The sequence below is a fragment of the Etheostoma spectabile genome, unplaced genomic scaffold, assembly GCF_008692095.1.
Source record: "Etheostoma spectabile isolate EspeVRDwgs_2016 unplaced genomic scaffold, UIUC_Espe_1.0 scaffold00006261, whole genome shotgun sequence".
Taxonomy (NCBI): Eukaryota; Metazoa; Chordata; class Actinopteri; order Perciformes; family Percidae; genus Etheostoma; species Etheostoma spectabile.
Genome location: NW_022603349.1, coordinates 35,001 through 143,164, shown reverse-complemented (window position 1 = coordinate 143,164; position 108,164 = coordinate 35,001). Strand labels below are relative to the sequence as shown.

The following is a 108,164-nucleotide window of genomic DNA, read 5'->3' as shown; positions in this document are numbered from 1 at the left end:
TATAGGGGGGTCAGGTATGTAGGACCAGGTGAAGTCTACATATAGGGGATCAGGTCTATAGGGGCCAGTTGAAGTCTACATATAGGGGGATCAGGTATGTAGGAGCCAGGTGAAGTCTCCATATAGGGGGATCAGGTATGTAGGAGGCCAGGTGAAGTCTACATATAGGGGGATCAGGTATGTAGGAGCCAGGTGAAGTCTAACATATAGGGGGACAAGTATGTAGGAGCCAGGTGAAGTCTACATATAGGGGGATCAGGTATGTAGGAGCCAGGTGGTCTACCTATAGGGGATCAGTTATGTAGGAGGCCAGGTGAAGTCTACATATAGGGGATCAGGTATGTAGGAGCCAGGTGAAGTCTACATATAGGGGATCAAGTATGTAGGAGCCAGTGAAGTCTACATATAGGGGGATCAGTATGTAGGAGCCAGGTGAAGTCTACTATAGGGGGATCAGGTATGTAGGAGCCAGGTGAAGTCTACATATAGGGGGATCAGGTATGTAGGAGCCAGGTGAAGTCTACATATAGGGGGATCAGGTCTATAGGGCCAGGTGAAGTCTACATATAGGGGGTCAGGTATGTAGGAGCCAGGTGAAGTCTACATATAGGGGATCAGGTCTATAGGGGCCAGGTGAAGTCTACATATAGGGGATCAGGTATGTAGGAGCCAGGTGAAGTCTACATATAGGGGGATCAGGTATGTAGGAGCCAGGTGAAGTCTACATATAGGGGGATCAGTATGTAGGAGCCAGGTGAAGTCTACATATAGGGGGATCAAGTATGTAGGGCCAGGTGAAGTCTACATATAGGGGGGTCAGGTATGTAGGAGCCAGGTGAGTCTACATATAGGGTTCAGGTATGTAGGAGCCAGGTGAAGTCACATATAGGGGGATCAGGTGTTTGAGTTCTCAGTTCAGCGGTCTATCACAGCTGAGAGGGAGTGAGTCTCTCATTGTAAAAGTGTCTCTGGATGACAGCATGCCATGAGTCGAGTCAGCCAGCAGGGGGGGCACAACACTTCTCTCTCCTTGCACATGCTCAGTTCGCATCACAGTCCACTCTGCTGCCTCACTCTGTCATTTAGAAAGTCTAAATTAGAGAACTCTCTCTGTGTCTCCATGCTGTCTCACCTCTAAAGATGGAAAGAGTATTTGAACATTGTACTCAAGTAAGTGTGCGACTTTGATAAAAGTAAAAATCATTATCATGTCAACAGAGAAATGACATCCCACCAGGTGTCCACACCTGTGCCCGTCAGCCGGTCTTCTCAACACCTGGCAGGTAAAATACCAGAGAAGAGAATACCTCACACAACATCAGCCATCTCTCTCTGTTCACCTCCATCATCACAGGAGGCCTGTTGCTGAACTCACCTGTCTGAATGTTAAGAATAAAGATGAGAGAAGAGTTCATGTAGGACTCAGATCAGGTGTTTGTGTGCAGGTGAACAAGCTAGAGAAACGTCAGAGGAGTTCAGCTCCAACACATTCTTTAACCTGAATGTGAAACCTGTCGTTCCACATTCATGTGGTTCTGCGGAGACCCGCCCATGAAGGTATCACCAAGCTGCACCTTACAGACAGGAACCACGCCTCACTCAGACTGAGATGGGGGGGTGGGGGGGGGTGTCATTTCAAACCATCTGTGTAGTTTGACCATCTCTTTTTTATATATAGTGAAATACAAGTGTTCACGTGAAGACATATTCATTTTTATTTATAATCTCAAAAAAAGAATATTACAAAATTATTTAAAAAAAGAAAATTACAATGTACTTCTGTTTTTTAGTAATCACTACAACACAGGCTTGAATACACACATGCTCATGCACAAATGGAGATATGTCGGGTGGGGGGGGGGGGCATTCAGCGTTGGGGTGGGGTGAGGGGGGGGGTGGGCTGTCAGCGTTGTGTGTGGGGGGGGGGTGGGTGGGGCTGTCCACTCTGGTAAAATGTGCTTCTACAGATATGAGAATGACCCTAAAACATCTTATTGTTATGATTATTAAACAGAAGATGCATTTTTTTTACAATCATTCTGCTGCACATTCAACCGACTTTTCAAAAGTCCTTTCCTAAATTCTGTAGAAATAAGAATTTTTAATTTATTAATTCAGGACAACGCACATTGGTGAACATGCACAGGACAATTCATTGGTAAAAAAAAAATGGAAACACAAGTTAGCCGTGATTACATGTTTTGGTTATCTCTAAGCCACAGCTTCACCCGCCTCTCAAAGGAGGCCAGAGTGGGACGCTCCCTTATAGCTGGAGGAAGTGTGTTCCATAATTCACCGCCTTTAATAGAGAGGGCGTTACGGCTGAAGGAGGTTTTTCTAAAAGAAACCTCACAGTCCCCCTTTACAACGGCTCTGGTGGTCCGAGTGTGTCTGTATTTAATAAACTCCAGCAGTGGAGGTGGGGCCAGGCCATGGAGTACTTTATAAATTAAGCACAAATAGAAATATTTACAATAACTATCAAAACTCAGTAAGTTATGTTTCTCTATTATTTTTTTTATTATTTCTATATTTTTGCTAGTTTTTTTATCCAGAATCTTAAGCGCCTTGTTGTACAGAAGCTCAACTGGTTTTAGGGTAGTAGTACCCGACATGGACCAGCTGGTGATGCAATAGTTAACATGTGAAAGTATCTTTGAATTCAGAAACATCAGCGCAGCTGAGTCTGTTAGACATCCTCTAATTTGTTCAAAATTATGATGATTGAATTCGATTCTTTCGGATATCATTTCAACATGGTTTTTAAAAGAGAGTCTAGAGTCTATAATCACACCTAAATATTTCCATTCATTAACAACTTCCAGCTCTTCGGTGCCCAACATCACCCCCGATTGAGCAGGCATATCGGTAGAAGATTTCTTCGAAAAGTATAAACAAACAGTTTTTTCTTTGTTTAAAATAAGACCCGATCTATTGAGCCATGTTTGTATGTGTGTAAGAGCGGTTGAGAGAACACGTGCTGCCTCCACAGGATCTTTTGCTTTAGTAAAAATCACAGTGTCATCGGCGTAAAGCTGGACATCAACATCTAAACAGTGTTCAGGTAAGTCATTAATATATAGAGAAAATAAAAGGGGCCCCAGTATGGAGCCTTGGGGGACTCCTACTGAACTACCCATAAAGGCAGAACTAACTCCGTCCACCATAGTGCATTGTTCTCTGTGAGACAAGTATGAGTGAAACCAATTAATAGTTTGAACAGAAAAATTGAAATATGACAATTTAGACAGCAGCACTTTGTGATTGACGGCGCTTTTCAAATTCAGAAATACAGCACCAACACATCCATTTTCATCTAGCTGACATTTAATTTTTTCCATAAACATGACCAGTGCAGTCTCGGTTGAGTGGTGTGGCAGGAACCCAAACTGCATGGGATGTAAAGGTGTTTGACTGTTGCTGAGGAACTCAATGATTTGTTTGCTTATCCATTTTTCAATAATTTTCGAAATTACAGGTAGAATGCTAATTGGTCTATAATTGTTCATGTCAGATTGGTCTCCAGCTTTAAATTCTGGGGTAACCAAGGCCAATTTCCACGCCTTGGGAACAATTGAAGTTTTTATAGATAAATTAACCAAGTGCGTGAGTGGGGGGGGCTAAAGCCTTTTTATGTAACTTTATAAAAGTAGTGTCAAGCCCATACATATCCTTGGCTTTAGAAGTGTTCAGAGCCGTTATGATATCAATGACTTCTGGTTCTGTAATCTCTTGGATATAAAATCTGGGATGATCATTGTCAGGTAGAGTAGGAACCTGCTGATCAGAACCCTCAGAAGATGGGAACTGTTCCACCAAATCTTCTATTGATTTAACAAAGAAGGAATTAAGCTCTTGTGCCAGAACATCTGGGTCTCTCACCAACAGACTGTTAATTTTTAACTCTAAGCCTTTAATGTCTTGCTTGGGTTGTTCCCCTATCAGTTCATCTATGATCTGCCATATTTCTTCATTGTTACATCCAGCGTTTTTAATAATTTGAATGAAATAGTTTGCTTTAGCCTTTTTTAATTCGGACACCACTTTCTTTCTAGCATCTGTAAAACATTTTTTGTCTGTTGTAAGTCCAGACTTAATAGATTTTCGGAGTAATTTATCCCTTTGCTTTATTAGCTTTAAACAGGCAGGGGTAAGCCAGGGGAGGGGGTTGGACTGCTCTCTCCCATGGCGCCCCCTCCTGGAGAAAAAGAGGATAACCTCTTCAACCTTTGAGAGAAATAAGTCAGTACCAGCTTCCACATCCTCGCATCCCATCAAGCTTATCCTGTTAATTTCTTTCAAAGCTCTGTCCACATTTTTAAACTGGTTCTTGGGAATTGTCATATGACTAGCTGGGTTGGTTGAAGTATAATATGGATTTTCTGAGCGTTGTACCTCTCTAGAAAAAAAGATTACATTATGGTCTGAGAGACCTCTTAACAGGTTTTGGGTTATTATAATCCTTTCTGGTTTGTTGGTGAAAACTAAGTCAATTCTAGTTGGTTTGCGGTGTGTGATTCTGGTAGGTTGTTCTATCATCTGAGTGAGTTTAAAGGAATCTGTTATACGCTTGAGATTTTTTCTCTTTGTTTCTTCGTCCCAATCAACATTAAAATCTCCAAAAAGGAGGATTTCTTTTTCACGATCACATGATGTAAGGAGTGAATCGAGCTGTTCATAGAAGTCCACCTTAGCCTTAGGTGGGCGATAGATGCAGATAGCTGTCAGAGACTTCTCTCTCGAAAGGGAGATATTTACACCAACGCATTCCAGTGTGATGTTACTGGGCCATTTGATCAGACTGCTTTTCAAGTTATTCTTAACATATATGAGAACCCCCCCACCCTTCTCTTGATCCCTATCCTTCCTAAAAGTTTGGTAGTCTGGTAGTGACACAGCAGCTTCGGGTGAGGAGCTTTTGAGCCATGTTTCAGATAAACCCATAAAATCAACATCATAATAATATAATAAATGTTCAATCTGTTCACGTTTTGATACCAAGCTGCGTACATTTAGATGACCCCCAACCAGCCCCCCCTTTTCTGGCTCTGTAACCTCCAGACGGAAGATTCTGATTGGCTCAGAGTCGATGATGTCTCTCTTTTTCCGTCTTGAACCACCTGATGCAACTCGACACTCGTATATTCCAGTGTCGTTGATGTTCACATTCTTCAGAGTTAAAGACACGTCTCCGTCCTTCAGGTCTCTGTCCACCAGGTCCACCCTGTCCTTAAAGGATTGATGCTGGTTGGATGGATCCAGGTGTCCATCTCTGTAAAAGAGGACGGTATCTGGGTCCAGGTCAGGTCTGCTCCACTCTACAGCTCTGATGGAGGACTCATTAGACCGACATGGTAGAGTGACATCATCTCCTGGATCCACCGTTACCTCAATCAGGTCTGAAAAACAATAATAAACAACAATAATCAATGATAAAAAGTCATGTAACTTCAACAGAGCTCCACAGGTGAGACGCTGCAGACGGTCTCTGTAGAGTCCCACTGGTGGAGACGGACTCTCACAAGGTTTAGCAAACTGTGACGGATTAAACGGAGCCGTTCAGACAGCCAATCAGAGCCCTCGCCTCAAATTCAGACTCAAAATCAGCTTTGGTGGAAAATGTTGCAGATTATTTTCAAGAAGTGAGACAAACATCAGCTGCAAGTGGTGAAAAAACTATGAATGTCAAATAGAGCTTCTTCATTTGGATAAAGGTAAATGCCTCACACACACACACACACACACACACACACACACACACACTCCCTTCCCCCTCTCTCCCCCTCCACATCAAGTCTATTTCATATTAGGCTCTTACAAACAGGGTTCTCAATCCCTTTTTTATATAAAAAGTATATAAAGTAACTGACAAAGTTCAACACAAACCCAACAATCTTTAAGAGATTTACTCGTTACACAGAGCTAAATAATAACAGCGCTCAAGCACGGCGTTGGTGGTTCGATGGATCATGACTCATTTCCCAAGATGGCGTCTCTCTCTCCTCCCCCTCCCTCTCTCAACCCTTTTTTAACTGCGCAGTTAGAAACCGTGTTCTTGATCCCTCTTTATATTTTAACGTGACCAACAAACACAACAACACAAATTCAACATTGTTTAAGAAACTGAATTAACTCGTTACACAGGTTTGCTTTGAGCTTTGAGTACGATGAAAAGTCAACTAAAAACAAAGTTGGTTGTCAAATACAGACGCCAAAAAAATCATTGAGAAATCAATGTCGACATATTGATTAGTTAGTAAGTAGCTCTTCATAAACAGGAACATCCAGCGAGTCAGTCTCCACCACACCTGACACACCTGGCTCACCTGGCTCACCTGGCATACCTGACTCACCTGACATTTACTTTACAGGCCTCATTTCCTCAAACTCAAACCCTGAAACTATCAACTCATCAACACCGCTCAGAAACAATGTCTACATGAATATTCCAGAAAACATAAACATATGTGCACTATATATTATAAATATGTATACAGTACATATTTACCCGGAGCTGGTTTAGACAGAAGGAACAAGGCGGGCACAGCTGGAGCCATGAGAGCCGACATCATTTTCATATTCATCAGTTGTGTGCTTTGTGCTTTGTGCGACGGTATTTATAGGGTTAGGGTGGAGCTCACCGATCACAACAGGTAAGCCTCGCCACATTGTTCCAGACCTTTCTACTTGCAGGAACAACCCTCTCTGTGTGTCTCCTTCCTACCACAGGCAGTAACACTTTTTAACACATCATCTCTGGGTGCTAGATAAGACTTTGGGACACCACACTACTGCACTAATGCAACCTGCACAGTTGCTTTGTTTATTTAGCATACTATTTAAGCAGCTGCACTTTTGGGTTTTCCCATCCTGTATTTGTTCTTCTGTTTTATTCCTATTATTATTATTATTTCATGTATATTGTATGTATGTATATTTTTCCTAGTATCTTATTCATATTCATATTCTGTGCTGTGTGACTGATTTTGCTGCTGGTACACCGTAATTTTCCATTTTTCTTGGGATCAATAAACATCTATCTATCTATCTATCTATCATCTATCATCCATCCATCCATCCATCCATCTATCTATCTATCCATCTATCTATCTATCCATCTATCTACCTATCAATCCATCCATCCATCCATCCATCCATCCATCCATCCATCCATCCATCCATCCATCCATCTATCTATCTATCTATCTATCTATCTATCTATCTATCTATCCATCCATCCATCCATCTATCTATCTATCTATCTATCTATCCATCTATCTACCTATCAATCCATCCATCCATCCATCCATCCATCCATCCATCTATCTATCTATCTATCTATCAATCCATCTATCCATCCATCCATTGTAAACTCGGGCTGCCTTCAATACATTCATTGAACTTTTAATAAAATGGATTAGGACTAATTTCTGAAATATGTTCAATTCAATTATATTTCTACAGCGCCAAATCACAGTTATCTCACAGCGCTTTTCATAAAGAGCAGGTCTAGAGCGGACTAGACCGGTCTAGACCGGGGACTCTGGGATGTAAAAGTTAATAAGTGCAAAGTGTCTGATTAGAAACACCAGCTGATGAAGATCTGAATGTTTTTATTGACTTACTGTTATACTTTGATTTGAAATCTGAAAAATACACAAGATGAATGTGGGTCCTCGAGACTTCAGCTGTCGGTCACGGCCGCCGCCATTCGGCAACAGATCCGGACCTGGTGGGGGTCAGGGTTTGGTCTGATTCACTGAACCCTGAGGATTGGATAGTCCAGTTGGTTTGGGGCTGTGTGAAAGCTTTTCAAACTCCAATGTGGACCAACAACCGAACTCTGGTCCACTTGAATACGGGGGTCTCTGTTCACTTCCAAGTGCTCTAGATTTGGGTTCCCTTTGTGTGACAATGTGATCCGACCCAAATACAGGATGAGAACTAAAAACATATTTACTAGCCTGCAATTTTAGCAAAATCAATATCAGCTGCTGGGTACAGGAGGTGGGGTCCTGGTCCACCAGACAACCCAGGCCCGTCTCAAGCTCCTGGTTGAGTGGATCCGTTTTAGAAGTGAAGTCTCTGCGTCATGGCAACTAGACCTAGTGTGTGCAGAGGAAACCACAACGCTGCCAACCACAGAGGAAGGGGAAGGAAGGGGGGGGGGGGCTTACTAGACGAGAACCATGAAGAGAACTAAGAGGAGACTTCATTCCCCGGCTGTGCTGATGGAGGACTCGTCTCTACTGTTTCTGCTCGGTGAGTCCACCACCAACAGCTTCAAGAAACTCATGACAGGCTTTTCTTTGGCGAGAAACGCTTCTGCGTGTAAATATAACAAGTTTATGATGGCGGCCATTTTGAGAGGTTGTGTACATGAGTTTAGAGACAGTTTGTGTGTTTTACATTGTTGTTGTTGTTTTAACTTTAATGTCTCGCATCCCAAACTGGAACTGATCTGCCGTTGATTGTCTTCAGTTGGGATCTCACTGCTGAGCCCAACGAGTCCAGGTCAGTCCCCTCTACTACACTTCATATCTAAGTCTATATCATATATATAAGTACACAGAGTACACACACTCACACAGGGACCTGGGGGGGGGGTATAAAAGGTCTTCAGTGAGCAGCCCAACAGACCCAAGTCAGTACAGGGTCGGTGTCTAGACGGAGCAGTTAGACCCCGATCAGGGTTTGCAGGACGGCTTGAGTCAATGTCATTTAACTTTCCTGTTATATGAGGACAGGTGACTCATTAGTTACCTAGCAACAATGACAAGATGCAACTGGTCTGATCGGGGGGTCTTCAACGATACAGGCAGTAAAAACAGCTCCGTGTGATCGGGCCTTTGTGTAGACCTCTAGACCCGAGGGACAGGGTTCAGACTGTTGATTATTGATCAGTTTCTCATTAAGAAGTCTGAAGTTGTGGGTGTGTGTTGGTGGACTGGACTACAATGAGTCTGGTACTCATCAAACCTGCACGTAGACCACGATCCAGCTGACCTACATCTACACCCGCAGGCTCCTACCCACTCATTCTCATATAGGAACCCCCCCCCCCCCCCCCCCCCCCAGAAGACCAGATAGGGTAAACCACATCCCTTTGAGACTGAGGAGCTTTAGTGAGGAGATACTATTTGAAGGCAGACGTAGAAATGAGAAATATGAAGATGAAAGCATCAATAGGTGGAGATAGTTTACATGATTGTCTCAGAGATCAGAGTCCCCTCACACTCTGGAGACAAAGACCGAGATTGTCCCCCTACCCCCCAGTGTCTCTGACTGTGAGTCCCAGCAGCTCTCAGATGTTTGAAGGACAGTCTGTCTCTCTGAGCTGTGAGGAGGACGACAGCTCTGCTGGATGGACTCTGAGGAGGAACACAACCAGAGAAACCAGGACTCAGTGTGGAGGGGGCTGGGGAAGACCTGCTGGTTCCTCCTGTAACATCAGCTTCATGTTGTCCCGACACAGTGGGGTGTACTGGTGTGAGTCCAGAGAGGGAGCAACCAGTACCAGCATCAGCATCACTGTCCCTGGTAAGACCAGACTGGGGGGTCAGGATTGATGAAGCTGTGTGTGAATGGATGACATGCTGTAGTCTGTCTCTGTGTTGAGGTGGACCAGTGATCCTGCAGAGTCCTGTCCTCCCTGTGACGGAGGGACAAGACCTCACTCTGCACTGTAGGACAAAGACGTCCTCCAACCTCCCAGCGTCTTTCTATAAAGATGGCTCCTTCATCAGGACTGGGCCTGCAGGTCACATGACCATCCCCCATGTCTCCAGGTCTGATGAAGGCCTCTACAGGTGCAGCATCAGCGGTGTTGGAGAGTCCCCCCCCAGCCGGGTCTCTGTCTCAGGTGAGGACAGTGTGCTAAAAAAAAAATATTATAAAAAATGCCCCAAAAGTGACAACAAAAATTAGAAAAAACATGATAAAACTATTTAAAAAGTAACAAAAAAATTAAAACTGTGACAAGAAAAATTGGTAAAAAACAATTATAAAAAATATCAAAAAAGAAATAAATTGGGATAAGAAAAATATGAAGAAAAAAAACAATTTAAATAAATGCCAAAAAAGTGACAAAAATGGAAAACTGACAAAATCTGGGAAAAACCTGATAAAACCCGTCCCAGGTGAGGAGGTTCCCTGTGGTTTCAGATATTCACCTGACTCTGATTCTCTCTACAGGGAGACCAGAGACCACTAGCCCCCCTCCCAGCTCTCTGCCGCCCCAGTACACAACCTCAGACCCCGTCCCCCTTGTGTTGAGACTGGTGGTCCACCTGGTGGTGTTCTGTCCGTACTGCATCTCCACCTTCATCATGGTGTCTCTGTATCGAGACAGGACCACAGGTAAGGGTCTCACCTGGACTGGTGCTGATGGTGGACAGGTGTCTCTAACAGGTCTTCAGCTCCTCCATCATCTTCATCTTCTTCTTCTTCTTTCTAACCTGCTCTGACTTTGTATTTATTTAACTTGTATATATATTTTAAATACTGGTCCTTGTATTGTATCCTAGTAATATTTCATGTATATTGTAATCTAGTATTTCATTATATTTATATTCTGTAGTGTGGGACTGATTTTGCTGCTGGAACACTATCATTTCTTTTAATTTCCCAATATTTTGGATCAATAAATATCTATCTATTTATCTATCATCCACCTATCTGACTGTAGGAAAGAGTCACCCTGTCGCCACGGTGACAACCCCCCCCACCCAGGCTGAGGAGGGATTGGATGAGGACTATGATGATGTCATCACCGCTGTCACCAGAGAGCACCACTTCTGACCTGGTCCCAGACGTTACACCAGGAAGTTGATATAATATAATCACGGTTTATAACAGATATTAAAATATCTAAAATCCTCCCGTTGAGTTGGAGTTGCTGCGTCTCTGCTCTCTGTCGTCCTGGAGATTTTAAATAAAGTTTTTTGTAGTTTTTCCTGCAGTGTGTGCTGATCTGGAGTCAGAGGGATGTTGTGATGCTGGCTGTGTGTTTCCAGACAGACAGAAAGTCCCCTGGTTGGCTCAGAGGGAGACGTCCTCTGTCTGTCTCTGTCTGTCTCTGTCTCTGTCGTGTGTGTTTCTACAGAAAACTACATCACCACAATCACGCTTGAAACTTCACTCAGCTTGTGTCTTTAACCCTCATGTTGTCCTCATGTTGTCCTCATGTTGTCCTCATGTTGCCCTCATGTTGTCCTCATGTTGTCCTCATGTTGTCCTCATGTTGTCCTCATGTTGCCCTCATGTTGTCCTCATGTTGCCCCCATGGTGTCCTCATGTTGTCTTCATGTTGTCCTAATATTGTCCTCATGGTGTCCTCCTGTTGTCTTCATGTTGCCCTCATGTTGTCTTCATGTTGTCTTCATGGTGTCCTAATGTTGTTTTCATGTTGCCCTCATGTTGTCCTCATGTTGTCCTCATGTTGTCTTCATGTTGTCCTCATGTTGTCCCCATGTTGTCTTCATGTTGTCTTCATGTTGTCCTCATGTTGTCCTCATGTTGCCCTCATGTTCCCCTCATGTTGTCTTCATGTTGCCCTCATGTCGTCCTCATGTTGCCCTCATGTTGTCCTCATGTTGTCCTCATGTTGTCTTCATGTTGCCCTCATGTGGTCCTCATGTGGCCCTCATGTGGCCCTCATGTCGTCCTCATGTCGTCTTCATGTTGTCCTCATGTTGTCCTCATGTTGTCCTCATGTTGTCCTCATGTTGTCCTCATGTTGTCCTCATGTTGTCTTCATGTTGTCTTCATGTTGTCCTCATGTTGTCCTCATGTTGTTTTCATGTTGCCCTCATGTTGTCTTCATGTTGTCCTCATGTTGTCTTCATGTTGTCCTCATGTTGTCCCCATGTTGCCCTCATGTTGCCCTCATGTTCCCTCATGTTGTCTTCATGTTGTCCTCATGTCGTCCTCATGTTGTCTTCATGTTGCCCTCATGTTGCCCTCATGTTGCCCTCATGTTGTCCTCATGTTGTCTTCATGTTGCCCTCATGTTGTCCTCATGTGGCCCTCATGTGGCCCTCATGTCGTCCTCATGTCGTCTTCATGTTGCCCTCATGTTGTCCTCATGTTGTCTTCATGTTGTCCTCATGTTGTCCTCATGTTGTCCTCATGTTGTCCTCATGTTGTCTTCATGTTGTCCTCATGTTGTCCTCATGTTGTCTTCATGTTGCCCTCATGTTGTCTTCATGTTGTCCTCATGTTGTCTTCATGTTGTCCTCATGTTGTCCCCATGTTGTCCTCATGTTCCCCTCATGTCGTCCTCATGTTGCCCTCATGTTGCCCTCATTTTGTCCTCATTTTGTCCTCATTTTGTCTTCATGTTGCCCTCATGTTGTCCTCATGTGGCCCTCATGTCGTCCTCATGTCGTCCTCATGTTGTCCTCATGTTGTCCTCATGTTGTCTTCATGTTGTCTTCATTTTGTCTTCATTTTGTCCTCATTTTGTCTTCATGTTGCCCTCATGTCGTCCTCATGTTGTCTTCATGTTGTCTTCATGTTGTCCTCATGCTGTCCTCATTTTGTCTTCATGTTGCCCTCATGTTGTCCTCATGTCGTCCTCATGTTGTCTTCATGTTGTCCTCATGTTGTCCTCATGTTGCCCTCATGTTGCCCTCATGTTGTCCTCATGTTGTCCTCATGTTGTCCTCATGTTGCCCTCATGTTGCCTTCATGTTGTCCTCATGTTGTCCTCATGTTGTCCTCATGTTGTCTTCATGTTGCCCTCATGTTGCCCTCATGTTGTCCTCATGTCGTCCTCATGTTGTCCTCATGTTGTCTTCATGTTGTCCTCATGCTGTCCTCATGTTGCCCTCATGTTGCCCTCATGTTGTCCTCATGTTGTCTTCATGTTGTCTTCATGTTGTCCTCATTTTGTCTTCATGTTGCCCTCATGTTGCCCTCATGTTGCCCTCATGTTGTCCTCATGTTGTCCTCATGTTGTCCTGAGGATTAATAAATACAGATGCCAATCATGCAGTGGAACCGCCAGCAGGGGGCAGCACGGCAGCTTCACTCTGTTCTCCACAGGATCAATTCCCTGGAAAGGCTTCCACCCCCAGGACGTCTGCAGAGAGACCAGGTCCACCAGGTCCACCGGTCCAGTCAGACAGAACCATGGAGCCGCATCACCGTCGACATGTGAACACAGTTCATTTTCATCTGAAAAACTGCTTCAGTGCATCGTATCTAACGAGGGGGGGGATCAGCAGACGCCTCCCGATACGATATCATCACGACACTTATGCTACGATACAATTTAATTGTGATTTTAAACATATTGCAATATTCTGCGATATATTGCAATTTTACTGTTTTATTATTTTTTCCCAATTTTAAACAACGTCCCCAAAAGGAAACTTCTCAACATCTGTTTCATCTAAACAGAAACATTTCTGTTTGTTCATCTTCAAAGTTATCGCTGCAGAACGGGACCAACTGACAACACATATATAATATATGATATATGATCAGAGGTGGGTAGAGTATCCAAAAATTGTACTCAAGTAAAACTACTGTTACTTCAGAATAATATGACTCAAGTAAAAGTAAAAGTAGTCATCCAAATAATTACTTGAGTAAGAGTAAAAAAGTACTTGATGAAAAAACTACTCAAGTAGTGAGTAACTGTTGAGTAACGTCTGATTTATTTCTCAACACAAGCATCAATCAGACCGACAAAAATACAAAATAATCATCTTTAGGCAAATTATAGTTCATCCAATCAATAAAATTAATTTAAATTAATGTATTAATTACAAAATAGCTTACTTGAGAGACTTGTCACATCAAATTAGGATGGATACTGCATGTGTAAAACATACTTTATGTAACCTAAAAGACAAACATCCACCTCTCCACAGCAGAAACTACAACCACCGCTACGTTTCCTCAGGTTAGATGTTGAGTTGTTGAACGCTGACATGTCCGTTTGTTTTGGTAGACCCTGAACACACCGCCTAACGTAGCTGCTGTTTCTTTGCTTTGCTACGACTGTAAAGCTAACCTGTCCCGCTGCTGAAACGAGTACGGTCACGTGACTGCACAACGACGTGTGATTGGTTAAGCACAGTCACGTGGTAGAGCCTTCAGTGGAAGACTCTCTCTCTCTGTCAAAATAAAACGTTAAAATGAGACGTACGCGGGGGTAAAAACAATGAAGCGTAGTAACGAGTAACGAGCTCATTGGAGCCTAATGTATCGGAGTAAGAGTACAGTTTCTTCTTCACTAATCTACTCAAGTAAAAGTAAAAGTATAGTGATTTAAAACTACTCCTAGAAGTACAATTTTATCAAAAACTTACTCAAGTAAATGTAACGGAGTAAATGTAACTCGTTACTACCCACCTCTGTATATGATATATGATAATGGATCCATACTTGTCTGTGTGTTGATGCAGTATCGCCACTGAAAATATTGCAATACTATGCTGTATCACCCCCCCCAAGTTTCTAATGTTTCTTAACGGTAAACTAAACCAATCCTTGTTGCATCTCCTCCTCAGCTCAGAGTCCAAGCTGAAAAGAAGCTTTATCACGGCGGACATTTTGACTCCTCGTGTTTATCACAGCGGACATTTTGACTCCTCGTGTTTATCACAGCGGACATTTTGACTCCTCGTGTTTATCACAGCGGACATTTTGACTCCTCGTGTTTATCACAGCGGACATTTTGACACCTCATGGGAGGAAAAGCACAGCTGATGTTGATCCCGTAACGACGGCTCAGTTCCAGCCAGTGTGTGTGCCAGTGAGTCACCGTGCTCAACACCAGCTCTCCTAAATGGAATGCAGCCGTCCTTAACAGTGTTCAACACACCTGTGCTACGTCATGCCAACATGTCCGCCGTGATGAAGGTCTATACTTCAAATGGAACTGAACTGGGCGCCCGGTGAGCCCAGCTGGTTGAGCGGGCGCCCATTTATAGATATACATTTAGTTTTTCTGGGTCAACGTCTGAAGTTAAAACCTCCTTAAGACCCTTTTGTCACTTTTCCTAAACTCCTTTGTTTTAAGTTTTTGAAAAATGTTTTTGTTGTCACTTTTTACGATGTCCTTGTCGAGTACTTCTGCGTTTTTTTCCTATATTTGTCACTTTTTTCAGTGTTCTTAAATCTTTTTTTTTGTTCTTAAAATGCTATGAAATTAAATAAAAACCCAAATTCAATGAAACTAGTGAACTGACCAGGTGTTTACCTTGTGAGGAGCGTCGTAGGGAACCAGCCACGGTGTTAATCTGGTTGAAGGAAACCTAAGTTTCTGATTCAGAAACTTTTTGAAGATTTGCTGCAGAGTTTTATGGCGACGGCCTCTAATTTATGAAGCTCCGCTCGTTAACTCAAAATGCTTAAATGCATTAAAAGACAGAATGTATTGAAAAAACATTGGTTAAATAAAAAAGTGTGCACGCACACAGAGTGTGTTATTTAACTAGCAAAAGAACACAACACAGATTGGGTATGAAAAATAAAAGAGCCAGCAGACTTTATTATAAAAACAGGATGGTCAAATTAGGAAGTACTTTGACATATGGCTCAAATATAATCCTTCATCAAAACAATTACAGTTACATTCATGAATGAAATTGTTATTTGTCTGAACTCACACACAAATTCCTGTTCTCTTCCTCAGTAAGACGGGAGAGATTAATAGATACTTCATTGGGGGGTAGAAGGCAACATTTAAATGAATCTTCACTTTTATATTCATCTATTAGATTATTTCGATTATAAATTTGTTTATTATCACTTGCTGTTGCAACACTGTCAATGTCCCCGTTGGAGGGATCAATAAAGGGAGTTGAATTTTGAATAAGTAAATTTCTTTTATCATTTTCAGCATTTTCAGAAGCAACAGGCGTCTCCGAACTCTTTTTGCGACAGAACAGAAAATACAGAGCCATACAAATCCCGACAATAACTGGTGGAAGACCCAGGATGGCATGGATGTCTCCTCCAGCCTTGTCTCCTCCAGCCTTGTCTCCTCCAGCCTTGTCTCCTCCAGCCTTGTCTCCACCTGTGTGACCTGCAGAGCAGAAAGAGTTGTGAGACGGTTGAGAGTCAGGGTGTCATCCTTGACAGCACCCTACACGTTCACCCCCACATATTATTATTATTATTATTATTATTATTAGCTGTCCGGTGAAGAGAAGAAAACAACAGACCCTCCCACTCACCTGAGTGGGTCACGTTCAGCGTGATGTTGGTCACTAGTGGGTCGGTTGTCCCGCTGATTATAACTTCACACCGGTACGTCCCCGTGTCGTTGTCGCTGACGTTCTTCAGGACAACAGAAATGTCTCCGTCCTTCATGTCGGGGTCTCTCAGCTCCACCCGACCGCGATACGAGGGCAGCTGGTACTGCTCATAGGAGCGGTTTTCTCTCAAGAAGAAGACATATTTGTCTGTCTTCGGGTCAGATCTGCTCAACGCTATACCTGAGAGGACGGCGTCTCTGGGACACCAACAGGGAAGACGGACGTCCTTTCCCGTCTCCACTGTGAGCTTGTGTGGGTCTGGATGAGAAGAAGCAGAAAGCAGAGTTTGTTACCAAGCCATGATTTAATTTATTTAATTTATACTGTTAATAGATCCCTAGTGGGGAAATTACAATTTACACTCTGTTTATTTTGTTAGTAATCACTACACACACATACTGACTACACTCATGAAATACTAGCTGAAAGTACTGACTACACTCATAAAAATACTAGCTGAAAGTACTGACTACCCTCATGAAATACTAATTGAAAGTACTGACTACCCTCATGAAATACTAGCTGAAAGTACTGACTACCCTCATGAAATACTAATTGAAAGTACTGACTAAACTCACGAAATACTAGCTAAAAGTACTGACTACACTCACGAAATACTAGCTGAAAGTACTGACTACACTCATCAAATACTAGCTGAAAGTACTGACTACACTCATCAAATACTAGCTGAAAGTACTGACTACACTCATGAAATACTAGCTGAAAGTACTGACTACCCTCATCAAATACTAGCTGAAAGTACTGACTACACTCATCAAATACTAGCTGAAAGTACTGACTACACTCATCAAATACTAGCTGAAAGTACTGACTACACTCATCAAATACTAGCTGAAAGTACTGATTACACTCATCAAATACTAGCTGAAAGTACTGACTACACTCATCAAATACTAGCTGAAAGTACTGACTACCCTCATGAAATAATAGCTGAAAGTACTGACTACCCTCATGAAATACTAGCTGAAAGTACTGACTAGCCTCATGAAATACTAGCTGAAAGTACTGACTAAACTCACGAAATACTAGCTGAAAGTACTGACTACACTCACGAAATACTAGCTGAAAGTACTGACTACACTCACGAAATACTAGCTGAAAGTACTGAATACCCTCATGAAATACTAGCTGAAAGTACTGACTACACTCACGAAATACTAGCTGAAAGTACTGACTACACTCACGAAATACTAGCTGAAAGTACTGACTACACTCACGAAATACTAGCTGAAAGTACTGACTACACTCATCAAATACTAGCTGAAAGTACTGACTACCCTCATGAAATACTAGCTGAAAGTACTGACTAGCCTCATGAAATACTAGCTGAAAGTACTGACTAAACTCACGAAATACTAGCTGAAAGTACTGACTACACTCACGAAATACTAGCTGAAAGTACTGACTACACTCACGAAATACTAGCTGAAAGTACTGAATACCCTCATGAAATACTAGCTGAAAGTACTGACTACACTCACGAAATACTAGCTGAAAGTACTGACTACACTCACGAAATACTAGCTGAAAGTACTGACTACACTCATCAAATACTAGCTGAAAGTACTGACTACACTCATCAAATACTAGCTGAAATAGCTGGTAAGGGGTAAGATGGAGAAATGGGATTCAGAACTACAACTTCCAGACACGTTGCTCACGTCACATCTACGTCACAGAGTAACGCTCCGCCGTCTTATCATGCTCTGTAGTTGCATTATTGAGGTCCTCAACAGGAGTTTTTTATCCTTGTTTTAGGTGATGTTGTTCATTATTATTACACTTTGTATAATTATACTTTAAAAGTACTTGTTCTTGGGGATAAAAAAACACACCAAAAACACACCGACACACCTGATGACAGGACAGACACGGTGCATGCTGGGGGATGTCAGGTGAAAAACAGCCTGATAGTTTGGGTACCCCTATGTAACTCATATGGTAGACAGGTGTAAAAAGTGGTTACCTGAAAATTCATATTACAACAGAAATCACGTTAGAGGACCGGGGGGGGGGGGGGTATATGGGCCTATCAGTCGGCCCGATTAATCCACGACATTAAACGACGCTAGAAACAATTCACACGTCGCCAAATACACGTATTTATCTACACAAATACACGTATTTATCTACACAAATACACGTATTTATCTACACAAATACACGTATTTATCTACACAAATACACGTATTTATCTACACAAATACACGTATTTATCTACACAAATACACGTATTTATCTACACAAATACACATATTTATCTACACAAATACACGTAATTATCTACACAAATACACGTATTTATGTAGTTAACTGAGACCATGTTACTATGGGAACCCTGCCGAGTCTTTCACGTCGCTATTTGATCCATTTAAGAGGTAAAATCAGAGCAGCACAATCTCCGCTCTGCGTGCGTGTATGCGCGCCCCCGCGGCCAGGGCCTACATGTCCCGGCGGGGACACCTGTCCCCTGGGTGTCCAGCGAGCGTGACACGAGACGTTAACAGACTTGCTCGTTAAACCAAAAACACAGGTGATTAATTATTAGAAAAACAGAAACCACTCACCGCCAGAGAAACCCACAACAGGGACTGACACCAAAACCCCGAAGAGCAGCGCGAGAGGAACCATGGCCGAATCAACGAATTAATAAAATACCGGAAACAAGTTCGCCGGTTTATGCCGGTTTACCTGTCGCGGTGCGTTCAAGTTGACTGGGACAAACCGCAACTGTGTTGTTGGGAAAGCGCCCTGAGTGGATACAGCTGCACATGTTGAACTCAAATTCATTTCTAAGTTGCTTTACTGCCAAACAATTCCATTGCAGATGGAAAATCAAGGAAAATCAGTTAGAAACACAACTAAAATTAAAGCACCATTAGATGGGGCGGGGGGGGGGGGGTACATATTTTTGGGCATTGCTAGTCATTTTTTTCCATTGTCAGTGCCAGAAATGAAAGATTGGACATTTAATTCAATTCAATTCAATTTTATTTATATTATCAATTCATAACAAGAGTTATCTGGAGACCCTTTACAGATAGACCAGGTCTAGACCAGATAGAGCAGGTCTAGACCAGATAGAGCAGGTCTAGACCACACTCCAGAATTTACAAGGACCCAACAGGTCTAGTAGTTTCCTCCAGAGCAGCAACAGGGCCACAGTGGAGAGGAAAAACTTCCTTTTAGGCAGAAACCTGGGAGAGACCCAGACCCAGACCCAGGCCCAGACCCAGGCCCAGACCCAGACCCAGGCCCAGACCCAGACCCAGGCCCAGACCCAGACCCAGGCCCAGACCCAGGCCCAGGCTCTTGGTAGGCGGTGTCTGACGGGCCGGTTGGGGTTAGTGGAGATAACAAAAATAGAAAAAATAGTAGTTTGTAGCAGTTCTTTGTAGTAGTTCATGGCATATGTTTGTGTCTTACAGTCATCTGGATCAGCCCAAATGTTTTCTCAAATTTACTCTTTGTGTCAAACAACATGTAGTTCCCAAAGGTTTTACCACATCAAGGACCCCCGGAGCCCCAATCTGACGAGATATTTAGCTTTCAGGTATGTTCTTGTGATATCAATGAACAAAACATACATATCAAATCAAATCACACATTCAACATACATCAACATACATCAACATACATGTTACTTTAAGAGTTACTTTCATTTAAATGCATAATTAGGACGGAAACGCCACTTTTAAGATTTAATGCATTATTGTTTTCGGTCACATGGCCTTTTGAATGGGAGAGCTAGGGGCGCTACATTGATAGCATCAAAAGGAACATATTAAAGTCACTAAGAAGGCTCGACACAACATGATAGTCTGCTCCAAGCATCACCAGGGTCTCTACGCATGGACTCAACATCACCAGGGTCTCTACGCATGGACTCAACATCACCAGGGTCTCTACGCATGGACTCAACATCACCAGGGTCTCTATACATGGACTCAACATCACCAGGGTCTCTATACATGGACTCAGCATCACCAGGGTCTCTATACATGGACTCAACATCACCAGGGTCTCTATACATGGACTCAACATCACCAGGGTCTCTACGCATGGACTCAACATCACCAGGGTCTCTATACATGGACTCAGCATCACCAGGGTCTCTATACATGGACTCAACATCACCAGGGTCTCTATACATGGACTCAACATCACCAGGGTCTCTATACATGGACTCAACATCACCAGGGTCTCTATACATGGACTCAACATCACCAGGGTCTCTATACATGGACTCAACATCACCAGGGTCTCTATACATGGACTCGGCATCACCAGGGTCTCTACACATGGACTCGGCATGATGCCGAGTCCATGTGTAGAGACCCTGGTGAGACTTGGATCAGAGTCTCATGTTGAGTCGTCTTAGTGATTTAACAACGGATGGAAATCTAGTGGAAATACGCATTCCCCTTTTTGCTGGGGACCCGTTTGCATGTCCAGGGCGACAGCCGCTCTGAACATGTTAACATTCAGTCAAAATCTGGATATAACCAAACTTTAACTTTGGAAATCTGAAGTGAAAGTCTAATGTTACGTCCATGTGCTGCAACGTGTCTCTAGGAGGCCCATTTTAAAGAGCCAGATGAAACATCCCCCCCTGCTCTGCGGCCTGATAGCGTGCAGTTGTACGGTGTCTCTTCCTGGCCACATGGCAGCGGTTGAACAGAGACCAGCTGTCAGAGACGCAGGTACAACCCCCCCCCACCCCCCCCCACCCCACTCCCCCTGTCACTTCCTCCCACCAAACCACTGCCATGTGCAGGAACATACATCTGATAGGTCAAAATGTTCATTGTCTCTTCACTTCCTGGTTATGATTCCGAGCCTCTTTTTAAAAATGAATTATCTGCTTTACAGCACCTCAACACACTACCACACGCAGGACAGCGGACTTTCATGGTCACAGTTTTGTCAAAAAGTCATAAAATAAATATGAATACTGTTTAAAAAGAGAACTTATCACTCCTCATAGTGTCATAGTGTGTAGAGAGGAAACCACAAAACTGGGCTGGGGGGGGGGGGGGGGGGGGAGGCGTCCTTGATGCCACATTGCAACAAGTCTCACTTCACATAGTGTCAGGATGGAGGACACGTCTCTGCTGTGGCTGCTCTGTGAGTAAAGTCTCGGTGTGTTTGGGTCTGGGCTACAATCAGCAATCATCACTCGAGTGTGGTCATTCATTTAGTTAGTTATTTAGTTAGTTAGTTAGTTATTTAGTTAGTTAATTAGTTAGTTAATTAGTTAGTTAATTAGTTAGTTATCACTTTCATGCCTGTGTGTCACAGTGCTGAATGTCACTTAGAGACAATGATGTCCTAAAATAATTTTAAATGTCTTTAAAAGTTTATTACTTCTCAAAGGGGAATTTGACTAATTTAACCCTCATGTTGCCCCCATATTGTCTTCATGTTGTCCTCATGTTGCCCCCATATTGTCTTCATGTTGTCCTCATGTTGCCCCCATATTGTCTTCATGTTGCCCCCATATTGTCTTCATGTTGTCCTCATGTTGCCCCATATTGTCTTCATGTTGCCCCCATATTGTCTTCATGTTGTCCTCATGTTGCCCCCATATTGTCTTCATGTTGTCCTCATGTTGTCCCCATATTGTCTCCATGTTGTCTGCATGTTGTCCCCATGTTGCCTTCATGTTGTCCTCATGTTGTCCCCATGTTGCCCTCATATTGTCTTAATGTTGTCCTCATGTTGTCCCCATATTGTCTTCATGTTGTCCTCATGTTGTCTTCATGTTGTCTCCATGTTGTCCTCATGATGTCCTCATGTTGACCTCCTTTTGTCCTCATGTTGTCTTCATGTTGCCCTCCTGTTGTCCTCCTGTTGTTCTCATGTTGTCCTCAAGTTGTTCTCATGTTGTCCCCATATTGTCCTCATGTTGTCCTCAAGTTGTTCTCATGTTGTCCCCATATTGTCTTCATGTTAATATGAAAATATGATGTCCTATTACCTGGGAGGACTTTGTTAATGGGATGGTGACATTTTTTAAGCTATCTTCTTCAACATTTTGGCAGAAACAGAGCGAAGGTGCGTCTGACTCCCACTGAGCAGACAGAAGAAAATATAACTGATAAAACACAAACATGTTGAACGTGTTGAGATGTAAAGAGACCCTTCTTCTTCTTCTTCTTCTTCTTCTTCTTCTTCTTCTTCTACTTCTTCTTCTTCTTCTTCAACATGAGTGTGATGCCTTTAATGACTCTCTGTGATGTCTAGTTAACCGACCTGAGTTTCATTTCTCTTCAGTTCTGACGTCACCGCTGAGCTGCACCCCCCCCCCAGGTCAGTGCTCCTCTTCCTCCACAGGACAGTCTGGACAACAGGTTGTAAATGGGATTCGTAGCGGTGTGCCATAAAATATCGATTCGTATTCAAGTTCTACCAATTCAAAATCAGTTCATATTATTTTAAAAATTGTAATTTTTCTTTACATTTTTGTATTGTATGTCTACTATGACATGGTAGATATATAGATACATATATAAATACATCTCTCTCTCTCTCTCTCTCTCTCTCTCTATTATATATATTATATATATATATATATATATATATATGTATATATATATATATATATATATATATATACTGTGATCCTCAAGGGGAAATCACAGACATCACACACACAACATACATCATAACAGGATGGTAAAATAATAACAAAATTAAATCCATAACTCTCTCTCTCTCCTCTCACACCACACACACACACACAAACACACACACACACAGATAAACAGCTTGCAAAATACTCATAAGTGCTTCTGTGGTAGTTCATGCGAAAGTGGACGTCACCACGACCACATGTTTCCATGGCGACACTCAAACATACCACACGCTGTCACGGCTGTCTTTTAACCACCCCCCCCCCTCCCTCCAGCCTCTCTCACTGTGAGTCCCAGCAGATCTCAGTTCTTCAGCTGGACGGATGTCTCTCTGAGCTGTGAGGAGGACAGCTCTGCTGGATGGACTCTGAGGAGGAACACGAGTGAAGAAGAAACATCTACGTGTGGAGGGGTCTGGGGAAGACCTGCTGGTTCCTCCTGTACCATCAGCTACATGGTTCCTTTGGACAGTGGGGTGTACTGGTGTGAGTCCAGAGAGGGAGCAACCAGTACCAGCATCAACATCACTGTCACTGGTAAGACCAGACTGGGGGGTCAGGATTGATATCTGGGAGACATCTGGGTGATATCTGGATGATATAGGGGTGATTTCTGGGTGATATGTGGAAATATCTGGGAGATATCTGGGAGATATCTGGGAGATATCTAGGAGATATCTAGGAGATATCTGGACGATATCTGGGAGATATCTAGGAGATATCTGGGAGATATCTGGGAGATATCTAGGAGATATCTGGACGATATCTGGGAGATATCTAGGAGATATCTGGGAGATATCTGGATGATATCTGGATGATATCTGGATGATATCTGGGAGATGTCTAGATGATATCTGGGAGACATCTAGGAGATATCTGGATGAAATCTGGGAGATATCTGGGAGATATCTAGATGATATCTGGGTGATATCTGGGTGATATCTGGGAGATATCTGGATGATATCTGGGTGATATCTGGGTGATATCTGGGAGATATCTTGATGATATCTGGGTGATATCTGGGTGATATCTGGGTGATATCTGGGATATATCTGGGAGATATCTGGATGATATCTGGATGATATCTGGATGATATCTGGGAGATATCTTGATGATATCTGGATGATATCTGGATGATATCTGGGAGATATCTTGATGATATCTGGATGATATCTGGGGGATATCTTGATGATATCTGGATGATATCTGGGGGATATCTGGTGATATCTGGGAGAAATCTGGAGGATATCTGGGAGATATCTGAAAAAATGTGTTACCTCAAACTAAACCTTGTGTGGAAGATCCTTAGAATAAATGGAATACAGTTGAAAACTTCCATGCTTAAATATTCCACCTATCAGGATTGATGAAGCTGTGTGTGAATGGATGACATGCTGTAGTCTGTCTCTGTGTTGAGGTGGACCAGTGATCCTGCAGAGTCCTGTCCTCCCTGTGACGGAGGGACAAGACTTCACTCTGCACTGTAGGACAAAGACGTCCTCCAACCTCCCAGCGTCTTTCTATAAAGATGACTCCTTCATCAGGACTGGGCCTGCAGGTCACATGACCATCCCCCATGTCTCCAGGTCTGATGAAGGCCTCTACAGGTGCAGCATCAGCGGTGTTGGAGAGTCCCCCCCCAGCCGGGTCTCTGTCTCAGGTGAGGACGTTACCTTTGATTTCAGGAGTTGATTCATCCAGATATTCACCTGACTCTGATTCTCTCTACAGGGAGACCAGAGAACACAAACCCCCCTCCGAGTTCACCACCGGCCCCTGAAACCTCTGCAGCTCCCCCCCCGGCCTCAGACCCTCCAACCTCTGCAGCTCCACCCCCGGCCTCAGACCTCGTCCCCCTTGTGTTGAGACTGGTGTGCCACCTGGTGGTGTTCTGTCCGTACTGCATCTCCACCTTCATCATGGTGTCTCTGTATCGATGCAGGACCACAGGTAAGTGTCTCACCTGGACTGGTGCTGATGGTGGACAGGTGTCTCTAACAGGTCTTCAGCTTCAGAATTTTCTTTTAATTTCCCAATATTTTGGATCAATAAATATCTATTTATCTATCATCATCTATCGACTGTAGGAAAGAGCCCCCTGTCGCCACGTGTGACGACCCCCGCCCACCCAGGCTGAGGAGGGATTGGATGAGGACTACGATGATGTCATCACCGCTGTCACCAGAGAGCATCACTTCTGACCTGGTCCCAGACGTTACACCAGGAAGTTGATATAATATAATCACGGTTTATAACAGATATTAAAATATCTAAAATCCTCGTTGAGTTGGAGTTGGAGTTGCTGCGTCGCTGCTCTCTGTCGTCCTGGAGATTTTTAAATAAAGTTTTTTGTAGTTTTTCCTGCAGTGTGTGTGTTCTGGAGTTGAGGGATGTTGTGATGCTGGCTGTGTGTTTCCAGTCAGACAGAAAGTCACCTGGTTGGCTCAGAGGGAGACGTCCTCTGTCTGTCTCTGTCTCTGTCTCTGTCGTGTGTGTTTCTACAGAAAACTACATCACCACAATCACGCTTGAAACTTCACTCAGCTTGTGTTTAACCTTCATGTTGTCGTCATGTTGTCCTCATGTTGTCCTCATGTTGTCCTCATGTTGTCCTCATGTTGCCCTCATGTTGCCCTCTGTTGCCCTCATGTTGCCCCCATGGTGTCCTCATGTTGTCCTCATGTTGTCCTCATGTTGTCCTCATGTTGTCCTCATGTTGCCCCCATGGTGTCTTCATGTTGTCCTAATGTTGTCCTCATGGTGTCCTCCTGTTGTCTTCATGTTGCCCTCATGTTGTCTTCATATTGTCCTCATGTTGTCCTCATGTTGTCCTCATGTTGCCCTCATGTTATCTTCATGTTGTCCTCATGTTTCTTCATGTTGTCTCATGTTGTCCTCATGTTGTCTTCATGTTGTCCTCATGTTGTCCCCATTTTGTCTTCATGTTGTCCTCATGTTGTCCCCATGTTGTCCTCATGTTGTCCTCATGTTGTCCTCATGTTGCCCTCATGTTGTCCTCATGTTGTCTTAATGTTGTCCTCATGTTGTCCTCATGTTGTCCTCATGTTGTCCTCATGTTGTCCTCATGTTGTTTTCATGTTGTCCTCATGTTGTCCTCATGTTGTCCTCATGTTGTCCTCATGGTGTCCTCATGTTGTTTTCATGTTGCCCTCATGTTGTCCTCATGTTGTCCTCATGTTGTCCTCATGTTGTTTTCATGTTGCCCTTATGTTGTCCTCATGTTGCCCTCATGTTGTCTCCATGTTGTCCTCATGTTGTCCAAATGTTGTCCTCGTGTTGTCCTCATGTTGTTCTCATGTTGTTGTTGAAATAGTGTTGAGTAAAAGTTGACATATTCCAGTCTGTGATTATCATCAACATCCATTCCTTTAATTTTAGTCTCAATAATTCCTAATTTCTGCTTTTCTAACTCAAACATTTGGTATAATTTCCTATAAATGAGGTTTATTGACCATAAATTCCCCAAATAACTGTAAAACTAAATTTAAGAAAAAAGAAAAAAGAAAAGTGTAAGAAAAAGATATTTTTTTTTTAGAGAATTATTTTTCAAACTGAGAGCAGAAAATATATATTTTAGAGTTTAAAAAAAGTATTTTGAGAGATTTGTTTTTTGCTTTTGGATGAAAACTTTTGTTTTTCTCAGATCCTTTTGTTCTTGCATTTAATAAAGAAACAATTCTAGCTCCAAATTCCCAGGTGATGAGAATGAATGAAAACAGGATCTGATGACTTCTGTGACTTTTGAACTTTTAACCCTTGTGTTGTCTTCCCATCCAACTTAAAAATCAACACTTTATTGAGGCTTTTTAAAGACTGTGATAGGGAGCTGGTGTTAAAGACACCGACTGAACTGAGAGACCCAAAACACTTCAACTAATCCCATTTCTAATCTTTGTCCTGAGGATTGTTTAAAATGTCTTCACATTCAAAATGCTGTTTCCCAAATAACAACTACATCCCAAATCCAAACACTGACATCACCAAAACACACGTTTGAACCCTGAATACTTGACATTGGTGAGACTTGACTGTGTTTTTGGTGTTTAAGTCCCCACAATGTGACTGAGGGATAGTTACCAACCAGAAATGTGAGAAATTTAAGGACTGAGGCTGAGTGGAGGTTCATGTGTGATTGTGGTGACGTAGTTTTCTGTAGAAACACACACGACCGACTCACAGACAGAGACAGAGACAGACAGAGGACGTCTCACTCTGAGCCACAACTACACCACAACAAGCAGGGGACTTTCTATCTGACTGGAAACACACAACCAGCATCACAACATCAATCTGACTCCAGAACAGCACACACTTCAGGAAAAAACTACACAAACTTTATTGAAAATCTTCAAGATTACAGAGATGGATCTGGCTAAAATGGAACAATTCAAACTTAAAGCAATTATTTCATATTAAATGTTAAATTCATAATCATATCAACTTCCTGATGATGTAACGTGTGTGATCCTGTCAGAGATCCTGAGCTCAAGTCAAAACTAGAACATGTGGAGGTCCACAGGGAAGCGTTCTGGGGCCCTCAATGTTTCTGATCTATGTTGAATACGTTGGAAACATTTGATCTTCATTACAGAGCAGTCTAGAAGTAATGCTCTGTGGTGGTGGTGATGACGGCATCATCCAATCCCTCCTCAGCCTGGGTGGGCGGGGCTGTCACCACGGAGACGGGCAGGTCATTTTCTGCAGTCAGAGCAAGTTAGAAAAAATGAATTGTCTCTAAATTCTGTTCGATACATCTGTCAAACATGAACACCAGACAGTGGAAGAGTGATTGATTGATTCAACAGTCAGTGAAAGATTCAGGGTGGCAAAGCATTCTCATGAATGGATGACGTTGAAATTAAGTGGTCTTATACAGTTAAAAGTTAGCCGAGAAAAGGTGACTGTGAGCCGGTTACAGAGCACCGTGAGGGGGCAGTCTTTCAGAGGCCGTTATGGTTGACAAAAAGTGAGCTTCTTGCTGCAAAGACGTTAAGTTAGACACCAAAACGCCAAGTTAAAATAAGTTTGCCATGTGTTTTATGACCAAGCCATTCATCCAGACCTCCTCCCTACAGAGACCTGAGTGCTCTTACACAGCAAGTACTGTGGTCACGCAACACTATACATACGTGGAATACAAACAGATTACAGTGCTTTACTTTCATAGCTACATGTATGAATGGTTCATGAGAACAGCCTGTATTTTTTAATGATGAGTTACCTTTGGTCCTGCCTCGACATAAAGACACCATGATGAAGGTGGAGATGCAGTACGGACAGAACACACCAGGTGGCACACCATTCTCAACACAAGGTGGAGGAGGTCTGAGGTTGTCTCAGGTACGGAGCCATCGTTGAGGCGGGATCAGCGGCGGTGGGCTTGGAGGCGGGCTCTTGTCGTAGCTTTCCCTGTAGAGAGATCAGAGTCAGGTGAATATCTGGATGAATGAAATCCTGAAATCAAAGGTAACGTCCTCACCTGAACAGAGACCCGGCTGGGGGGGGGAACTCTCCAACACTGCTGATGCTGCACCTGTAGAGGCCTTCATCAGACCTGGAGACATGGGGGATGGTCATGTGACCTGCAGGCCAGTCCTGATGAAGGAGCCATCTTTATAGAAAGACGCTGGAGGTTGGAGGACGTCTCTGTCCTACAGTGCAGAGTGAGGTCTTGTCCCTCCGTCACAGGGAGGACAGGACTCCTGCAGATCACTGGTCCACCTCAACACAGAGACAGACTACAGCATGTCATCCATTCACACACAGCTTCATCAATCCTGACCCCCCAGTCTGGTCTTACCATGGACAGTGATGTTGATGCTGGTACTGGTTGCTCCCTCTCTGGACTCACACCAGTACACCCCACTGTCCCATGGAACTGTGAGACGATGGTACAGGAGGAACCAGCAGGTCTTCCCCAGCCCCCCCACACTGAGTCACTCTTCGTCCGTCGGTTCCTCCTCAAGAGTCCATCCAGCAGAGCTGTCGTCCTCCTCACAGCTCAAGAGACAGATTTATCTTCAAATATCTGAGAGCTGTTAGGACTCACAGTCAGAGACACTGGAGGGGGGGAAGTTTAAAATATTTCAGTTAAACTAAATAACCATTCAAGTTTTTTGGGGGGGTCGTCTTCTTTTCTGGATTGAACCTTTGAGGACAGAGGGTGTCTTATTCTACAGAAATCTGCTGGATCCAAAACCTTGTTTGGTGTGGTAACTTTGTGCATATGGGCCCCTTCCAGACTTCATGGTTATGTCTGTACAGTCTGCAAGGAAATGTTTCTTAAACCACCGGCTGCTGTTTGCAAGAATCTGCTCAATACATCTTAGACTATAAAGTGTAAGACCCCCACACCTTAGTCTTTGGGATTAAGACTGTAAAGATGAATGCAAACTACAATTTGTGACAGGGGATGCTTTTTGATTAGTTTTTGTTTTGCATATTGGACTAAACAAATGCTGGACCCCAATGGAAGAGTTGTGGCAGCAGGATGCTGTGTGTGGGACTGTGTGTGTGTTCATGGTGAAGACAAAACTTCCCAGGAGGAGTCAGTCATGTTTCAGACTGCGATAGAAGGAGTGCACTAACCTGTGTTGGTTGTGGTTGTGGACGTCAGAACTGAAGAGAAATGAAACTCAGGGTTGGTTTGTGGTTCACATGCAAGTAGACGTCAGAGGAAAGCAACTATTCATCTTTACAAAATGGCAAAATTCCATGAACAAAGTAATCCCAGTTTATAGAAAATATTTATTTATTATTTCCTACAAGTTCTCACAACGATTGACATGCAGAATACTTTGGAGTATTGTGTCAGCGAGCGCTCCTGCAGTAAATCTTCTTTGTGTTTGTGCGCACTATTTAGAGCTGAGGGTCACCAAAGGCTCGTGACCTCATTGTCTACTTGCAACTGGCTGCATATGTCTGTGGGTAATAACCAAAAAGTCTGATCTCCTATCCTATTAATTGTCTCATGACCCCTCAGATTGAGCTTGGGACCTCTTCAGGTGGGTCCTGACCCCAAGATTGGGGCGCCCTCACGTAGCCCACCCATGGCCCAGCACTGGTATGTATCTGGAGTACAAAGTTTGACTGCAGTGTTTATGTACTTAATGGTGTGACGCACAGAGACATGCTGTCTTTAAGGAACATACATAGCTGTATAAAACTTGTTATTTTTGTAATGAGTGTTAGGACCAAGGCCTGCAATTAACACCCAGCATGCAAATGCAAATGTGGGTGAATTTGACCAATGCCGGGTGAAACTGTCAATCTACCATTAGTTGTTCTTTTGCCTCATTTCAACAAGTTCGCCATTTCCTTGGATTTGAGATTTAAAAAATGTGGCGGTCAAGTGGGTGGCTGAAACAAGCAAGCAGCAAATGATCCAAAGAACAGTGAAAGAAGACGGTTTAATACCAAGTTAACTTTTGGAATTGGGACTACAAATTTAAAATTAGAACAGTCATGTTTCTTTAACAACTTGACAGCCCAGCCTGCCACAGTGGCTAGGGGTCAAAATATTTAACTTCAGGCCCTGGTTGGATTTGAAAGAGTCAAAATTGTTTTTTTGTTGGATTCTTTGGAACACAAGGTCCTTAGCTTTAGAAATGTCATGAACAAATGCTGCTAGAACATTATCAGATGGTCTTTAATGCCATGTTGTGTTCAGGGAAGAATGTTCTGTGTTCAGAAACTTCAACATACAGGCATGAAAGTGAAATAAAAGACAAACTGCAAAGTTGATAAGATGACAGTATCCTATACAGTGAGCCCTCGCTATATCGTGGTTCACCTTTCACGGTCTCGCTGCTTCACGGATTTCTGCCCAGAAGAAAAAAGAGCGAAAACAACTACCGATAACGATGTTCTTCTCTCGTAAATCTCCGACATTTGAAGCCTTCAGTTCGTATTGATGATTACAATTATTATTTTACAGTAGTTATTTGTAAAAAAAACGTTCATACAGTACTTTCATTTGTTGAACAAATGCTCGGGCCTGTAGAAAGGTGTTTTTCTTTGGTTTCAATGTATTACGGAGTATTTCATCGTATCATAATTGTAAAAAAAATTAAGGTCACTACTTCACGGATTTCGCCCATCACGGGTTCTTATTGCAACGTAACCCCCTGTGATAAACAAGTATTATAAAATTCAGCCCAGACAGAAACCCACCAAGAATTTACTTACGGAGCAGGCACAGTAGAGATGTTTGCTCCATCCTGGCAGTTTGTGAAATGATGATTATACTTTGTTCACTTCATAGTCACATTGAGTAAAACACTCCTCTTTCCCCTGTGACTGACAGTGGTTTGGGTGGGAGGAAGTGAACAGGGGGTCGGGGGGGGTTGTACCTGCGTCTCTGACAGCTGGTCTCTGTTCAACCGCTGACACGTGGTCAGGAAGAGACACCGTACAGCTGCACGCTATCAGGCCGCAGAGCGGGGGGGATGTTTCCTCTGGCTCTTTAAAATGTGAAGGTGAATATTCAGATTGTAGATTGTGATTTTGACTGGATGTAAATGTTTCAGGGTCAGAGGGATTCAACTTTACCTCCGCGTATCTGAACACCCTCCTGCTGTTGTCCTAAATACAAGACGTCTTTTACACATCTTACAAATATGGACCCATTTTCTCACAGTGGCCATATTTGTAAGTCATTTCCTGTCATTTTGAATATGGTGAATTATGTGTAAGTATGCTGACAATTCAGTTGTGTTGTTAATTTATTTTGCCTTTATTTTCATGCGGGGGTGATTCCAGGATTTTATTTAAGTGGGGTAACACAGGGGGTATCCATAATCAGTCATGGGGGTGTGGTGTGTGTGTGTGTGTGTGTGTGGGGGGGGGGGGGCATTTTATCAGAATGCATCATAGAAAATCTGCTTAGCAAACATAATGCCACTTTTTGTCCTTGCATTAAATTTCTTTCTTTGTTTTAGTTGGTTTCATTTCTGTTTGTTTTCATGAACTTCCTGTTTTACTTTGAAATCCACTTTTTTGGGGCTACATCCTCGGTGACTTGTCTTCCTTTCTTTGCTTGTTTCCCACCTTTTCTGATTGTTCCGCCCCTCCCTGATGTGTTCCACCTGTTGTGTCACCTGTTCCTTGTCAGGCCTCGTTACCTGTGTATTTAGTCTCTGTCTTGTCTTTGTCTCTTGTTGGAGTTTTTACATTCTGTTGCGGTTTTGTTCTCTGTTCTTCTGCTGTGTGCCGTTCTGGACACTTTTTTGTTGTACATTTTGTTATTAATACATTCTTACTCTACTGAACTGCATCTGGGTCCAAGCATCGCTACTCACCTCGGCATGACGCATAGGAAACATTGGCTAGGATAGACAACACAATGCGACTCTGCTAAATAAAACATCACATTCAGGACTTAATGTCCACAACATCCCAGTTCCTTTGAACTTGTAATACAGCGGACAGGCATGACATCTTACAAGTTACAAAGCTACTTTCACACGTCTCTTGCTAGCTAACTTCTTCGGTCTTTTTCTACAACCGGAGACAACATCCTATGGAGTTAGATTCCTGCCAAAAGGTTGTACACAAAAAATGTGTTTCACACAAATAAAAGTTGTTTGTACATAAAAAAATGTGTTGCACACAAATAAAAGTGTTTTGCAAACTGTCTTCAAACGTTACACACACATAAAACTTGTTTTACAAACTGTCCCCAAACGTTGCACTCAAAATATCATTTATAAATTGTCCCCGAGTACAAAACGGTCTCTGCTCGCTCAAAACAGCCTCTCCTCGAGTACGAAACAATTCCACACCCTCTGTGGCAAATTTCTGCCAAAAGTCACATGATACATTGGGGGTAGTTCTGACTTTGTGACAGCAGGGGGCGCTCTCAAAACATTGAAACGCCCGGTTTGGCTGAGAAGACAGACGGCATTTCACAGCTAACACCATGAGCACCCCACAGGGGAGTTTCCAAACTTTCACGGGTGAAATATTAATATCTGACTATGCCATAACTATGCAGATAGAGCATTTACAATTTCAGTTAAAGACCGCTATGTCACGGCAAGGGACCATGTTACTTTTCAAATCAAATATTGTTGTAGGCTTCAAGTGCCTATACAATAGACAGTTATTTTTTGTTAAAAACAACAACATAAAACCCCGAATTATGATCTGTTAACATGCCTTTATCTTGGTATCCACTCTGGTTCTATCTATTTAAATACCACAATAAAGGGAGAAGCTAACCAGAGGGTCATATTAATATTTCACCGTGAAAGTTTGGAAACCCCCTGTGGTGCTCATGGTGTTAGCTGTGAAAGAGCGCTCCCTGCTGTCACAAATCAGAACTACTCCTAATGTATCATGTGACTTTTGGCAGAAATTTGCCACAGAGGGGTGTGGAATTGTTTCGTACTCGAGGAGAGGCTGTTTTGAGCGAGCAGAGACCGTTTTGTACTCGGGGACAATTTAAATGATATTTTAGTGCAACGTTGGGGACAGTTTGTAAAACAAGTTTTATGTTGTGTAACGTTTGAAGACAGTTTGCAAAACAACTTTTTTTGGGTGCAACACATTTTTTTATGTACAAACAACTTTTATTTGTGTGAAACACATTTTTTTGTGTACACCTTTTGGCAGGAATCTAACTCCATACAGCAGAATCCCGCTCTGTGTGCATGCGCGCTCCCGCGGCCAGGGGATCCAGATCCTGGCGGGGATAAGTACATTGGCACGACACCTGTCCCCATTACACAACTCCCCGAAACCCGCGAGGGAATTGTCAACAGCAGTACGACGAACCCCCGGACCGGATTCATGTGGAATGAATCACTGAGTTTCACACAAAAAAAGTCTGTGAATAAAGATGGCCGTGAATGTGTAGAAGTTTCCGGTGTTCCGGTTTAACGACATACCATGAGGCTCGTGCGAGATGAACTGCGCGTCCTGTAAAGTGGCCGAGAGCAGGTAGCAGCAGGTAGCAGCGGGGGGGCGGGGACAATAAGTGGGACAGTTTCCAGCTGATCCAGCTCCATCAGGCTGGACAGGAAGTGACAAAAACACCGTGGTGTGATTCCGATTTAATAAAATCTAATCAGACCCCAGATCAGCTGGTCCCCAGTCTCCAGTTGTTTTAGTTATGACAGAGTAGATCTCAGAATGCTCTACATGGAGACCTGATGCTGATTTTAATCAACAACACACTGGAGATGATCCGTGATCTGCTTCTTTTTTTATTTTATTTTTTATTTTTTTGCCATCTTTATTGCAGAATATAAAACAGGGGTCTTCAACAGGGGGTCCGCGACCCCTAGGGGTGTCCGCGGAGTACTGCACGGGGGTCGCGAAAGTTTTAACAACTAACAAGCATCACTTATTTTCCTTTTCACATTAATGTTTTAAAAATGTCCATTTGAATAGCTTTTATGCATGATTACATGCCATCGACAGACATTGTTGATCTTGGCAGGTATCAGTTTATTGTGTGTTATTTATGTTTATAAAAGGCAGTGGCATGGCCGCCCCTACTCACTGGCCTCGCACATGTTTAAAATAAAACATGAACATATGAACCTTGTATTATTTGAGTATCTTATTATTGAATGCACAATAACAAGGTACATTTACACATGGCACTATAGGACCCGTTTGATATACCACCATGTTATACAATATATATATTAGGGGTCCCCGCTCCATCTCGCCATCAGTTTGGGGGTCCTTGGCCTGGAAAACGCTGAAGACCCCTGCTATAAAAGATAAGATAATAAGATAAGATACGACTTATTCATTCATTCATTTAAACAGCTGCACATTTTTGTTTTTTCCCATCTTGTATATACTTAAATATTTGTTCTTACATTCTTATATTTTATTTTATATTCTGTTATTATAATTATTATCATTTCATGTATATTGTATGTATGTATATTTTGTGTGCTGCTGTAACACTGTAAGTCCCATTTTTTGGGGATCAATAAATATCTATCTATCTATCCATCTATCCCACAGCGGGGGAATTCCTTATTACAGCAGCATTCTCAACAATAACAGCAAAACAAAACAAACACAAACAAGTAAACACAAGAAGACAGGCACACACACAGACAACTGGCAGAAGGTAGACTGGAGTAAAGTGCGTCTAATAAAGGTTTTGTAAAGTAAAGTGCGGTTGCCATAGTACAAAAACAATATTGCAGTGTGAGTAAGTGACTTTAAAATTAATTGAAAATGTATTAAAGTTATAAAGCAAATAGGTAACCATAATATATAGTTATATCCCCCGCGACCATGAATAATATGGAAAATGAAGTACTTGTTATCAAAAAATATAAATACCGTAAAGATATACAGAGAGTGTGTGGATTAAATAAAAAACAGGAAGAGAAACTACAACACTATCAGGTGGTGCAGGTATTGTAGAGTCTGACAGAGACCGGGATGAAGACCTGCGGTACCGGTCCTTCTTACACCGTGGGGGGGTATCAGTCTGCTGCTGAAGGAGCTGCTCAGGGACCCCACATGTCATGTGGGGGGGGGGGGTGTGGTCCATGATGGATGTCAGCTGGCTAACATCCTCCTCTCCCCTACTGTCTCTATGGGGTCCAGAGGACAGAACATTAATGACATATAAAGGTATAAAATACAGACAATACAATGTTGCCAGGGGAATCTTAAAGTCCTTACAGGGAAAAGGAGGACTGACATTTAATTGTGGCTTGAAAGAATGTCAACAAAAGCAGCCCATGTTTGGTACATGTCCAGGACCGTCTGCCCTGCACCTTGCAGGTGGAGATTAAGCTCGTTTCTTCGAGCGGAGACGTGAACTGTCGGTGTGTCGGAGCAGATTAACTATGAAGTTAACAACTTCCACCACTGTAGCTGTGGGATCCTAACTGTAATACTGAGTAACAGCATTGCTTATCTGTAAGCTAAATCATTGACTTACCTATGAAGAATAAGAGTTCATTTCCTTCTCCTGTTTCTGAAAGTAGCTGCTAATAAAAGGATGTTCCAGCAGGAGGCGCTATCGCACTGAGTCTGAATCAGAGTATGTGACGCTGACAGGATGTTATGGAGTTAGATTCCTGCCAAAAGGTTGTACACAAAAAAAATGTTTCACACAAATAAAAGTTGTTTGTACATAAAAAAAGTGTTGCACACAAATAAAAGTTGTTTTGCAAACTGTCTTCAAACGTTACACACACATAAAACTTGTTTTACAAACTGTCCCCAAACGTTGCACTCAAAATATCATTTATAAATTGTCCCCGAGTACAAAACGGTCTCTGCTCGCTCAAAACAGCCTCTCCTCGAGTACGAAACAATTCCACACCCTCTGTGGCAAATTCTGCCAAAAGTCACATGATACATTAGGAGTAGTTTCTGATTTTGTGACAGCAGGGAGCGCTCTTTCACAGCTAACACCATGAGCACCCACAGGGGAGTTTCCAAACTTTCACGGTGAAATATTAATATCTGACCCTCTGGTTAGCTTCTCCCTTTATTGTGGTATTTTAAATAGATAGAACCAGAGTGGATACCAAGATAAAGGCATTGTTAACAGATCATAATGGGTTTTATGTTGTTGTTTTTTAACAAAAAAATACTGTCTATTGTATAGGCACTTGAAGCCTACAACAATATTTGATTTGAAAAGTAACATGGTCCCTTGCCGTGACATAGCGGTGCCTTTAACTGAAATTGTAAATGCTCTATCGCATAGTTATGGCATAGTCAGATATTAATATTTCACCGTGAAAGTTTGGAAACTCCCCTGTGGGGTGCTCATGGTGTTAGCTGTGAAATGCCGTCTGTCTTCCTCAGCCAAACCGGGCGTTTCATTGTTTTGAGAGCGCCCCCTGCTGTCACAAAGTCAGAACTACTCCCAATGTATCATGTGACTTTTGGCAGAAATTTGCCACAGAGGGGTGTGGAATTGTTTCGTACTCGAGGAGAGGCTGTTTGAGCGAGCAGAGACCGTTTTGTACTCGGGACAATTTATAAATGATATTTTGAGTGCAACGTTTGGGACAGTTTGTAAAACAAGTTTTATGTGTGTGTAACGTTTGAAGACAGTTTGCAAAACAACTTTTATTTGTGTGCAACACATTTTTTATGTACAAAAAACTTTTATTTGTGTGAAACACATTTTTTGTGTACAACCTTTTGGCAGGAATCTAACTCCATACTGCTGCCTTTCGAGTTGTTTAACTGCTGCACTTTGACTTTACCTCTTAAATGGAACAAATAGCGTGGAAGACTCGGCGGGTTTTCCATAGTAACATGGGTCTCAGTTAACTACATAGATACGTGTATTTGTCTGTTACATTAAGGCGACGTGTGAATTGTTTAGAGCGTCGTTTACTATTATGGACTGATAGGCGTATCCTCCCTGTCCTCTAACGTGATTTCTGTTTTAATTAATTAGTTTAATATGGCTTTTCAACTAAACACTTTTTTTCACCTGTCTACCATATGAGTTACATAGGAGGTACGCAAAATATCAGACCGTTTTTCACCTATTATTTTGTGTGTCTGTCCTGTCATCATGTGTGTTATTTTGTGTGTTAACCAGGTCACAAGGAACAACCTGACATAATTTGGAGAGGTCTGCTGTTGTCTAGCAAAAGTTACATGGGGATACCCAAAATTTCAGGTGAAAAATGGCCTGATATTTTGGGTATCCCCATGTAACTTTTGCTAGACAAGAGCAGCCCTCTCCATATTTTGTCAGGTGTTTATTGTGACCTATTAAAGACACAAAATAACACACATGATGACAGGACAGACCCTTTGCATGTTAGGGGGTGGGATACACAAAATATCAGGTGAAAAACGGCCTGATATATACTACTACTACTACTACTACTACTACTACTACTGTTGCTATTGCTGCTACTACTACTACTACTACTACTACTACTACTACTACTACTGTTGCTATTGCTGCTACTGCTACTACTACTACTACTGATACTACTACTACTACTACTACTACTACTACTACTACTACTATTGTAGACTTTTTAAAGTCCAATGTTGACTCCTCTAACTGAGAGAAAGAGGTGGATCTGGTGTTGGCGGTCCTGGATAGGCTTGGTTGTTTTCACGCTGGTAGTTTTGGATTTAATTGTCCAGGAAAGATATTCGATATAAACACATACCACCAATAATTTATTAAACATCATAAATTACCACTAGCACTGCCAGGCATTGCTGGGGTACTGTAGCCACCAAGTCCGATGCCCAAGAGTGTCTGTATCTGTATTTCTGAAGGGCATAAACGTAAAATCTCTATAACACTGTGTTAATCCTCATAGCACACTATTTACAGCCAGATATCTTCAATTCAATTTGATTGGACTATGTAACGAAATGTGTGGCATTGCTTTCCAACAAACACAGGCAACAACAAAAAAAACACATTAACACTATCAACATTGTTTATAGACTCAGAATGAATGCAAATTACATTATTAGGGATGCACCGATACTGGGATCACCTCTGAGACTGCCTAAACGCTGGTATTGGGAAGATACCATGTAATAAAGCCCTAAGGAAAATCTCCGTTATAGTAGTTTTGTTCTTTTCTGTTATAACGTTCAATGTTTGAGAGTTTAAGCTGAGCCAGACCGACGACAAAGATAGAAGTCAAAGTCAAAGTACTTTTATTGGTCTCCTTAAGGAGAAATTTGCTTGGACACTGAGCAACTTACTGCAAGAGTTACAGACACAATGACAGAACAAGGTTAAAAACAATTAAAAGACAAATGTACAGTCGACATATGGGCTACTCCTGTGCAAATTGCAGATTTACAATTTCCTATAATAAATAAGATAAAAGCCATACTTCAAAACAAAACCAATTTCATTCATCGATCACAGTCCCAGATATACATAAAAAATATTCATAGTCAAACGTTCATCTCTGCTCATTAATGAGCTTTACTGCGATAGGGACAAATGAGTGCTTATACCTGTTATATTTACACAAAGGAACCCTGTACCTCTAAGTCACATCACATCCATACAGGGAGAGTAGTACACAGCTGTCAAAACATTATAATAAAATATATGACACACTGGTATCCAATCAGTACTCGGTATCGGCCAGTACGCAAGTTCAGGTATCAGAATCGGGAAGCAAAAAATGGAATCGGACCAGCTCCACACATTATTATAAATGTGCAAATGTACATCAATCAATCAATCAAAATGTATTTATATAGCACTTTACAACTACCAGCAGGTATCCTAAGTGCTTAACAAAATGAGTAAATTTACAAAATACAATGGAAAGAATAAACATAGAAAACATTAAAATCAGAAAAGTTACAAAGAAACAAAAAGAACGAAATTGTCCCACCACAGCTACGGATTAAAAGCCAGACTCAACAGATATGGTTTAAATTTGGACCTAAAAAGAGCGACATCTGTAACAGTACGTATATCGGGGGGGGGTGGTGACTTGTTCCAGAGTCCTGGGGCAGTAATCGCAAAAGCCTGACCCCCCCACCGTTTAGACCTGGACCTTGGGACTTCTAAAACCAATTGAGTGAAGACCGCAACGACCGGTTGTGTTCCCGCACAGTTGAAATTTCAGTCAAATTTAGTCTTTAAAAACAAACAATAAAATCTTGAACATGTCCAAATGGCATAGCAAACGTAAATAGAAATGTATAAACCTATAACAGCGTGAAACCCACACAGAACTGCTGACCTCTTGGCAGTGTAAAATGTGCTACTTTAACCAAAATATTTTATCATGCCACCCAATGCATCATAGTCCAGTCATTTGCGCTGTGTGGCGTTCAAAGTCTCTGAGCTTTCTCCCTCTCGCTAAACATCTCCTATCTTCTGATGCTGGTCCAAGTTGTATCTCTGAGTTATGCAGGCGGGCGGCAGAGAGAATTTGGTTAAAACAGATCAGTGATGCTGTCTTGCCCTCGTTCTCTGTTGAGTGAAGTGAATGTAGCCCCCCCCCCTGTTTTAGAAAACAATTCTGGATTTTAAATGCTGTTTGGCAGCAACCTTTCATACTGTAACTTTTGGCCAAATTGGTCTTGTGTGCTCTGATTAATTTGGCATGCAGTCAACACACCAGTCATATTTTAGTTTTATATATGAAAACTCAACTCCTGGAAATTCCTCCTGGTGTTCTTCAACACTTCTTTTGGAAGGAGAAAACAACGAGAGTAACAGGGGAACTTCGTTTGAAAGAGTTTTTCCTTAAATGCTGTATGTGGCGGATAGAAACTTTAAAGTGTTAAATCTGAGAATGGGATTTGGCGCGGTGTTAACGGATCGGTCCGTGCCCAAAGCCCAGGTATTGGTATCAGGACAGAGAAAGTCAGATCACTGCTTCCCTACTGGAGACATCTATCATCAACATGTATGTTGTTCTTGAACAGTTGTAACTTTTTATTTTATCCTTGTGTTTCAGAACAGACGTTGGAACCTCAGCTTGGAGAGAATATCACTCTACAGTGTAACGTTTCCAGCAATGCCAGTATCGTAGCTGTTAACTGGAACAAAACTGACCGGGGGTCACAAAATGTCATCTTTTACCGGGATGGGCAGCATGACACAGAGAACCAGGATCCATCCTTTAGGAACCGTGTGCACCTGCAAAGTGACCCGGAGACCAGGGACCTATCTTTTGTTCTGAAGAATGTGACCAGCAGCGACTATGGGAGATATGAGTGTAGCATTAAAGAGAGAAAACGGGAAGGGGGAAATGTTACCTCCAAGTCCGTCTGCATCACCACCCTAAAGGAACCAGGGCGGTCGGGGTCAAAAATCGGGGTGATAGTTGTTGGTGTTGTTATTGGTGGTGTTGTTTTTGTTGTTGTTTGTATCGTGGGTTATGCGATCTTTAAGAGGTGTAAAAGGTGTACAGAGAATAATTCACACCTGCCTGTTTCTGTCACTGAAGTTCAACAGGAGCTTCTTGGGTGTTTCCCCTCCATATCTGACCGGGACTAGCTCCCCCCCCCCCACAGCAGCACAGCTGCAAGCACCTTCCGCCACTGTCGGCAGATTCAGGATGGGCGGATATTTTAGCTATGTTGATTGAGAGCGTGGATATATATATATTTTAATTTAACCTTTATTTAACCAGGAAGTCCCTTGAGATTGAAATCTCTTTTTCAAGGGAGACCTGGCCAAGATGGCACACCTGTTACAATTTAAACAGAAATACAGCACAGACAAAAACTCAGGAGGAAAGGACAGGTCACATGTGGCATTTTTGAGTCACATGACATTTTAACATGGCCTTAAATTGATTTAATGGGACCAGATCATTTAGATGTTTTAGAAAACAATTCTGGATTTTAAATGCTGTTTGGCAGCAACCTTTCATACTGTAACTTTTGGCCAAATTGGTCTTGTGTGCTCTGATTAATTTGGCATGCAGTCAACACACCAGTCATATTTTAGTTTTATATATGAAAACTCAACTCCTGGAAATTCCTCCTGGTGTTCTTCAACACTTCTAGGAAGGAGAAAACAACGAGAGTAACAGGGGAACTTCGTTTGAAAGAGTTTTTCCTTAAATGCTGTATGTGGCGGATAGAAACTTTAAAGTGTTAAATCTGAGAATGGGATTTGGCGTGGTGTTAACGGATCGGTCCGCGCCCAAAGCCCAGGTATTGGTATCAGGACAGAGAAAGTCAGATCACTGCTTCCCTACTGGAGACATCTATCATCAACATGTATGTTGTTCTTGAACAGTTGTAACTTTTTATTTTATCCTTGTGTTTCAGAACAGACGTTGGAACCTCAGCTTGGAGAGAATATCACTCTACAGTGTAACGTTTCCAGCAATGCCAGTATCGTAGCTGTTAACTGGAACAAAACTGACCGGGGGTCACAAAATGTCATCTTTTACCGGGATGTGCAGCTTGACACAGACATCCAGGATCCATCCTTTAGGAACCGTGTGCACCTGCAAAGTGACCCGGAGACCAGGGACCTATCTTTTGTTCTGAAGAATGTGACCAGCAGCGACTATGGGAGATATGAGTGTAGCATTAAAGAGAGAAAACGGGAAGGGGGAAATGTTACCTCCAAGTCCGTCTGCATCACCACCCTAAAGGAACCAGGGCGGTCGGGGTCAAAAATCGGGGTGATAGTTGTTGGTGTTGGTGTTGGTGGTGGTGGTGTTGGTGGTGGTGTTGGTGGTGGTGTTGGTGTTGGTGTTGGTGTTGGTGTTGGTGTTGGTGGTGTTGGTGGTGGTGTTGGTGGTGGTGTTGGTGTTGGTGTTGGTGTTGTTTTTGTTGTTGTTGGTATTGGTGTTTGTATCGTGGGTTATGCAATCTTTAAGAGGCGTAAAAGGTGTACAGAGAATAATTCACACCTGCCTGTTTCTGTCACTGAAGTTCAACAGGAGCTTCTTGGGTGTTTCCCCCCCGATATCTGACCAGGAATAGCCCCCCCCCCCCACACAGCAGCAGAGCTGCAAGCACCTTCCGCCACTGTCGGCAGATTCAGGATGGGCGGATATTTAGCTATGTTGATTGAGGGCGTGGATTTTTTTTAATTTTTTATTTAACCTTTATTTGACCAGGAAGTCCCTTGAGATTGAAATCTCTTTTCAAGGGAGACCTGGCCAAGATGGGCACACCTGTTACAATTTAAACAGAAATACAGCACAGACAAAACTCAGAGGAAAGGACAGGTCACATGTGGCATTTTTGAGTCACATGACATTTTAACATGGCCTTAAATTCATTTAATGGGACCAGATCATTTAGATGGAGCAGTTTTGCAAGTTATTCCAAGACGATGGAGCAAAGTAAGAGAAGGCTTTCTTCCCAGCTCAGTAAAAACCCTTAAACCTGGTGAGAGCGCCCTCTGGTGGACCGGAGATGGAACCAGCAGGACTTCTGCTTGAGGAGATTACATGAATAAGCCGGCAGTTTCCCCAACATGGCCTCGTACAGAAGAACATCCAAATGAAGTGGTCTACGTGGACTTGGTGACGGCCAGCCTGCCGGTCCATACGGCGTACAGAGGATGTGTGTTTACACTGTTTACACATCTGTGCGCATCATATCTACATGTTATGTATATTGTGTTATTGTTGAATACATTGTGAATACATATTTGTAAAATTGTATGATTTTGTTGAGTTATTAATATACTTTTTCTGACCTTTTTGAATGTTGACCCTGTCAAATAACCCATATTACAAAAAAATAAATAAAACTACCACTACTGGTGTTAGACCCAGCTGTGATAGGGACCTGGTGTTAGACCCAGCTGTGATAGGGACCTGGTGTTAGACTCTCAGCTGTGATAGGGACCTGGTGTTTAGACCCAGCTGTGATAGGGACCTGGTGTTAGACCCAGCTGTGATAGGGACCTGGTGTTAGACTCTCAGCTGTGATAGGGACCTGGTGTTAGACTCTCAGCTGTGATAGGGACCTGGTGTTAGACTCTCAGCTGTGATAGGGACCTGGTGTTAGACTCTCAGCTGTGATAGGGACCTGGTGTTAGACTCTCAGCTGTGATAGGGACCTGGTGTTAGACCCAGCTGTGATAGGGACCTGGTGTTAGACCCAGCTGTGATAGGGACCTGGTGTTAGACCAAGCTGTGATAGGGACCTGGTGTTAGACCCAGCTGTGATAGGGACCTGGTGTTAGACCCAGCTGTGATAGGGACCTGGTGTTAGACTCTCAGCTGTGATAGGGACCTGGTGTTTAGACCCAGCTGTGATAGGGACCTGGTGTTAGATCCAGCTGTGATAGGACCTGGTGTTAGACCCAGCTGTGATAGGGACTGGTGTTAGACTCTCAGCTGTGATAGGGACCTGGTGTTAGACTCTCAGCTGTGATAGGGACCTGGTGTTAGACTCTCAGCTGTGATAGGGACCTGGTGTTAGACCCAGCTGTGATAGGGACCTGGTGTTAGACCCAGCTGTGATAGGGACCTGTGTTAGACCCAGCTGTGATAGGGACCTGGTGTTAGACTCTCAGCTGTGATAGGGACCTGGTGTTAGACTCTCAGCTGTGATAGGGACCTGGTGTTAGACTCTCAGCTGTGATAGGGACCTGGTGTAGACTCTCAGCTGTGATAGGGACCTGGTGTTAGACCCAGCTGTGATAGGGACCTGGTGTTAGACTCTCAGCTGTGATAGGGACCTGGTGTTAGACCCAGCTGTGATAGGGACCTGGTGTTAGACTCTCAGCTGTGATAGGGACCTGGTGTTAGACCCAGCTGTGATAGGGACCTGGTGTTAGATCCAGCTGTGATAGGGACCTGGTGTTAGACCCAGCTGTGATAGGGACCTGGTGTTAGACTCTAAGCTGTGATAGGGACCTGGTGTTAGACTCTCAGCTGTGATAGGGACCTGGTGTTAGACCCAGCTGTGATAGGGACCTGGTGTTAGACTCTCAGCTGTGATAGGGACCTGGTGTTAGACCCAGCTGTGATAGGGACCTGGTGTTAGACCCAGCTGTGATAGGGACCTGGTGTTAGACCCAGCTGTGATAGGGACCTGGTGTTAGACTCTAAGCTGTGATAGGGACCTGGTGTTAGACTCTCAGCTGTGATAGGGACCTGGTGTTAGACCCAGCTGTGATAGGGACCTGGTGTTAGACTCTCAGCTGTGATAGGGACCTGGTGTTAGACCCAGCTGTGATAGGGACCTGGTGTTAGACCCAGCTGTGATAGGGACCTGGTGTTAGACCCAGCTGTGATAGGGACCTGGTGTTAGACTCTCAGCTGTGATAGGGACCTGGTGTTAGACTCTCAGCTGTGATAGGGACCTGGTGTTAGACTCTCAGCTGTGATAGGGACCTGTGTTAGACTCTCAGCTGTGATAGGGACCTGGTGTTAGACTCTCAGCTGTGATACGACTGAACTGAAATACAGAAAGAAAGCAATGCAGATCAATCTCATGAAAAGCTGTATTTCTTTAGCCGGGAGGAAAACACAAAGGTTAACCAGGAGATCAAGAAAACAGTCACACTCACAATAAAAATAACTCAATAAAAAACTCACATGATAAAAACACACAATGCAGGAGAAAAACACAGATGTAGTCGACGTACAGGACGACCTGAACTGAGGACAGCTACTTTATTAAAGGTGCAATGATAAATTAAAGTCCAATATTTTGAAATAGTTGAGTAAAAGTGGACATATTCCAGTCTGTGATTATCATCAACATCCATTCCTTTAACTTTAGTCTCAATAATTCCTAATTTCTGCTTTTCTAACTCAAACATTAGGTATAATTTCCTATAAATGAGTTTTATTGACCATAAATGCCAAAAATAATGTAAAACTAAAGTAAATAAGTTAGTGTTACGTAGAGTTGTGAAAGTTACAAACACTGAAAAAGTGTTGATTTTCAATTTGGATGCCAGACATAACGAGGGTCACGTCTCTCATCTTCTCTTTTCTCACTTCCTCCCCTACACCTACACGCTGTTTAAAGGTTATAGGAAGCTGCAGTGGCCAAATCAAGTACTTCACTTGCATATACTGTACATATATACATATAGTCTATAGTGACATTACCCACATATACTCTCATACTCGCACACATGTCATGTTAAGCAGGATGCATGTGTTGTATATGCAGTCTATGAATGGGTGTGTGTATGTATGCATGTATGTATGTATGTATGTATGTATGTATGTGTATGCATGTATGTATGTATCTATGTGTGTGTATATGTATGTATGTATGTATAAATGTATGTGCTTATGTTGAGTGTATGACAGTATTCTTGCATGTGCAACGAAAGTATTCAACTTTGGCCGAGGTGGCCTCTCGGAAACGATACTGCAGGCGCAGAGGAGGGGGGGGCGGGGGGGGGGGGGGGGGGGTTAGTGTATGTAAATGAAGTGAAAAAGGTCCAGACATCATTGGGCCAGACGTCAGGATGGAGGAAACTTCTCTACTGCAGCTGCTGTGTGAGTATAACATCAGCTGGAAGAATTAAATAATAACTAGAGTAGAGAAATCTACACACTCTAAGAAACATCTGTACATTAACATCTGTGTGACTGGAGATTTTCACAGAAATTGTCCCTTGTATGTGACTCACAGCTATATTTCTGTTAATTTACAATATCACAGAAAGTGTTGTTTTTTTCTACCATTGACAGTTATTTAACTGAAAAATTCTGTTTTTTAATTACGCTAGAACGTCGGGGTAATGAGCTGCCGGTACTCTTTACGTTATTATTATTTATTCATGGTCATAGGTAAATATACTACTTTTGCTTTATTACTTTAATTGCATATTCAATTTAATTTTAACGTCACTTACTTACACTGCAATATTGTTTCTTGTACTATGGCAACCGCTCTTTACTTTACAAAACATTTATTTTAATTTGACGCCACTTTACTCCAGTCTACCTTCTGCTCATTATCTATAGTTTGCCTGTTTTTCTTGTGTGTTTACTTGTTTGTTTTGTTGCTTTTATTGTAGAAAATGCTGCTGTAACAAGGGAATTTCCCCGCTGTGGGATGAATAAAGTATCATCTAATCTAATCTGATCTAATTTCACGGTTTATTTCTCAGAGTGTAGTCTGGTTTTTACAGCGATGTTCGGCCTATTAAATGCTCTTAAAATGTTAAATTCTGCCGTTTTTAAAGCAAGTGCAACTGATTTTAAAGCGTCTTCTTGTTGTTTATTATCTCAACTTTGACATGACCCTGAACGTCTCATCTCTCCAGGTGTGACCTCTCTGCTGAGCCTCCCCCCCACCACCCAAGGTCAGTCCACTGGTCCTTTACAATGAAAAGGTCGTTTCAAGGTCATTAATTAAAGCATGTGTAGAACTAGTTGTCTTTATCCCACTGGCACATAGACAAGGATACACCTCCCCTACATGTACAACCGCCCGCTCGCACCCTCTCAGACAGGAACCCCCCCCCCCTCCCCCCGAAAACCACGTCCCTTTGAGACTCTGAGTGGTGCAGAGATGCTTGTTGTGGGCAAAGGTGAAAGATAAAGAAAACAAATGAAAATGACACACAGTGAGGTTTCACTTTTTCTTAGTTTCTGTCCCTTTTTTCAACACTTTTGATGCTTTTTTGACGTTTTAAACACTACGTAACACCAACTTATTAACTTTAGTTTTACAGTTATTCTGCCATCCTAGAGCCTGGATACTACATTTCCCATAATGCATTTTAGGGACTAAAAGCCAAACTTCATGAGTTAACCCCTGTGTTGTCTTCCTGTATAAATTGAAAATCAACACTTTAATTGATTCTTTTTATCGATTTCTTTTCTCATGTTTTTGTCCTTTTTTTGACGTCTAACACTACGTAACACTAACTTATTAACTTTACTTTTACAGTTATTTTTGGAATTTATGGTCAATTAACCTAATTTATAGGAAATTATACCTAATGTTTGAGTTAGAAAAGCAGAAATTAGGAATTATTGAGACTAAAATTAAAGGAATGGATGTTGATGGATAATCACAGACTTTTATTTTTTATTTAACCTTTATTCATTCAGGTAATCATTAGAATATCATGAAAAAGTTGATTTATCAAAGTAATTCCATTCAAAAAGTGAATTTGCATATTATATTTATTCATCACACAGTGATATATTCCAAATGTTCATTTCTGATAATTGTGACGATCATAACGGACCAGGTTCAGTACTGAAGACACCTGGTGCCACGCTCTAATCAGCTGATTAACTCAGAACACCTGCAAAGGCCTTTAAATGGTCTCTCAGTCCAGGTCTGTAGGCTGCACAGACATGGGGGAGACGGCTGAGTGGACAGCTGTACAAAAGACACCAAGAGGTTGTTGCTGAAGAGGCTCAATGTCCAAGCACATCAATAGAGAGGCGAAGGAAGGAAAAAATGCTCTTTTTGTTTTGGTCTTAACCTCATGTTGTCCTCATGTTGTTGTTGTCTTCATAATGCCCTCATGTTGTCCTCATGTTGTCCCCATGTTGTCCTCATGTTGTTGTTGTCTTCATAATGCCCTCATGTTGTCCTCATGTTGTCCCCATGTTGTCCTCATGTTGTTGTTGTCTTCATAATGCCCTCATGTTGTCCTCATGTTGCCCTCATGTTGCCCTCATGTTGCCTTCATGTTGTCCTACTGTTGTCCCCATGTTGTCCTCATGTCCCCATGTTGTCCTCATGTCCCCATGTTGTCCTCATGATGTTGTCGTCTTCATGTTGTCTTAATGATGTCCCCATGTTATCTTCATGTTGTCCCCATGTTGTCCCCATTTTGTCCTCATGTTGTTGTCGTCTTCATAATGCCCTCATGTTGCCTTTACGTTGTCCCCATGTTGTCCTCATGTTGTTGTCGTCTTCATGTTGCCCTCATGTTGTCTTAATGTTGTTCCCATGTTGGCCTCATGTTGTCTTAATGATGTCCTAATGTTTTCATGTCATGTTGTGGAAGAAATCCTTTTGTTGTATTGGTTATAAGTGATATTCTGATTTTTGGTGATAGTGAATTTGTGCTTTTCATTAGTTTTCAGGTATAATCATCACAGTTAACAGAAATGAACATTTGAAATCTATCACTCTGTGTGATGAATGAATAAAATATGCAAATGTCACTTTTTTGAGTGGACATGAATAAACTTTATCATGATATTCTAATTATTTGACCAGCAACTGTACAATATTTAAATGAACTTGACTTGAAACATAAAGTACAAGGACAAGATTTCAAAACTAGTTTTTTCAACCACTTACTCTCTCTCTCCCCCCCCCTCCAGTGTCTCTGACTGTGAGTCCCAACAACTCTCAGGTGTTTAAAGGACAGTCTGTCTCTCTGAGCTGTGAGGAGGACGACAGCTCTGCTGGATGGACTCTGAGGAGGAACACAACCAGAGAAACCAGGACTCAGTGTGGACCTGACTGGGGAAGTCCTGCTGGTCCCTCCTGTATCATCGCCTACATGGTCTCATGGGACAGTGGGGAGTACTGGTGTGAGTCCAGAGAGGGATCAACCAGTACCAGCATCAGCATCACTGTCCCTGGTAAGACCAGACTGGGGGGTCAGGATTGATGAAGCTGTGTGTGACTGGATGACATGCTGTAGTCTGTCTCTGTGTTGAGGTGGACCAGTGATCCTGCAGAGTCCTGTCCTCCCTGTGACGGAGGGACAAGACCTCACTCTGCACTGCAGGACAAAGACGTCCTCCAACCTCCCAGCATCTTTCTATAAAGATGGCTCCTTCATCAGGACTGGGCCTGCAGGTCACATGACCATCCCCCATGTCTCCAGGTCTGATGAAGGCCTCTACAGGTGCAACATCAGCGGTGTTGGAGAGTCCCCCCCCAGCCGGGTCTCTGTCTCAGGTGAGGAGGTTCCCTTTGATTTCAGGAGTTCATTCATCCAGATATTCACCTGACTCTGATTCTCTTTACAGGGAGACCAGAGACCACAAACCCCCCTGCGAGTTCACCACCGGGCCCTGAAACCTCTGCAGCTCCACCCCTGGCCTCAGACCCCGTCCCCCTTGTGTTGAGACTGGTGTGCCACCTGGTGGTGTTCTGTCCGTACTGCATCTCCACCTTCATCATGATGTCTCTGTATCGAGACAGGACCACAGGTAAGACTCTGAATCCCTGACCTTACAATCAATATTGTACTACCTCTCTAGTGTAGTTGATTGACAGTTGTCTTTTGTCCTCATGTTGTCCTCATGTTGTCCCCATGTTGTCCCCATGTTGTCCTGTATGAATGTTCTTTTTAATTCCCCAAAATAACATGATTGATTCCAACGCTCTTTGCCAAGTACAAATCTCTACTTTCATTAATTTTGGGTCTTATTCTATTTTATAGCATTGTAAAACAAAGTGAAGTGTTGTTGAAATAGTGTTGAGTAAAAGTTGACATATTCCAGTCTGTGATTATCATCAACATCCATTCCTTTAATTTTAGTCTCAATAATTCCTAATTTCTGCTTTTCTAACTCAAACATTAGGTATAATTTTCTATAAATGAGGTTTATTGACCATAACTTCCAAAAATAACTGTAAAACTAAAGTTAATAAGTCAGTGTTACGTAGTGTTAAACATCAACAAAAGGGACAAAGATTAAAAAAGGGGACAAAAGCGTAAGAAAAAGTTGAAAACATCAATTTTGACAGGAAGCCAACACAAGGGTTAACTAAGCTTATTTTTGTAACCTGCTCTGACTATAGGAAATGACCTTCCCGTTTCCGTGGTGACGACCCCCCCCACCCAGCCTGAAGAGGGATTGGATGATGACATCACTGCTGTCACCACAGAGCATCACTTCTGAAATGATTTGAAGTTAGCTAAATACTCAAAGTCCTCCGTAGATCAAAAACAGTGGAGGACCCACAACACTTCCCTGTGGAACTCTGCATGCTGTAGTTTGACTTAGAGAAACCCTATGTAACTTTTCCCGGTTCAGTCCCCCTACAGGTTGTCTCATAGGAACTACAGCTAGCTCTTCGATCCCCCTACAGGTTGTCGCATAGGAACTACAGCTTGCTCTTCGGTCCCCCTACAGGTTATCTCATTGGAACTACAACTAGCTCTTCGGTCCCCCTACAGGTTGTCTCATAGGAACTACAGCTAGCTCTTCGATCCCCCTACAGGTTGTCGCATAGGAACTACAGCTTGCTCTTCGGTCCCCCTACAGGTTGTCTCATAGGAACTACAGCTAGCTCTTCTTTCCCCCTACAGGTTGTCTCATAGGAACTACAGCTAGCTCTTCGATCCCCCACAAGAGTATATGGCTGCAGCCTGGAGCATCCCATCTCGTCCGTCCCGTCTCATCCGGTCCCGTCTCATACGGAGGTGTGTCCAACGGTAAATCCAGAGGGTCAAAAATGTTACGTTTAGTTAAAAACGTAACAGGCCTGCGACCAGCACAGGGTCGCAGGCCGGACTCGAACTAGAGACCGCTGCATCGAGGAGCAAACATCTGATTATGGGCACCCGCTCTACCCACTGAGCTATCTGGGTGCCTGAAAAAGAAAAGAAAAGAAAACACCAAATATTTAAATTATTTTATTAATTTGTGTGATTGCCGTTACTGTTAAATTAAAAAAAATATATATTGAAAGTATTTTATTCATATGCATGATTGCCGTTACTGTTTAAGTAACGGCAATCATGCAAATGGTTTTTTTAAACTAAACATGTACATAAGATAAATGCAGACTATCATACTGATGAATAAAAACACTTAAAATACGTGTTCGTCTATAAAAAAAATGCAGATGATAGGCAAACTAAAAAAATCCTTTCTCTCCCGACAGAGGTCAAGCATTTGGTTTGGTTTTAATTTCTTTCCCCCTTTCATACAATACGATACGATATATCGTATAATACGATAGAACCGCTGTGGAAGAAAAATACAATCACATCCTGGCCCAAGACCGGGGCAGCAGAGGTACGCAGTCGAATGCAGGACGGGTCCCAGAGACTCGAAGGCCGATGTCGCGGTAGTAGAAAACTACAACCGCATTCTGCCCTGGGTCCCAGAGACCCGACAGCATTCTGCCCTGGGTCCCAGAGACCCGACAGCATTCTGCCCTGGGTCCCAGAGACCCGACAGCACTCTGCCCCGGGTCCCAGAGACCCGACAGCATTCTGCCCCGGGTCCCAGAGACCCGACAGCATTCTGCCCCGGGTCCCAGAGACCCGACAGCACTCTGCCCCGGGTCCCAGAGACCCGACAGCACTCTGCCCCGGGTCCCAGAGAGCCGACAGCCGAGGCAGCGCCAGTAGAGCTACAGTCGAATGCTCTCGCCATGCTGATAAGCAGTTGTATTTGCAGCAATGTCCCAGTGAAGTGTGAAAACAATATAGAATATACAATTAAAAAGTCTTGGAAAGAGTGTAACATGTTTATTTTTGTAGTCTTGTTGTGTGTGCAGATCGTGGATTGTTATCATAGACCGTATATTATTGATATTAACGGTCTATGATTGTTCTCCCTCCTCAGGAGGTCCTGCTGTTAGTTGGCTGCGTCGCTGATGCAGGTTTCATCAGATGTAGCCACGTTAATATGGAACAACACAAGCATAGTCTATAACATTCAGAAATGAGCAAACTACATGTATGGCAAAATGGTTACTTTAACAGTTTTTTAACGTTTTTCAATTGATTGCAACAAATGTGGTCACGAATTTACCCGTGACTCCATCTGGAAAATTATTCGCGATATCGTAATTTTGACCCTCTGGTTTTACCGTTGGACACACCTCCGTATGAGACGGGACCGGATGAGACGGGACGGACGAGATGGGATGCTCCAGGCTGCAGCCATACCCGTCTCATCCCCCAACAGGTTGTCTCATAGGAACTACAGCTAGCTCTTCGGTCCCCCTACAGGTTGTCTCATAGGAACTACATCTCGCTCTTCGGTCCCCCTACAGGTTGTCTCATGAGAACTACATCTCGCTCTTCGGTCCCCCTACAGGTTGTCTCATGAGAACTACAGCTCGTACTAGAAGTTACATAGTGTTGCTTTAACCTAGGTCTTGGACTCTAACCTTACCTCTGACTCTGAACAGCTGATCGTTGTTCACATTCTGCTGTGAGGTCTTTATTTAGATGTCGAGTTAATAATTTCTTTGACTCTAATAAAATTAAAAGCTGATCATAACTTCACTTCTCTCGTATCAAACAGCCTGTTTCCTCGTCGCTGACAGACGTTGGCATCAGCTGAGTTTCGATCCACGTGTCAAATTGTGTGAAGTTTGTTAAAAAAAACTGTGAATAAATCTGGTGAAAGTGTGTTTCCATCCAACGGCTTCAAAGCCGATAACCTGTGGGACAAAAACTTAAAAAGGTAAAAACATGAAAAGCGTCAATAAAAGTGTTGATTTTCCATTTTGACGGGAAAACAACACAAGGGTTAAAACATCAACGCTGGTGTCTACAGTCAGGATATGAACATCACGTTATCCAGGACAAACTGGGCTGGTAGGATGAAGTGACAAAACTACAAAAAAGTGACAAATGACGGAGACAAGTTCAAAAACTTGATCAAAACAACAAAAATGTCAAAAAAAATCAACAAGGAATTTTATTATTTTACACTATTAAGATATTATTATATTATTATTAGAATATCCGGGCTGCTGTGAGGTCACTTGATATTAAAAAAAGTTGTGGGACCTTATAAACAAATAAATAAATAAATTGTACATGAATCTTCCAGATTCACACACAGACACACACACTCACACACAGACACACACACACACACACACACAGACTCACCCAGACCAGGACACGCTGAGCCAGTCTCTCTAAAACCCGTCTCATGTGTCCTGGGAGTCACACTGGAGGAAATCATCATCATAACTTACACAGCTGATAAAATACATTTACTCAAAAAGAAGTCCAGATGCTTTTTCCCCTCATGACATTTACTTATGCCAATAATCCACATAATGTCTTTTATTGATATTACACCCACAGCAATGCTACACAAGCATTTGAGTGTCTTAAACAGTTCTCTTATTTGCAAAAATAAACATAATAAACATTATGGCTCAGACAGAGCACAAACTATTTATATTTCTTGCTGTACAGGTGTGCATACCTGGCTGTGCTGTACAGGTGTGCATACCTGGCTGTGCTGTACAGGTGTGCATACCTGGCTGTGCTGTACAGGTGTGCACACCTGGCTGTGCTGTACAGGTGTGCATACCTGGCTGTGCTGTACAGGTGTGCATACCTGGCTGTGCTGTACAGGTGTGCACACCTGGCTGTGCTGTACAGGTGTGCATACCTGGCTGTGCTGTACAGAGACTAAGAGGTGCTAGGTGTTGTGGATCTCGGCTCTCCTTCATCTCCTTGTTGCATCGATCCCTCTAAGACCATTTGTGCATGTTTAAGGTACCTGGCTAAACCATGACCTTTACAACATTGTTGGGGTTGCCACCTGTCCACTCTCCGGGGACACTGACTGTCCCGGTTTTCACAAGGCTAGTGAATCTCTATGTTCAATTTACTACTTTCTCTTCACTTGATACATGTGTTGTGCACTGAGTCTCCTGTGTGTAGACGGCAGTCTCATTGGCTTGTAGGGGACGGGACGTAGCAAGCACCGGTATCTAAGCAATCAGGTATGCTAATATAATCAGGTAAAAATTTTTAGATTAAGTTTAAAATATTCAGTACTATGCACAATCCTACTGCATAAAGGCCAGTTCTGTCTTGTAGGTCTAAAGTCTAATGGACAGGTCAACATGTCCAGGTTTTAGCAGACATAGGTGACAACCCTAAACATTGTCCTTTAGGGGAAATGACTGTCAGACGTTCAGAGGACTTGGAGTTAGCCTAGCATACTGACAAGCTGCATCCCATCCCCAACCTCAGCGTCTGCTGAACAACAAAATAGACCATAACCAGCTTTTTAAAGTTGTTTTTGAAAACTAAATATTTAGACGATTTTAGCGCAAATTATGAGATTATTTGCCAATTTTTAATGAGGAAACATGCTTCCTATTGAAATACATTACTTTAAAATGCGAGCTCACCACACGAAAAAGCGACATTATGTGTCCTGTTTACAAATCAACATCGTCCGATTGCAAACTGTCAGACTAAGCTGGACAACACGATTTGAATCAGATCCATGCTTCAACAGCCGTTTGTCCACTATCAACAGTCCAGTAAGGAAAAGTAGTGTGAAAGAAACTCCCAGTCCAACGTACAGGCCTACAGAGGGGGGGTTCCATCCTTTTCGCGTCCACTGTTTGAAGCTGAGAGGAAAAAAACACAAGAAATGAGTGGATGGTGGAGCATTCTTCACCCTTCAGCTACACAGAGACAGACCCACTCACCTGTAACCTGCAGGAGGATGATTCTGATTGGCTCGGAGTCGATGATGGCTCTCTTAGTACTTCTGAAACCACCGCTGCAACTCGACACTCGTATGTTCCAGCGTCCTGTCTGCTCACATCTTTTAGAAGTAAAGACACGTCTCCGTGCTTCAGATCTCGGTCCATCAGGTCCACCCGGCCCTTAAAGGACGGATGCTGGTGGGTTGCGTCAAGGCGTCCGTCTCGGTAGAAGAGGACGTAGTCTGGCTCCAGGTCAGGTCTGGTCCAGTCCACAGCTCTGATGGGGAGGTCAGCGGCCTTGCAGGGCAGAATGGCATCCTGTCCCGGTTGCACTGATACCACAACCAGGTCTGAAAAACAATAACACTGGAACTAGTTTACAGCATTCTACTATAAAATCATACAGTAGTGTTACTGGGAGATCTAAAGGAAATAACTGGAGATTTTAGACATTATTTAAAGTTGATATTTACCAGAAGCTGCTTCAGACAGAAGAAACAACAGGAGCAGAAAGGCAGCCATGAGAGCGATGCGGCTATCAAAACACAATAAATCAGCAGGTTACTTGGTAAATGTACAGTGTAGGTTTCAATTTGTCTGTGAATAAATGCCGCAGCTCCTCAAACCCCAAGTAAAGTTCCTTTGTTTTGCTTCTTAACAACGCAACAAAAAGATCAACGTAGCACAGGAAGAGAATCTGCAGGAAACAATAATAGGTATTGGCTGAAGGCCTTCCGTATCACAACAAAAGTATCGCGAGATAATATGAGGACGTGATACAGTGATGGCATGGTACGTGATGAGGTCAGGAGTGTAAAACCAAAACTAACCCGATCAAAGAGAATAAAAATGCCTTTTCTGTGACGGGACTGTCCTGTCCGACGGGTGTCAAAAGTGGACACTATGGGACTAATAAGTGTGGCTGGTCCCTCTCGGTCCACACTGGGATCCTGGACTCTGTCTTTACTGCGGTAGTCTGCATGCATTAGCTCACACGGCTAACTTCCCTTTCAATTCCTTCCCTTCGACTGTGCACCAGCTACATGTCCAACCCTAGAAAATACATGTCCAACCCTACAAAGACAGAAGCCTATCTTTGAATTCTATTCCATGTAAAACTTGTTATTTTAGACATTATTCACACTTTCATAAATCTAGTCTCATCATCAAAAAGACTAAATTGAACTGTTTATGAATTTTCATTTTGCAAGATGACATCATTGCACAAGATGACATCATTCTATAAGACAGGTCAGGAATAAAGTCTTCATGCATGTTTTCACTATGAAAGCTGATATTTACCAATGCCGCCATGAGAGCTGATGGAGTCATGCATCTCTCCTTCCCTGTTCTCACCCTCTCTTGATCTGTTTTCTACTAGTGCTGCAGCGCCTTTTAAGGATGAAGGTCTGAGTAAGGGGGTGAGACTACTTGACTACTGGCAGGGTTTGGTACAGGACATCATGCACCCACCGGCTTGGCACTCTATCAGAACTGCACTTTACTAATTAAGTGAAGCTGCAGCCATCTCTCTGATATTTAAAAGGCTCATAATATATCAATATGACTCATTCTACTTCCACGTACACATATCAATGCACACATAAAAAATCTTTAATATATAAAAAGTGAATGGTCTGAGCAGATCTAACCTCCATTTCCTCTGTGTAGGGTGGTGCAACAGCTGCGGGGTTTCTCCTACTGCATTGAATCAATGTTGTTGACAGAATATCATAATTAGATAGATAGATACTTTATTAGATAGATAGATAGATGGATAGAGAGATAGATAGATAGATTGATAGATAGATAGATAGATAGATAGATAGATAGATACTTTATTAGATAGAGAGAGAGAGAGATACTTTATTAGATAGATAGATAGATGGATAGAGAGATAGATAGATAGATTGATAGATAGATAGATAGATAGATAGATAGATAGATAGATAGATAGATAGATAGATACTTTATTAGATAGAGAGAGAGAGAGATACTTTATTGGATAGATAGATAGCAGACGGATGATTCTGATTGGCTCTGAGTCGATGATGGCTCTGTTTATACGTCTGAAACCACCTGATGCAACTCGACACTCATATGTTCCAGCGTCGTGTCTGCTCACATCCTTTAGAAGTAAAGACACGTCTCCGTGCTTCAGGTCTCTGTCCACCAGGTCCACCCTGTCCTTTAACGGACGGATGCTGGTGGGTTGCGTCCAGACGTCCATCTCTGTAGAAGAGGACGTAGTCTGGCTCCAGGTCCGGTCTGGTCCAGTCTACAGCTCTGATGGGGAGGTCAGCGGCCTTGCAGGGCAGAATGGCATCCTGTCCCGGGTTCACTGATACCACAACCAGGTCTGAAAAACAATAACACTGGAACTAGTTTAATGTCAAATTGACAGTAACTTACTGTAACAATTGTCCAGAGAGTTCCTAAAGGTACCATACTCCATTTACAGTATTTTATGTGTTCATGTAAATACAAAACATTTAAACTCAACATAAGATAAAAAGTAAAAATACAGTAGTTTACTATTTACAGTACTATAGTGGCTATATTGGGATTTTCTTTTTTACCTTAATGCTTAGACTACTGTAATTCCTACTGTAATACTCAGACTACTGAGATGCTGTCATGTCGACAAGGTTATAATGTAACTTTACAGCATTCTACTGTAAAATCATACAGTAGTGTGACTGTGAAATCTGAAGTAATACCTGGAGATTTCACAGCCGTTATTTACAGTTGATATTTACCAGAATCCACTTCAGACAGAAGAAACAGGAACGTAAAGGCAGCTATGAGAGCTGAGTGTTGATCTGCTCTCATCTTTCCCTCTGCTCTGAATGCTTGTTCCAACACTGGAAAGGAAACAGCCGGCGGCTATCGAAACAGAGAATGAAAGAGCAGGTTACTTAAAGTAGTAAATGTACAGTGTAGGTTTCAGTTTGTCTCTGACTAAATGCCGCAGCTCCTCAAACCCAAAGTAAAGTTCTTAACAATAAAAGCATCGATTCTCCGCTGATCTGAGCCAGGAGCCTTTTACTGGACAGGTGGTCAGACAGGGTAAAACACTACGACCCCTCCCTTTATAACAGCACCCACCAATCACAGACACAATAGTGTTCAAGAAAATACATATACTACCCAAAAATACATATACTACCCAAGAAAAAATACATACAACCCTACAAAGACTAACGCCTATCTTTGAATTCTATTCCATGTAAAACATGTTCTTGTTAGACACTATTCACACTTTCATAAATCCAGTCTCATTATCAAAAAGACTAAAATGAACTGTACATGAATTTTCATTTTTTCTTAACAAGATGACATCATTCTACAAGACAGGTCAGGAATAAAGTCTTCATGCATATTTTCACAATAAAAGCTGATAATTACCAGATGCAGCCGTAAGAGCTGAGGGAGTCTTACATCTCTCCTTCCCTGTTCTCTTCCTCTCTTGATCTGTTTCTACTAGTGCTGCAGTCTATCGTACACTGTAAAGATGAATGTCTGGATGGGTGTGACCACTGGGAAGTAGGGTTTGGTACAGGACATCATGCACCCACCGGCTTGGCACTCTATCAGAACTGCACTCTACTGATTAAGTGAAGCTGCAGCCATCTCTCTATTTAAAAGGCTCAAAATAAATCAACATGGCTCATTCTACTTCCAGGTACACGTCTCAATGCACATATTAAAAATCTGAACTAATATATAAAAGTGAATGGATTAAAATGCTGAAAAGAGTCAAACCAACCTTGTTATCAGTTGGAGGTGTCATCAGAGCAGTGTTATAGACGTCTCTTTGACAATGCTGGTCTATGGGTGGGGGGGTGGGGGGGGTTGGGTGGCAGTCCTTTTTTGGCTGGGGGATGTTTCACTGCAATATCGAGTGAGTGGCGAGTGGTGGAAAATGGCTGACGTGTCTCGCCATTAAGACTCTGTGGTGAAAGTGGAGACAGTCTGAGATAGATGGATGGAATAGAAAGTTATGGTTAGATAGAGAGATAGATAGAAAGTTAGGGTTTGATAGAGAGATAGATAGATAGATAGATAGATACTTTATTCATCCCAAAGGAAATTTAAGAATATTATAATATCATTTCCATTGGTGTTGTTGTGACAGACTTCAGTTTGTCTCTGTGTTCATAGACAGATGTGGAGCAGCTGGTTCTGAGGACCCTCCAGGACCGGTCCAGGTCCAGCGGGTCTCCCCTTGTACCAGGAACACCTCATGTTACATTAACCCAGACCTTTGGCACGTATTCTTATTTTGGCCGTACTAAAGCTCCGAAGCTGATTGGCTGTTGATGGCGTGCAGCTGCAGCTTCTTCCACCGTCCTTTGACCACATTTCCGTGGTTGGACAGAGACGCAGGTACAATATCACACCTCGGCTCCCCTGCACCCTGCACCCTGCACCCTGCACCCAGCTCCCCTGCACCCAGCTCCCTGCTCCCTGCTCCCTGCACCCTGCTCCCCTGCACCCTGCTCCCCTGCACCCAGCACCCCTGCACCGTGTTCACTTCCTGTCAAACCCCCGACATCCACAGGGAGATTTACAGCTTCTAATGCTGCTGCTGTTCAACACTGAATCTTCAGAAAAGGAGACGTTTCACCCAAGGCATCTGGGCTGTGTGTGTGTGTGTGTGTGTTTTTGTGTGTGTGGTGTCTATCTTTGTGTGTGTGTGTCTGTGTGTCGTTTGTGCATGTGTTGTTTTGTCCCCCCTTCTTTCGTCTCTGTTTTGGCCCCACCGGGACGCACTCCTGGTTTCTGTGTATTATTTGTCATTTTTTAAATAAAAAAAATTAAAATTTAAAAACTTTCATCCAAGGCATCAAAACAATGAACACACGCACACACACACACACACACACCACACACACACACACACCACACACACACACCACACACACACACACACCACACACGGGTCACATTGCATTCATTTTTTAATTTCCATACTGGTGTCAGTCCGTTATTTTACGTCTTCATTTAGTTTTTCTTCTCTGTTCTGAATCTGCATGTATCTGCTTCGGTTTCAGACTGCAGGAACCACAACACTGCACAGAGGAAGAGGGGGAGGGGGGAAGAAAGGGGGGGGCTTACTTGACTAGACTATGAAGAGATCAAAGAGTAGACACCATTCCTGTCTGTGATGATGGAGGACTCGTCTCTACTGGTTCTGCTCGGTGAGTCCTCTCTGTCCTCATCAGCTGAAAGAAAGACGAGATAAAACCGAACTGAGACCGCTGTAGTTTGTGTGTTTGGCTACAAATTATCCTAACACCTTAATTATGAAACTCTTATTTTGAAAGTTTGTGTAAATGCTCTTGCAGCCAGTTTTTAACATGTTTTTTTTATATTTGTGTGTCATTCACTGAATGTCTGAAACTGAGCTGCCGTTGATTGTCTTCAGTTGTGATCTCACTGCTGAGCCCAACGAGTCCAGGTCAGTCCCCTCTGACAACACTTCATATTAAAGTACACAGGCTACACATACTCACACAGGGACGGGGGACGGGGGGACGGGGGACGGGGGGCACGGGGGGGTATGGTATGACTACATTAGCTCGATAAAATGTCTTCACTGAGCAGAACAACAACCCATGTCAGTCCACTCTGTAATTTTTAAAATAACAGAAAACTAAAAAATGGCGTCTGCAAAAGTTTGGGCCCCCTGCAGAGTTAACTTGTACCCCCCCTCCCCCCCCCTTAAAAACGCTTCTTGTAGCCAGCCAAGAGTCTTTAATCCTTGTTTGAGGTATCTTCGTCCCTCTTCCTTCCAAAGTCTTCCAGTTCTTTGAGATTTCTGCTCCTTTAAGGTCTATCCATACATTTACATTATGTTGAGGTCAGGAGATTGTGAAGGCCATGGCAAACCTGCAGTTTACGCCTCTTGATGTAATCCCTTGTGGATTTTGAGGTGTGTTTAGGATCGTTATCCATTTGTAGAAGCCATCCTATCTTTAACTTCAGCTTTTTCACAGATGGCATCAAGTTAGCGTCCAAAATTTGCACTTTATATTAAAGTACACAGGGTTACACAAACTCAAACAGGGGGTATGACGACACTAGCTCGATAAAATGTCTTCATGATTAGCACAACAGGCCCAGGTCAGTATTCTTTATTGTTGGGTCTAGAGAGGAAGTCGTCTTTAGAGTGAGTCTAGCATGTGTACCGAAGAGGACTGGGGTCACACCAAGAAACTGTAAAACTTAGAATTGTAACTCTACACATGCGTTCTCAAATGTGGCCCTAATCCTCTTCGTAGTCAAACCATGGACAAAGCAGTGACCCCGAAATTCCACAAGTTTTACAGTGTGTTGTTAGTACTTTCGCTTCAGTGAAGAAATGAAACCAGTTATGAACACCATCAGATTTGTGGCTGTTTTAGTCCAATTAGTGAAGTGAAATGTAAATGTTTAGTTGTTATAAAGAACTTTACTGGTCTTAAAAGTCATTAAAGAACAGGATTCATTCACACACCGTGGGCGAGGCTGCCATAAACACATTTACGCTCCGATGGGGCAGCATCGGGGGGCAACTTGGGGTTCAGTGTCTTGCCCAAGGACAGTTCATGGGACTGCAGGGCTAGGGATCGATCCTATTCCCATACCACAGAGTCTTCACAGGGAGATTTTGTTGAGTTTTGACCAGATGCTGTAGCCCTACCACTATATATATAAATATATATTTATAAAAAATGAGACCCAGGCGTGTATCTTTAGCAAAGTATCATTGGCTGCCATTTTTAGGACCTTCAAAGTGTTTCTTGAGTTCAATTGAAAATGTTAAATATCACCAATTCATTTTTAACCATCACCCCCCCCTCCAGTGTCTCTGACTGTGAGTCCCAGCCGCTCTCAGATGTCTAGAGGACAGTCTGTCTCTCTGAGCTGTGAGGAGGACGGCCGCCCTGCTGGATGGACTCTGAGGAGGAACACAACCAGAGACAGAGCCGGAACCAGAGCTGAGTGTGGGGTTCACTGGGGGAGAACTGTCGGTTCCTCCTGTTTCATCAGCTACATCCTCCCGTGGGACAGTGGGGAGTACTGGTGTGAGTCCAGAGAGGGAGCAACCAGTACCAGCATCAGCATCACTGTCATAGGTAAGATCAGACTGTTTCCTCAACAAGACTTTAGATTTTAAGACCGATGCAGTTGTCAAATTTCCCGTTCCGTGCCCACATTGTTCAAATAGTTAATGCACTGGCGTGCTGGTCTTACAAGGAGGTGTGTTCAGGTGCATTCTGGGCGTGCTGGTCTTACAAGCGGGTGTGTTCAGGTGCATGCTTGGCGTGCTAGTCTTACAGGGAGGTGTGTTCAGGTGCATTCTGGGCGTGCTGATCTTACAGGGAGGTGTGTTCAGGTGCATTCTGGGCGTGCTGGTCTTACAGGGAGGTGTGTTCAGGTGCATTCTGGGCGTGCTGATCTTACAGGGAGGTGTGTTCAGGTGCATTCTGGACGTGCTGGTCTTACAGGGAGGTGTGTTCAGGTGCATTCTGGGCGTGCTGGTCTTACAGGGAGGTGTGTTCAGGTGCATTCTGGGCGTGCTGGTCTTACAGGGAGGTGTGTTCAGGTGCATTCTGGGCGTGCTGGTCTTACAAGGGGGTGTGTTCAGGTGCATTCTTGGCGTGCTAGTCTTACAAGGGGGTGTGTTCAGGTGCATTCTGGGCGTGCTGGTCTTACAGGGAGGTGTGTTTCAGGTGCATTCTGGGCGTGCTGGTCTTACAGGGAGGTGTGTTCAGGTGCATTCTGGGCGTGCTGGTCTTACAGGGAGGTGTGTTCAGGTGCATTCTGGGCGTGCTGGTCTTACAAGGGGGTGTGTTCAGGTGCATTCCTTGGCGTGCTAGTCTTACAAGGGGGTGTGTTCAGGTGCATTCTGGCGTGCTGGTCTTACAGGGAGGTGTGTTCAGGTGCATTCTGGGCGTGCTGGTCTTACAGGGAGGTGTGTTCAGGTGCATTCTGGGCATGCTGGCCTTACAGGGAGGTGTGTTCAGGTGCATTCTGGGCGTGCTGATCTTACAGGGAGGTGTGTTCAGGTGCATTCTGGGTGTGCTGGTCTTACAGGGAGGTGTGTTCAGGTGCATTCTGGGCGTGCTGGATATTCACCTGACTCTGATTCTCTTTACAGAGAAACCAGAGACCTCAGACCTTCCTCCGAGCTCTCTGCTGTCCCCCAACACAACCCCAGTCCCCCCCCCTGAAACCTCAACTCCCCCCCCTGAAACCTCAGCTTCGCCCCCTCCAACCTCTGCAGCTCCACCCCCGGTCTCAGACCCCGTCCCCCTTGTGTTGAGACTGGTGTGCCACCTGGTGGTCTTCTGTCCATACTGCATCTCCACCTTCATCATGGTGTCTCTGTATCGAGACAGGACCACAGGTGAGACTCTGAATCACTGACCTACAATCCATCTCCTGTCTAGTGTAGATGATTGACAGTTGTCTTTAACCCTCATGTTGTCCTCATGTTGTCCTCATGTTGTCTCCATGTTGTCCTCATGATGTCCTTATGTTGCCCTTATGTTGCCCTCATATTGTCCTCATGTTGTCCTCATGATGTCCTTATGTTGTCATCCTGTTGTCCTCATGTCTCCCTCATGTTATCCTCATGTCTCCCTCATGTTGTCCTCATGTTGCCCTCATGTTGTCCTCATGTTGTCCTCATGTTGCCCTCATGTTGTCCTCATGTTGTCTCCATGTTGTCCTCATTAAGTCCTTATGTTGTCCTCATGTTGTCTTCATGTTGTCCTCATGTTGTCTTCATGTTGTTCTCATGTTGTCCTCATGTTGTCTTCATGTTGTCCTCATGTTGTCTTCATGTTGTCCTCATGTTGTCCTCATGTAGTCCTCATGTTGTCCTCATGTTGTCTTCATGTTGTCCTTATGTTGTCTTCATGTTGTCCTCATGTTGTCCTCTCTAGTGTAATTGATTAATATTCTACATTTTCTTTCTAACCTTCTCTGACCGTAGGAAATGACCTGCCCGTCTCCGTGGTGACGACCCCGCCCCCCCAGGCCGCGGAGAGATTGGACGACGGCTATGATGTCACCACGGAGCATAACTTCTGAACTGATCTGAAAATGTATTTCTGCATCACTTTACAGCAACCAGCAGGCGTCTAAAGGGCTTCACAGCAGAAACAAAGAGTAGGAACACACATCATCCAATAGAAAGAGAGAACGAAGACAACCGTCCAATCAGAAAAGGTTGCCTAGCAACAGGAGAAAGAAGTTAAGTTAGTCCCACCACTGCTATGTATGAAAAGCCAGACTCAACAGAACAGGTTTTGAGTTTGGACCTAAAAATGTCTACATCTGTAATAGTGTGAATATCGGGGGGGGGGGGGGGTAACTTGTTTCAGAGTCTCGGGCCAGATTCCCCTCCCCCCCCGACCCGTTTATACCTGGACCTTGGGACTTCTAAAACTTGCTGATTTGAGCAACACAACGATCGGTTGTGCTCCCGCAAACTTAAAATCTCAGACAAATCCTCCGGGGCCGAACAATTAATAATAATAAAATCTTAAAATCTGTTCTAAAACGCTCCAAGAGCAAAGGCAGGGTTAGGGTTATTTTCTGTATAATAATATATAATATAGTGTGTAATAATATATAATATGTATGTTAAACTGATTTAGTTGTGGAGGAGAGCATGAGGAGGACGGAGGGTCAGAAAAGACTGGTCTTCAGGAAACATGTTTTTGATATTGTGATCTTTATGACTCTTAAGTCAATTACTTTTATTTTGTGAAAGTATTTTATTTTTCCTTCACTTTAATTTTGTTAATGGTTCTTGTTGCCTAACGGCCTTAACTGGGAATATAAATGATCTGTTTCCAACCACATCTCCGACTTATTCTGAGTGTTTTCACTAGCTCGACTACTGACTCCATCAACCCACAACTTAGACTTAGACCTGGACTTAGAGACTTAGAGACTTAGAGACTTAGAGTTAGACTTAGGGACTTAGACTTATAGACTTAGACTTAGACCTAGACTTAGAGACTTAGAGACTTAGAGACTTAGAGACTTAGACCTAGACTTAGAGACTTAGAGTTAGACTTAGGGACTTAGACTTAGAGAGGTAGACCTAGACTTAGAGACTTAGACTTAGAGACTTAGAGACGTAGACCTAGACTTAGAGACTTAGACTTAGAGACTTAGACTTAGAGACTTAGACTTAGAGACCTACACTGTTAGACTTTTTATTGTATTTTTGCGGTAACTTACTGGCAACGTGTTGCCAGTAAGTTACTGTAACTACGCGATTACAGTATCATAACTGTAATTGCTTTTTACAGTATAAAAACCCTTACAGTAACTTACTGGCAACACGTTGCCAGTAAGTTACTGTAACTCCCCAATTACAGTAACTTACTGGCAACACGTTGCCAGTAAGTTACTGTAACTACCCGATTACAGTATCATAACCGTAAATGTTTTTTACAGTATAATACCCTTACTGTAACTTAGTTTTACAGTATTAGAATACCCTTACTGTAACTTAGTTTTACAGTATAATACTCTTACTGTACCTTAGTTTTACAGTAGAAAAAGTACCCTTACTGTAACTTAGTTTTACTGTATAATACCCTTACAGTAATCATATTATAATTACAATTTGCTAAATAATACTGAAATTGTCTTGCTGTATTATAGTTTTATTGTAATTGTGGTTCACAATGTATTACACTATTTGGCATTGGCTGTACAAACAATTTTAAATATTTTACATAAATTCTATTGAATTTAATAAATTCCAAATAATTGACTTTAGCCCATGTACAAAAGTAATACATTTTTATTTTCAGGTAAAAACATCAGGAACAAGATATTTTTTAACTCTGAAAGTGCAAAAGAACAGACAATTGACATACAAGTGATACTAAAACGATGTCTAAATATGCGCCAAAACACTGGGCAGCATTCAGAGGCAAATACAAGTCTGAACAATGTAGTTACCATTTGAATTGACTCTCAAAACGAATTGAACATTTTAAATCCCGAAGAAAACTAAATAACCTGTATTTGCAAATGTATACAAAATGTGGTGTGGTTGTTACCACAAAGCTGAAGTTGTTGGGCTTTGGAAGGAGGAACAGTCTGCTTAGAAGGATTTGTGAAGGCCGGACCCATAGTACTGTTGCTTCCTGATCCACATCTTCTGGAAGGTGGACAGAGAGGCCAAGATGGAGCCTCCAATCCAGAGATGCTCTGGTGAGGTGGTCCATACTGGACTGTATGAGAAGCAGAGAAATGGTCATGAGTTTCTCTCATCTAAACTGTTAACAAACTTAAAACTTGTGCATAAACAGAATATGACAGTATACAAAATAAGTCACCAGTAGTGAAGTCCCCAGATAATTCAAAGGTTCTTTCTACTTTCTTTTGCTGTCTGTCGATGGGTTTGGTGATGATGATTTTGGAGCCGTTTCACAAAACTGATCTAACTAAGGAACTTCCTCTTTAAGTAAAAGGTTAATCTCCGTTAGGATCCTTTCCAAAGGGTGTCAGAAACTTAAAATAATATGTTGACACCATCAGTGGCAAAAACAGAACTTTTAGTGGACGAAATTGACGACGCACATTTGCCCTATATGATTACATTAGAACCCGGTTTGAAAGCTGCAGGTCAGTGTTCTCGCTCAGTACTGGACCAACTTCAAAGATTGTTATTCTTATCAGTCACTTATACAAAAAAAACATAAGAAAACTTTAACTAAAATTAAAACAACACTTTGTAGCTTTTGCTGCATAACTGTGACCTCTACTTACACAAGTGGTAAATACAAGATGATTTAGTTGTGTCATTGTTGGAGCAGGAAGGGTACGTAGCCGCACCACTTCATCGTACTGTGTAATCATTTTTCTGATGTTAACTATTTTACATCACACAAGAAAATGCTTACCTAGTTTGATGTCATCCACTCAAATTCGGTGAGCCGTTGGAGGAAGGTGGTGACTCTGGAGCTGATGCTCGTCACCTTTCTTTGGACGACTCTTCCCGTCTTGTAGCTTGTACCCACTGTAGCAGTGCACCTGGTGCCCTCATCTGGGTTGATCCTTAAGAAGAATCTTAAAAGAAAAACAGGTTTAAGATTTTCATAATCAAGAGCAGTCATCTTTAAATACAGCCCTTTATTCACACACACACACACACACACACACACACTCACACTCACACACACACACACACACTCACACTCACACTCACACACACACACGTATGTGTTTGTGGTTCCTGTTTAAAGGAAGTGGGACATTGCTCATTTCCACAAGAAAACCTATAGTTTGCCGTTAGTGATGTTTTTTCACATGTCTACAGAATATTTCTAATTCTTGAGTACACAGGTTGCCGACGTATACCTGTACATACTTTTTGTTGTATGATAGATTGTTGAAAGGGATCACGTGCTCCTGAGGGTCATGGGGTCCAGCCTTCTTCCAGCTTTCTTCTTCCTCCCATCTCTCTCAGTCACTGGTTGTTGTTCTACATTTGAAATGATGAAAAATTATTTTTTAAAGTGCATGCATGGGGTTATAAACACAATTACAACAAGATAAAAAAATGCATGCATTAGTATGCAGGTAACCAGTATAATGTAGGTAACTCTTATATTGTTAGAATAACACAGAATGTTATGTGATGTATTAAAAGTTAATCACTATGTCATTATAAAGAGTCCTTAAATAATTTGTTTAACAATCTGTCAAATTTAAGTTCAAGGGGCTTGGAAAATACATACTTTTCTTTTCCACCATAAACCATGGTAGAGAGCAATAATACTACTGCAAAGTAAGGCACTGAGGCAAATCTTTGCTGGACATCACGATGGTTTTAAGTGGCCAAAACCTGAAGCTAAGGCAAAAAACTACTCTCCATAAATGCTGGAGGCACTGAATTTGCCACCAAAACTAGAGCTTAATGTGGTTAACGATGAATTAAATTTACCACACGTCTTTTTTTAGCTAAAAAAACTACACAAATATAGCTGTAATAAGTTGTGCTTAATCATTCTAAAACACTGACAAACCAACAAACAGAATTGGGAGTTTAACGTTAGCATTAACCGGAGGTAATGTTAGCCAAAATACGGCAACAGCAAGCTCATAAGCTAGCAGAACCGACCTTAAACTCCCAGAATATGGGTTACATTGTATTTCAGACAATGGTGTGACAAATAAAAAAGATGTGCCGAACAGCGCATGTAAAACGAGTAGTGTTAGCTTTACCGAACGTCGTAATTAGAGCTAGCTAATCCTCACCATGGGAAAATGTTGGAGCGCGTCTGGTTTTCCTTCGGGGGGGAAGCTAGTTAACAGCTTGCTCTAGCCCAGCTATGACACAGGTCGGTAACCTAACGTCGCCGCTTGCGAAGGCTATCAGCAGAGATTTTAATGTCACAGAATTAGCAAAGGTTGATCTTACCTTGACGCTGCTCCAGCTCTCTCTGAGTAGAGTGTGTGTGACCGGACTCTGCTGCGCACGGACCAAAGCGGTACTCCTTTGATGTCTCGAGCCGCTACTTCTTTCAACACCTTTGAAGTATCTACCCGCTATTCTTTTGAAGTCGTGAGGTCATATCACAAAATTTAAATTACCTTCACAGCTAAAAGCATAATAAATGTAAATGTAAATGTAAAATATCTTTATAAAATGAAATAATTTAATTGTGTAGAGATATTTTATTTTTCCATTTAATTTCTATGCTTCTTTAACATTAACTAAATATTTTATTGAAGTCTGTCTTATTTAACTACAGTATCACTACTGCTGTTGTTTTACAACAGACTACCGCATATTCAAAAAATACAGTAAATCACTGTAAATCAAATGTTACTACCCATAATGCAATGCATATTACAGTAATGAACCGGAAAAGAAAATTACGATATTTTACTGGGCATTTTGTGGTAAGTAACTGTAGAAATACAGTAGAGTTTAACAGTGTACCGCAAATTCAAAATATACAGTAAAGCACTGTAAATGAAATGTCAATACCCATAATGCAATGTTTATTACAGTAATTAACCGGAAAAGAAAATTATGGTATTTTACTGGGCCATTTGTGGTAAGTAACTGTAGAAATTACAGCAAAGTCTAACAGTGTAGACTTAGAGACTTAGACTTAGAGACTTAGAGACGTAGACCTAGACTTAGAGACTTAGACTTAGAGACTTAGACTTAGAGACCTAGACTTAGAGACTTAGACTTAGAGACTTAGACTTAGAGACCTAGACTTAGAGACTTAGACTTAGAGACCTAGACTTAGAGACCTAGACTTAGAGACTTAGACTTAGACTTAGACCTCTCTTTATTAATCCTTTTGGGACGACTCCCGGAAGGAAATTGAAATTTCCAGCATCAGTTTCAGCAAGAACACAGAATAGAAGACAATATAAAGATAACAATGATAACAGTAATAACAACAACAATAAGAACCTCTGGCTATAAAAAGACATAAAAACATGTTAAAAGACAGAAAAGTGCAAACAATGAATATATAAAACATGATACAAATGACAAAACAAGTTCTTATTTTTCTTACAACAGACCCTGAAGACAGAAAGACTAAGATCATGAAAACCCTCCGTTACACTAGAGCTCCATCTCCTGGCGGCTAGTAAAAAGTACACCATTTAGTACAATATTTAGTACAATATTTACTCTGTATGTGACTGATACACAAAGAGATATAAGTACATGGTTCTGTAAGTTAGTAATTAAAGTTTTCATCATGTTTTATATAAAAAGCTTCATTAATGAACTAATTTGGTCACCTGTATTTTAACATTTTCTGACAACACTTCCTTTAGCATGAAACAGTTTAAGGTTTCATTTAGAGAGGACTCGTCCTCTATGTCCTCTGAGACGTTTAGAGAGGACTTGTCCTCTATGTCCTCTGAGACCTTTAGAGAGGACTCGTCCTCTATGTCCTCTGAGATATTTAGAGAGGACTCGTCCTCTATGTCCCCTGAGACATTTAGAGAGGACTCGTCCTCTATGTCCTCTGGGACATTTAGAGAGGACTCGTCCTCTATGTCCTCTGAGACATTGAGAGAGGACTCGTCCTCTATGTCCTCTGAGATACTTACAGCTGCATCAGATGTTTTTATAAGAACAATTACAGCAATATTCACAATTTCATCAGTTCAGTCATAGCTGATTTTAAATCAAAAGTTGTGTAAATGGACATGTCTACATCTTCATAGTTTATAATGTATTATTAATTATTTATTAATGGAGCCCCAGGACGGACTTTGGACACCTTGCTTTGAAATGTATTCAGTGAATTTGAGTCCTTACATCTGTTAGCTTCTGTTAGCTTCTGTCTGTTAGCATATGTTGGCATCTGTTTGGGTCTGTTAGCTTCTGTTAGCTTCTGTTAGCTTCTGTTAGCTTCTGTTAGCTGTCTAGTCCCCTGTCTTGTGTATGTGTGTGTGTTTATGTGTGTGTCTGTTTCTGCACGCATCATTTGTCACCATGGAGGACCCTACAGGACCTCAGAGCTCCAGATCAAAGTGTAATTTATAGAACGTTTGAGGACAAAACAGCAGAGAGCTAGAGATCTAGACATGGCCTTCCAAACAGAGAAAGAGAAGAGAGTCCGGGGTACAGAGCTCTGAGACTGGCTTCCTGGCAGACTGCAGGTGGTCCTGGTCTCTCGTCCTTGTGTCTTTAATAGGTCAGGACAGCAGCTACAAGAAGCAGAAGACCTGGTACCGGTCCACGGGGTCGGCCTCCAGGAGACGAGTTCCCAACCACAGAACCTGAAGATAATAAAACACGAGTCAGTAGATGTCTGAAAGAACAGAGAGAAACCTTTATTGTTATTATACACAAGTCCAGAACCTGTCCAACGAGACTGAAGCTAAACCTTTACAGTGTCAACATGAAATATAAAAATATAATGGCTTTTGGGAAAGAAGGAGGAGAGAGGAGCAGCTTTCACCCTCTGATGGGTGGAACTGAAGCTGCAGCCTGATACTCAGAGGAGTTATTTTACCCAACTTCAGATCATTTGATGGACACGTGGACGGACACTCTGCTCGAGACTCACTCACTTGGGACAGTGACCAGCAGACGGACGGTTGTGATTGGCTGAGAGTCGATGTAGAGTCTGCTTCCACGTGTTGGACCATAAGGTACAGCCCGACACTCGTATGTCCCAGCGTCGATGCGTCTCACGTTCTTCAGGATTAAAGACGCGTCTCCGTCCTTCAGGTCTCTGTCCACCAGGTCCACCCTGCCCTTAAATTCTGGGTGCTGGAGGGTTGGATCCAGGCGTCCGTCTCTGTGTAAGAGGACGTACTCGTGCTCCAGGTCTGGTCTGCTCCACTCTACGGTGCCGATGGAGGGAGCATCCATCCGACACGGCAGAATGACATCATCTCCCAGATCCCCCGTCACCGTCTCCTGGTCTGAAGATTCAAGATTTAACATTCAAGATCTCTTTATTATCATCCCACAGTACACTGTAGTACTGCAGTGAGAATACAGCACAGAAACAATTAGAAATACAATGGAAAAGTCAAGATATCAGTTATAGCAATGAAAATAAATAAATGCTGTTATGGGTTTAAAAAATATAACTATCTAATACTAGATACATACAGTTGGGAAAAAGTATAAATATCCATATTTACTGAAAAACAGTAATAAGCAATGACTAATAAATCCTGCTAACACTGCTGATATTACCACCAAATATCTGATAATTAGTCAGAATATGAGACCCAGTGAATCTGCTATATGATCCAGTCTGGACCTGGATGATAATATAACAAAATATAAATAAATATAATGAAAGATCCATACCTGGCTCCTGTGTATCGATACAGTATTGCCAAGGAAAATATTGCAATACTATGCTGTATTGATTCCCCCTCCCCCCCCCACCCCACCTTATATATCCCAGAGCCTACGAGCACCCCTTTGTTAACATGACAGTCTGGTGCCCCCCCCCCCTAATGTTATTACCAAATTTAATATTGTTTTAACACAACAAATTGACGTCATGCGTTAACACAGGTCAGAAGAATGTCTATGAATCCTTTCACAATAAAAGCTGATATTTACCAGAAGCTGCTGCAGGCAGGAGGACCAAGAGGAGCAGGACTGGAGCCATGAGACGGTGTTTCTGTCCCTCTGTGTCCTACCTCCTCTCTGAGGACTGATCCCTGTGTGAGACGGTGTTTCTGTCCCTCTGTGTCCTACCTCCTCTCTGAGGACTGATCCTGTGTGAGACGATGTTCTGTCCCTCTGTGTCCTACCTACTCTCTGAGGACTGACCCTGTGTGAGACGGTGTTTCTGTCCTCTGTGTCCTACCTCCTCTCTGAGGACTGATCCCTGTGTGAGACGGTGTTTCTGTCCCTCTGTGTCCTACCTCCTCTCTGAGGACTGATCCCTGTGTGAGACGATGTTTCTGTCCCTCTGTGTCCTACCTCCTCTCTGAGGACTGATCCCTGTGTGAGACGGTGTTTCTGTCCCTCTGTGTGCTACCTTCTCTCTGAGGACTGATCCCTGTGTGAGACGGTGTTTCTGTCCCTCTGTGTGCTACAAACGCTCTGAGGACTGATCCCTGTGTGAGACGGTGTTTCTGTCCCTCTGTGTGCTACAAACGCTGTGAGGACTGGTGCAGATGTACCTGTGTGTGACAGTGTTTCTGTCCTACCTACTCTCTGGAATGATCCCTGTGTGAGACGGGGTTTCTGTCTGTCTTCGTCCTACCTACTCTCTGAGGACTGAACCCTGTGTGAGACGGTGTTTCTGTCCGTCTCCGTCCTACCTTCTCTCTGGACTGATACCTGTGTGAGAGACAGGATCGTGGCGTCTGAGTTTTGGTTTCTCTGGGACCTGTGTGGACATGTTTGAGGACGTTGAGCGTTCAGGGCCTGGCATGCCTCGGCATTATGAACTTATTTATAGTTAGAAAAGGAAACGTTGTGTGCAGCTGTACACAAATTATGTGATTTCTGTCTGTATCTGTGTATAATGTGTGTATAATGTGTGTATAATGTGTGTATAATGTGTGTATAATGTGTGTATAATGTGTGTATAATGTGTGTTTTCTGTCTGTATCTGTGTATAATGTGTGTATAATGTGTGTTTTCTGTCTCTATCTGTGTATAATGTGTGTTTAATGTGTGTATAATGTGTGTTGTCTGTCTATATCTGTGTATAATGTGTGTATAATGTGTGTATAATGTGTGTATAATGTGTGTTGTCTATCTATATCTGTGTATAATGTGTGTATAATGTGTGTTTTCTGTCTGTGTCTGTGTATAATGTGTGTATAATGTGTGTTTTCTGTCTGTGTCTGTGTATAATGTGTGTATAATGTGTGTTTTCTGTCTGTATCTGTGTATAATGTGTGTATAATGTGTGTTGTCTGTCTGTATCTGTGTATAATGTGTGTATAATGTGTGTTTTCTGTCTGTGTCTGTGTATAATGTGTGTTTAATGTGTGTATAATGTGTGTTGTCTGTCTATATCTGTGTATAATGTGTGTATAATGTGTGTATAATGTGTGTTGTCTGTCTATATCTGTGTATAATGTGTGTATAATGTGTGTTTTCTGTCTGTGTCTGTTTTTAATGTGTGTATAATGTGTGTTTTCTGTCTGTACCTGTATATAATGTGTGTATAATGTGTGTTTTCAGGGTGGCAGTAGCTCAGTCCATAGGGAGTTGGGTTGGGAACCGGAGGGTCACTGGTTCAAATCCCCATATGGACCCAAAAAGTTGGGAGCGTGTATTGGTGGCTGGAGAGATGCCATTTCACCTCCTGGGCACTGCCAGGTGCCCTTGAGCAAGGCACCGTACCCCCCCGACCGCTCAGGGCGCTGGTTCAGCTGGCAGCCCCCCCACTCTGACATCTCTCCATGTATAGTGCATGTATAGGTCCTGAGCATGTGTGTGTATTTCAGGCCTGTGTGTGAGTACTAACAAAAAGTGTGTACACAGAGTGCAGTACAGTAATTTCCCCATTGGGGACTAATAAACAAATTATCTTATTATCTTATCTTTTCTGTCTGTATCTGTGTATAATGTGTGTATAATGTGTGTATACTGTGTGTTTTCTGTTGTATCTGTGTATAATGTGTGTTTTCTGTCTCCATCTGTGTATACTGTGTGTATAATGTGTGTATAATGTGTGTTTTCTTCCTGTGTCTGTGTATAATGTGTGTTTTCTGTCTCCGTCTGTGTATAACGTGTGTTTTCTGTCTGTATCTGTGTATAATCTGTGTATAACGTGTGTTTTCTGTCTGTATCTGTGTATGACGTGTGTATAATGTGTGTTTTCTGTCTGTATCTGTGTATAACGTGTGCATAATGTGTGTTTTCTGTCTGTATCTGTGTATAACGTGTGTATAATGTGTGTTTTCTGTCTGTATCTGTGTATAACGTGTGTATAATGTGTGTTTTCTGTCTGTATCTGTGTATAATGTGTGTTTTCTGTCTGTATTTGTGTATAATGTGTGTATAATGTGTGTTTTCTGTCTGTATCTGTGTATAATGTGTGTATATTGTGTGTTTTCTGCCTGTATCTGTGTATAATGTTTGTATAATGTGTGTTTTCTGTCTGTTTCTGTGTATAATGTGTGTATAATGTGTGCTTTCTGTCTGTATCTGTGTATAATGTGTGTTTTCTGTCTGTATCTGTGTATAATGTGTGTATATTGTGTGTTTTCTGCCTGTATCTGTGTATAATGTTTGTATAATGTGTGTTTTCTGTCTGTTTCTGTGTATAACGTCTGTATAATGTGTGTTTTCTGTCTGTATCTGTGTATAATGTGTGTATAATGTGTGTTTTCTGTCTGTATCTGTGTATAATGTGTGTTTTCTGTCTGTATCTGTGTATAATGTGTGTATAATGTGTGTTTTCTGTCTGTATCTGTGTATAACGTGTGTATAATGTGTGTTTTCTGTACCACACCCCTATATAAAATCTCAGGACTGATCTATAAAATATTAAATAAAGTCCTCAGGTTGCACACGCTGAATGATTTCATCGTCCTCTTAAAACTCTCTGAACCACCGTTGGATAACAATGTGACGTTATGTATTCAGGAATTCACTCCTTGACAAAACATGTTTTTTCCAACAACGTAGAAAACATAAATGAACCAAAAGTAAAAGCTGACGAAGGAGAGGTGAAACCCCCCCAGGCCCTGGGACAGTATCATCAGGACGACATGCTCCAGCTCGTACTCCGTGTACATCACAGAGAGCAGGAAGTCTGGGAAGTGTTGACATTAAATGAAGATAAAAGCCAACCACTCATATACACTCACTATACTGGCCACATGGCACGGGGGGGGGGGGGGGGGGGAACCAATGAAGGACACGTGGACACCATGTTTGGTCAGTGGAGGAAAAGAAGTGCATCCAATAATGAAGTATAATGTATACTTTATACTTTATTTTATATTATTTTATCAGACGTGTTAGTTATTAGTACGGGCATTGTGACAGAAGAAAAAAAGGACAAATCATCCAACAAATTACAACTGAAGATCTTTAATAATAGATCATCTTGTTTTTCTTTATTAACACTGGGGACTTTATTATCAAGGACTTAGACTTAGACTTAAAAAACTCGAATGTCCTCTAGAGGCCGTTTGTTCCTGAGTGATTTTTGAAGGACAGAGGAGTATCTGAGTATTTGAGTATCTGAGTATTTGAGTATCTGAGTGTCTGAGTATCTGAGTGTCTGAGTATCTGAGTATCTGAGTATCTGAGTATCTGAGTATCTGAGTATCTGAGTATCTGAGTGTCTGAGTATCTGATGTCTGAGTATCTGAGTATCTGAGTATCTGAGTATCTGAGTGTCTGAGTATCTGATTGTCTGAGTATCTGAGTATCTGAGTGTCTGAGTATCTGAGTGTCTGAGTATCTGAGTATCTGAGTATCTGAGTATCTGAGTGTCTGAGTATCTGAGTATCTGAGTGTGAGTATCTGAGTATCTGAGTATCTGAGTATCTGAGTATCTGAGTGTCTGAGTATCTGAGTGTCTGAGTATCTGAGTATCTGAGTATCTGAGTATCTGAGTGTCTGAGTATCTGAGTGTCTGAGTGTCTGAGTATACGAGTATCTGAGTGTGTGTGTTTATAGTTTCTCATATTCGTCTCGGGGTTGGAAGAGACATGTGATGACACGTTGGACCTGAACTCGTCCTCCTTGGTCTTCGTCCCTCCCAGACGAGCTGCTCGGGCTGATGATGAGTCACGGCTCTCTTTATAACCTAATAACGTCATCATAAATTATATTTTCAGGAAATATCAACAGAAGCTGATTGTACAAGTGTTTACTAGGAGGTAGTTGTTGTGAGACTTTAACTAGTTGTGACCTACTACGTTTCCCCTGAGCGTCTTAGTTACTCGTTACTACAAAATAAAAGAAGAAGAAACTAGTTACACTGGAAGAAAGCAGCTTGGAGACTCTGAGACACTACCTCCTGCACCAAGGTTTATCTACATATTTATCATTACAGCAGCTGCACACTTTTGTATTCCCATCCTGTATGTATTAAAAATATTAGTTAGTTATTAGTATTTTATCCTATTATTACTTCATGTATATTGTATCCTAGCATTTCATTATATTTACATTCTGTGCAACTGATTTTGTTGCTGGACCATCTCTCTCTCTCTTTCTCTCTCTCTACCTATCTATCTAACTAACTAACTAACTAACTAACTAACTAACTAACTAACTAACCAAAACAAATAATTAACTAAATGACAGAGTGAGGCAGAGAGTGGCCAGTGATGTGAACTGAGCATGTGCAGAGAGAGAGAGAGAAGGTGCTGTGCTTCCCAGTTTCCTTCTCCTGTTTCTTTCTAACCCTTTTCTGATTGGACTGTTGTCTACTTCCACTCTTTCTATTGGACGATGTGTTTTTCCCCCCTGGTTCCTGATGTGAAGCCCTCTGGACACCTGCTGGTTGCTGTACGGTGATATGGAAATACATTTTGAATGATTGATTGATAATGTGACTGCACCAACACCACACATGCCTTCACATGGAAACCACCTGGGTGATAAAGCTCTTCTTGGTGTGCAGCTCCACAGTCAACTTTAGTCTACTTTAGTCTACTTTAGTCTACTTTAGTCAACTTTAGTCTACTTTAGTCTACTTTAGTCTACTTTAGTCTATTTCGGACACATGTCAGTGGTTAAACAGAGGCGAGGTGTCGTTGTGCTCACTTCCTCCCACACCTTGGCCAGTTGGGGGGGGGGGGGGGGGGGGCACCTACAGAGAGATGGCTCCTTTGGCTCAAGAAGGTCAAGATTAAATATACTTCACATACATATATACAGATATACGTTCTGATGTTCACACATACAGAAATGTTCTTCAGTTCTAATCGGTAATTTTGCGTGAGCGTATGAATGCGTGAGCGTCTGAATGCATCGGCATATGAATACATGAATATGAATGCATGAGCGTATGAATGCATGAGCGTATGAATACATGAATATGAATGCATGAGCGTATGAATGCATCGGCGTACGAATACATGAATATGAATGCATGAGCACATGAATGCATGAGCGTATGAATACATGAATATGAATGCATGAGCGTATGAAGACATGAATATGAATGCATGAGCGTATGAATGCATGAGCGTATGAATACATGAATATGAATGCATAAGCGTATAAATGCATGGGCGTATGAATACATGAATATGAATGCATGAGCGTATAAATGCATGGGCGTATGAATGCATGAATATGAATGCATGAGCGTATAAATGCATGGGCGTATGAATGCATAAACTTATCATCAGTCATCTGGCGTTGCCAGATCATGTTCATGCAATTATACGCCCATGCATTCATAAGTTCATGCATGCATACGTTCAGTCGTGCATACGTTCATGCATGCATAAGCTCATGCATTCATAAGTTCATGTATATATGCTCATGCATGCATATGCTCATGTATTCACACGGTCATGCATTCATGCATTCATACGCTCATGCATTCATAACCTCATGCATGCATACACTCATGCATGCATACACTCATGCATTCATACGCTCATGCATTCATTCGCTCATGCATTCATACGCTCATGCATTCATTCGCTCATGCATTCATACACTCATGCATTCATTCGCTCATGCATTCATTTGCTCATGCATTCATACGCTCATGCATTCATTCGCTCATGCATTCATACGGTCATGCACTCATACGCTCATGCATTCATACCCTCATGCATTCATACGCTCTTGCATTCATACGCCCATGCATTCATTCGCTCATGCATTCATACGGTCATGCACTCATACGCTCATGCATTCATACCCTCATGCATTCATACGCTCATGCATTCATACGCTCATGCATTCATACGCTCATGCATTCATTCGCTCATGCATTCATACGGTCATGCACTCATACGCTCATGCATTCATACCCTCATGCATTCATACGCTCATGCATTCATTCGCTCATGCATTCATACGGTCATGCACTCATACGCTCATGCATTCATACGCTCTTGCATTCATACGCCCATGCATATGTGAGCGTATGAACTGAAGTATTCAACCTGGGCGGAGGTGTCAGTCACAGAGGAAGACGGGGGGGGGGGGGGGGGGTACTGATCAAAGTCAAAAGTCAAGATGGAGGAAGCATCTCTGCTGCGGCTGCTCCGTAAGTAACGCTTTGTTTTCTTTATAATAATAATAATAACTGAGAAAACTGAGACATCGGTAGTCTAGGTTACACAGCAATGTTTGTTTTATATTCTATAGTTAATATTATAGTCTATACATAGTTATTATTATTTTCTGTATGTCTTCATTTTTAAAAATGTGAACCGGACCAAAGTCCAACTGACCTGGATGTCTCTTGTCTTCAGTGGTGATGTCTCTGCTGAGTTGTCCCTCAAACCAAGGTCAGTGGTTTGTCTCTGGACCCAGAGTCCTGGTCAGAGTCCTGGTCAGAGTCCTGGTCAGAGTCCTGGTCAGAGTCCTGTTCAGAGTCCTAGTCAGAGTCCTGTTCAGAGTACTGGTCAGAGTCCTGTTCAGAGTCCTGGTCAGAGTCCTGGTCAGAGTCCTGGTCAGAGTCTTGGTCAGAGTCCTGTTCAGAGTACTGGTCAGAGTCCTGGTCAGAGTCCTGGTCAGAGTCCTGGTCAGAGTCTTGGTCAGAGTCCTGTTCAGAGTCTTGGTCAGAGTCCTGGTCAGAGTCCTGTTCAGAGTCCTGGTCAGAGTCCTTGTCAGAGTCCTGGTCAGAGTCCTGGTCAGAGTCCTGGTCAGAGTCCTGTTCAGAGTCCTGGTCAGAGTCCTGTTCAGAGTCCTGGTCAGAGTCCTGGTCAGAGTCCTGTTCATTGTCTTGGTCAGAGTCCTGGTCAGAGTCCTGTTCAGAGTCCTGGTCAGAGTCCTGTTCAGAGTCCTGGTCAGAGTCCTAGTCAGAGTCCTGTTCAGAGTCCTGGTCAGAGTCCTGGTCAGAGTCCTGGTCAGAGTCTTGGTCAGAGTCCTGGTCAGAGTCCTGTTCAGAGTCCTGGTCAGAGTCCTGGTCAGAGTCCTGTTCAGAGTCCTGGTCAGAGTCCTAGTCAGAGTCCTGTTCAGAGTCCTGGTCAGAGTCCTGGTCAGAGTCCTGTTCAGAGTCCTGGTCAGAGTCCTGTTCAGAGTCCTGGTCAGAGTCCTGTTCAGAGTCCTGGTCAGAGTCCTGTTCAGAGTCCTGGTCAGAGTCCTGGTCAGAGTCCTGGTCAGAGTCCTGGTCAGAGTCCTGTTAAAGGTGGAGAGGGATAACGTGTGTGGTCAATGTTCAGATGTGGTTATTTGGAAAGGTTTAGGATTAAGAAGCATGAATTGAATTAGTGAGCCATTTTATATATGTATATATGTACACACATTCATATACATGTATATTATACACATCTATATACGGTATATCTATATATGTATAGATGTATACATAAATTGTAAAAAAAATCAGAAAAGGATGAAGCCAAAGCTTGTATGTTTCCCTTCATTCACTTTCACTCATTTCTTTTATATTCCATATATTTTACAACAGGATAATCAATATCATGTGTTACCAATTTGTCAGTGTGTGTGTGTGTGTGTGTGTGTGAGAGTGTGTGTGTGTGTGTGTGTGTGTGTGTGTGTGTGTGTGTGTGTGTGTGTGTGTGCGCAAAGTGTTTGTACAAACAAGAAGTTCTATATTTATCCAACCTGCACCTTAGTGACACATCACACCTACGTGGGTAGATGCCGGCTTGTTCCACACGTTGAAACCCCCCAGAACACCAGATGTGGTAAACCACATCCCCCTGAGACTCGGAGTGGCTTCAGTGTTGTCGTGGGCGACAGTAGACAACAAGAAATAAAGATATAGATAAAGACATAAAGATAAAGATGAAAAACAACATCCCACAGGATGAGGTTGATGAGGATGAGATGGAGGAAGGTCTCCACCTCAGATCAGTTAGTACATGTGGGAAGATGTAAGATTCCTTAAATGTCCCAGAGGACCAGTCACTTTGTGGAAAGCAGTGTTGGTCACAGTAGCAGTAATAACTACCCCCCCCCCCCCCCCCCAGTGTCTCTGACTGTGAGTCCCAACAGCTCCCAGGTGTTTCAGGGACAGTCTGTCTCTCTGAGCTGTGAGGAGGACGACAGCTCTGCTGGATGGACTCTGAGGAGGATCACAGAAAAGGACATCAGGACTCAGTGTGGAGATGGCTGGGGAAGACCTGCTGGTTCCTCCTGTAACATCAGCTACATGCTCCCGTGGGACGGTGGGGTGTACTGGTGTGAGTCCAGAGAGGGAGCAACCAGTACCAGCATCAGCATCACTGTCCCTGGTAAGACCAGACTGGGGGGTCAGGATTGATGAAGCTGTGTGTGAATGGATGACATGCTGTAGTCTGTCTCTGTGTTGAGGTGGACCAGTGATCCTGCAGAGTCCTGTCCTCCCTGTGACGGAGGGACAAGACCTCACTCTGCACTGTAGGACAGAGACGTCCTCCAACCTCCCAGCGTCTTTCTATAAAGACGGCTCCTTCATCAGGACTGGGCCTGCAGGTCACATGACCATCCCCCATGTCTCCAGGTCTGATGAAGGCCTCTACAGGTGCAGCATCAGCGGTGTTGGAGAGTCCCCCCCCAGCCGGGTCTCTGTCTCAGGTGAGGACGTTGTGATAATAAAAAATTATAAAAAATGCCAAACAAGTTACAAAAAAATTTGACCCCTTTACAAAACCTTCAATATAAGAGCAATGACAAAGGGCGTTGAAAAAAATGACACATGTTGGAAAATCTGCAATAACGCAGGAAAAAATCAACAAAAATCAACAAAAATCAAAAACATCAAAAACATCGCCCAAGGTGACACTTGTTTACAAAGTGAAAAAAAAATTGGATTTTTTTTTAAATGAAATTACATGATAAAAAAAAATGCCAAAAAATTGACAAAATGGCAAAAAAACATCAGAAAAAAAAGAAATAATAATATTTAAAAATTGACAAAAAAGTGAATGACAACAACAGTGAAAACTGTGACAACAACAATTGGGAAAAAAAACATCAAAAATAAAGTTAATTCTTTTTTACACATATGTATGTAAAAGAGTTACAGAAAATTGGGAAAAAAATCTGAAAAAATGAATCAAAAAATATATAAAAATTGAAGAACTTGTTTAAAAAGTGACAAAAAAATTTGAACAAAAAATATTGGAAATAACATAATTTAAAAATTTAAACAAATGCCAAAAAAATTACCAAAAAAATGAAAAGAAAACATCATGAACAACGTACAAAATTGACAAAAAATTGGTGAGTAAAAATTAGAAAAAACGTTATTAAAATTTGTAAAAAATTAACAAAACAATTGGGGAAAAAATCCCCAAAAACTTAATTATAAACATTTAAAATTATAAACATTATAAACAAATTTCATTGTGACAAAAAATGGAAAACTGTGACAACAAAAAATGGGAAAAAACGTGAGAAAAACAAAACATAAAAAGAATCCCCCCCCCCCCCCCCCCCCGCTGGCTGTCTGTCTCAGGTGAGGAGGCTGTGATCTATGAACACAGCTTTATTGATTTGGATGTTTTTGGCCAATTAGATTTTTTTCAACCCTCTTAAATTAAAAATTTAAACAAATGCCAAAAAAATTGACAAAAAATTGAAAAGAAAACATCATAAACAACGTACAAAATTGACAAAAAATTGGTGAGTAAAAATTTGAAAGAAGCGTTATTAAAATTTGTAAAATATTAACAAAACAATTGGGGAAAGAAATAAAAAAAAAAAAAAATTAATTATAAACATTTAAAAAGTGACAAAAAATTTGAAAAAACCCCCACTGGAAATAACATTATAAAAAAATTAAAACAAATGCCAAAAAAGTGGAGAAAACAAAAGGAAAACTGTGACAACAAAATCTGGGAAAAAAACCCTGATAAACGCGTCCCAGGTGAGGAGGTTCCCTTTGGTTTCAGGACTTCATTCATCCAGATATTCACCTGACTCTGATTCTCTCTACAGGGAGACCAGAGACCTCAGACCCTCCTCCCAGCTCTCTGCCGCCCCCCTACACTCTTCCCCCTGAAACCTCTGCAGCTCCACTCCCTCCAACCTCTGCAGCTCCCCCCCGGGCCTCAGACTCCCTCCACCTTTTGTGCAGACTAGTGGTCCACCTGGTGGTGTTCTGTCCGTACTGCATCTCCACCTTCATCATGGTGTCTCTATGTCGATGCAGGACCACAGGTAAGACTCTGAATCACTGACCTTACAATCCATCACCTTTCTAGTGTAGATGATTGACAGTTGTCTTTAACCCTCATGTTGTCCTCATGTTGTCCCCATGTTACCCTCATGTTGCCCTCATGTTGTCCTCATGTTGTCCTCATGTTGTCCCCATGTTACCCTCATGTTGCCCTCATGTTGTCCTAATGTTGTCCCCATATTGTCCCCATGTTGTCTTTATATTGTCCTCATGTTGTCCTCATGTTGTCCCCATGTTGTCTTTATATTGTCCTCATGTTGTCCTCATGTTGTCCCCATATTGTCCCCATGTTGTCTTTATATTGTCCTCATGTTGTCCCCATGTTGTCCCCATGTTGTCCTCATGTTGTCTTTATGTTGTCCCCATGTTGTCCTCATGTTGTCCCCATGTTGTCCTCATGTTGTCTTTATGTTGTCCCCATGTTGTCCTCATGTTGTCCCCATGTTGTCCCCATGTTGTCCTCATGTTGTCTTTATGTTGTCCCCATGTTGTCCTCATGTTGTCCCCATGTTGTCCCCATGTTGTCCTCATGTTGTCCTCATGTTGTCCTCCTGTTGCCCTCATGTGGTCCTCATGTTGCCCTCATGTTGTCCTCATGTGGTCCCCATGTTGTCCCCATGTTGTCCCCATGTTGTCCTCCTGTTGCCCTCATGTTGTCCTCATGTTGTCCCCATGTTGTCCCCATGTTGTCCTCATGTTGTCCTCCTGTTGCCCTCATGTTGTCCTCATGTGGTCCCCAAGTTGCTGATTAACAGTTGTCTCAGAGCCAAACTCTTCCATCACAACACACATTTCCATTTCACATCTCGTTATTTTCAGTGGCAATACACAGACGCTAAGGATCTATTACCATATATAATATAATATAATATATCTTTTAAAATATAGTATATATAATATTTAATGTATAATATATAATATATATTATGTGTTGGTCAGTTTGTCCCATTTTGCAGATGAAACAGATGTTGATAAGTTTCCTTTTGGGGAAATCATTAGAAATTGGGGAAAAATTAGAAGTTGGTAGTAAAAAGGTTATAAATTGCAATATATCGCAGAATATTGCAATATTATTAATACCACAATAATATTGTATCGTGGCATAAGTATCGTAATGATATCGTATCGGGAGGCGTCTAGTGATCCCCCCCCCCTCCAATAATCCAATTAGTCACAAGATGCAGTGAGCCCAGAATAAAACCATCTCTGTGATGTATTCCCCATAGCGTTTTTCTCCTATCCCAGAATGCATCTGCACAGACCTTCCGCCACAACGCTGTGGAGGAAGGTCTGTACAGATGCATTCTGGGATAGGAGATGTCTACCAATGCCAGAATAGACCGTGAGCAACAGCAACCCGAAGGTTTTCTGATTTCTGATATTTCAGCTCATCAATTTCCTACACTTTCTTTGTGACCTGAACTGACTCTAGGAAATGACCTGCCTGTTGCCGTGGTGATGACCCCCCAGACTGAGGAGGGATTGGATGATGATGATGATGATGATGATGTCATCACCGCTGTCTCCACTGAGCATCACTTCTGAATTGATCTGAAGAGCAGCTCCAATGTTCAAGACCTCGTAGTTTAAAAAAAAAGGGAGGACCCACAACGCTTCCCTGTGGAACTCCACATGTTCTAGTTTTTGTCTTTAACCCCGGATCTTAGACTCGTTAAAGGTCCAGTGTGTCCTCTCCTGTTTCTGAAATTCTGATTTTGAATCCGTGTGGTCTTCCATGTTTCCTTCTTCTAACTTTACGTGATCGGGACGCAACGATACCCGTTAGCAACGTTAGCATCAGCTGTGAGTTTATCATGTGACATAAGACCCCATGTGACATGATGTTGGTTGGGTTGGGTTTCTGTAAACAACATCCCAGAGTCCGGTCTAGACCTGCTCTTTATGGAAAGACCTGGGAGATAAATAACATCCCAGAGTCCGGTCTAGACCTGCTCTTTATGGAAAGACCTGGGAGATAAATAACATCCCAGAGTCCGGTCTAGACCTGCTCTTTATGGAAAGACCTGGGAGATAAATAACATCCCAGAGTCCGGTCTAGACCTGCTCTTTATGGAAAGACCTGGGAGATAAATAACATCCCAGAGTCCGGTCTAGACCTGCTCTTTATGGAAAGACCTGGGAGATAAATAACATCCCAGAGTCCGATCTAGACCTGCTCTTTATGTAAAGACCTGGGAGATAAATAACATCCCATATTACTAGACCCTCCAACATTTTAGCCAATCAGGAGCCGATTCAAACAAGACCATGCATTCAAGTCAAGTTTATTTCATCCATAAAAATGTAAATTACAGTAATAATAATAATAATAAATTGAATTTGTATAGCGCTTTTCCCGAGCTCAAAGTCGCTTAATAGGGTAGAGACAGTGTTTATTTAAAAAAAAAAAAAAACTAAGGATAGGCAGAACCGAAAAGATGGGTCTTCAGACATGACTGAAAAATGGTGAGGGACTCAGAGATTCGGATCTCATGGGGGAGGGAGTTCCACAGTTTTGGAGCTGCCCTGGAAAAGGCTCGGTCCCCAAAACTGCGGAGCTTTGACTCATACCCGCCTTAATACCCATAAAAACTAGAACATTAATAAATACATTGCACAGAATTTAGACCTTAGTGCTGAGTTATCGCTGCTTTTCTCCATAAAACCAGACTGTATAGATGCAAAACACATCCTGAACCATTTCTAATTACTGATTTCTATATTGATGTATGTACAGTAGTTATTAGGATGAGTGTGATTGATGTGGGTGTGTTTTTGTATTTGAGAAGTTTTGTATTTTGCACTTTTTGTTGTAATTTGGTTTTTTTCTTCTTTTTTTTTTGCAAATGGATCTTTTTACCTTAATTAAAAAAATTGTAAAAATCCAACCTTTAAGGACATCAATTTTCTTTGTGAATGAATTATGTTTCATATATAAATAAATATTCTTCCTTAAAAGTCAGGGGGCATAAGTATACACCCCCCTATCTTAAAATACAGGGGCATAAGTATATACCCCCCTATGTTAAAATACAGGGGCATAAGTATACACCCCCCTATGTTAAAATACAGGGGCATAAGTATACACCCCCCTATGTTAAAATACAGGGGCATAAGTATACACCCCCCTATGTTAAAATACAGGGGCTTAAGTATACACCCCCCTATGTTAAAATACAGGGGCATAAGTATACACCCCCTATGTTAAAATACAGGGGCATAGGTATACACCCCCCTATGTTAAAATACAGGGGCATAGGTATACACCCCCCTATGTTAAAATACAGGGGCATAAGTATACACCCCCCTATGTTAAAATACAGGGGCATAAGTATACACCCCCCTATGTTAAAATACAGGGGCATAGGTATACACCCCCCTATGTTAAAATACAGGGGCATGAGTTAACACCCCCCTATGTTAAAATACAGGGGTCATAAGTATACACCCCCCTATGTTAAAATACAGGGGCATAAGTATACACCCCCCTATGTTAAAATACAGGGGCATAAGTATACACCCCCCTATGTTATACACCCCCCTATGTTAAAATACAGGGGCATAAGTATACACCCCCCTATGTTAAAATACAGGGGCATAAGTATACACCCCCCATGTTAAAATACAGGGTGCATAAGTATACACCCCCCTATGTTAAAATACAGGGGGCATAAGTATACACCCCCCTATGTTAAAATCCCATAGAGGCAGACAGGTTTTTATTATTAAAGGCCAGTTATTTCATGGATCAAGATACTATGCATCCTGAATAAAGTTCCCTTTGCCTTTGGAATTAAAATACCCCCCCCCCATCATCACATACCCTTCACGCATCCTGGGGCTTGGATCCCTAAGGTGTACGCATCCTGGGGCTTGGACCCCTAAGGTGCACGCATCCTGGGGCTTGGACCCCTAAGGTGCACGCATCCTGGGGCTTGGACCCCTAAGGTGTACGCATCCTGGGGCTTGGACCCCTAAGGTGTACGCATCCTGGGGCTTGGACCCTAGTAAATATGACATGTTGATTATTGGCATCATTGAAGATCATGAGGGCAATTAGAGAGACTGGCTCCGCTTGTCCTGGTCTGTGTGTGTGTGTGTGCGTGTGTCTGTGTGTGTGTGTCTGTGTGTGTGTGTGTGTGTATCTGTGTTTGTGTGTGTCTTTGTGTGTGTGTGTGTGTGTGTGTGTGTGTGTGTGTGTGTATCTTGAACATTCATGTTTCCTTTTATTCATTAATTTGTTTTTAAGGTCCTACAACCATTTTAACATCCAGTGACCTCACATCAGCCCAGATCCTCTGCCAGCCCAGATCCTCTAGCAGCCCAGATCCTCTAGCAGCCCAGATCCTCTACCAGCCCAGATCCTCTGCCAGCCCAGATCCTCTACCAGCCCAGATCCTCTACCAGCCCAGATCCTCTACCAGCCCAGATCCTCTGCCAGCCCAGTTAGTCCTGAAAACATGATGTTGATATCTCGACTGTAGACACCAGGGTCGATGTTTTACAAGTTATTATAGAAATTAAAACAAGATGAACTGTAACATGGACCTCAGGTCTCAGAGGTGAAAACATCATCATAGAAACATAAGCAGCTTCACCACGAGTGAGTCAATGATTACAGTCTCTGAGGGGCAGGAAAACCGTGTAAAGACCTCCGAACTGGAGTGATGTGAACACTGAGTTAATATAAACATTTATCATAACTTAGACCATCATTTCATACAATAATAACTCAAGAAATGTACTCACGATATTAACACACACACACACACACACACACACACACAAACACACACACACACACACACACACACACTTTCTACATTTGTAGGATTTTAAATATTTAAATAATATTTAAGAAAGAAAGGTTCTGTCATTGTTATTACTACACACATGCCAAGTTGATTTACTTATGTGTACTCTATAATACACATTATTTTGTAGTTTTTTTCCGTTGTTATTTTTTTTTATTTTGAATGTGTTCAGTGTTACAGTAAAAATTCAGTTTTTTTAAATCTGTTGACCTACTTTCATTCTATTGGTTGCTGTTGACGTTACGTCCAATCAGCTTTCGATGTGAGGGCAGAGGGGCGGGCCTTCGGCGGTGACGAGGTGAACGACCGTTATCCGTGATGATGAAGAGAATCAGTTATCTTCACCGGAAGCTGGTTAGCTGCACGCGCTGAACCGGACAGAAGGTAAACATACAGACATACTTATATATATATATATACATACATATATACTTATATATATATACAGACATATAGACATATGGAACACATACGTGTGTGTGTGTGTGTGTTAATATCGTTTTACATCCATACAGTTTGAAACAGTTATGATACCAACGGCTGTTAGCATCGTTAGCCCGCTAGCATCGTTAGCCCGCTAGCATCGTTAGCACCGTTAGCAGTTAGTGTAGCACAAGCTAAAGTCCGCGTGGAGGGTGACCGGACGTCCCCGGTTTTGGTGACCTGTCCCCGGTTTTCACTGTGACTGACAGACCCGAAACTGGAATGAAAGAAAGAAAACACGGACCCAACTGGGCTAACTGGCTCTGTTAGCCTACAAGCTAGCACTCCGAGTGCTAGCTTGTAGCCAGTGGAGTCTATTAGAAGCTCTTTCCCGGTGAGGCTGAGCGTTACTGCGCAGACTCCAACTGACGTAGATGTGACGTGAGCAACCTAACATGCTAGTTAACATCAACATAGACACAGGCTAATTACTGCTAACTAACATGCTAGTTAACATTAACATAGACACAGGCTAATTACTGCTAACTAACATGCTAGTTAACATTAACATAGACACAGGCTAATTACTGCTAACTAACATGCTAGTTAACATTAACACAGGCACAGGCTAATTACTGCTAACTAACATGCTAGTTAACATTAACACAGGCACAGGCTAATTACTGCTAACTAACATGCTAGTTAACATCAACATAGGCACAGGCTAATTACTGCTAACTAACATGCTAGTTAACATTAACATAGACACAGGCTAATTACTGCTAACTAACATGCTAGTTAACATTAACATAGACACAGGCTAATTACTGCTAACTAACATGCTAGTTAACATTAACACAGGCACAGGCTAATTACTGCTAACTAACATGCTAGTTAACATTAACATAGACACAGGCTAATTACTGCTAACTAACATGCTAGTTAACATCAACATAGGCACAGGCTAATTACTGCTAACTAACATGCTAGTTAACATTAACATAGACACAGGCTAATTACTGCTAACTAACATGCTAGTTAACATCAACATAGACACAGGCTAATTACTGTTAACTGACATGCTAGTTAACATCACCATAGACACAGGCTAATTACTGCTAACTAACATGCTAGTTAACATTAACATAGACACAGACTAATTACTGCTAACTAACATGCTATTTAACATTAACATAGGCACAGGCTAATTATTGCTAACTAACATGCTAGTTAACATTAACATAGACACAGGCTAATTACTGCTAACTAACATGCTAGTTAACATTAACATAGACACAGGCTAATCAGAATCTGCTTCATTCTCCAGGTGTTGTTGGGATTTAAAATGTTACATGTGCTTAAACATTGTGTGTGATTTTGCATTATATATTCTACTTTTAAGCTAAAAGGGAAAAGCATTGTTTCATCATAAATGAAGACATGTTGGTCACACATTAAGTTTGTTATCATGCATTAAGTTGTTTTACAATACTTTTCTCTAAGATAAGATGTTCTGGTTCATTCTGTTATGACCCAGCTCTCCTAAATGTGTCAGAAGCAGGACTGAATGTTAGGGACGGGTCCTGGTTCTGGTTCCAGTCCCTCTTTACAGCCCAGCTAAAGGGCAGCAGGTCATGTTATCTCTGCCCTACACACACTCACTCATTCACTCTCATACACAAACACACACTCTCACACACACACACACGCACTCTCACACACACACACACACACACACACTCACTCTCTCAGACACACACACTCACTCACTTAAACACACATACACAAACACTCACACACACACACTGTTGTGGAAGTTTCTGTTCAGCGAGGGAGGAGTTAGTGTTGAAGAAGAGACCTTGTTGAAACCAAATAAAGACTGAAGGCTCCAGACTGGATTAAAGGTCTAGGTCTTCGGTGGAGGAAGTTTAACAGTTTTCTGCAGAGAACAATCAGATGACGAGAACAGCTTCCACAATGTAGAGAGTTACAAAGTGGCAACAGTTCTGGTAAATACAATCAGTAATACACTTCTTTATAGGCAGTGCCCCCCCAGAGGAAAACCAACCCTTGTTTGGAAAACCAGTTTAATCTCAAACTTAACAATCAGTGGACCTCAGGCAGACAGTTGGAGCTCTTATATCTTTCTGAATCTGCCCCTCGTGTGTCAAGTGTCTTGACCGGTCATTCTATCTTAGCTGAAAAAGGACATCTTGTCTCTTGGATAGGCTCTGGTCTCGACCTGGGACCTGCTCTGGTCTCGACCTGGGACCTGCTATGATAAACACAGCTTAGGACAACTGTTTCTGTCAGGCTCCACGTCGTCTATCCTTGGTGGGAGAATGCAAAGTCATAACATATCCAGTTGTCTCCTACGAAGTGATCAAACTGAGGACAGATACAGGAACCAAATACTCTGAGAGCCATTGGAGATATTATTATGAATAATTAATATGAAAATCATTGCTTAAATGTAATTTTCCCATTACAACACACACACACACACACACACACTACTTCAGTGAGCTGATCCATGGCTCTTCCCGGTGTATCAGTGTGTGTAACATTACTTCGTCCTTCGTCCTGCTCCATCCCTCCATGACCTCCCAGTTAGATAGAAGATGGCTGACGTTAACGTATTCTTTGGGAATCTTTCCAGTTCTTCCCTTAAAGAAGCACCAGGCCGGTCTTGTTGCTCCATCAAAACCTCTTTCTGAACTTTCCATTTCCACACAGGAACATCTGGAGATGTTCTGCTAAATGAAGTGTGGTTGGTCCAGGCTACTGTGCCTGTAGCTTGGAGCTCCAGTTAATGACTTTTGGGCCTTCCATTTTAGTAGTTCTTTCAGTCTGAATGCAGGAGATCCTTGACACTCTGTAGTCCTGTGGATCGGTCCCTCATCAGCCCTCGCATCTTCTCCATCAAACACAAGATTTAATCTAGTAAAACATGGTCAGCTAGAACTCACTCACACCTCCATTACTTCTTCTAACCCTTGTATCATTATCTCTGCATGCCCCCCCCCCCCCCCCCCCCCCCCCGGGTCTACCAAAGGAACCTTCAACAGACGGCAAGATGGCGACCAGAGCAGGAAAGATGGGCAAGAAGGAGGAGGTGCAGCCTGCAGCAGTGAAGGAGGAAGAGGAGGAGAAGGAGGAGAAGGAGGTGCAGCCTGCAGCAGTGAAGGAGGAAGAGGAGGAGAAGGAGGAGAAGGAGGTGCAGCCTGCAGCAGTGAAGGAGGAAGAGGAGGAGAAGGAGGTGCAGCCTGCAGCAGTGAAGGAGGAAGAGGAGGAGAAGGAGGTGCAGCCTGCAGCAGTGAAGGAGGAGGAGGAGGAGTACGTGGTGGAGAAGGTGTTGGACCGCAGAGTGGTGAAGGGAAGAGTAGAGTTTCTGCTGAAATGGAAGGGGTTCTCAGAGTAAGTATGAGTCTAGAACAGGGGTGTCAAACTCAATTGCACAGGGGGCCAAAACTCAAAACACACTTAATGTCGAGGGCCGAACAGTATTAACATTTATTTAACAGACTAAATATTGGTGTTTTTTAACGATTAATATGAATCAAAATACAGGATATCATTCCAAAATAAATAAATTCAACTTAAAATATTTTGCTCTTCATAAAACAATATCCTGTCAATGCAATACATTCAAAATCTGTACATGCTGGAATATAACAAATCTGAAAATGTAAATGAAAAATGTAATTTAAAGTAAAAGTTAAATCATAACAAAACATAACATTCAATTTTCTTGTCCTATTTAGTCAGAGCCTGAGACTTGGAGTCTTTTCTTTGCAACAAGTTGGTTTATGTTTGGGGTCAGGTTCTGTGTTGTGGAGATTCTCAGGATGGATTGCAGGTGTTCATCAGTGAGGCGGCTCCTGTGTGACGTTTTGTTAATTTTCATCACAGAGAACAGCTGCTCGCACACATACAGTGGTGCTCAAAAGTTTACATACACATGCTTAAGTTGACTAAAAAGAGGAATAAAAAATCATGTTTTGGAAATTTATTTTAATACCTAAATTAAAAAATGAGGTAAAATCCAACCTTTAAGGACACCAATTTTCTTTGTGAATGAATAACGTATTGTAAATAAATAAATGTTCTTATTTAAAATACAGGGGTCATAAGTATACATACCCCTATGTTAAATTCCCATAGAGGCAGGCAGATTTTTATTATTAAAGGCCAGTTATTTCCTGGATTCAGGATATTATGCATCCTGATAAAGTTCCCTTGGCCTTTAGAATTAAAATAGCCCCACATCCTCACATACTCTTCACCATGCTTAGAGATAGGCATGGGATACTTTCTATAAAATCATCTCTCAATGCAAATCAAACCAGGTATTAGTCTAACTGAAATAAAACCATGCCTATCTCTAAGCATGGTGAAGAGTATGTGAGGATGTGGGGCTATTTTAATTCTAAAGGCCAAGGGAACTTTATCAGGATGCATAATATCCTGAATCCAGGAAATAACTGGCCTTTAATAATAAAAATCTGCCTGCCTCTATGGGAATTTAACATAGGGGTATGTATACTTATGACCCCTGTATTTTAAATAAGAACATTTATTTATTTACAATACGTTATTCATTCACAAAGAAAATTGGTGTCCTTAAAGGTTGGATTTTACCTCATTTTTTAATTTAGGTATTAAAATAAATTTCCAAAACATGATTTTTTATTCCTCTTTTTAGTCAACTTAAGCATGTGTATGTAAACTTTTGAGCACCACTGTATGTGCTGCCAAACATGGACAGGATTCGAGCCGCATGTTGGCGGAGCTGCGGCATCGCTTCAGGAAGGAAGCGGGTGAACTGTGCTGGCCCCTCAGTGTCGTACTTTGCCTTCAGTGTCCCGTTACACTGCAGTTCTATCAGCTCCATCTGCATTTCTACTGGTGCGGTTTCCACGTCGACTGCAAATGGGTTGCGAAGCAGCTCGAAATTACTTTTCTGTGCCTCAAAGTCACTGAAGCGCCGGGCGAACTCAGTGCGCAGCGCGCTGAGTTTTTCAGCAAAGGTGGCATTTGGGAAAACTGTGTCACTTTCTTGGTTCAGTATTACTTGGCAACAGGGAAAGTGAGACAAGTTGCATTGGTGCATTTGGGTCTCCCATAAGCGCAGCTTCACTTGAAATGCCTTCACTGCATCATGCATATCAGTTATTATGTGCTCCCGTCCCTGGAGTTGAAGGTTTAAAGCGCTAAGATGCGACGTAATGTCAGCCAGGAACGCCAACTCACATTTCCACTTTTCATCCCGCAAAACTGTGCAGTCTTTCCCCTTACTGTCCATGAACTGGCAGATTTCCTCTCGCAGCTCAAAGTGTCTTTTGAGAACTTTTCCCCGACTCAGCCACCGGACCTCCGTATGATACGGCATATCGCCAAACTCGCAATCTATTTCCCGCAGAAAAGACTGGAATTGGCGGTGATTTAAACCGTGGGCTCTGATAAAGTTGACGGTTTGTGTTACAGGTTTCATCACATGATCCATTTTTAGGACTTTAGCACTCAGCGATTCCTGGTGTATGATGCAGTGATATACTGTCAACTCACCGGCACAGTTCTCCTCCCGCATCTTTGAGCGCATCCTTCCCACCAGTCCATTTTTTTTCACCACACATCGCAGGTGCGCCATCTGTTGTAAGTCCAACAAGTTTTTCCCATGGCAGTCTCATGTCGGTTACACTTTGAAATACATTTCCAAAGATGTCTTCTCCTTTCGTTGTCCCGTGCATCGATTTAATGTCCAGTATTTCCTCTGTTACGCACAAATTGGAATCCACTCCACGGATGAATATCGCCAGCTGTGCAGTGTCAGTCGAGTCAGTAGTTTCATCCACGGCCAGGGAGTATGCAACAAAATCCTTTGCTCTTTCAATCAACTGTGTTTTCAAATCAGTCGCCATCTCACAAACCCGATTAGCAACAGTGTTTCTGCTGAGGCTTACATTTGCGAATGCTCGCGTTTTATCTGGACAAACGACGTCGCACACTTTCATCATACAATTCTTCACGAATTCCCCCTCGGTAAACGGCCGTCCTGATTTGGCGATCTCTTCGGCCACAATGAAACTTGCTTTCACAGCAGCTTCACTTTGTGATTTCGCTTTGGTGAAAAACGTCTGCTGGGATGTCAAATTCTTCTTCAACTCCTCTACCTTTTGTAGCTTCTGTCCTGCGCTCAGGTTTTTTAACTTGTCCTCATGTTTTGTCTCGTAGTGCCGTCTTAGGTTATACTCCTTCATTACAGCGACGTTACTCCCGCAAAGGAGACACACTAATTTACCTGCAATTTCAGTAAACATATACTCATTCTCCCACCGGCTTTGAAAGATTCGGTTTTCAGAATACATTTTTCTCTTGGCCATTGTTGTGGTCTAGCTTTGATTTGATATTAGCGTTGTAGACCGCGAACTTGAACCGCGGCTTGCCGTTGGCGGCAATTGCACTGCATCATGGGATTTGTAGTTTGGGGCGTCATATCACAGGGCCATTAACAACAGATATATACAATGATCACGCGGGCCGGATATAATTGTATGGCGGGCCGGATGTGGCCCGCAGGCCTTGAGTTTGACACATGTGGTCTAGAAGATTAATACTTGGTGTTCTTGGTCCTAATATACTGTGTATATAAATATCATTATCATATCGTTCAATGAGAAAATATAAATAACTGAAAACATGTCTTACATTCTAGTTTCTTCAGAGTACCCCCCCCCCCCCCCCCCCTTTTGCTCTGATTACTGCGTTGCACTCTTGTTATTCTCTTGATGAGCTTAAAGAGGTCGTCACCTGAAATGGTTTCCCAACAGTCTTGAAGGAGTTCCCAGAATGCTCAGCACCTGTCGGCCATTTTGCCTTCACTCTGCGGTCCAGCTATCCCCAAACCTTCTGGACTGGGTTCAGATCCGGGGACTGTGGAGGGGCAGCACCCCATCACTCTCCTTCTTGGTCCAACAGACATACACAGCTTGGGGGGTGTTGGGGTCAATGTCCTGTTGGACAATAAATGATGATCCAACTAAACGCAGACCGGATGGCATGGCGCTGCAGGATGCTGGGGTAGCCATGCTGGTTCAGTAGGCCTTCAATTTGGAATAAATCCCCAACAGTGTCACCAGCAAATCCCCCCCCCCCCCCCCCCACCCCCACACAATCACACCTACTCCTCCATGCTTCACGGTGGGAACCAGGATGTAGAATCCATCCGTCACTTTTTCCCCATCGCACAACGACACGGCGGTTGGAACCAAGGATCTCAAACCTGGACTCATCAGACCAGAGCCCAGATTTATACTGGTCTAATGTCCATTTCTTGTTTTTCTTGGCCCAAACAAGTCTCTTCTGCTTGTTTCCTCTCCTTAGCAGTGGTTTCCTAGCTGCTAGTGGACCATGAAGACCTGGTCCAGTCTCCTCTTACCAGTTGTTCTAGAGATGTTCTGCTGCTAGAACTCTGTGTGCTATCAGCTGGTCTCTAATCTGAGCTGCTGGAACTTGTGATTTCTGAGGCTGGGGACTCAGAGGAACTCATCCTCAGCAGCAGAGGGGACTCTGGGTCTTCCTTTCCGGGGGGGGGGCGGGGGGACTCTGGGTCTTCCTTTTCATGCAGCGGTCCTCATGTCATCTCATTTTTCTTCTCTTAGCTGATTGGTTCTTGCCATAATATGAATTCTGCCAGTCGTCCAATAGGCTGTCGGCTGTGTATCAACCTGACTTCAACCTGATTAATAAGGCAAGAAACTCCACTAATTAACCCTGACAAGGCCCACCTGGGGGGGGGGGGACCATTTTAGGGGACTACCTCATGAAGATCATTGAGAGAACACCAAGGGTTTGCAGCAATATCAATAAAGCAAAGGGGGGGACTTTGAAGAAACGAGAATATAACAATATATATATAAGACATGTTTTTAGTTATTTCACACTTTTTTTGTTAAGTACATAATTCCACATGTGTTCATTCATAGTTGTGATGCCTTCAGTGATAATCTACAATGTAAATAGTCCTGAAGATAAAGGAAACACATTGAATGAGAAGGTGTGTCCAAACTTTTGGCCTGTACTGTATATGTGTTTATGCAAATAATCTACAGCATAGATTGCAGCATTGTATCATGCCCTCAAAGTTGACATAAGTTGCAGACACACAAATAACCTCACAAGATGGCAGCAGAAAAAAAGGAATAATAGGAATGCAAGTTAGAGTGAGAATGGATTGTCTTAAAAAAAGTGTGAGGAGATGTTCTTCTGTCTGCTCTCACCTTTCCAGTGAGGAGAACACATGGGAGTCGCAAGACCACCTGGACCTGGACCTGATCACCGAGTACCTGCAGGACCACAAGGAGACGGAGGAGAAGAAGAAGGAGGGCAAGAGGAAAGGTGTCAGGGAGGAGGAGGTGAGTGAAGGAAAGAGGGTACTCCAGACTGAAGAGTCCCACAAATCTATCTATTATTGATGAACAGCGCGAGCTGGAAACTCGGCCTCTGTAAAAACAAAACAAAAGTGGGAGATAATAGCGGACCAACTGAATGTTAGTCTCAAAATCTACATTTATGGACTACTGCCCTTAAACCACTGAAGGAGTCACTTGTCATTTGCGCAGACAGCTGTACACTTTTTCTAAAAGCTAGCAGTGGGAGTTAATGTTACTGAGGAAATGTATATTTAGCCCACGAGAGAGAGAGGGAGAGACAGAGTGAGAGAGAGGTGTGTAGCCACGCATCACATCCTAGCATTGTAGATAAGTGGCTGTAATTTATCTTCTGCACCCTGTTAAAGGGCCCATATTCTGCTCATTTTCAGGTTCATACTTTTATTTAGAAGTTGTACCAGAATTGGTTCTTGTGGTTTAATTTTCAGAAAACAACACATTTTTGTTGTACTGCACATTGCTGCAGCTCCTCTTTTCACCCTGTGTGTTGAGCTCTCTGTTTTAGCTCCAGAGTGAGACATCTCACTTCTGTTCCATCTTTGTTGGGAGTTGCACATGCTCAGTACCTAGGTAAGGACTACTAGCCAGTCAGAAGCAGAGTATGAGGGTCCTGACAGTACCTAGGTAAGGACTACTAGCCAGTCAGAAGCAGAGTATGAGGGCCCTGACAGTACCTAGGTAAGGACTACTAGCCAGTCAGGAGCAGAGTATTAAGGAAAGCAAAGAGCTCTTTGGAGCGGTTTGTGAACAGTGTTTTCTGTTGAAGATGGTAAGTCCTTCAACAGAACATGTACAAATATTAAGATATTTAGAATAATAAAGGAGAAAAGCCCAAAAGCATAACATGAGCACTTTGAGGAGTAGGCTACAGCTGGTAATAAGTGTAAATGGTTATTATCCTAACTCCTTGAGTGGTGACATGACCGTAAATATGTTTTTAGGCTGCTTCCACATTCAGGCGGTCCGCCATCATCTGCCACGCTTCCTCTCGCTGTTTCATTACAGCATTACACTTATTTCACTACAACGTGCCTTAAAACGTACAATTTTCCGGAACTTATAAAAGTCATGAAAATCACATTTGCTTCCATAATAACCAATTGGCAAACGTTTACCTTCATTTCGTTATAAATAAAAATAAAAATTGTGAGTGAGAGCAAGTCCAGGGTCTAAAGAAGGTTGTTCACTATCTCTCTGTTTGTCTGTTGCTATAGAAACAGAGAGGAGGAGAGGGACCCAAACGTCACCGCTGTCAACACTGTGACAAATCTTTCACATCATCAGGATATTTAAAGATTCATCAGAGAGTTCACACTGGAGAGAAACCTTACAGCTGTGATCAATGTGGGGAAACCTTTTCTCAGAGTAGTCACCTTAAAAGACACCAGCGCATTCACACTGGAGAGAAACCGTACAGCTGTGATCAATGTGGGGAAACCTTTTCTCGGGGTAGTCACGTTATAATACACCAGCGCATTCACACTGGAGAGAAACCATACAGCTGTGATCAATGTGGGGAAACTTTTTCTCAGAGTGTGAATCTTAAATCTCACCAGCGCATTCACACTGGAGAGAAGCCGTACAGCTGTGAACAATGTGGAAAAACGTTTTCTCTTAGTAGTGGCCTTAACTCTCACCAACGTGTTCACACTCGAGAGAAGCCGTACAGCTGTGAACAATGTGGAAAAACCTTTTGTAGGAGTGGTACTCTAGATATCCACCGACGTGTTCACACTGGGGAGAAGCCGTACTGGTGTGAACAATGTGGAAAAACCTTTTCTAGGAGTGATAGACTTAAAAATCACCAGCGCATTCACACTGGAGAGAAGCCGTTCAGCTGTGAACATTGTGGTAAAACCTTTTCTAGGAGTGATATCCTAGGTATCCACCGACGTGTTCACACTGGAGAGAAGCCGTACTGGTGTGATCAATGTGGGAAAACCTTTTCTGAGAGTGGTACCCTTAAACGACACCAGCGCATTCACACTGGAGAGAAGCCGTACTGGTGTGATCAATGTGGGAAAACCTTTTCTGAGAGTGGTACCCTTAAATCTCACCAGCGCATTCACTCTGCCTCGTTGTGAACGTGTTTCAGAGCCAAGCTGTTTCCTCCTCCTCCTCATGCCCTGATAGCTGTGTTGTTATATTCTGATCTTCTCTCCACATTGAAGGCTGACCAGCAGTAACTTTATCTTCTGAGCAGCATGGATGTTATCCTGGCTACGACTACGTATTACGCTCCCTCCCTTTGAAGGGTTAACTCCACTCAAAATGAGCTTTTTTTCCTGTAATAAAATATTCTGAGGTCAGGGTTCAACTGCTAGCGCTGTTTCACTAATGCTGCAACGGAGGAGTATTTGTTCTTATCTCTTAACATCTCTGTTTACTAAGGTGTCAAAGTTCTGAAATATTTAGTCTATTGTCCCTGAAGACAAAGAAAAGAAGGACTTCCTCAGAAAGAGAAAACATTATTTCTGTATTTTGTTCTTGTTTTTTAATTATTCACTAAAGAATAAAACCACCTGAGCTTGTTGTGAGCTAGGGGACCAAAAGACTTGATCCTTGATTTTAGTCTTTTAACGTCTCTCTCTCTCTCTCTCTCACCTCGGCTTTCTGAGGGTAGTAAAGACTCCTCTTTAATCTTCGGGGGGGCTGATACCCGGCGGGGACCGAACTTGACAGTCAGACCTCCTGTTATCTCCTAGTGGGGGGGCAGTTCCAATCCGCTCTGCCGGTCAGAGCCACCGAGGTCTTAGCATCTCTCAGACTGGTTAGAGGTCTTAGCATCTCTCAGACTGGTTAGAGGTCTTAGCCACTCTCGGACTGGTTAGAGGTCTTAGGTCTCTCGGGACTGGTTAGAAGTCTTAGCCTCTCTCGGACTGGTTAGAGGTCTTAGCCTCTCTCGGACTGGTTAGAGGTCTTAGGTCTCTCGGACTGGTTAGAAGTCTTAGCCTCTCTCGGTCTGGTTAGAGGTCTTAGCCTCTCTCGGACTGGTTAGAGGACTTAGCCTCTATCGGACTGGTTAGAGGTCTTAGCCTCTCTCGGACTGGTTAGAGGTCTTAGCCTCTCTCTGACTGGTTAGAGGTCTTAGCATCTCTCAGACTGGTTAGAGGTCTTAGCCTCTCTCGGACTGGTTAGAGGTCTTAGGTCTCTCGGGACTGGTTAGAAGTCTTAGCCTCTCTCGGACTGGTTAGAGGTCTTAGCCTCTCTCGGACTGGTTAGAGGTCTTAGGTCTCTCGGACTGGTTAGAAGTCTTAGCCTCTCTCGGACTGGTTAGAGGTCTTAGCCTCTCTCGGACTGGTTAGAGGTCTTAGGTCTCTCGGACTGGTTAGAAGTCTTAGCCTCTCTCGGTCTGGTTAGAGGTCTTAGCCTCTCTCGGACTGGTTAGAGGACTTAGCCTCTATCGGACTGGTTAGAGGTCTTAGCCTCTCTTAGACTGGTTAGAGGTCTTAGCCTCTATCGGACTGGTTAGAGGTCTTAGCCTCTCTCGGACTGGTTAGAGGTCTTAGCCTCTCTCGGCCCGGTTAGAGGTCTTAGCCTCTCTCGGTCCGGTTAGAGGTCTTAGCCTCTCTCGGACCGGTTAGAGGTCTTAGCCTCTCTCGGACCGGTTAGAGGTCTTAGCCTCTCTCGGACCGGTTAGAGGTCTTAGCCTCTCTCGGACCGGTTAGAGGTCTTAGCCTTTCTCGGACTGGTGACCAACGAAGGCCAGCGGGCGTCCTTGAGAAGGAGGGGGGACCTCAGGAGACCCTGGGAGGACCGGTTCCTGACCGTGAGTACTAAAGAAACATTATTAGTTGTAAAGATCCCCTCGGGCCGTGCTTAAAATATACAGGGTTAGGGTTAGGGGGGCAAGAGTCCGTCAGTGGGGGACGTCTGGGGTAAAATCAGAAAAGGCCTCTTGCCTCGCCTCCGGTGTCCCTGATCCGGGCGGGGGGGTCCTTTAATTTAACGAGGGTGTGTGTGTTTCTAGTAAAAAGAACTAAAACTAATTATGACTGAAGATAATAATTACTAATTCATTTTAAGAAGTGTTAAATTAGCGAATCACTGTGTGTGGATCAAAAATCATTTATACAATCAGGGAAGTATCAAAGGAACTCCTTTTAATATCGGCCTAATCACCCCCCCCCCCCCCCGCTGGTAGTAACGGGTTTTATTATAGGGCAGAAGAGGGACAGTAGGGGAGAGATATAAAGGGAGTCGACCAACCGAGAGAGATACGACGCCTCAGGAACTGTCACACCGTTCAACAATATATACATGTGTGTGTGAATATACAGTACATATACTGTGTGTATATATATGCGGTTTGTCTAACCACCAGGTCGCTGTTAAAGCTGCTAAGACGCAGTATATGGCAAACCTCGTGCAAAACAACTGTCACAAAGCTCGTGTCCTTTTTACTGTTTTAAATAGGACAATCCGTCCTCTTGAACCTACTGGTATTATTCCTAGTTCCCTTCTGTGGGACACATTCTGTAAATCCTTCCCTGATAAGGAGTCCAGTATCCGGCCTTAACCCTTTGTGCTGCGCCAGATCCCAGTTTTACACCTTTATGATCGGCTGTATTTGAAGATTTGAGGCCAGTACCATCCTCTTATTTGGCAAAGACGGTCCGTAGTTTAAATCCCTCGGTCTGCTCATTAGACAGCCCTCCAGCTTTATAAAGATGGTTTTGACTCTCTCTGGCCTTGTATCTTAAATCTGATAAATATGTCTCTTTCAGCTGGGTGTGGTTTCCAGCTGCTTTTAAAAAGGCCGTTGTACAACCCCTCCTGAAAAAACACAATCTGGACCCCTCAGCTCTGTCCAACTACAGGCCGGTTTCTAACCTTTTATCCAAAGTTGTAGAAAAAGTGGTGTACGCCCAACTTCAGTTACACCTTAACTCAAACAACATCTTTAAAAAATTCCAGTCTGGTTTTAGATCTTGTCACAGCACAGAAACTGCTCTTTTAAAAGTTTTTAACAATCTTCTTAGAATTTCTGATTCTGGTAACTCCGCTGTGCTTTTAGATTTGAGTGCAGCGTTCGATACGGTTGACCACAAGGTTTTATTGTCGAGAGTCCTGTGCAGGCATTAAAGGCACAGTTCTGAAGTGGTTCCAGTTAGATCTGACAGACAGGTCTTTCTCTGTAAACCTCAGGCCTTTTTACTCAAATAAAGCCCCTGTCGGTACACGATCTTTTCTGCACGTGTGAAATATGTTCGCGCACGTGCAGATGATTATCACAAAGTACGACGAGGATTTACGGCACTGCACGATCTGTTCCACAGTAGCGGTCTGCTGTTAGCCTCCACCGGAAAGATAATGTTAGTTTAGCTAACAGCTAATTCGGCTAACAGCCAGCTGAGACAGCATGTAAAACACCCTCAAATATAATATACATGTATTAAAAAACGTAACAGCTTCTGCTCTACTTTACTTGAATACAATCAATCAATACTTGTCTTTGCTATTACTGTAAAGTCATAATTAGCTGTAATTATACAGCTAACTTAAGATTTTACAGTAATAATGAGTATTGAGTGATTGTATTTTAAATGACCACAAGTAAAGTAGAACTGACATAACAGCTGTCATATATTTGAACGGTTATTTTCAGTTTTAAGGGTCTTTTACATGCTGTCTCACTAGTGGTTAGCCGAATTAGCTGTTAGCTAAACTAACGTTAGCTTTCCGGTGGAGGCAAACAGACTTTGTTTAACTGTGTATGGGAACAGATTGTGCTGTGTCGTAAATCCGCTTTCATAATGACATCATCTGTGCATGCATGAACATCTTGCACATGCCCAGAACAGATCGTGCAGGCAGGATGGATCGTGTACCGACTGCCCCGATTGACAGCGGGGTACCCCAAGGCTCAATTTTAGGCCCAGTCTTGTTCTCGCTGTATATGCTGCCCCTGGGATCAATCTTTCTAAAATACAACATTTCCCTTTAGTGTTTCCCAGATGACGTCCAGATTTACCTACCTTTGAATACCAAAATACTTAGTTGAAGCTCTGAGAAAATGTCTACATGACGTAAAAAACTGAAGTTGTAATTTTTGGAGAGCCCGATGTCTCTGGTTTTAACAGTGCTCTTAGTCCAATATTCTCAAACTGCTACCCGTTTGTAAAAAGTCTTGGTGTTTTTATCAATAGTTCTTATAAACAGATAAGCTCAGGGGTAAAATCAAGCTTCTTTCAGCTCAGACTTCTTGGGAAGGTCGAGCCTGACCTGCCCCATAGTCAACTGGAAACAGTTGTGCATGCCCTGATCACGGATCTCCTGGACCTCATTGTACTATGGCCTTGATTAGTCTTCAGTTCGCAGATTACAGTTAGTCCAGAACGCGGCTGCAGGCCTGCTGACAGGAAACAGGGGCAGTGACCATCCCCCCACCGTACTGTTGTCTCTCCACTGGAACGTATGAAAAAATTAGCATATGAATGCATTAGCGCATGAATGCATGCGCGTGTGAATGCATGAGTGTATGAATGCATGAGCGTGTGCATGCATTAGTGTATGCATGGTATGAATGCATGAGCGTATGAAGGCATGAGCGTGTGAATGCATGAGCGTATGAATGCACAAGTGTGTGAATGCATGAGCGTGTGCATACATCAGCGTATGCATGGTATGCATGCATGAGCGTATGAATGCATGAGCGTATGATTGCATGAGCATAAGATTGCATGAGCGTATGAATGCATGAGTGTATGAATGCACAAGTGTGGGAATGCATGAGTGTATACATGGTATGCATGCATGAGCGTATGAATGCATGAGCGTGTGAATGCATGAGTGTATGAATTCATAAGCGTATGAATGCATGTGCAACTGAAGTATTCAACCTGGGCGGAAGCGTCCGTCACAAAGGAAGAAGAGGGGGAGGGGAAGGGGGGGGGGGGGGGGCTACTGAAGTCAAAAGTCAAGATGGAGGAAGCCTCTCTGCTGCGGCTGCTCCGTGAGTTACGCTTTGTTTTATTTTATTTATAATAACTGAGAAAACTGAGACATCGGTAGTCTAGGTTACGCTGCCATGTTTGTTTTATATTTTCTATATCTTCATTTTTAAAACTGTGAACCGGACCAAAGTCCAACTGACCTGGATGTCTCTTGTCTTCAGTGGTGATGTCTCTACTGAGCTGTCCCTCAAACCAAGGTCAGTGGTTTGTCTCTGGATCCAGAGTCTTGTTCAGAGTCTTGTTCAGAGTCCTGGTCAGAGTCCTGGTCAGAGTCCTGGTCAGAGTCCTGTTCAGAGTCCTGTTCAGAGTCCTGTTCAGAGTCCTGGTCAGAGTCCTGGTCAGAGTCCTGGTCAGAGTCCTGTTAAAGGTGGAGAGGGATAACGTGTGTGGTCAAGGTTCAGATGTGGTTATTTGGAAAGGTTTAGGATTAAGAAGCATGAATTGAATTAGTGAGCCATTTTATATATGTATATATGTACATACATTCATATATATATATATAGTATACACATCTATATATATCTATATATGTATAGATGTATACATAAATTGTACAAAAAAATCAGAAAAGGATGAAGGCAAAGCTTGTGTTTCCCTTTATTCACTTTCACTCATTTGTTTTATATTCCATATATTTTACAACAGGATAATCAATGTCATGTGTTACCAATTTGTCAGTGTGTGTGTGTCAGTGTGTGTGTCTGTTTGTGTGTGTGTGTGTGTGTGTATGTGTGTGTGTCTGTGTGTGTGTCTGTGTGTGTGTGTCTGTGTGTGTGTGTGTGTGTGTGTGTGTGTGTGCGCAAAGTGTTTGTACAAACAAGAAGTTCTATATTTATCAAACCTGCACCTTAGTGACACATCACACCTACGTGGGTAGATGCCGGCTTGTTCCACACGTTGAAACCCCCCAGAACACCAGATGTGGTAAACCACATCCCCCTGAGACTCGGAGTGGCTTCAGTGTTGTCGTGGGCGACAGTAGACAACAAGAAATAAAGATATAGATGAAGATATAAAGATAAAGATGAAAAACAACATGACACAGGATGAGGTTGATGAGGATGAGATGGAGGAAGGTCTCCACCTCAGATCAGCTATTACATGTGGGAAGATGTAAGATTCCTTAAATGTCCCAGAGGACCAGTCACTTTGTGGAAAGCAGTGTTGGTCACAGTAGCAGTAATAACTACCCCCCCCCCCCCCCCAGTGTCTCTGACTGTGAGTCCCAACAGCTCCCAGGTGTTTCAGGGACAGTCTGTCTCTCTGAGCTGTGAGGAGGACGACAGCTCTGCTGGATGGACTCTGAGGAGGATCACAGAAAAGGACATCAGGACTCAGTGTGGAGATGGCTGGGGAAGACCTGCTGGTTCCTCCTGTAACATCAGCTACATGCTCCCGTGGGACGGTGGGGTGTACTGGTGTGAGTCCAGAGAGGGAGCAACCAGTACCAGCATCAGCATCACTGTCCCTGGTAAGACCAGACTGGGGGGTCAGGATTGATGAAGCTGTGTGTGAATGGATGACATGCTGTAGTCTGTCTCTGTGTTGAGGTGGACCAGTGATCCTGCAGAGTCCTGTCCTCCCTGTGACGGAGGGACAAGACCTCACTCTGCACTGTAGGACAAAGACGTCCTCCAACCTCACAGCGTCTTTCTATAAAGACGGCTCCTTCATCAGGACTGGGCCTGCAGGTCACATGACCATCCCCCATGTCTCCAGGTCTGATGAAGGCCTCTACAGGTGCAACATCAGCGGTGTTGGAGAGTCCCCCCCCAGCCGGGTCTCTGTCTCAGGTGAGGACGTTGTGATAATAAAAAATTATAAAAAATGCCAAACAAGTTACAAAAAAATTTGACCCCTTTACAAAACCTTCAATATAAGAGCAATGACAAGGGCGTTGAAAAAAATGACACATGTTGGAAAATCTGCAATAACGCAGGAAAAAATCAACAAAAATCAACAAAAATCAAAAACATCAAAAACATCGCCCAAGGTGACAAACACTTGTTTACAAAGTGAAAAAAAAATTGGATTTTTTTTTTAAATGAAATTACATGATTAAAAAAAATGCCAAAAAATTGACATAAAATGGCAAAAAAACATCAGAAAAAAAAAGAAATAATAATATTTAAAAATTGACAAAAAAGTGAATGACAACAACAGTGAAAACTGTGACAACAACAATTGGGAAAAAAACATCAAAAATAAAGTTAATTCTTTTTTACACATATGTATGTAAAAGAGTTACAGAAAAGTGGGAAAAAAATCTGAAAAAAATTCATCAAAACATATATAAAAATTGAAGAACTTATTTAAAAAGTGACAAAAAAAATTGAAAACAAAATATTGGAAATAACATAATTTAAAAATTTAAACAAATGCCAAAAAAATTACAAAAAAATGAAAAGAAAACATCATGAACAACGTACAAAATTGACAAAAAATTGGTGAGTAAAAATTAGAAAAAACGTTATTAAAATTTGTAAAAAATTAACAAAACAATTGGGGAAAAAATCCCAAAAACTTAATTATAAACATTTAAAATTATAAACATTATAAACAAATTTCATTGTGACAAAAATGGAAAACTGTGACAACAAAAAATGGGAAAAACGAGAGAAAAACAAAACATAAAAAGAAATCCCCCCCCCCCCCCACCCCCCCCCCCCCCCGCTGGCTGTCTGTCTCAGGTGAGGAGGCTGTGATCTATGAACACAGCTTTATTGATTTGGATGTTTTTGGCCAATTTGATTTTTTTCAACCCTCTTAAATTAAAAATTAAAAATTTAAACAAATGCCAAAAAAATTGACAAAAAAATGAAAAGAAAACATCAAAAAACGTACAAAATTGACAAAAAATTGGTGAGTAAAAATTAGAAAAAAGCGTTGTTAAAATTTGTAAAATATTAACAAAACAATTGGGAAAGAAATAAAAAAAAAAAAATAATAATTATAAACATTTAAAAAGTGACAAAAAATTTGAAAAACCCCACTGGAAATAACATTATAAAAAATTAAAACAAATGCCAAAAAAGTGGAGAAAACAAAAGGAAAACTGTGACAACAAAATCTGGGAAAAAACCCTGAGAAACGCGTCCCAGGTGAGGAGGTTCCCTTTGGTTTCAGGAGTTCATTCATCCAGATATTCACCTGACTCTGATTTCTCTACAGGGAGACCAGAGACCTCAGACCCTCCTCCCAGCTCTCTGCCGCCCCCTACACTCTTCCCCCTGAAACCTCTGCAGCTCCACTCCCTCCAACCTCTGCAGCTCCCCCCCGGGCCTCAGACTCCCTCCACCTTTTGTGCAGACTAGTGGTCCACCTGGTGGTGTTCTGTCCGTACTGCATCTCCACCTTCATCATGGTGTCTCTATGTCAATGCAGGACCACAGGTAAGACTCTGAATCACTGACCTACAATCCATCACCTTTCTAGTGTAGATGATTGACAGTTGTCTTTAACCCTCATGTTGTCCTCATGTTGTCCCCATGTTACCCTCATGTTGCCCTCATGTTGTCCTCATGTTGTCCTCATGTTGTCCCCATGTTACCCTCATGTTGCCCTCATGTTGTCCTAATGTTGTCCCCATATTGTCCCCATGTTGTCTTTATATTGTCCTCATGTTGTCCTCATGTTGTCCCCATGTTGTCTTTATATTGTCCTCATGTTGTCCTCATGTTGTCCCCATGTTGTCCCCATATTGTCCCCATGTTGTCTTTATATTGTCCTCATGTTGTCCCCATGTTGTCCTCATGTTGTCTTTATGTTGTCCCCATGTTGTCCTCATGTTGTCCCCATGTTGTCCCCATGTTGTCCTCATGTTGTCCCCATGTTGTCCTCATGTTGTCCCCATGTTGTCCCCATGTTGTCCTCATGTTGTCCTCCTGTTGCCCTCATGTGGTCCTCATGTTGCCCTCATGTTGTCCTCATGTGGTCCCCATGTTGTCCCCATGTTGTCCCCATGTTGTCCTCCTGTTGCCCTCATGTTGTCCTCATGTTGCCCATGTTGTCCCATGTTGTCCTCATGTTGTCCTCCTGTGCCCTCATGTTGTCTTCATGTTGTCCCCATGTTGTCCTCCTGTGCCCTCATGTTGTCCCCATATTGTCCCCATGTTGTCTTATATTGTCCTCATGTTGTCCTCATGTTGTCCCCATGTTGTCTTATATTGTCCTCATGTTGTCCCCATGTTGTCCCCATGTTGTCCCCATATTGTCCCCATGTTGTCTTTATATTGTCCTCATGTTGTCCCCATGTGTCTCATGTTGTCTTTATTTGTTCCCATGTGTTGTCCTCATGTTGTCCCCATGTTGTCTCATGTTGTCTTTATGTTGTCCCCATGTTGTCCTCATGTTGTCCCATGTTGTCCCCATGTTGTCCTCATGTTGTCTTTATGTTGTCCCCATGTTGTCCTCATGTTGTCCCCATGTTGTCCCCATGTTGTCCTCATGTTGTCCTCATGTTGTCCTCTGTTGCCCTCATGTGGTCCTCATGTTGCCCTCATGTTGTCCTCATGTGGTCCCCATGTTGTCCCCATGTTGTCCCCATGTTGTCCTCCTGTTGCCCTCATGTTGTCCTCATGTTGTCCCCATGTTGTCCCCATGTTGTCCTCATGTTGTCCTCCTGTTGCCCTCATGTTGTCCTCATGTGGTCCCCAAGTTGCTGATTAACAGTTGTCTCAGAGCCAAACTCTTCCATCACAACACACATTTCCATTTCACATCTCGTTATTTTCAGTGGCACAGACGCTAAGGATCTATTACCCATATAATATAAATAATATATCTTTTAAAAATAGTATATATAATATTTAATGTATAATTATATTATATATTATGTGTTGGTCAGTTTGTCCCATTTTGCAGATGAAACAGATGTTGAGATAAGTTTCCTTGGGAAATCATTAGAATTGGGGAAAAATTAGAAGTTGGTAGTAAAAAGGTTATAAATTGCATATAGCGCAGAATATTGCAATATTATTAATACCACAATAATATTGTATCGTGGCATAAGTA

At 42.6% G+C, this 108,164-nt stretch overlaps 7 protein-coding genes, 3 long non-coding RNA genes and 1 pseudogene across 19 annotated transcripts; 4 read left to right on the top strand and 7 right to left on the bottom strand.

Annotated features, from left to right (window-relative positions):
- Window positions 1-4,142: 4,142 nt before the first annotated feature.
- On the bottom strand, window positions 4,143-6,591 carry LOC116677977 (uncharacterized; the record flags this gene model as incomplete). Its single annotated transcript, XM_032508133.1, has 2 exons — window positions 6,509-6,591; window positions 4,143-5,399 (listed from the first exon to the last, which is right to left on the bottom strand). Coding segments are annotated over exons 1-2 (1,333 nt in total), but the record flags the coding sequence as incomplete, so codon positions are not given.
- A 2,673-nt stretch (window positions 6,592-9,264) lies between these two features.
- Window positions 9,265-64,250, top strand: LOC116677964 (sialoadhesin). Of its 5 annotated transcripts, none has more exons than XM_032508115.1 (7): window positions 9,265-9,540; window positions 9,620-9,862; window positions 22,572-22,607; window positions 23,206-23,466; window positions 49,003-49,245; window positions 62,876-63,124; window positions 63,716-64,250. In XM_032508115.1, exons 1-7 carry the CDS (start codon window positions 9,309-9,311, stop codon window positions 63,811-63,813), a joined length of 1,362 nt encoding a protein of 453 aa, XP_032364006.1. In that variant the 5' UTR covers window positions 9,265-9,308; the 3' UTR covers window positions 63,814-64,250. The 5 variants fall into 5 exon arrangements, with proteins under 5 accessions (XP_032364006.1, XP_032364010.1, XP_032364008.1 ...); XM_032508119.1 differs by lacking the exon at window positions 62,876-63,124 and adding an exon at window positions 49,317-49,499; XM_032508117.1 differs by lacking the exons at window positions 49,003-49,245; window positions 62,876-63,124 and adding exons at window positions 24,347-24,589; window positions 24,661-24,879.
- LOC116677973 (uncharacterized) lies at window positions 10,277-10,801 on the bottom strand. The gene is made up of 2 exons (XR_004329129.1): window positions 10,699-10,801; window positions 10,277-10,377 (listed from the first exon to the last, which is right to left on the bottom strand). It is a non-coding gene; the product is annotated as an uncharacterized LOC116677973 (long non-coding RNA).
- LOC116677971 (uncharacterized) lies at window positions 48,736-57,412 on the bottom strand. The gene is made up of 3 exons (XR_004329127.1): window positions 57,403-57,412; window positions 56,227-56,230; window positions 48,736-48,822 (listed from the first exon to the last, which is right to left on the bottom strand). It is a non-coding gene; the product is annotated as an uncharacterized LOC116677971 (long non-coding RNA).
- A 1,035-nt stretch (window positions 64,251-65,285) lies between the features above and the next one.
- LOC116677974 (uncharacterized) lies at window positions 65,286-67,372 on the bottom strand. The gene is made up of 3 exons (XR_004329130.1): window positions 67,121-67,372; window positions 66,654-66,819; window positions 65,286-65,981 (listed from the first exon to the last, which is right to left on the bottom strand). It is a non-coding gene; the product is annotated as an uncharacterized LOC116677974 (long non-coding RNA).
- A 2,176-nt stretch (window positions 67,373-69,548) lies between these two features.
- Window positions 69,549-72,589, bottom strand: LOC116677967 (myelin-oligodendrocyte glycoprotein). Of its 6 annotated transcripts, XM_032508126.1 has the most exons (5): window positions 72,477-72,589; window positions 72,307-72,420; window positions 71,825-71,904; window positions 70,810-71,166; window positions 69,549-70,515 (listed from the first exon to the last, which is right to left on the bottom strand). In XM_032508126.1, the coding sequence occupies exons 3-5, from the start codon at window positions 71,871-71,873 to the stop codon at window positions 70,424-70,426; spliced, it is 498 nt and encodes a 165-aa protein (XP_032364017.1). In that variant the 5' UTR covers window positions 71,874-71,904; window positions 72,307-72,420; window positions 72,477-72,589; the 3' UTR covers window positions 69,549-70,423. The 6 variants fall into 6 exon arrangements, with proteins under 6 accessions (XP_032364017.1, XP_032364018.1, XP_032364015.1 ...); XM_032508127.1 differs by lacking the exon at window positions 72,307-72,420 and having other exon boundaries at window positions 72,421-72,589; XM_032508124.1 differs by having other exon boundaries at window positions 71,825-72,420; window positions 72,477-72,568.
- Window positions 72,590-78,656: 6,067 nt separating this feature from the next.
- LOC116677976 (clumping factor A-like) lies at window positions 78,657-80,042 on the bottom strand (annotated as a pseudogene).
- An 89-nt stretch (window positions 80,043-80,131) lies between these two features.
- On the top strand, window positions 80,132-84,189 carry LOC116677975 (Fc receptor-like A). Its single transcript, XM_032508132.1, has 5 exons — window positions 80,132-80,183; window positions 80,317-80,580; window positions 80,660-80,902; window positions 82,268-82,489; window positions 83,941-84,189. The coding sequence occupies exons 1-5, from the start codon at window positions 80,132-80,134 to the stop codon at window positions 84,051-84,053; spliced, it is 894 nt and encodes a 297-aa protein (XP_032364023.1). The 3' UTR covers window positions 84,054-84,189.
- A 7,126-nt stretch (window positions 84,190-91,315) lies between these two features.
- LOC116677963 (general transcription factor II-I repeat domain-containing protein 2-like) lies at window positions 91,316-94,128 on the bottom strand. The gene is given in 3 exon segments (XM_032508113.1): window positions 91,316-91,687; window positions 92,489-93,368; window positions 93,370-94,128. Coding segments are annotated over 3 exon segments (1,821 nt in total). The 3' UTR covers window positions 91,316-91,505.
- A 3,377-nt stretch (window positions 94,129-97,505) lies between these two features.
- LOC116677970 (zinc finger protein 239-like) lies at window positions 97,506-98,561 on the top strand (the record flags this gene model as incomplete). The annotated part of the gene is made up of 2 exons (XM_032508130.1): window positions 97,506-97,959; window positions 98,212-98,561. Coding segments are annotated over 2 exons (522 nt in total), but the record flags the coding sequence as incomplete, so codon positions are not given.
- A 4,741-nt stretch (window positions 98,562-103,302) lies between these two features.
- On the top strand, window positions 103,303-106,486 carry LOC116677966 (low affinity immunoglobulin gamma Fc region receptor II). Its single transcript, XM_032508122.1, has 4 exons — window positions 103,303-103,348; window positions 104,359-104,622; window positions 104,702-104,944; window positions 106,323-106,486. The coding sequence occupies exons 1-4, from the start codon at window positions 103,318-103,320 to the stop codon at window positions 106,463-106,465; spliced, it is 681 nt and encodes a 226-aa protein (XP_032364013.1). The 5' UTR covers window positions 103,303-103,317; the 3' UTR covers window positions 106,466-106,486.
- The last annotated feature ends 1,678 nt before the right edge of the window (window positions 106,487-108,164 follow it).

Bases quoted from the DNA above. Each gene is read 5' to 3' on its own strand.
- LOC116677964 (XM_032508115.1), top strand. From the start codon at position 9,309: ATGTTTGAAGGACAGTCTGTCTCTCTGAGCTGTGAGGAGGACGACAGC. The intron at 9,863-22,571 runs GTGAGGACAGTG...ATTTCTCTTCAG, and splicing joins CAGCCGGGTCTCTGTCTCAG to TTCTGACGTCACCGCTGAGC. The intron at 63,125-63,715 runs GTGAGACTCTGA...CTCTGACCGTAG, and splicing joins GTATCGAGACAGGACCACAG to GAAATGACCTGCCCGTCTCC.
- LOC116677966 (XM_032508122.1), top strand. From the start codon at position 103,318: ATGTCTCTACTGAGCTGTCCCTCAAACCAAG. The intron at 103,349-104,358 runs GTCAGTGGTTTG...CCCCCCCCCCAG, and splicing joins GAGCTGTCCCTCAAACCAAG to TGTCTCTGACTGTGAGTCCC. The intron at 104,623-104,701 runs GTAAGACCAGAC...CTCTGTGTTGAG, and splicing joins CATCAGCATCACTGTCCCTG to GTGGACCAGTGATCCTGCAG.
- LOC116677967 (XM_032508127.1), bottom strand. From the start codon at position 71,873: ATGGCTCCAGTCCTGCTCCTCTTGGTCCTCCTGCCTGCAGCAGCTTCT. The intron at 71,167-71,824 runs GTAAATATCAGC...TTGAATCTTCAG, and splicing joins CCTGCCTGCAGCAGCTTCTG to ACCAGGAGACGGTGACGGGG. The intron at 70,516-70,809 runs GTGAGTGAGTCT...TATTATCTTCAG, and splicing joins TCTGCTGGTCACTGTCCCAA to GTTCTGTGGTTGGGAACTCG.
- LOC116677975 (XM_032508132.1), top strand. From the start codon at position 80,132: ATGAAAAACAACATCCCACAGGATGAGGTTGATGAGGATGAGATGGAG. The intron at 80,581-80,659 runs GTAAGACCAGAC...CTCTGTGTTGAG, and splicing joins CATCAGCATCACTGTCCCTG to GTGGACCAGTGATCCTGCAG. The intron at 82,490-83,940 runs GTAAGACTCTGA...AACTGACTCTAG, and splicing joins ATGTCGATGCAGGACCACAG to GAAATGACCTGCCTGTTGCC.